This window comes from Delphinapterus leucas, chromosome 10 (assembly GCF_059928025.1).
Source record: "Delphinapterus leucas isolate spDelLeu-1000000601 "Yukka" chromosome 10, BTC_Dleu_Yukka2, whole genome shotgun sequence".
NCBI lineage: Eukaryota > Metazoa > Chordata > Mammalia > Artiodactyla > Monodontidae > Delphinapterus > Delphinapterus leucas.
Genome location: NC_143138.1, coordinates 42,560,336 through 42,704,514, shown reverse-complemented (window position 1 = coordinate 42,704,514; position 144,179 = coordinate 42,560,336). Strand labels below are relative to the sequence as shown.

Below are 144,179 nucleotides of genomic sequence, written 5' to 3'. Positions count from 1 at the left end.
TCCATTTATGTGACATTCTGGGAAGGGGAAAACTATGGTAATAGTAATGGTAACTTGATCAGTGGTTGTCAGAGATTTGGGGAGGATGTAACGTGAGACACATGATGGTGTGTATTTGTCCAAACCAGTGGAAATTTACAGCACAAAGAGTAGACTGTGAAGTATACAAATTAAAATAATAATAGTAACACTGTATCAACACACATTGATTGTAACAAATGTACCATAGCAATACAATATGTTAACAATAGGGGAAACAATGTGTGTGAGGGGGAGGGGTAAATGGGATCTCTTTGTGCTAAATTCCCACTGTAGGAGAGGCAATACCTATGTATTGTAATAGGTAATTTGCAGGTAATAGGTAATTTGTAATAGGTAATTTGTAATACCTATGCTGATTTTCAAGAAACTTGGCATTTACTGCAAGTGATATGGAAGCTATTGGAGGGTTTTGAGTTGAAGTACGGCATAATTAAATAGATATTTTCAAAGAATTACTCTGCCTGCTGTGTTGAGAAAAGACTGTTGGGGTGGGTAGCAATGATGGAAACAATAAGGACAGTTAGGAAGCTATCACAATAATCCCACTGAGAGACAATGATGCCAAGAGAATGCCTGATGGACTAGGTGGGCCATATGAGAGAAAGTGAGCGGTCATGGATGACGCCAAAGTTCTTGGCTTGAGCCAGCTGGAAGGATGGAGTTGCCATCAACCAGCATGGGGAAGCCTAAGGGTGAAGGAGATTTGGGAGAGGATATGAAGACATTAATTACGGCTATTAGACACTGGAGTGTCAAGTAGATAGCTGGATACTGAGTCTAGAGTTTAGGGAAGATATCCAGACTGCAGACGTTAATTTGAGAGTGCTTAACATAAAGTCATGGTGCAAAAAGGTGAGAGGAGACACTGTGTCTACCAATAGACTTTAACTTCTTGAATGCAAAATCTATGTCTCACTTATTTTGTAATTATTGGTCTATATTGTGTATAGAAAATGCACATCAGACTGAATTAATGGTGTGGTTCACAACAATTCCTCAAACAAAGTTGTTTCAATGACAATACTTCTGTTTTGATTTTTATTTTTCCGTCTTAGTCACCAGAGAGTGTTCCTATCTTCAATGTACACTGACCTTTGTACATGTGAATATTTACTAGTTCTGAGTGTGGTATGTACCAGGGAGCTAGAAAGATTTTCTCCAAATTTGTTTAGCTCTGGACCAAGGAAGAAGAAGCTATCACCCGGACTCTAGTTTTATATGCAGGGGACATAAATGACATTGCCATAATTTCTGAGAATTCTGGTTTTATCCTTCAGAGTTTTATCACTGCAGAGGAAAGTTTTTAAAGATATAATGTATTTTATAGAAATAACATCAACACACTTGATTTCTCCCATTATTAAACAAAAGGGCAAACTCCTAACAATTACCCAATGACTTTTTGTAAATGTATACATATATGTGTATATAAAATTTATAGGTGAGCCAAGATTCAATTTATAGTCAAATATTTTATTGTGTATATAGCAAATATTCTTCCTTGCAATTTTGAGATTTAGTTATATGAGATTTAGTCATGATCTGGCTTCAAGAAAAAAGGTGGAGGTTTTAATATAAATGTCATTGAAAAAGGGAGAGTACAAACCACATAAAAAGTGATTTTTAAAAATGTATAGAACAAATGTAAGAAAACTTAACACTTTGGGATTGTTTTTTCAGACAATAAACTGTGTCAACAAATCTGTTGCTGGTTAAAATGCAACACATTTTTCAATGTATTAACATCTGCAATTTTTAGAGTATAAAGGCAGTGGGTGCCCATCTGTCAACACACGATCATCTCACACCCTCAGACAAATATCACCAAGGGGTATTTAATTTGCTGTATAATTGAATGTTACTCTATTTATTTAAATTTAATATAAAATATTTATTTAATTAAATATATTTAAGTCTATTATTTAATCTATTTAAATAAATTAAATATAATAATAGCTATCTATTTAAATAAACACCTTACATTTAATTTATTAGGTATCTATTAAATTAGACATTTGCTAAATATATGTCTATTTAAATAAAGTCCTATTTAATTTACACAAATTAAATGTTTAATTTTAAATATTTAAGTATAAATATTTATTTATTTAAGTAGTGATCCTAATGTTAAGACTGAGGTTTTGATAGATGTTATAGTGAATATTTAGGGGAGCACATCTTGAAAATAAAACAAAAGCCAACTTTTCCTCAGCAGTAACTATCTTTAATACAGCGAGTTCTTTCAATGAGTCTACACACACTCATGCTTTAAACAAAGAACCTCTCAGCTTTAACATGTATAAAGCACTTAAGGCCCTTTTCTCTATGTATTTCAGTACTAACCAAAAAAAGTCTACAAAACACTTTTTTTTTTTTTTTTTTTGCGGTACGCAGGCCCCTCACTGCTGTGGCCTCTCCCATTGCGGATCACAGGCTCCGGACGTACAGGCTCAGCGGCCATGGTTCACGAGCCCAGTCTCTCCGCAGCATGTGGGATCTTCCCGGACTGGAGCACGAACCCGTGTCCCCAGGATCGGCAGGCGGACTCTCAACCACTGCACCACCAGGGCAGGCTGGCCTATACATTTTTAATGTTAAATCCCTACAATCTCTCCTGAACCAATCAATACCAGTAATGCTCCACCTTGACCCATCAGGACCAATATTCTCCACCAGTGGAATAAGTTTTACTGCTGTAAACTTGGCAGGCAGGGTACATTGTTGAGCACTGGAAACTCAAATATGTATCGTTATAGCCAACATCAGTCTCTGTCCTCTTTGTCTAATACTTCATTTTTGAGCTTAAGCATGTAGATTGCCACTGGATTTGCATCCTTGCTGTAAATCTCTGCTCACTAGACTAATTCTGAATGTATTCATAATGAGGAAACTTTGTATTGATGACTTACTGACTTGGACACTTCTTGATGTGTGTGACCCCTGCTACCTTGTTCAACCCACTAAACTGGATTTCCTCAGCATTGTTGCTGACCTGTCTGAAACCTGGAATTAGCCAAGCACTATAGCACCAAGAGGCTGGCTACCAAGCTAAGCCACGTGATTTCATATGATGCATTTGTGCTCTCCTTCCTGCTGGCTACTGCTGCCAAGTTCTCAGCAAGTAGGAGGGTCTAATGCAGCCTCTTAAGCCACTTCTCAAAGAGGTACACAAAACCATTCTGAGTAACAACAGGGTTGAAAAATATACATTAACTCTCAGGATGACTAGTTTCTACAAACCATACTTACTCGAATAAAAATTGTAAAGGCCAAAATAGTACAAAGAACTTTACCTTCATTATCTCTCTTATTCTTCATCAGAACTCTATAAGGGAGCTAGTAAAATTATTACCATTTTATAGATCAGGATTTGGCAAAATATGGCCCATGGGTCTGGCCTGCCATCTGTTTTTGTGTGGCCCATGAACTAAGGATGGCTTTTAAATTTTTAAGTGGTTGAAACATAATAAAATTAATAATAATATTTTGTGACATGTGAAAGTTACATGAAATTCAAATTGCATACCCATAAGTGAAATTTCATTGCAACAGAGCAACATCCATTTGTTTGCATTCTGTCTATGAGTAATTTTGCTCTACAAGGCAAAGTTGAGTAGTTTCAACAGAGACACTATGGCCAGCAAAGCCTGAAATTTACTATCTGACTCCTTATAAAGAAACTTTACTGACCCTATTTACAGGTAATGAAGCTAAAGACCAGAGCATTCAGTAACTTATCCAAGCTTACTCTAAAAGAAAGTAGTAATAAGATAAAATCTGGGTCTGATTGATCTAAGAGATCATATCTTAACAACTCTACAATGTTGTTATAGTTTTCATTGTTATGGAATTTAGTGAATCTCACACACAGAAAGGAAATTACATTTTAATGACTCTATAGTCATAATTTCTATCTTGACCACTGCAGATAGGTTTGGCAGAAGATGACTGCTACCACTTCTGTAAAATGGTATGCTGCCGAATTTATAAGGAGAGCATTTCGCTTTGCTGACATCTGCATGGCACAGTGAAGTTCTGGTCCTATTACAAGTGGAATAATTGCCAATCCCCATATTATAAACACTTCTACTTCTAACCTAACTGAAAAGCACAGCACATATGCTAGGCTTTTGGAATTGGATGAAAGTCATGGGACCATGCCCAAGAAATAATTACAAATGATTATTCAAAATTGTACATTCAGTTAATTGCCAGTAAAGAGAGAATATACTCCCTTCCTGATTTCAGAAGGCAGAAATAGTGGCAGAAGATTCAATCCATTAAATAAATGAAAAAAAATTACATCATCATAATCGTTATCTCAGAGCAACATTTTAATATCCAATATTCATTTTAAGGTCAACTTTGAAATATATTTATAATTTTATTTTATTTGTACCTTGACAACTACTAAATTTTAGATATATAATGCTAATTTTCAAGGCTGCTATTTTGTACATGTTAGAGAGCAAAAGGAAGGGCATCAAGGATTAAGGGATACTGTTTTTAGGTCTTTGCAGAGATGCGTAGACAGCATCTCTCCATATACTGGGGCACAGTGGCACACTGATAATTAGTATTGTGATGATACATTGACTTATGAATTAACACATTCATAATCAGTATTACATGCTATTATCATTGTCAATGGTATTAGGATCTTTGGACTGAAACACTTAATCTGCATTTGTGCCACAGCTGCCTATTCTGGAACACTTCATCTTCCAATTATTATGTTGCATCTTAAGATATCTATTTTTGGGCTTCCCTGGTGGCGCAGTGGTTGAGAGTCTGCCTGCCGATGCAGGGGACACGGGTTCGTGCCCCAGTCCGAGAAGATCCCACATGCCGTGGAGCAGCTGGGCCCGTGAGCCATGGCTGCTGGGCCTGCGCATCCAGAGCCTGTGCTCCGCAACGGGAGAGGCCACAACAGTGAGAGGCCCGCGTACCGCCAAAAAAAAAAAAAAAAAAAGATATCTATTTTTGTCACTTGGCTGTAAAGGTAAATGGCACATCTTGGAAGATCACTGCTTTTAATAGGCTAGTGTCTACCTTAAGTGGGGAAGTAAAAAAGACAAGGCCTCTTTTTTTCTAGGTAAGAAGAAAAGACATATGTATTAGAAAATTATAATGGCTAAAGTAATATTATAAAAATTAAAGCTGTGCATCCTACTTCCAATTTCATTTGCAAGGAGCTTAGAAGTTGCCACTCCACCCTAAAAACAGATAAAAATCTTCATTGATTGATGGGGTGAGATGGGGAGGGATTAAATTAGGAGATTAAGACTGACATATACACACTACTATATATAAAATAGATAGCCAACATGGACCTACTGTATAGCACAGGGAACTCTACTCAATACTCTGTAATGACCTATATGGGAAAAGAATCTAAAACAGAGTGGATATATGTATAACTGATTCACTTTGTTTTATAGCAGAAACTAACACAATATTGTAAATCAACTCTACTCCAATAAAATTTTAAAAAATAAATAACTTTTTTAAAAAGGATAAAGTCACAAACTCTCTTGAACAATAAGGGGAAGATGCTGGAAAAACCACTGCCCATAAGGTTAGAGACACACACAGGTGCACACCATGTGAAGAAGCCATGCCTCAGGGGAGCAGAGATCACCATGGCAACTAGGGCCTGAGTAGGAAAACTTGAACTGGAATCGAAGACTTCCTGAAGCCTCAGTGTGGACACCTGTGAGAGTTAAAAATTCCAGGGGCACCCAGTCACAGGGGAGACCTGACAATATTGGAAGATTTTCCTAGAGGAACTCAGCCAGATTCCCACAGGAAGAGTGGAAAATGAACCATTTAGAAATACTCCAGAGCACTCTGTTCTTAACAAGGTTGCCCTCAGGGCAAATGAGGTCAGAAGCCCAACCTCCTGGGGTATTATCAGAGCCTAAAAAACTTGTGTAAGGGATTTACCCAAATCCAGCCCACTCTAGCCATCCTGCCTCACCTTCGGGGGAGAAAAAAACTGAGAAACACTTATGAAGTTTACAGTCCCGAGGTACAGTTTAACTAACACACTCAGACCTGATCACAGGACTATAGAATATTTCCCTTCCCTACAACTTAACACCATGTTACTAAAGGTCTATTTAGAGCACTTCCTTTTACCCAGTACATTATGTCCCTTATCAAGAAAAAAAAAAATTTGCAAGGCATACAAAGGGCAAAAAACACAGTTTGAAGAAACTGAGCAAGCATCATAACCAGACATGACAGGGATGCTGGAACAATTAGACTGAGCATTTAAAATAACCATGATTAATATGCCCAGGGCTCTAATGGATAAAGTGCACAACATACAAGAACAGATGGGCATTGTAAACAGGGAGATGGAAATCCTAAAAAAGAATCAAAAAGAAATGCTAGAAATAAAAAAAAACACTAACAGAAGAGAAGAATGCCTCTGATGGGCTTATTAGCAGAGAGGACACAGCTGAGGAAGGTATCTCTGAGCTAGAAGATCTATCAATAGAATCCTAGAAAGCTGAAAAGCAAAGAAAATAAAGATTATAAAAAAGAAAGCAAAATATCCAAGGACTGTGGAACAACTACAAAAAGTATAACATATGCATAATGAGATTACCAGAAGGAGAATAATGAGAGGAAGACACAGAAGAAATATTTGAAACAATAATTACTGGGGATTTGCCAAAATTAATGTCAGAAACCCAACCATAGATCCAGGAAGCTCAGAAAAAACACCAAGCAGGAGAAATGCCAATAAAACTACACCTCAGCATATCATTTTCAAACTAGAGAAAATCAAAGTTAAAGAAAAAATTCTGATAAAATGCCAGAAAAAAAAAACACCTTATCTACAGAGGAATAAAGATAAGAATTACATCCAATTTTACCTCAGAAACTATGCAAACAGGAAGAGAGTGGACTGAAATGATTAAAGTGTTGAGAGGAAAAACCTCAGGAGACTAGAATTCTGTTCCCTGTGAAATTATCCTTTAAAAGTGAAGAGAATAAAGATTTCCTCAAACAAACAAACAAAAAAACCTTGAGGGAATCTGTTGCCAGTAGGCCTGCCTTGCCTTGCAAACCTTAAAAGAAATTCTTCAGAGAGAAGAAAAAATAATAAGTCAGAAACTTTGGTCTACATAAAAAGGGAAGAGTATCAAATAAGGAATAAGTAGAAGTACAATAAAAATATTTTTCTTATTCTTAATTGATCTAACAGATAGCAGTTTGTTCAAAATAATAGCAACAATGTATTCAATTACAGATGCACATATATGTCTATATATATGTGAAATGAATGACAGCAATGGTACAAAGGACAAGAGGAAGGAATTAGAATTATTTTGTTATTATAAGGTATTCACACTGCATGTGAAGTGATATAGCATTGTTTGAAAGTGGATTTGAACTAGTTAGTTGTAAAGGCATTTTGTAAACTCTAGGGCAACCACTGGAAAAAAAGGAAGAAAAGAAGTATAATTGATATGCTAAGAAATGAGAGAAAATGCAATAATATAAAATGCTACATTAAAACCACAAAATGGAGGGGAATTCCCTGGAAGTACAGTGGTTAGGACTTGGTGCTTTTACTGCCAGGCCCAGGTTCAATCCCTGGTTGGGGAACTAAGATCCTGCAAGCCATGCAACACAGCCAAAAAAAAAAAGAAAAAAGAGTGAAAGACAAAAATAGGAACAAAGAATAAGGGCAACAAAGAGAAAATAGTGGTAAATATGGTAGATATTAGTCCAACTGTATCAATAACCACTTTGAATATAAATGCTCTAAGTGAATCAATTAAAAGACAGAGATTGTCAGAGCGAATCAAAAAAAAAAATGATCCAACTGTATGTCATCTACTAGAAACTCCCTTTAAATACAAAGAAACATATAGATTAGAAATAAATGCATGGAGAGAAATACACCATGTTAACACTAATCAAAAGAAAGTAGAAGTAGCTATATTAATTTTAGGAGAGAACAGACTTCAAAGTAAGGAACATTATCAGGGATAAAGAAAGGCATTACATGATTTAAAGAAGTCAGTTATCCAAGAAAACAAATTCTTAATGTGTATGCACCTAACAACAGAGAATCAAACTACACCAGGCAATAACTGATAGGGGACTTCCCTGGTGGTCCCGGGGTTGAGAATCCGCCTTCCAATGCAGGAGACATGGGTTTAATCCCTGGTAGGAGAACTAAGATCCCACATGCCGCAGGGCTACTAAGTCCACATGCTGCAACTACTGAGAATGTGGGCCACAACTAGAGAGCCCGCATGCTGCAACTAGAGAGAAGCCTGCACACTTCAGTGGAGAATCCCACATATGGCAACAAAGATCCCAATGAAGATCCCACATGCCAGAGCTGGGACCCTACACAACCAAAAATAAAATAAATAAATAAGTAAATATTTTAAAAAACTGGTAGAATTGCAAAGATAAATAGATGAATCCCCTATCATAACTTGAGACTTCAACACCAATCAGAAACAGGCAGATCCAGCAGGCAGAAAATCAGTAAGGACATAGGTAAACAATGACATCATAGATTAACTGAATATAATTGACATTTATAGATTACTTTATCCAACAACAGCAGAATACACATTTTTATCAAGCTCACATGAAACATTCACCAAGATAGACCACATTCTGGGCTGTAAACCACACCTTAACAAATTTAAAAGAGAAATTGTACAATGTCTGCTCTCAGACCACAATGAACTAAACTAGAAATCAATAACAGAAAGATAATTGGAAAATCCCCAAACATTTCAAGATTAAACAGACCAGTTCTAAATAACACATGCATCAGAGAAGAAATCCTAAGAGAAATTTTAAAATATTTAAACTAGAATAGAATGAAAAACAGAACTTATCAAAATTTGTGGGATACAGCAAAAATAGTGCTTAGAGGGAAATTTATAACATTAAATGCATATATTATTAGAGAAGAAAAAAGATCAAAAATCAATCATCTAGTTTCCATCATTGGAAACTAAAGAAAGAAGAACAAATTAAATGCAAAGTAAGCTGAAGACAAGAAATCATAAGAATGAGAGCAGAAATCAATGAAATTGAAAACAGGAAATCAATAGAGAAAAATCAACAAGACCAAAGCTGGTTCTTTGAAAAGGTCAATAAAACTGATAAGCAAATTAAAACAAACTGCTGTACCACTACGCTCCTATTAGAAAGGGCAAAATCCAGAACACCGGAAAAAACAAATGCTGATGAGTATACAAAATGGTACAGTCACTTTGGAAGACAGTTTGGAATTTTCTTACAAAATTAAACTTACTTTTTCCATATAATCCAGGCTTTGCACCCCTTGGTGTTTACCCAGAGGAGTTGCAAACTTATGTCCGTACAAAAACTTGCACATGAATGTTTATAGAAGCTTTATTCATCGTTGCCGCAACTTGGAGGCTACCAAGATATCCATCAGTTTGTGAATGGTTAAGTTAAATAAACTACAGTACACCCAGGAAATTGAATTTTATTTAGCGCTAAAATGAAATGAACTGTCAAAGCCATGAAACGACACAGAGGAAGCTTAAATGCTTATTATCAAGTGAAAGAAGCCAAGCTGAAGATTCTACATACTGTATAATTCCAACTAAATGGCATTCTGGGAAAGTCAAAACTATGGAGACAGTAAAAAAAGATTAGTGTTTGGAGTGATGGTGGTGAGACAGTAGAGATGAATAGGTAAAGGACAAAGGATATTTAGGACAGCAACATACTCTGATGATATTATAATGTTTGATATATATCATTATTATTTTATCCAATCCCATAGAGTGTGCAACACCAAGAGTGAACCCTAATGGGATGGAATTTTGGTGGATGTCAATGTAGGTTCATCCTTGGTAAAAAAAAAATCTGGTGAGTGATGTTGATAATGGGGGAGGATATGCACGTGTGAGGGCAGGGAGTATGTGAGAAATCTCTGTAACTTTTGCATACACTACTATACTTAAAATAGATAACCAACTAGATATACCCACTGTATAGCGCAGGGACTCTGTTCAATACTCTGTAATAACCTAAATGGGAAAAAAATTTGAAAAAGAATAGAAACATATATATGTATAACTGAATCACTTTGCTGTACACCTGAAATTAACACCACATTGTTAATCAACTATACTGCAATATAAAATAAAAATTAAAAAAGAAATCTCTGTAAGTTTTAATGTTATAAACCTAAAACTACTCTAAAAAACTAAAGTTTTTTTTTTAAATAAGAAAAAATAAAATAAATACATATTCCTAAACTGTGCTTACTTTTAGTATCTTTATCTCATTTTCTGGACAAACCTTGTTTCAATATTAAGCTATCTTTATATAGTAAGTAAAGCATGTGAGTCTTTGCCTCATTATACTTCCCCTCTCTTCTGAGTCTTCTTAATACTTTTCTGCATGCCTCTTTTGTGCTTTTGGGCTTTTATTATCACTCTGTTTACTTGAGTCATTCTGCTGGTTCCATATATTGTAAACTCTTTGAAGTCAGGTAGTGAATCTTAAAAAGGTATTTGCATTTACTGCTATAGGGGATTAATGAAAAATCATTGACTTAAATTGAATAAAATATGTACTTGTGGAAAAGTACATTATGAGGAAAGATGTGTGTTTTTTGTTTGACAGGCACAGAGAGATTTTTATGTGCTACACAGTTTCTTGAGTTAAACTAATGAAAACGGGTCCACTTTTAATGTCTGATTTGCTTTCATCATTTGCAAAGACAAATATTAGATAAATATGAAGTGGAGAGGAGAATTTATTTTTATGAGAGGGTAAATAAGAAGAAGGGTGAACTCCAGAGAGAAGGAAGATTAGACCTGAAAAGGACTTGCAATTCCCATGCAAGGAAGGTACAAGATACCATATTAGGAGCATTGGAGAGAGTGCCCAATCTGAGTAAGGTTTTTAGTATTATCTTTCTTCTAGGTACAATCACAGCATCCAAGCCTGTTCATCTCTTTCTTCTTTGTCTCTAATACTTACTAAACATTTAGTATAGGTAGAGCACTATTCTAGAAACCATAATATTTTGTATTCTAAGTGCCCTGAATTAATTTTGCTGAAGCATGATTCTTTAATCTAATTTATGATACTAAATCTGGCCTGAACAGAATTTGTGGTTCAGACACTAATGAACATGCAATGAGTTTTGAACCATAATCAATTCATCTAGTGACAGATGAGTCAGCTCTAAAACATAGTATTTTTTTCTTTCATAGGCTTTGAAAGCTAATTGTTTCCGTTCAAATTCTGATTCTATCATTTACTAGCTTCTTGTCCTTTGAGATCATTAAGAAAGTCCTGTAAGCTTCAGTTTCCACATTGGGTAAAGAGGGATGACAGTAGAATTTAGCACAAAAATTTCTGTGAGGATCAGTTGAAATAATGCATTTAAAATCCCCACACATTATAAGCACTCAATAAATACTAGCTATTACTACTATTAGAATTAGTGTTGATCTGTTGCGCAGCTGTCCCTATTATGGATCTCTTGACCTCTGGGGCAGACATTTTTGAATGGATAATTACTGTTGTTAAGATTTGAATTAACTGGACTTCAGTAAGCTAGTATTTGTCCATTCAGGATGCGTTAAATAAAGAGAACTCTGCCAAGCTCATGAGTCTCCAGTACTCTCTCTTCATGCTTAACAAAGCACAGAATCGCCAATTTTATGGTTTTTCTACTTTTATTTTAATTTTTTATCTAGCTCTAAATAGCAAGGTGTATTCAAGTGTATTTTATATCAATAATTCATTCCTTATTTAAATTTAACCTGAATAGAATATATAAACCAACGATACATTTTAAAAATCTAGTTCTTATCTAGTGCTAAGTCTTATAATGTCTTATAATGGTGTCAACACACCATTATATATAATATTTATTTATTTATTTATATAGACAACCAGGCTATTTAATGATATCTTTCTTTCTGTAAGGTAGTCAGATCAAAATGATCACAGTTACAGGACTCCAGAGCAATAGCAAATGAGCTCCCTTGCTATTGAATACAGTGAAACAGAAAGTTTCCTTTCTCAAATGGCAAAATAAATTATATTTTGATGATCTATAGATTATATGGATTACGTAATTCCGAATTTTTTATTAAAAATAATATACAAATAACATTTGTCCCAATAAAGCAAGGTAGTGTAGATCCGATTCCTCTCCTCTGCTAATACATACAGATAAAAATATCTCTTAATAGCTGAGCAAGCAAACCTACAAATTTGGCTTAGGTGGATATTAACTAACTTTCAACAGCTTGAAGAAAGAACCATTTTAGTGGAAAACTATTTAAGCTTAAAGATGGAGCAAGCATGATTTATCTCTAACATAATGTCATTCATCAAACATAGGACCTAGGAAGCGTGTGAGCATGTGTGTGCACTGAGGTAAAGGAGTCAAATCAATCCTAAAGAAACAAGTTTTAATATTTTATTTTGGTAGAATACACTATAGTTAAATGTTGTGATTTCAACATTAAATTCTGGCAGTGTAAACGTCCCTGAAATTACTGAGGCTTAAGAATCTTCTTAGAAGCACAGAAATTTAGCTTCAATGGCTCTCATATTTCTATCCCTAGGCTAGCAGCACGAACATCATCTGGGGACTCAGAAAACGTACATTTTAGGCCCCCCTCCAGACCTACTAATGTAGAAACTCTAGGGGTAAAATTCAGACATCTATGTTTTCATGAGCTCTCTAAGAGATTTAGACGCACACGAACACTTGAGCATCTCTTGTCTAAATCAATTCCTCACAAACGGGAGAAATTTGACGTATGTGCCAAGAAGTCTGGAGCAAACAAAAATCATTAGTTTAAGTAGAATGTTTGCCATTGATGCCTTTTCTAGATCCTTTCACGTCCTGTCTAGTTATGTTACTCCTGTGACTCAATTAGAGAACATTTTGTACACCACCATACCTCCTCCCTGTTCTCTCTTTAACAAGCTCAAGCTCAGCTTCATTTTGGTCTTTAAGATGGATCTTGATTCTGGTCAGTGATATTCAGCTAACTCCAGACCCTCCCTTTGAGGGTCAGTGTCATGACGCTCATTGACAATCTGACTCACCCTATTGACTAGTTCTACTTTATCTGGTTATCAAATCATTTCCCTATTTCTGGAAAACAGTTTAACATTTATGCACCTCTTATATTTCCACCTCTTATCCCAGAGGACAGAATGTCCACCCTAGCATGTTCTTCTGACCCCCCTTCTTATTAGCTGCTCTTCAAGGCTGCATTGATTAGTAAGAAGACTAATCAGAGATGAAGCCAATAACAGGCCACTTTTCACCAGCATGCAAAAAACTGTGTGCTTGTATGAGGGTGAAACATAGTGGGGCAGGAAAGGGGGGGAAAGAGAGGCAGGAGGACAGTGGGAAGCAAACAACATCCGCCTGGGTGTAAGCCTTAGCCCTGCTTCTCAGCCAAGCCCTGAGTGTGGTACAGAACCAAGGCCAGCATGTCAGGTACTTCCTTATCAAAGAACCCTAGAAGGTACAAGGAATAAAATACAGAATACGAACACTAAAATTTCACTCCCCTAAATCCTAAATTTCTCAGACCCAGCCAGTGTTTTCCTATTTTGTTCTCTGAATCCAGAGTTTTGCTTGGATACCCACCAAAAATCTCCAGTTTTAGAGGAATTTAGCTGTTTTAATAAGTCCCAAAGTTGCTGGAAATTTCTATGGAGGAGCCCCCTTAGCTAGCCATAACTCTCTATGCCAACTACTCCCAGTTAAATCAGCAGTTTATGTGCTTTATATGGTTCACATACCAACCTTTGGGGGCCTCATCATATTCCTTGTTAGTACCATAAAATATTGAGTTCTGTGTTGGACTATCTGTTGTGGTCCCTTGTTACACCTCCAATATTCTAAGTTCTACCTTCCTCTCCTCTTTCCAGCTGGAGTAGCTACAGTCTCCCCATGCCTCATTGGAAGTGATTCTAGTTTATAGCTCTAGGCAGATCTTTCTTTGACAATTCTGCTATAGTTACGCAGTCCATGTCTGATTATATTTTGAAATATAATAACTTTACTTGGCAAATAATATCAGGACAGAAGAGATCCTTTGTGAAAATGCTTCACCACTGAGTTTGTGTTTCTATCATGAAAAACCATCTGGATAAAGAGAAATTCAAGAGATGACATACTTAGGAAGTCATCAAAGCCTTCCTTTGTTGTTACATTTAGCCTAAGGCAGTTTTCTGGTTGCTACAATCGAGAAATTTTGGTGTGTATTATACACATTTATATCCTCATGATAAATGTGGAGGAAGTATTTAAGATACACAGCCAGCATCTTGGATTTAAATACATGGTTTCCAGGAAAGTGCTCAGGAAAACTCATTGACTATTTAAAACATGCAATAAACAGCAAAATAAACATATTTTCAGCAGGGGAGATTCATTAGTTTTGTGGTCACTGGTGAAAAATAATAAGGCTAAAATCACTGCCATTTGCTCTTCTTTCCTCTCTCTCTTCTCTTGATTTCTTTTCTCTTCTCTTTTCTAGCTGTCCCTGGACAATCTTACTCAGCGTAATTATCCACTTCGATTATCCACTTCAATGCAGATTACTTCCACAACTATCTCACTCTTCTCCCCTGAGCCCCAGATATACACCATTAATGACTGCCTACAACCTAGTGTCTGAAATATAACAATTACAAATGACTCAGCATCCTTCCCTCCACACACCACCACACACCACGCCTGCCCCTTCTTCTATATACCTTACCTCAGGTAAGGAAACTGCAGCCTTCCAAGCTAAAAAACTCATATGATCAAAACTCAACCCTTTCCTTTAAGAAAAATCATATTTTTGTTATCAACTATTCTATTCTAATTCCAAAACCTTTTCAAGTTTGTTCCCTCTTCTTCATCCCCCAAGGCCACTGCATTTGTTCATCACCCATTAAAAATTTCTTAGATTTCCGCAGTAGCTCCCCAGTTGGACTCTGGATCTCCACATTTTCTCCTCATCCATTTTTAGTAGCACTTCCTAAGATTAATTTTTACAAAAAAAATTTTAAAGGTCATTCCAAGCTCAAGAGCCTTCAAAGATTTCTCACTGCTTCCAAGATACAGTCTAGACTTTAGCTTGGCACATAGGATGCCTTATAATTTGGCTCTAAAGCTTCTTTTTTGACATTTACTGTTCCTTCTTTGCACCCCCATAAACGCTAAGATCAAACCACACAAACCTCTCCATTGTTTTAGAAAAACACCACACCTTTTATACATTTCTATCTTTGTATATGCTTTTCCTCTGCCTAGAGTAGATCCTCCACTTTATCTCACTAGCATACAGAGACTCCACTGTGGCTTTTCACATGGGGCATTAATTGTTTATTTGTGACTCGATCACTAAATTATGCTTCTGGAAGGAGGAGATTGTGCGTACACCATAGGTATCCAGCAAATAATAGACATTTAATTTCAGTGAGTGAATACTTAAATAAATCCAAAGCAACATCCATAGTAATTACATCCATAAATAATGATCTTAGTGATGTTAGGATAAGGTCAACAAATCAGTGAGTAGTAAATTGTTCAGGAGATACACATTTCAGGGAGGATGAAAAATCTGGAAAGATACCATTTTCTCTTCTCTTTTTACTTTCAGAATGAAGGAAAATTTGACTCCACATTTAAAAGCAGCCTGGTGAATTCTACTTTACATCCCTATCAAAATCTAACTCAGAAATGATGTCATAAGTTTCCCACACCTAATACTGAGTCAATTCCCCATGTGTAGTGTTAGGGGCATTACTTCTTCTAAGGGAAATGCAGATGGTGATCATGAATGACACAAAGAAACACATTTTGGATCTTTCATGATATTAAGGAATAATTGATAAAGGTATTATAGAAAATATCCTTAAATATTAAGGATATTTAGAAAATATCCTTCACTTTTAGTGATACATAATGAAAACACAGAAGTGACATCTGATATTGATTCAAAATAATATGAAACGGTGAAACAGTTAAGAGTGTGGATGATACATTTACCCATGAGTTAATGGGTGATGGGTATTTATTAAAATATTTGTCCAGGTGTCTATATGTTTGAAATTTTCTCAATAAGTTAAAAAAAATACATTTTCCATTGTGACCAATGCCTCCACAATTGTGAACAATTAAAATGACATCAAATATTTGTTCTTGCTATTTGTGAGGCACTCTGATATTTTCTATTCTAGTCTCTCCCATTCTATTTTTAAAATATAATTATGGACCACTAAATATATTTGTTTTGATAGTGGGTAATGGCAAACACTCTGTTACACAGTGGAATAATTTTTCATATGTTAGTCTCCCCCTGTCCAATTCTCCCTCTAAGTGTTTTCTATATTACACATTAATTAGTAACCACCTCATAAATCTCCCAACCTCTTAAACATCGTATCTTCTTGATGTTGCTCTAATTCTGACAAATGGCTCTTGCCACGAAGTCTGCTGTAGAAAATTTTTCTAGAATTGGACTAAACAGATGAAGATTAAGGCAGGCCATGGATAAAGCTAAGGCAACCTAGGAAAGACAATTCATGACATCATAAAATCATTTTCCTGACTCAGAACAGGCATAACTTTGTGTGTGTGTGTGTGTGTGTGTGATATACGGCCTTTATTATGTTGAGGTAAGTTCCTTCTATGCCTACTTTCTGGCGAGATTTTATCATAAATCGGTGTTGAATTTTGTCAAAAGCTTTTTCTGCATCTACTGAGATGATCATATGACTTTTATTCTTTAATTAGTTAATGTGGTGTATCACATTGATTGATTTGTGTATATTGAAGAATCCTTGCATCCCCGGGATAAATCCCACTTGATCATTGTGTATGATCCTATCAATGTGCTGTTGGACTCTGTTTGCTAGTATTTTGTGGAGGATTTTTGCTTCTATGTTCATCAGTGAAATTGGCCTGTAGTTTTTTTGTTTAAGTTATTTATTTATTTATTTATTTATTTATGACTGTGTTGGGTCTTCGTTTCTGTGCAAGGGCTTTCTCTAGTTGTGTCAAGTGGGGGTCACTCTTCATCCCGGTGTGCGGCCCTCTCACTATCACAGCCTCTCGTTGCGGAGCACAGGCTCCAGATGCGCATGCTCAGTAATTGTGGCTCAGGGGCCCAGCTGCTCCGCGGCACGTGAGATCTTCCCAGACCAGGGCTCAAACTGTGTGCCCTGCATTGGCAGGCAGATTCTCAACCACTGTGCCACCAGGGAAGCCCGGCCTGTAGTTTTCTTTTTCTCTGACATCTTGGTCTGGTTTGGGTATCAGGGTGATCGTGGCCTCAGATAATGAGTTTGGGAGTGTTCCTCCCTCTGCTATATTTTGGAAGAGTTTGAGAAGGATAGGTGTTAGCTCTTCTCTAAACGTTTGATAGAATTCTCCTCTGAAGCCATCTGCTCCTGGGCTTTTGTTTCTTGGAAGATTTTTAATCACAGTTTCAATTTCAGTGCTTGTGATTGTAGACAGGCATAACTCATTTTATTGGACTTTGTCAAATTTGGGGTTCACTGGAGAGAACTACTAAGAAATTAAAAGTTATTACTGACATTATCCAAGTAAAAAGTATTCAAAGCAATGCTAGTGGAATGATAATCGTATTATGCTAATATTTACCTGTGCTCTTCTTTCGAGGGGACCAAATTACAAAGTAGATGTGTTTGATATTTACATACTCTGATGAAGTACAAAATATTACCATTTTCATTTAATATAAAAGAAATCAAGCATAAACAGTGTTTCTTAAAACACTCATGAAAACTGGCTGCACCTCCTGATGATCCAGACATTCTTTCTTCTTACATCAAAAGTCTACTGCAGAGATGGCGGACGAGTAAGATGCGGAGATCACCTTCCTCCCCACAGATACACCAGAAATACATCTACACGTGGAACAACTCCTTCAGATCACCTACTGAATGCTGGCAGAAGACCTCAGACCTCCCAAAAGGCAAGAAACTCCCCACGTACCTGGGTAGGGAAAAAGAAAAAAGAATAAACAGAGACAAAAGAATAGGGATGGGACCTGCACCAGTGGGGGGGAGCTGTGGAGGAAAGGTTTGCACACACTAGGAAGCCCCTTCGGGGCGGAGACTGCGGGTGGCGGAGGTGAGGAGCTTCGGAGTCACGGAGGAGAGCGCAGCCACAGGGGTGCGGAGGGCAAAGCGGAGAGGTTCCCACACAGAGGTTCGGTGCCGCCCAGCACACACCAGCCCGACAGGCTTGTCTGCTCATGCTCCGGGGCGGGCGGGGCTGGGAGCTGAGGCTCCGGCTTCGGTCGGACCGCAGGGAGAGGACTGGGGTTGGCGGCGTGAACACAGCCTGCAGGGGGTTAGTGCACCACGGCTAGCCGGGAGGGAGTCCGGGGGAAAAGTCTGGACCTGCTGAAGAGGCAAGAGACTTTTTCTTCCCTCTTTGTTTCCTGGTGAGCGAGGAGAAGGGATAAAGAGTGCTGCTTAGAGGAGCTCCAGAGACGGGCACGAGCCGCGGCTAACAGCGTGGACCCCAGAGACCGGCATGAGACGCTAAGGATGCTGCTGCTGCCACCAAGAAGCCTGTGTGCGAGCACAGGTCACTATCCACACCTCCCTTCTAGGGAGCCTGTGTAGCCCGCCACAGCCAGGGTCCCGGGATCCAGGGACAACTTACCCGGGAGAATGCACAGCGCGCTTCAGGCTGGTGCAACATCCCGCCGGCCTCTGCCACTGCAGGCTTGCCCCGCATCCGCACCCCTCCCTCCCCCCGGCCTGTGGGAGCCAGAGCCCCCGAGTCAGCTGCTCCTTTAACCCCATCCTGTCTGAGCGAAGAACAGACGCCCTCCGGCGACCTACACGCAGAGGCGGGGCCAAATCCAAAGCTGAGCCACCAGAGCTGTGCAAACAAAGAAGATAAAGGGAAATCTCTCCCAGCCTCAGGGGCAGCGGATTAAATATCCACAATCAACTTGATGTACCCTCCATCTGTGGAATACCGGAATAGACAACGAATCATCCCAAATTCAGGAGGTGGATTTTGATAGCAAGATTTAAGATTTTTTCCACTTTTCCTCTTTTTGAGACTGTGTATGTATATGCTTCTGTGTAAGATTTTGTCTGTATAGCTTTGCTTTCACCATTTGTCCTAGGGTTCTATCCATCTGATTTTTTTTTTTTTTTTACTTTTTATAAATTTTTTTTTAATAATTATTTTTTTTTGTAATAACTTTATTGTATTTTCTTTTATCCTCTTTCTTTCTTTCTTTCTTTCCAATTTTCCTCCATTTTATTCTGAGCCATGTGGATGAAAGGCTCTTGGTGCTGCAGCCAGGAGTCAGTGCTGTGCCTCAGAGCCAACTTCAGCACACTGGTCCACAAGAGGACTCCCAGCTCCACATAATATCAAATGGTGAAAATCTCCCAGAGATCTCCATCTCAACACCAGCACCCAGCTTCACTCAATGACCAGCAAGCTACAGTGCTGGACACCCTATGCCAAAAAACAAGTAAGACAGGAACACAAACCAACCCATTAGCAGAGAGGCTGCCTAAAATCATAAAAAACCCACAGACACCCCAAAACACACCATTAGACTTGGACCTGACAACAAGGACAAGATCCAGCCTCATCCACCAGAACACAGGCACTAGTCCCCTCCACCAGGAAGCCTACACAACCCACTGAACCAAATTTAGCCACTGGAGACAGACACCAAAAACAACGAGAACTACGAACCTGCAGCCTGCAAAATGGAGACCCCAAACACAGTAAGATAAGCAAAATGAGAAGACAGAAAAACACACAGCAGATGAAAGAGCAAGATAAAAACCCACCAGACCAAACAAATGAAGAGGAAATAGGCAGTCTACCTGAAAAAGAATTCAGAATAATGATAGTAAAGATGATCCAAAATCTTGGAAATACAACAGAGAAAATGCAAGAAACATTTAACAAGGACCTAGAAGAACGAAAGATGAAACAAGCAACAATGAACAATACAACAAATGAAATTAAAAATACTTTAGAAGGGATCAATAGCAGAATAACTGAAGCAGAAGAACGGATAAGTGACCTGGAAGATAAAATAATGGAAATAACTACTGCAGAGCAGAATAAAGAAAAAAGAATGAAGAGAACTGAGGTGAGTCTAAGAGACCTCTGGGACAACATTAAACACATCAACATTTGAATTATAGGGGTTCCAGAAGAAGAAGAGAAAACGAAAGGGACAGAGAAAATATTTGAAGAGATTATAGGGGAAAACTTCCCTAATATGGGAAAAGAAATAGTTAATCAAGTCCAGGAAGCACAGAGGGTCCCATACAGGATAAATCCAAGGAGAAACACGCCAAGACACATATTAATCAAACTGTCAAAAATTAAATACAAAGAAAACATATTAAAAGCAGCAAGGGAAAAACAACAAATAACACACACGGGAATCCCCATAAGGTTAAGAGCTGATCTTTCAGCAGAAACTCTGCAACCCAGAAGGGACTGGCAGGACATATTTAAAGCGATGAAGGAGAAAAACCTACAACCAAGTTTACTCTACCCAGCATGGATTGCATTCAGATTTGATAGAGAAATTAAGCCTTTACAGACAAGCAAAAGCTGAGAGAGTTCAGCACCACCAAACAGCTTTACAACAAATGCTAAAGGATCTTCTCCAGGCAAGAAACACAAGAGAAGGAAAAGACCTACAATAACAAACCCAAAACAATTTAGAAAATGGGAATAGGAACATACATATCGAATTACCTTAAATGTAAATGGATTAAATGCTCCCACCAAAAGACACAGACTGGCTGAATGGATACAAAAACAAGAACCATATATATGCTGTCTACAAGAGACCCACTTCAGACCTAGAGACACATACAGACTGAAAGTGAGGGGATGGAAAAAGATATTCCATGCAAATGGAAGCCAAAAGAAAGCTGGAGTAGCAATTCCCATATCAGACAAAATAGACTTTAAAATAAAGACTACTGGAAGACACAAAGAAGGACACTACTAATGATCAAGGTATCGATCCGAGAAGAAGATATAACAATTGTAAATATTTATGCACCGGATGTAGGGGCACCTCAATACATAAGGCAAATACTAACAGCCATAAAAGGGGAAATCGACAGTAACACATTCATAGTAGGGGACTTTAACACCCCACTTTCACCAATGGACAGATCATCCAAAATGAAACTAAATAAGGAAACACAAGCTTTAAATGATACATTAAACAAGATGGACTTAATTGATATTTTTAGGACATTCCATCCAAAAACAACAGAATACGCATTTTTCTCAAGTGCTCATGGAACATTCTCCATGATACATCATATCTTGGGTCACAAATCAAGCCTTGGTAAATTTAAGAAAATTGAAATTGTATCAAGTATCTTTTCCAACCACAACGTTATGAGACTAGATACCAATTACAGGAAAAGATCTGTGAAAAATACAAACATATGGAGGCTAAACAATACACTACTTAATAACGAAGTGATCACTGAAGAAATCAAAGAGGAAATCAAAAAATACCTAGAAACAAATGACAATGGAGACACGATGACCCAAAACCTATGGGATGCAGCAAAAGCAGTTAGTTCTAAGAGGGAAGTTTATAGCAATACAATCCTACCTTAAGAAACAGGACACATCTCGAATAAACAACCTAACCTTGCACCTAAAGCAATTAGAGAAAGAAGAACAAAAAGAACCCAAAGGTAGCAGAAGGAAAGAAATCATAAAAATCAGATCAGAAATAAATGAAAAAGATATGAATGAAACAATAGCAAAGATCAATAAAACTAAAAGCTGATTCTTTGAGAAGATAAGCAAAATTGACGAACCATTAGCCAGATTCATCAAGAAAAAAAGGGAGAAGACTCAGATCAATAGAATTAGAAATGAAGAAGGAGAAGTAACACCTGACACTGCAGAAATACAAAGGATCATGAGAGATTGCTACAAGCACCTCTATGTCAATAAAATGGACAACCTGAAATAAATGGACTAATTCTTTGAAATGCACAACCTGCCAAGACTGAATCAGGAAGAAATAGAAAATATGAACAAAACAATCACAAGCAATGAAATTGTAACTGTGATTAAAAATCTTCCAACAAACAAAAGCTCAGGACCAGATGGCTTCAAAGTGAATTCTATGAAACATTTAGAGAAGAGCTAAAACCTATCCTTCTCAAACTCTTCCAAAATATAGCAGAGGGAGGAACACTCCCAAACTCATTCTACGAGGCCACCATCACCCTGATACAAAACCAGACAAGGATGTCACAAAGAAAGGAAACTACAGGCCAATATCACTGATGAACATAGATGCAAAAATCCTCAACAAAATACTAGCAAACAGAATCCAACAGCACATTAAAAAGATGATCAAGTAGGGTTTATTCCAGGAATGCAAGGATTCTTCCATATAGGGAAATCAATCAACGTTATACACCATATTAACAAATTGAAGGAAAAAAACATATGGTCATCTCAATAGATGCAGAGAAAGCTTTCAACAAAATTCACACCCATTTATGATAAAAACCCTGCAGAAAGTAGGCATAGAGGGAACTTTCCTCAACATAATAAAGGCCATATATGACAAACCAACAGCCAACACCATCCTCAATGATGAAAATCTGAAACCATTTCCACTAAGATCAGGAACAAGACAAGGTTGCCCACTCTCACTACTCTTATTCAATATAGTTTTGGAAGTTATAGCCACAGCAATCAGAGAAGAAAAGGAAATAAAAGGAATCCAAATTGGAAAAGAAGAAGTAAAGCTTTCACTGTTCGCAGATGACATGATACAATACATAGAGAATCCTAAAGATGCTACCAGAAAACTACTAGAGCTAATCAATGAATTTGGTAGAGTAGCAGGATACAAGATTAATGCACAGAAGTCTCTGGCATTCCTATACAGTAATGATGAAAAATCTGAAAGTGAAATCAAGAAAACACTCCCATTTACCATTGCAACAAAAAGAATAAGATATCTAGGAATAAACCTACCTAAGGAGACAAAAGATCTGTATGCAGAAAATTTTAAGACAGAGAAGAAAGAAATTAAAGATGATACAGATGGAGAGATATACCATGTTCTTGGATTGGAAGAATCAACATTGTGAAAATGACTATACTATCCAAAGCAATCCACAGGTTCAATGCAATCCCTATCAAACTACCACTAGCATTTTTCACAGAAATACAACAAAAAATTTCACAATTTGTATCGAAACACAAAAGACCCCAAATAGCCAAAGCAATCTTGAGAACGACAAACGGAGCTGGAGGAATCAGGCTCCCTGGCTTCAGACTATACTACAAAGCTACAGTAATCAAGACAGTATGGTACTGGTACAAGAACAGAAATATAGATCAATGGTACAAGATAGAATGCCCGGAGATAAACCCACACACATATGGGCACCTTATCTTTGATAAAGGAGGCAGGAATATACACTGGAGAAAGGACAGTCTCTTCAATAACTGGTGTTGGGATAATTGGACAGGTACATGTAAAAGTATGAGATTAGAACAGTCCCTAACACCATACAGAAAAATAAGCTCAAAATGAATTAAAGACCTAAATGTAAGGCCAGAAATTATCAAACACTTAGAGGAAAACGTAGGCAGAACACTCTGTGACATAAATCACAGCAAGATCCTTTTTGACCCACCTCCTAGAGAAATGAAATAAAAACAAAAATAAACAAATGGAACCTAATGAAACTTCAAAGCTTTTGCACAGCAAAGGAAACCATAAACAAGACCAAAAGACAACCCTCAGAATGGGAGAAAATATTTGCAAATGAGGCAACTGACAAAGATTAATCTCCAAAATTTACAAGCGCCTCATGCAGCTGAAAAACAAACAACCCAATCCAAAAATGGGCAGAAGACCTAAGTAGACATTTCTCCAAAGAAGATATACAGATTGTCAACAAACACATGAAAGAATGCTCAACATCATTAATCATTAGAGAAATGCAAATCAAAACTACAATGAGATATCATCTGATACCAGTCAGAATGGCCAATATCAAAAAATCTAGAAACAATAAATGCTGGAGAGGGTGTGGAGAAAAGGGAACTCTTGCACTGCTGGTGGGAATGTGAATTGGTACAGCCACTATGGAGAACAGTATGGGGTTTCCTTAAAAAACTACAAATAGAACTACTATATGACCCAGCAATCCCACTACTGAGCATATACCCTGATAAAACCATAATTCAAAAAGAGTCATGTACCAAAATATTCATTGAAGCTCTATTTACAATAGCCCAGAGATGGAAACAACCTAAGTGTCCATCATCGGATGAATGGATAAAGAAGACGTGGCACATATATACAATGGAATATTACTCTGCCATAAAAAGAAACAAAATTGAGCTCTTTGTGATGAGGTGGATAGACCTAGAGTCTGTCATACAGAGTGAAGTAAGTCAGAAAGAGAAAGATAAATACCATATGCTAACACATATATTTGGAATTTAAGGGAAAAAAATGTCATGAAGAACCTAGGGGTAATACAGGAATAAAGGCACAGACCTACATAGAGAATGGACTTGAGGATATGGGGAGGGCGAAGGGTAAGCTCTGACAAAGTGAGAGAGAGGCATGGACATATATACACTACCAAATGTAAGGTAGATAGCTAGTGGGAAGCAGCCACATAGCATAGGGAGATCAGCTCGGTGCTCTGTCACTGCCTAGGGGGGTGGGATAGGGAGGGTGGGAGGGAGGGAGACGCAAGAGATATGGGAACATATGTATATGTATAACTGATTCACTTTGTTATAAAGCAGAAACTAACACACAATTGTAAAGCCATTATAATCCAATAAAGATATAAAAAAAAAAAACTACAAATAGAACTACCATATGACCCAGCAATCCCACTACTGGGCATATACCCTGAGAAAACCAAAATTCAAAAAGAGTCATGTACCAAAATGTTCATTGCAGCTCTATTTACAATAGCCAGGAGATGGAAAAAACCTAAGTGTCCATCATCGGATGAATGGATAAAGAAGATGTAGCACATATATACAATGGAATATTACTCAACCATAAAAAGAAACGAAATTGAGCTATTTGTAGTGAGGTGGATGGACTTAGAGTCTGTCATACAGAGTCAAGTAAGTCAGAAAGAGAAAGACAAATACCGTATGCTAACACATATATATGGAATCTAAGAAAAAAAAAAATGTCATGAAGAACCTAGGGGTAATACAGGAATAAAGACACAGACCTACTAGAGAACGTACTTGAGTATATGCGGAGGGGGAAGGGTAAGCTGTGACAAAGTGAGAGAGTGGCATGGACTTATATACACTACCAAAAAAAAAAAAAAGTCTACTGCGGGGCTTCCCTGGTGGCACAGTGATTGTGAGTACGCCTGTCGATGCAGGGAACGCGGGTTCGTGCCCGGTCCAGGAGGATCCCACATGCCGCGTAGAGGCTGGGCCCGTGAGCCATGGCCGCTGAGCCTGCACGTCCGGAGCCTGTGCTCTGCAACGGGAGAGGCCACAACAGTGAGAGGCCCGCGTACCTCAAAAAAAAAAAAGTCTACTGTAACCTGCACACCTTGAACAAAGTAGGTTCCCAGTATGAGTAGTGAATAAATAAATGAGCTAGATTATTGAAACAGTTATGGGAGAAATGTCCAATCAGACGTGTTATACTTTTCTTTGTTAACCCAAGAGTATTCCTCTGTATATTTCTTTTTTCTGTTTTTAATGCTTTCAGCTCAGGTAATCCTACCTCAGGTAATTCTTTTCCTCAATCAGGATACAAACTTACTTCTTTTAAGGCCGTTCTATTTTTTTCTAGTTCAATTACCTCAGGATGGTCTATGACTCCTTAAGTCAATTGAGCCTATTCATAAGTTTCCTTTAGGATGGCCGCAAAAGTAAAAACTCATCTATGTCCCATACTATCCCATTGAACCAGAATTTTCTTAAACATCGACATTTATGGTGAATGTAAAAAAAAGTCAAAGTTTGTTTTTTCTTAACTATTTAAAATTTTTGGTACCTACTTAAAAATCACATTTGCCTTTAAAAGGCCACTATTTAATTCAATGGCATCTTAATCTGTGATATAAGGGACATTTTTTTCTCCTAAGGAAAATGCATTTTGAGTTATAAGTAACTTATAAGTTACTTATAAGTAACTTATAAGTAACAGATTCCAGGTTGTATAATGAGTACAGATTCCAGGTTGTATAATGAGTTATAAGTTACTTATAAGTAACTTATAAGTACTTTGAGTTATAAGTTACTTATAAGTAGCTTATAAATAACAGATTCCAGGTTGTATAATGTCACTAACTGATGTAATACAAATGCACATTCAGAATATCTTAAACTAAATGCTACAAAATTCTACAAAAATCAGCTATCAATATTTTAACAAAATAGTCTCTATTTTTCAAAGTCACAAGTTATTTAAAATAACTACTGTATTCCAGTAGAAATAGAAAGAGAATGAGTGTATGTGATACTGTTAAGGGAAGAATACTGTCACTGGATATCAAATGTGGATAAATTGTTAAATGAAATGGTTAATCCCCCAAAAAATTAAGCATTAAGAGATTATTTCAAAATTTATGGAGAAATATTTTAAAATGTGAAAAAATCTAAATTCATTATATAATAACTAAGTGAAAAACATCAGTGTCAGTGGCAAAATCCAGGGTATGAAGATAAAAAATAAATAACTTGATGCATAGATTTTGTACAAAATTATTTAATATTCACTTATTAAATCTAATAAAAAAAGTTAATTTGGAAGAATATTTGCTAACATTGCACATGTATAAAAAGTTGACTCTCTGGTTTATAATTTCATCTTTTTCTTTTTAAATATTCTAGAACCAAATGAATCTCATGATAAACTTTTTTTTTAAAAAAAACAGCATCACACATAGGTCACACATTATGTAAAACAATAATTCTAATTTATACTTCTTAGCCATAGGCACATTAAGAATCAACAGATATCCACAAAAGACAAATATCTGTGGGATAGTAGTTGAATAATTGGAAAATCTTGAGTAAAGTTATAGTTGAGCGCAGCCATAGTTCAACCTTATCTGGGTCACACTAGATGCCATCTAGATTAAATAAGATATTTGTTTCCACAAATGTAGATGGCCACCATATACCCAGACCTCAACACATTGCATCAGAATTGTGGCCAATCCCAATCCCTGAAGCAGAGGGATAGCAGTGTGTTCAGGATACAGGCACTTAAAACTATTCTGAAACTGTCAAGAGCTACTTTGAAATCGTACCTAATTTTCTGCGTTTCTGCTTACAAACTAATGTCCTATGTAGACAGTAAAAATTGCCTCACCAAACTTTAATATAAAATTGCATCTAAGTGACATTATCTTTCCACCAAAATTAATATGGGGAGAAAAAGAAAATATATTGCTTGAAATGATTACCTCCATGAAGCTTGGGTGTGTCTGTTGAAAATTCAAAACCCTGAGTAAATTATCTGAAGCATTGTATGCTTGCTCAGTCTTAACCCTGCGGAGTTTCTCAGTCTCAGAAACTTTGGAAAGTTACTGTGTATAGATGCTGACATATAGATATTTCTGGAGGAAAAATATAGAATGAAAATAAGAAAAGAGGCAGAGGGGAATAAATCTGCCATGAAAAAGCCCAAGCTACCCGTCACAGGTGGATGGAATGAAACCCTGGGCTTCCAACCCTACCAGGGAGAGGAGGAACTCAGGAACTACTTAAAAGCTATCTGTGTTTCCAGAAATTATGGCAGCTGCTGTACAAAAAGGCAACAGGCTTTTGCATATAATTAAACTGATTAAAACTCTATAGTCTTTATGTAATTTCAGCTTTGTGCAGTTTCAGTTGCATTGCTGTAAATTTCAGGACTTCCAATTTCAGAGCTGCCTAACAACAGCCCATTAGTCCCTTCACTCTGAAAGATGCCCTATCTCACTATAACAAAGAATGGGTAATATTAAAGTCAATCTGGTTTGGTTAACTCCAGATTCTCCTTTGATAAATCAGTAAATGACTATGGTCCAGAATCATAGAAGTGAATTTTTCTAAGAGCAAAATGAAAAACCTCTCTCACTCATTAAACCTCAATTCTAATGCTTTTTAATAATCTGATACTAATCTGTGAAGATCATACAATTGCCAGATGACTCTAAAATTTAAAACGCTAACAGTTAGAAACACTTTTCTTATTGTGACTGAATTCCTTATTTTATTATAAGGAACTACACATTCCAAAGGCCACTTTCTTAAAAAATACATTTTTCTTTTGTAAATATACTTGGCTACTTTTCCTGTGAAAAATGACTGTTCACTCTTAATGTTTATATTTATGCTGTTAAATTATTAGGAAGTGTGCAAATTTTCCAATCTTTTACACTCAGCTTTCCAAAACAAGCAAATCCCACGTCGTAGTACTTGGAAATTCCCTATGTTATAGCAGGAGTTTTAAAATCTACTTTTATGAATGATGTGACATTGAGTACTATATTCTGGATTTGTGTATATAAAATGCTATTGCTGTATAGTTAGTTGTATATTTCTGCAACTCTTAAAGAGAGCAAAAGAGAAAGACAACGAAACCTTTGCTAGCTGATCGTTGTTGAGTCATGAAATATAAACGTTCTCTCATTTAATTCTCAACAGTTTCGGTGAGGCAGGTGTTGAACACATTGGGGAGGTAATAGGATGTGACAGTGTTATAGACACTTTAGTACCATGACTCACTGGTGATGTGGTTTGGGGCATTACTTCTCTGAGTCTCAGTGTCGCAATTATCACCTGTAAATAATGAGGACAATGGTAGCTGCAAAATAGTGCCGCGGGGACTTTAGATTCTAGCTGAGGACCTGGTCTATGAATGTTAGGTTTTCTTCTGCTGCTGTCGTGTATTTTCCTGACATGTTTCTTATCATGGTTTTAAAATACTGTGGAAAATTTTTTTAATGACATAGATATTTCAATATCGTTATTTTAATTACTTAGTATTGACGTAGATATTAATATTTGACTGAATCTTGAATTTTGAAAACAACATGCTGCCTCATATAGCAACTTAGAAGGTGTTAAACGATATATTTAAAGTGTCATAGGGGATTTCCTTGGTGGTCCAGTGGTTAAGACTCCGCTGCAGGGGGCATGGGTTCAATCCCTGGTCGGGGAACTAAAAAAAAAATGTTTCATAGAAACACTTTCCACTTCTCAAATGATGCATTGTTTCTTGAATTCTGTTCTTTGTGGATGAAGTAAAGCCAAGTTAAAGTCTCTGTAATGGATATGGAGCTTTTATTTCATTACTCTAAAAAAGGCAAAGTGTATCTTATGAACTGCATATCATCATCAAATTAAGATATAGAAAGATTTAAAACTTTCAGTGAGGCCCCAAGATCATGGAAGAAACAAGCCAGATAGCACTTCTCCTCATTTTCATCAGGGTTCTCTCAAGAAAACACTATGCAGTCAGAGTGTATTTGGCACAGTATAGAAAAGAACAAAGACTTTTGCAAGCAAAACACCTAAGCACTGTTGTACTAATCCAAGATAAAAATTTATGTAGAAGTTTACATTTCTAAAATCTTCTTTGTATTAGAAAAAAGAGAGGAATAATTCAGGTTTTCCAAATTCCTGTTGGCTTGCTATAAGTTTGAAGGAAAGAATGACAGTAAAAGTTCAGCAGCTGATGGGTGGAGTGCAGCACAGGCTCCCTTTGTCCAGAGTGGAAATAAGCACATCCTGAAAATAAATTTCTATGGTGTACTTGAACTACCTGAGGCTGATACTTTGCAAACACCTCAGATAAAATTAAAAATGTGCTGTGCTATATGGTTTAAATTGTACTGTTGCTGCCCAACCAGTTCCACAGAAAAATTAATAAAACATTAATAAAATACAAGTTATCTCATAGAATTTAAAGGTAATTAAAAACCACAAAGGCTTTGTCCTATTTTCTCATAATTTGAAGGTATGAAAACCCCACAAAGATGTACTATAAAGGACCGTTGACAGCGTTATGATCCATGATCCGTTTTAATAAGGAAAGCATTTGCAATGAATGGTTAAAATCCATATACCATCTCTCCGCCAAAGTTTCCATTTAAGACTTAAGAAGATCTTCAGTCTGAAGGAAACAATTTCATTACATTTGTCTTACTATTACCATTTAAAAATCATGTATTTATGGACATTCCATCTATAGTGTAATTAAGCACAACTAAATTTATCACACAGAACAATAACTTTACTATACATTAGTAAGTTGGTAAACATATACTTCACACCCAAAATTCCACCCCCATAGAAATCTATTAGGATATTACAAAAAAAAATCTACAATGTTCTTTGGACAAATATTTATAGCCACATTTATTTTGTATTTTAAAGTCTATTTGTAGTTACAGTATTTCATTTATTTTTGTTTATGAAGTTTCCAAACTTCTGTATAAGTCCTCGAAACTTGTTTTCATTTGGCTGATATGAGTGGTAAACACCAGTGTTGTAATTAAGCATTGGGCTGGACCTGCCATAACTATTGCCCATAGTTGAGGATTTCATTTCTGGGTGGTGTGTACTGGTATTTGGCATGTTGCTTGTTGGCTGAATAGAGCTTTCAATACTACAAAATGGCTCAAAACGACTGTAAACACGCCGGTCAATTGAATGAGTTCTTATAAGCTCATCATTGGGCTTCGGTCTTGGAGAAGAAGCTGGTTTTCTTTCAGGAACAACAATTGCTTTAATCTTCTTCGAATCTCGGTACTGGATCTGCTCAGTGTTGAATCTCGGGGCAGAGGCATCTCCTGCTTTTTCCAAGAACTTGCTTTCAACTGGACCTGAAGAAGGTATAGTTTTGTTACTTTCATCAGATGAAGAATGTATCCCCTGAGATGAACGAACTGCTACATCTTCCTTACCCTTGTGGATGCTGCCTGGAGAGCTGGATGAAGAGGAATGTTTTCTTCTAGGAGATGAATCAATTTTGGGTTCTGATTTTTTTTGTTTTTGATTCTCTTCAGCTTCAGAAACTAAAGTGTCAGAACTACTACACATTCTATAAAAGGCAGGTGCTTTATTTTTGGATAGATTTTCTTTCTTTTCTGGGGTAAGGCTAAGTAATGACCTTAACTTCAGAGATCCCTTTTTCAAAAAACTTGGGGAACCCTTCACTTCTTTCTTGGAAGTGAGTTCTTTGTTGGGTTCTTCTTTATTCTCATCAAGCAAAGCAGCAATGGAAATTGACCTGATAGCAGTGCCACTTGGAGGGTCTCTCTTGGTAACCTCTTCCTCATCCTCTTCCATGGCATGGGTCACATTATGAACACTTCTAGAACTTTTTAACAAATCCTCTTTAGTTTTTTCTGGTTGTCTAATTCGATTCCTGGTAAGTGTGCTATACATATAATGCTTACTATTTCCATGATTTAAATTGGCTTTTGAGTGGTCAGTGAATGGGAAACTTCGCCTTTTAAGCAGATTCTCATTTTGTTGATTCTTTAGGTTTTCTGTCTGCTTATTTACAGACAAAGTTGTATATAAATGGTTGTTTGAGTCCGTAGGGCCATTTGTAGTTGGGATTAAAACTGCCAGGTGGCTTTCGGAAACCTGTAGGGTGTGCGTTTTTGGTGCCTCTGACTGCAACGGGAGCTTGGGGGTTGATTCCTGCGAGGATTTGTCTGTCGGATGCTGTGCGCCTGTTGGGGTGTCTGGGATCTTTTTAGGAGTGTGATTTCCCTGGGAACCAATGACTGTTGAACTTGAGGAATCAGTTGTACAACTGTTAACTTCCTGTTGCTCAGGTAAAGTGGGTTTAAACACAAAAGAAGAACGAAGCCGAGAGTGAGTATAAACGGTATTGGCTTTCAAATTCTCAGGACCGTCGTAGCCCTCAAACTGGTCACCTAGAACCGATCCACTGGAATCACGGGAAGCTTCTGAATGATCATTTAAGTAGGATTCAATTCTCCAGTTACGCAAGAATGACTTGGTGGTATGTTCAAGGGTTGGCATGTGTTGTTGCAAAAAGCGAATATGATTATCTGTCCCGTTAAAAGACCTCCACACGTTGGAATTCCTTTCTGGAAGGTTTGTCGTCTTCCTCTGGGCAAGTCGGTCAGCAAAACTCTGGGCAGGTGTGTTCTGGTGGCCTGCATAGCCTCCCTGTGACAAGGATGCCACACTGAGACTATCTGAAGGCCTTTTCCAATTATAGGGAGCATTAACAGTTCGATTCAGAGCCCTGTTAAGCAGCAGGTATGGTGGTGTTTCTGGCTGTTCCCCAGCATAACTATGCCTCTTCCAATTTTCATTTATCTGACTGTGTTGATGCCGATGGATTGGATCATTAAAGTTGGGAACAAAATGAGGTTTGTATGCATGATTTCTTACGTTATATCTGTCACGTTCATTGAGAGTATATATCCCTCTGTTTATGAAGTAGTTAGAATCTAGTTTATGAATTTTGTCTTGTGTACCAAAAAGGTTTCTTTGGCTGGAAATGGAAGCTAAGGAAGACACTGAATGCTGGTAAATGCCATTCTTCCAGAGTGCTTTGCTGTGCTTCACCCTTGCTGACTCTTCCCATGCAAATGAGCTGGGGACACAGGACCTGGCATAGAGAGTCCTAAATTCTTCATCAAAGGATTCAACAAGTTGTCCTGTGATTATCTGAACCATGCTGAGGTGTGCTTTTTCAAATGACCACATGTAGCTGGGAAAAAAAAAATAAAAATAGGCAAATTTTAATTGTGCTGACAATATTTAGCTCTGTTAAGAAAAGTGTCACTTAATGTTGACAAAAGAGTATTTTTGTTTATTTTCCTTAACTACCATAATTTAGAACATCTTCAGTCATTATATGCTTGCAGTACATGTCTCCCCACTCCCATATTCATATGTTAAATAACAAAGAAACACAAGTCCTGGCTTTCAATCCATCCATAATTTCAAGAAGTACAAAGAAAAGCCTGGTGTGCATTTTTCGTCTCTGCCTACTAAGATTTTATGGAGTAAAATATGACATTATATTCCATATACAACATCCTGGCAGGGTGCAGGCAAGCTGGTATTGGAGGAGAAGTTGAGAGACCTAGCCTCTGCCAAGCTGTCTATTCCACATGAACTTGGACCTCAGTTTCCTCCCAGCCAGAATGAGGAAAAGGACAGCATAATTCGCTACAATTCCTTATGGTCCTAGCATGTCACGATGCAAGATCATCTGTGTTAATGCATGTATTTCATCTCTGTGGCTTAAGTGTAAGTGTAATTTAGGTGCCAGGGTTTGGAAACAGACAGATTTGTGGCAGCAGCTTCAGCCACTAAGGGCATCCTTCACTTCACTCAGTATATACAGTAAATTCAGTACTTACAAACCATGCCAATCAGAATGCCAATTAAGACCTTTCCATGTAGAATACAACTGCTAGGGGATTGAAGTTTGTAATTACTTTACAGTACTTTGTGGAACTTCAAATCTCTCTCCTGAAGTTTAGAGGCAACAGTTATCTTGAAGTTTCATATATAATTTTAAATCTTATTTTAGAAAATCTTGATAATGTAACATACAGAGTAACTGAGCTGAAAAGGCCATTGCTAATATGCTATGTCTCAAAAAATGTACATGATATAATGGGGGTTTATATGAAAGAAAAAGGAGACAGAGCCATTCTCCACAATAAAGGAGCTTACTGTTTATACAGGGAAGATAATAACAGAGGGCAGATGGAAATATTAAAAGAATGTGCAGAACAATAATCTAAAATACATAAAATATCATAAACAGTGGTGTATAACTTAAAATTCTTCTTATTGTGATATGCTTAATTTTATCAGTATGCTTACTGAATTCATAGTATGAGAAGAATATTTTTATGTACAGATGTGTGGACCACCAGGATGACTTACAAGAAATAGTAGAAAAGTGAATCATTTGAGGAATTTTCAATGCAACTGAAGGTATGAATATAAAATTTGTTAAAAACAGCAAGTAAAGGAATAAATATTCAGCTATCAAATAAAAGAAAATCCCCAGAGACAGTAAGAGTTTAGCAGTATTTTGACAGAGACTAGAAGCCTAGAAGTTCAAACTTGAAAAGTGTGGGAAAACAATTTGTGTCGAAGAAGAAATGTATGGAAAAAGGAAGGAAGCAATAGTGGCTATGTTTTGGTTGAACACAGAAAACAAATTATATTTAGCTGAAATAAGAAGCTATATAAGAGACTGATGAACTAGTGGGGGGAAATCTTGAAAGCAAAGCAGGGAGATCACAAGATTGAAAAAGAAAGTACAAAATTCTCTCTTAGTCAAATCTGTGGACAATACTAAGTAACTTCCAGGTTTTCCTATGACAATTTCAAATGAGGGTATCCAATTCAAAATCTGATTTACAAACACTGATAAAAAAGTATATGTGTTTTATCTCCTCATTGTTAGTATCAAGATGTAGCAAAACACCTGTTGTGTTTTCCTGATAAAACTGTCCTTGTGACATGTGAGCTGTCACACAGTGTGTGACATGGTGAGTACAGATGCCAGACCTCTCTAGAAATGTTGGGCATTTAGCATTTCAAGAAGTTTTATGGCTAAGAAATTTGAATTAAAGAAGAAGGCATTCTGAATTTGCCTACAAGGAAAACAATGGCAATACTAGAACAGCAGAGATAAAGGCTGCTTTTACCTAAAAGGGAGAGTACATTTTTAACCAGTTTCTACAAAGACTGGTTCATAACAGTTCCACCAGATCCTCTTATATTTGGTAACAATAAGAAAAATCCATAATTATTAGTCAGAAAAAAACAAAAATGACAAGGGCTGAAAACCATCAATTTTTTAAAAAGAAATATATTTAAAATTAACATGAAATAATAAAGAGAGTAGAGTTGTTAGATAATTGTTTTGATGAATTTTAATAATCTGTGGTCCTATGTATTCCATATTCACTTACACAAACAGCAACTTAAATTTTGCCTCTGGCTTATGATATAGATAAGAAGATAAAGAGTTTCTGTTGCTGTTTGTTTTTTCCAACACCAATTTTAAAGTAGCTCAGTTACAGTCATCTCAACAGATATCACCTGTTAATACCTAGTAAGACAAAATTGATGTGAATTTATTGTTGAAGATAATCTTCAAAGTCAAGTTAAATAATAAAAATAGAAAGTACTCATATAATAAACACCATTTTATAAGTCAAGTGAACTCCCATTTAATTAAAATTTCAATTAAAACCCCTCTAAAAACAAGTGGGTCTGACTAAATAGAAACACAAATAATGAGTCTTTAAAAGAATTCATTAATTTCAAGCACTAGTTGTAACTTCTGCTCTTAACACATTTTCTTTTAAAATTCCAAAAAGGATTTTCAATACAGGGTCCCTGAGCTCAAAGAGAAATTTAGCAAATATTAACAGTTAAAACGGGCCTAAAATAGCAGTTGACATTAGGGGCTTTGGATGAATTAACTCATTTAATTATGACACAAAGTAGGTTCTATTATTATCCTCCTTTTAGAGAGGAGGAAACTAAAGGGCAACCAAGTTAAGTAACTTGTCCATGGCCACCCCATTCAATGAGTTGCCTCCTTCTTGTGGACTTTTTAAGTTCTTAAGAGAAGAGGCAAAATTTGCCCTCACATTGTCCTGTTGACATCCACAGCTCTCCTGGCTGCTTCCTGCAGTCTTTAGTATTGAGTGACCTAGGACTTCACGTGTTCTTTTTTTTTTTTTCTGGTCTGTTATCATGATGAATTATATTGATGGATTTTTTTTTTTACATCGTTATTGCAGTATAATTGCTTTACAATGGTTTGTTAGTTTCTGCTTTATAAAAAAGTGAATCAGTTATACATATACATATGTTCCCATATCTCTTCCCTCTTGCTTCTCCCTCCCTACTACCCTCCCTATCCCAACCCTCTAGGTGGTCACAAAGCACCGAGTTGATCTCCCTGTGCTATGCGGCTGCTTCCCACTAGCTATCTATTCTACGTTTGGTTGTGTATATATGTCCATGTCACTCTCTCACTTTGTCACAGCTTACCTTACCCCCTCCCCGCATCCTCAAGGGCATTCTCTAGTAGGTCTGTGCCTTTATTCCCGTCTTACCCATAGGTTCTTCATGACATTTTTTTTTTCTTAGATTCCATATATATGTGTTAGCATACGGTATTTGTCTTTCTCTTTCTGACTTACTTCACTCTGTATGACAGACTCGAGGTCCATCCACCTCACTACAAATAACTCAATTTCGTTTCTTTTTATGGCTGAGTAATATTCCATTGTATATATGTGCCACATCTTCTTTACCCATTCATTTGATGATGGACACTTAGGTTGCTTCCATCTCCTGGCTATTGTAAATAGAGCTGCAATGAACATTTTGGTACATGACTCTTTTTGAATTATGGCTTTCTCAGGGTATATGCCCAGTAGTGGGATTGCTGGGTCATATGGTAGTTCTATTTCTAGTTTTTTAAGGAAGCTCCATACTGTTCTCCATAGTGGCTGTACCAATTCACATTCCCACCAGCAGTGCAAGAGTGTTCCTTTTCTCCACACTGTCTCCAACATTTATTGTTTCTAGATTTTTTGATGATGGCCATTCTGACTGTGTGAGATGATATCTCATTGTAGTTTTGATTTGCATTTCTCTAATGATTAATGATATTGAGCATTCTTTCATGTGTTTGTTGGCAATCTGTATATCTTTGGAGAAATGTCTATTTAGGTCTTCTGCCCATTTTTTGGATTAGGTTATTTGTATTTTTTGTTATTGAGCTGCATGAGCTGCTTGTAAATTTTGGAGATTAATCCTTTGTCAGTTGCCTCATCTGCAAATATTTTCTCCCATTCTGAGGGTTGTCTTTTGGTCTTGTTTATGGTTTCCTTTGCTGTGCAAAAGCTTTGAGGTTTCATTCGGTCCCATTTGTTTATTTTTATTTCCATTTCTCTAGGAAGTGGGTTAAAAAGGATCTTGCTGTGATTTGTGTCATAGAGTGTTTTGCCTATGTTTTCCTCTAAGAGTTTGATAGTTTCTGGCCTTATATTTAAGTCTTTAATCCATTTTGAGCTTATTTTTGGGTATGGTGTTAGGGAGTGTTCTAATCTCATACTTTTACATCTACCTGTCCAGTTTTCCCAGCACCAATTATTGAAGAGGCTGTCCTTTCTCCACTGTACATTCCTGCCTCCTTGATCAAAGATAAGGTGACCATATGTGTGTGGGTTTATCTCTGGGCTTTCTATCCTGTTCCATTGATCTATCTTTCTGTTTTTGTTCCAGTACCATGCTGTCTTGATTACTGTAGCTTTGTAGTATAGTCTGAAGTCCAAGAGCCTGATTCCTCCAGCTCTGTTTTTCGTTCTAAAGATTGCTTTGGCTATTCGGGGTCTTATGTGTTTCGATACAAATTGTGAAATTTTTTGTTGTATTTCTGTGAAAAATGCTAGTGGTAGTTTGATAGGGATTCCATTGAATCTGTGGATTGCTTTGGATAGTATAGTCATTTTCACAATGTTGATTCTTCCAATCCAAGAACATGGTCTTCCTCCCCATCTATTTGTATCATCTTTAATTTCTTTCAGCAGTGTCTTATAATATTCTGCATACAGGTCTTTTGTCTCCTTCAGTAGGTTTATTCCTAAATACTTAATTCTTTTTGTTGCAATGGTAAATGGGAGTGTTTTCTTGATTTCACTTTCAGATTTTTCATCATTACTGTATAGGAATGCAAGAGATTTCTCCGCATTAATTTTGTATCCTGCTACTTTACCAAATTCATTGATTAGCTCTAGTAGTTTTCTGGTAGTATCTTTAGGATTCTCTATGTATAGTATCATGTCATCTGCAAACAGTGACAGCTTTACTTCTTCTTTTCCACTTTGGATTCCTTTTATTTCCTTTTCTTCTCTTATTGCTGTGGCTAAAACTTCCACAACTATGTTAAATAAGAGTGGTGAGCATGGGCAAACTTTTTTTGCTCCTGATCTTAGTGGAAATGCTTTCAGTTTTTTACCACTGAGGACAATGTTGGCTGTGGGTTTGTCATATATGGCCTTTATTATGTTGAGGAAAGTTCCCTCCATGCCTACTCTCTGCAGGGTTTTTATCATAAATGGGTGTTGAATTTTGTCAAAAGCTTTCTCTGCATCTATTGAGATGATCATATGGTTTTTCTCCTTCAATTTGTTAATATGGTGTATCGCTTTGATTGATTTGCGTATATTGAAGAATCCTTGCATTCCTGGAATAAACCCCACTTGATCATGGTGTATGATCCTTTTAATGTGCTGTTGGATTCTGTTTGCTAGTATTTTGTTGAGGATTTTTGCATCTATGTTCATCAGTGATATTGGCCTGCAGTTTTCTTTCTTTGTGACATCCTTGTCTGATTTTGATATCAGGGTTATGGTGGCCTCGTAGAATGAGTTTGGGAGTGTTCCTCCCTCTGCTATATTTTGGAAGAGTTTGGGAAGGATAGGTGTTAGCTCTCCTCTAAATGTTTGATAGAATTTGCCTGTGAAGCCATCTGGTCCTGGGCTTTTGTTTGTTGGAAGATTTTTAATCACAGTTTCAATTTCAGTGCTTGTGCTTGTTCTGTTCATATTTTCTATTTCTTCCTGATTCAGTCTTGGCAGGTTGTGCATTTCTAAGAATGTGTCCATTTCTTCTAGGTTGTCCATTTTATTGGCATAGAGGTGCTTGAAGTAATCTCTCATGATCTTCTGTATTTCTGCAGTGTCAGGTGTTACTTCTCCTTCATTTCTAATACTATTGATTTCAGTCTTCTCCCTTTTTTCCTTGATGAGTCTGGCTAATGGTTTATCAATTTTGTTTATCTTCTCAAAGAATCATCTTTTAGTTTTATTGATCTTTGTTATCGTTTCCTTCCTGTCTTTTTCATTTATTTCTGGTCTGATTTTTATGATTTCTTTCCTTCTGCTACCTTTGGGGTTTTTTTGTTCTTCTTTCTCTAATTGCTTTAGGTGCAAGGTTAGGTTGTTTATTCGAGATGTGTCCTGTTTCCTAAGGTAGGATTGTATTGCTATAAGCTTCCCTCTTAGAACTGCTTTTGCTGCACCCCATAGGTTTTGGGTCGTCGTGTCTCCATTGTCATTTGTTTCTAGGTATTTTTTGATTTCCTCTTTGATTTCTTCAGTGATCACTTCGTTATTAAGTAGTGTATTGTTTAGCCTCCATATGTTTGTACTTTTCACAGATCTTTTCCTGTAATTGGTATCTAGTCTCATAGTGTTGTGGTTGGAAAAGATACTTGATACAATTTCAATTTTCTTAAATTTACCAAGGCTTGATTTGTGACCCAAGATATGATGTATCATGGAGAATGTTCCATGAGCACTTGAGAAAAATGCGTATTCTGTTGTTTTTGGATGGAATGTCCTAAAAATATCAATTAAGTCCATCTTGTTTAATGTATCATTTAAAGCTTGTGTTTCCTTATTTAGTTTCATTTTGGATGATCTGTCCATTGGTGAAAGTGGGGTGTTAAAGTCCCCTACTATGAATGTGTTACTGTCGATTTCCCCTTTTATGGCTGTTAGTATTTGCCTTATGTATTGAGGTGCCCCTACATCCGGTGCATAAATATTTACAATTGTTATATCTTCTTCTCGGATCGATACCTTGATCATTAGTAGTGTCCTTCTTTGTGTCTTCCAGTAGTCTTTATTTTAAAGTCTATTTTGTCTGATATGGGAATTGCTACTCCAGCTTTCTTTTGGCTTCCATTTGCATGGAATATCTTTTTCCATCCCCTCACTTTCAGTCTGTATGTGTCTCTAGGTCTGAAGTGGGTCTCTTGTAGACAGCATATATATGGTTCTTGTTTTTGTATCCATTCAGCCAGTCTGTGTCTTTTGGTGGGAGCATTTAATCCATTTACATTTAAGGTAATTCGATATGTATGTTCCTATTCCCATTTTCTAAATTGTTTTGGGTTTGTTATTGTAGGTCTTTTCCTTCTCTTGTGTTTCTTGCCTGGAGAAGATCCTTTAGCATTTGTTGTAAAGCTGTTTGGTGGTGCTGAACTCTCTCAGCTTTTGCTTGTCTGTAAAGGCTTAATTTCTCTATCAAATCTGAATGCAATCCATGCTGGGTAGAGTAAACTTGGTTGTAGGTTTTTCTCCTTCATCGCTTTAAATATGTCCTGCCAGTCCCTTCTGGGTTGCAGAGTTTCTGCTGAAAGATCAGCTCTTAACCTTATGGGGATTCCCGTGTGTGTTATTTGTTGTTTTTCCCTTGCTGCTTTTAATATGTTTTCTTTGTATTTAATTTTTGACAGTTTGATTAATATGTGTCTTGGCATGTTTCTCCTTGGATTTATCCTGTATGGGACTCTCTGTGTTTCCTGGACTTGATTAACTATTTCCTTTCCCATATTAGGGAAGTTTCCATCTATAATCTCTTCAAATATTTTCTCAGTCCCTTTCTTTTCCTCTTCTTCTTCTGGAACCCCTATAATTCGAATGTTGGTGTGTTTAATTTTGTCCCAGAGGTCTCTTAGACTGTCCTCAGTTCTCTTCATTCTTTTTTCTTTATTCTGTTCTGCAGTAGTCATTTCCACTATTTTATCTTCCAGGTCACTTATACATTCTTCTGCTTCAGTTATTCTGCCATTGATCCCTTCCAGAGTATTTTTAATTTCATTTGTTGTGTTGTTCATCGTTGCTTTTGTTCTAGGTCCTTGTTAAATGTTTCTTGCATTTTCTCTATTGTATTTCCAAGGTTTTGGATCATCTTTAGTATCATTATTCTGAATTCTTTTTCAGGTAGACTGCCTATTTCCTCTTCATTTGTTTGGTCTGGTGGGTTTTTATCTTGCTCCTTCATCTGCTGTGTTTTTCTGTCTTCTCATTTTGCTTATCTTACTGTGTTTGGGGTCTCCTTTTTGCAGGCTGCAGGTTCATAGTTCACGTTGTTTTTGGTGTCTGTCCCCACTGGCTAAAGTTGGGTCAGTGGGTTGTGTAGGTTTCCTGGTGGAGGGGACCAGTGCCTGTGTTCTGGTGTATGAAGCTGGATCTTGTCTTTCTGGTGGGCAGGTCGACGTCTTGTGGTGTGTTTTGGGGTGTCTGTGGGTTTTTTATGATTTTAGGCAGCCTCTCTGCTAATGGGTGGGTTTGTGTTCCTGTCTTGCTAGTTGTTTGGCATAGGGTGTCCAGCACTGTAGCTTGCTGATCATTGAGTGAAGGTGAGTGCTGGTGTTGAGATGGAGATCTCTGGGAGATTTTCGCTGTTTGATATTACGTGGAGCTGGGAGGTGTCTTGTGGACCAGTGTCCTGAAGTTGGCTCTCCCACCTCAGAGGCACAGCACTGACTCCTGGCTGCAGCACCAAGAGCCTTTCATCCACACGGCTCAGAATAAAAGGGAGAAAAAGTAGAAAGAAAGAAAGAAAGAAAGAAGAAAAGAGGATAAAAGAAAATAAAATAAAGTAAGATAAAATAAAGTTATTAAAATAAAAATAATTATTAAGAAAAAAGTTTTTTAAAAATTAAAAAACAAACAAACAAAAAAAAAACGGATGGATAGAACTCTAGGACAAATGGTGAAAGCAAAGCTATACAGACACCATATCACACAGAAGCATATGCATGCACACTCACAGAAAGGGGAAAAGGGGAAAAAATAATAAATCTTGCTCTCAAAGTCCACCTCCTCAATTCAGGATGATTCGTTGTCTATTCATGTATTCCACAGATGCAGGGTTCATCAAGTTGATTGTGGAGTTTTAATCCGGTGCTTCTGAGGCTGCTGGGAGAGATTTCCCTTTCTCTTCTTTGTTTGCACAGCTCCTGGGTTTCAGCTTTGGATTTGGCCCCGCCTCTGCATGTAGGTCGCCGGAGGGCGTCTGTTTTTCGCTCAGACAGGACGGGGTTAAAGAAGCCGTTGATTCGGTGGCTCTGGCTCACTCAGGCCGGGTGGAGGGAGGGCTACGATGCAGGGCGAGCCTGCGGCGGCAGAGGCCAGCACGACGTTGCACCAGCCTGAGGCACGCCGTGCGTTCTCCTGGGTAAGTTGTCCCTGGATCCCGGGACCCTGGCTGTGGCGGGCTGCACAGCCTCCCCGGAAGGGGTGTGTGGATAGTGACCTGTGCTCGCACACAGGTTTCTTGGTGGTGGCAGCAGCCTTAGCGTCTCATGCCCATCTCTGGGGTCCGCGCTGTTAGCCGTCGCTCACACCCGTCTCTGGAGCTCCTTTAAGCATTGTTCTTAATCGCCTCTCCTCGCGCACCAGGAAACAAAGAGGGAAGTAAAAGTCTCTTGCCTCTTCGTCATGCCCAGACATTTTCCCGGACTCCCTCCCGGCTAGCCGTGGTGCACTAACCCCTTCAGGCTGTGTTCATGCCGCCAGTCCTCTCCCTGTGCTCCGAAGGAAGCCCGAGCCTCAGCTCCCAGCCCCGCCTGCCCTGGTGCGTGAGCAGACAAGCGTCTCGGGCTGGTGAGTGCTGGTCGGCACCGATCCTCTGTGCGGGAACCTCTCTGCTTTGCCCTCCGCACCCCTGTTGCTGTGCCCTCCTCCGTGGCTCCGAAGCTTCCCCCCTCCACCACCCGCAGTCTCTGTGAAGGGGCTTCTAGTGTGTGGAAACTTTTCCAGCTTCACAGCTCCCTCCCACTGGTGTAGGTCCTGTCCCTGTTCTTTTGTCTCTGTTTATTCTTTTTTCTTTTGCCCTACCCAGGTACGTGGGGACTTTCTTGCGTTTTGGGAGGTCTGAGGTCTTCTGCCAGTGTTCAGGATGTGTTCTGTAGGAGTTGTTCCACGTGTAGATGTATTTCTGATGTATCTGTGGGGAGGAAGGTGATCTCCGAGTCTTACTCTTCCACCATCTTCCCCCTCTCTAGTTCACTCGTTTTTGGTGTTTTTATCTGCCTACTGATATAGCCTTACTGTGTTATCCTATTCAGGACCAATGCCTGGAATTTATAAGGGAGTTTGAAGGCAGCACTTAAACTCTGGAATCAGCTGGACCTAGACTGGGTTGCCAGACCTGAACTGTCTTTCGGCCCTTAACTGTGATGTTTCGGGCAAGTCACTGAATCTTCTAGAACTTCCATTTCATCATTTATCAAATGTAGATAAAAACAACTGCGTTGCAGAGAAGTTTTAAGGACTGGGAATGAAACATAAGAGCCAAGCTAGAACAGAAGTAGATATATTCCAGCAGTGGTACCCTAGAAAGATGCCAGAGAGTAGATCTGGGGCTGAAAAACCTTGCCTAGTGTCTACCATGGCATTTTAATAGCCAGACTCTTCAATGATTTTTCAGTAGTCCTATGATGACAACATGATAATCATCAGAGTCTCAATAATACTAAAATAAGAGCAATCCATTAGGCAGGTTCTTCAAGGTGATAGCTTCTATTTTTATGAACAATTATTATGATTCATACTGTTTTCATAAGGAACAAAAACACTTTTAGCATTATAGAGCTTTAGGAAACCTGAGATATAAGTCAACGCTCTCATTTTGGGGAGGAAGAACTTGAAGCCCAAGGAAATTATGTGACTTGCACAATGACTTCACAGCCAGAACTGAAATTCAAGTTTCCAAGCTTTTCATGCAAGGGTTCTTCTTTTATTTTTAAGAAACAACTAAACAGATTACATTAAAACTTGAAACTCATAAATTCTATAAATGATGATAATACTGGAGGTAAACACAATGATCTTACCTGTAGGAACCATACATAACTTTCTGGCAGTCAACTAACAAAAATTTCTGTTCCATTTTTCCATGAAATTTTGCTCCTGTTTTGGAAAGATAATCTTGGCCTTTTACTGTCCGCACTCGGATATTCTAGAATTGCATGTAAATATAAAGTAAAAATTATGGCTAGAAAGGGGATATCTTGAAAAGTAAATTATGTCATCGTAAAAACTTAGTAACCAAAAAAGTACACATGAAATAATTTTTTAAAACATATAACAACAACAACAAATATAGTGAAAAGCACAGTTTAAAACACCACCCAAAAAAGAAGTACTCAAGGAACATGGTCACTTAAAATAATGTATTTTAACATAACTTACATCATTTACACAGGATGGTTCTATAAGTCACTTAGGGTCCTACTGCAAGAGCCCCTTTCAGGTTATAGTAGCATGATAACAAAATAACTAAGATTAAAATCCACCTGTCTTTTAATAAGTCAAACATCACTGAAAACACTATGCTAAATGATTGTGACAAGCAATATCCGCTGAATGAAAGATTATCACTCAAGCCAGTCGTTTCAAGGTTGTAAATTAATTATGACTGGCAGCAAAGTTAACTCAGAAGCTTAAGTGCCCCACCATCAAGAAAAGCATCCTATAAAACCATCATGAAGATGGTGAAGTCACAGTCTGAAGAGTACAAGGGACCCCTTCTGTGGTCAGCACCTTAAATATATGGTGTACATTTAGAGTAATATAACTTAACATGCCTTACATTCAATGACTGAGATAAAGATAAAATAATTGAAGAAAACAAAGCAAAGCATGAAATATTTACTCTGAGACGTTGAACTTGACAGCCCTGTTTCTCGGTCATACTTAGGAAATGATTAAAGTTTGACTCATCAAGCAGAATGTACACAGATATCCCTCGAGTTGATGCCTCCACTATTTCTTTGAAAATGTCCACGTCTGTAAATATATCCATCACTAAAGCAATGACCTGTTAAAGATAAGAATATGAAACAATTTAAGATACCCAACAGAGAAAGATCTAGAAATTGCTTGCTTTCAGGAAAAACTGGACAAAATAGAAAATAGTTCAATGCATAATAAATATATATATATATAAATGTATACACAAATATTTTTGCAGTTTTCTAAAATAGAAGATAGAAAAGTATATTGAAAATAAACAAACTATATACATATTTGTAACACTAAGTAATTTCATACTAGCTTTAAGTCAAAGGGAATCTTCATTTCAGTAGAATGTTGAGTGAAGGGCAGATCCAAATCATGGCAATCAAGGTTGCCTGTAGGGTGAATGGAGGGGACAGGTAGATAGAGGGTAGAAATTGGTGCTACAGTTTTCATGGGAAATATTTCAAGGGAAAAGCAAGATTTCTGTAACTAGTTAAGAATAAAAGTATTGGAGAACTAGGACAGAGAAAAAAAAGCTTCTAGAAATAGAAATATAGCTAAGAAAGGACCAAAGATAAGAAAGGGGATAAGAAGACTTGAAGACCAGAAAGTTAAATACATATGCTTAAAATTAGCTTAGCAGACAGAACAAGTAAAAGAAAACAAAATGGGCAAAAAGATATGATTAAAAAGGTAAATGCAGAGAGAAATATCCTAAGGAACAGGCCCCTAAAATGGAGAGAGTCCAAGTTAACTGTTGGAAACAGAACCATATTGCCTTTGAGAAGCAGCAGGAGTGAAATGATGCTGAAAGAAAGGGAAATCATTTGACTGACTATATGCCAGATGAGAAGGACAGAATCCCTGCCCTTTGTGAAGCTTACAAAGTGGGGGAAGAAACCACAAGCAATACAGAGAAGAGGTAAATTATGTGATAAGCTATAAGATGATGTTTATTGGGAAAAAATTAGAGCAGGATAAGGGGAAATCACAGTTCCCTGGAAATTGAGAAGTAGGGGTTTGGGGTTTTCAGGGTAAGCCTCTCTGAGAAAATGTCCTTTGAGGAAGTCCTCAAGATGGATATCCTGAGGAAGCATGTCCCAGGCAGGGGGACCCAGCAATGCAAAGGTCCTATATCAGGTTCAAGAAACTGAAAGGGCAGAAATGAAACAAGAAAGGGAGAAACTAATCACAACGCCTTGAAGGCATTAAAAAGCCTTCAGTGGTTTTTCCTGAATAAGAGTGTAAGCTGTTGAGGGTTATTACTGAAGTAATAATATGGTCTCATTTATGTTAGAAAAGGATTTTTCAGGCTTTTCTTTGTTTAAGAACAGAATTTAAGGCTGGAAGGCAGGGTGGAAACAGGGAGGCCAGTTAGAACTATTGGAGCAATTCCAGTGGGAGGTGATGGTGGCCAGGACCAGACGGTACTGGTACCAGCCACTATCAGTGATGAGGAGAAATCGTCAGCACTGGATATTTTGAGCCAAAAGCACTTCTAGATGGACTGAATATGGGATGTGGGAGAAAGAGGGGGGAAAAAGAGGATGACTCTAAGATTTTTCAGCTCACCAACCTGAAGGACAGAGCTGAGATAGGGGAGGGTACAGCTACACTAAATTTTAGGTAAAAGACTGAAAAGGCAAGTTAAGTTTGAGGGACTTGGATATTCAAGTGGAATACTGAGTAGGGAGGCCTAGGCCAGAGCTGTCAACTGGGTGTTGTAGTGTAGAGATGACAATTAAATCCAAGTCATCCAGGGAGACTGGATGAATAGTTAGGAGATCTAGTACAAGAGGGGCTAGCAAAGGAAGTCTAAAAGAAGGGACATCCTGAGAGGCAAGTTAAGACAGGGTATCAAGAAGAAGGGTGTCCTCAAGAGTGTCATACCCTACTGCAAGGCCAAGTAACATGAGGATTAAGCATTCATCGGATTTAGTAATATACAGGTAATTGATGACTTCACAGTGTAGTTTTAGTGGAGTGGTGAGAGCAAAAGCTTTCTTGGGAGGGGTTTAATAGGGTTTGAGAGGACAAAGTATATTAAAAGAGCCTAGGAGTGCTATATAGAATGCTAACTTTAAACGACAGTTATAAACACACTTATTTACCCTCCTTGCGTAAAGTTTCCCTGCAACCTTTACGTGTATTGTCTTTATCAATCTTTGTGGTTTTCCAAACTGGTGTACAGTCAGTATAATTATTAGAAAGCAGACTTCTTTTTAATTAAACATATTTCATTACAATAATTAGTCTGTGTACTCATTAAGTAGAATTATCTATCATTTTCTTCTAAACACTGGATTTGTTTCACAGCCTCAAACTGTCTCAGGGATCCTCCCACACCAAGTATTTATTAACCTTAGATACTGAAAGTTATCTGCAGGTATAGGTAACTCTTTTTGAGTAATCTGACTACAATGAGAAGCAGAAAAATAGAGCAGTAGCTGTGGGTAAAGCTGGGTCAAGAGAAGTTGTATTTTTTGTTTTGTTTTAAGGTGAGAGAAATAACAGCAGGTCTGTGTGCTAATGAAATGCTCCAGTAAAGAGTAAAAATCAGTGATGCAAGAGATGGTGGGAGGTGGGATGGGGAAACAGGGATTTCTGGAGGAAGGCCTTTGAGCAGGCAATAAAAGACAGGATCTAGTGCAAAAAGTAATTAGAGCACAGGGAATAACGATCTTCAAAATATCATTGTACTGCCAAGCCAGAAGGCTAGGTACAAGGTGCAGGTGCTGGTGGAAGTACAGATGTGGTGGAGGGGCTATGGATGTTCTCCTCTGAATAATGCCACTTTCTCAGTGAAATGGGAGGCAAGGTCTTCAACAGAGAAGACCTTGGATTATGGAAGACACGTTAGCGGTATGAGGAAAGGCAGTTAAGTAGTCAGCTAGGAGGGTAGAAGAGGGAACGGACTACAGAATATAGTGTGACTGCAGAGTGGCATTAAGGACCCACCAAGTCATAAATTTAAAATCAGACCAGTCAATGTGGTTGAGAGCTATTCTCTCTCACCAAGGAACAAAAATTGTCAAGAAATGAGAAGGAAAGAAATGCCCTGGGAATAGACACATGGCAACAACAGCTAGGATAATATACTAGATACATTGCAAGTATGTTAGAACATGAAGAAGGTCATGGATAATATATTATTTAATCCAATAAGATGCTAGAACAAAATACTGGGCCATGTTCAATTTATACAAGATGATGACGTTCTTTAAACTACCAGTGAAATATACTTCAATCAGATTTTCTTTAGGAAGAACAATTTCAATCACTCTAATGGCCTCATGTGATCCTTCCCTTATTTATAAATGGTATGAGGTGGCAGGAGAAGGGAGAAGCTAGTTAGAACAGCCTCACCTGTGTCTTGTGCATATTCTCTATAAAATAGAACATGTGAAAACCTTTCAGTCACATCCACAATTATTAATGAATGCATTTATATACAATAATGAGTGATGTGATAGTGTATGGACATTGAGATAAAGAAATGAAAATGTCCATTTTATAAACTTATTTTACAAAATAACTTTTAAAAACATATGTCTGGAGCAGTCTAGCACTATTTTTTTTTTAACTAGAAAGGAATTTTTTAAAATAAAGAAACATTATTATACTACATGGTATTCTTTATAAAAAATAATCAGTATATCTAAAGAATTTATTTTTAATTTGTCTGATAGTCTCCTGTAACAAATTACTTGAGACTTTGGAAATGAACAAGAACTCATGACCAGATAAATAAAGGGTTTTGTTTCTAAAAAGTAATTGAAGTCACTCAGCCAATGGAAGATTCTAGCACATAAAAGGTAGAACAAATGACAGTCCCTCTTGTATGACAGATAATGCAATGCATCAGGATCTGGGAGACCAGATTACACATCTTTGACAAATTTATGTGATGTCAATGGAGTCAGGTGCCTTATCAGGATTTCTGGTTCCCAGCACCCAGTAGGTATCTTGAAAACTTGTATAAAGTCTACAGAAAATTTCAGCTGTGCCAAGAAAGGCAAAATAAAATGTAGCCTTTTTTTTTTTTTAAATTTAATGGTGGGTTACATTCATGGAAAGGAATGATAATTAGAAATGAGGTATGCCAAACCTGATCTGAAGGTGTTACACTCCCAGCTAGTTAACTAAATCACACTGTGCTGTAGAAATAACCACAATGACTATATATAATGAAATAAAAATGATATACCTGATTAGTACAAGGCTTTTCCAAAGGTATATTAATTGATTTCATAAGTCAATACAGAAACCAGTTACATTAAATGGCATTCATTAAACTACCATGTTATATAATTTTAAACTTCTTCTCTTGCTTCTTCATTAATTACTGTTTTATTCTTGTTTGATAAATTGAAAAAGTAAACAAGCAAATGCATTCATCAGCAACATGAGACTTAGAAAACTTTCAGGAAGATATTCTGAGTGACTTTTAAGATTTGAGTGAAACTTTGCATCTTTTAGTAGTTTCAGAGAAACTGATTCAAGGATATGAGTTTCCACTTATTTTTCTCAGAGTAGTAAATTTTCCTGAAGTGACCTAGACACACTGAATTAAAATAATATTAAAATTAAATATTAAAATAATATAAACAGTGACAATAAATTTATGATAACTTCATATTCATGATACAATTTAAGCTCATTTAGGAAAGTAAATAATGAGTTGTTATGTAATTCAGAGAAAGGGGAGAAAAAGCTCTAAATGTACATGGTTGTTAGGGTGGGTTCCCAGTAGAATGAAATACACTACCAGGGCTTCATGAATAAGCCTTAAATAATGAATAAAGGTTATTTTTAGCCATCCAAGCTGGAAGACTAGCATTACAGAAATAGAGGCAAAAATTAGAATGATGGCAACAGTAATATTTTAATAAATGTTTATTGAATTAACCTAAAGCTAAACACAAAGATTATCACACTTATGAATATGGAACAAATTTACTTAGGATTTATCTGCATAACTGCTATGAAGGATCTTGAAAATCTGACACGTTTAGATTTGATCTTGAGAGCAATATAAATCCTGAAGAGGAAAATATGTACACAAAATAGTATCTTGGGAAAATGTATCTGATAGCAACATTCATATTGAAAGTATCTAAATTCTAATGAATCATATTGACTAACGAGGATCATGAAGCCCTCTTTTTATGGTAATGTTATAAGTGCAGTGAAATATTTTTTAAAATGTGAGGTAGAAACCAATGACAAGAAAAATGAAAAGTATGATAGATTTGATAGAAAATGTTCATCACAATGTTGACACTGAATTACTTGCATTTCCTTAGAAATATGCCTCACCATCTTCAGAATTTTAATTTTGAAACCCATACTGTGTTTTCCACTATAATCCATTAAGATAGAACACTATTAGCAATATGCTTTTATATGACCTAAATACTTAAAGAAATGTAAGTACACCTTGGGCTAATGATCTGTAGTCACAGAACTGTAAGTATTACCCTCAAAATTGAAAAAGTGAATATTATACCTTTTATGCTTCAAAATACTAAGCACCATTTGAAAGGATTCCAACTTCCTTGGTAATTGCCTACATATATACAGGAGGATTTACCTTTTTCCAACAGAAGGAACGCTAATAAGGAGTTCAAATTAAAAAAAAATCAACAAAACTTTTTAATAACTGTATCTATAATAAAATTCAACACAACTAGAAAACCTTAAGAATTGAGTAATAGAAATCTAGGGAAATGCTCACTTAGGAAATATATATCTCTGAGTCTGTAATGCCTGTTAAAAGCAATGTGCTAAATGGATTTCAGAAAAAAGAGAGCCCAATATTAAGAATAAGTGCTTTTGGTCCTTATCCTTCTGCAGCCTAAATAAAAGTATCAATTTTCATATATAATATATTGTATGCACTATAATATTGTTTAGTAAGTTTAAGCTTTACATTATGAATGCCATAACTTCTGTACATATATAAGCATCTATACTAGTAGCTAAATTGATATCAATTGGTTTGGTCTGCCATAAATTGTGTAACTTTTGGAAAGTCAGTGAAATGATTCTGAGTCTCACTGACCTCTATTATATATTAAATAAATCATAGATGATCGTGTGTGTATCAAGTTCTAAAATTCTATGTTTCAGTAACTATTCATTCACTCCCAATTACCCAACAATTGGATTAAAACATGCATTGTACTTAGCTTGTAAAAATCTCACCAACCACTACCTGGTGAAAGTGAAAAACAAACAAGCAAAAATCCTGGGTATTGTACTAAAATTCAACAGAAGATGTAAAGGGGAATGTTTGGGCTGTGTTATGGCTACAACATAAATCTGTAGAAGTAGTACATATGTTTGACAACTCAGAAGTGTTGCATAATTTTGATATTTCCCTCCCTTTCTGCATTGTGCTACATGATTGAAAGTACTTATACACCAGTATTATGGACTGAATGTTTGCATCTTCCAAAAATGCATATTTTGAAATCCTGAGCAGGCTTAAAAAAAACAGCAAGAAGAGCCATAGTCCTTTTACTGATTTCACAGTTCAGCCCTCTTACAAGTTCTCATTTCCCCAGCACTTCCAAAAAGTAACTTCTCCTGAAACTTGACCTGACAAGGGTCCTGAGCATGGGCCCCCAAGCCAAGGTATCAGAATCTAGATCTTGGCAAACTGACCAAAGTAACTTGTTTTCCTGAGACTCTTAGGAGATCTCCTTTAACCTGTAGCATAACTATCCATTAGCTTGGAATAACTATTATCTTATTTAAAATTTTCCAATATGAAGGGATGTCTGTCAGGAAGAAAGGAGTGAAGGGCACTGCAGGTGGAAAGACAAAGAGGGAAGAAAGGAATAAGAATCTATTGCTAGTTGTGTTGGGAAAATTGTAGAGTAGCACTTAAAGGGGAGGAAACGTTTGGGTAACAGGAACTGAAGCATTAGGAATACTCACCAGGAATAGCATTAGAACCCATTTTTCTGGGTCATGGAAATCTACTGAGGAGGAGTTAGCCATAAGGCTAGAAAGATTAGAAAGGTCAATTTGGCCAAGATTGTAGAGGGCAGCCCTTGCATGCTAGGCTAACTACAGATTCCATAAGGCACAATGGGGAAGCATGTAAAGCTTTTCGCCAAAGCGTTATGTGATTGGAAAAATACTTAAGAAGATTAACATGTTAGTATACATGGGATGAGTGAGAAACTGGAACATCTACCAGCAAGTAGAGGAGTTAGGAGGTTTCAATCCTAATGCAGCATAAATGTGTAAGAAAGATCCCAATGTGAATGAAGGCAGCAGGAATAGAAGGAAGGGATGGAGGTAAAGCGGCAAAGGATGACTTGACAAGACTCAGTGGCTGAGTGCTTGAGAAAGACAACAGAGAGAGGCTAGTCAGGGCTCATCAGGTATTAGAGACCTAAATTACATGGAAAATTATTGTACCATTTTAAGAAAATTTAAAATTTGAAAGGAGTATTTGTATATAAGGAAATTCAAAACAACGTGATAAACACCATGCTAAAAAGTTGTACTATTTGTTTTTCCTATCTACCTATTTATCTATTCATCCATCCTTTCATCTATGCTTTTTTTAAATTAGCCATTGAAACTTAAGTGTTTTTAGGCATACAGGAAAAGTTGGGTGGACATCAAAGGAATAAAATAGGAAATAGGTAATACAGTTGATGGCATACAATCTCGGTGGAGTCAGAATGGGATGGCATGAGCAGAGGAGGATTTGCCTTAGAATTAGGTTCTACGGATGTGCTAAGACTACAGGGAAGAAGAGAATGAGTACTAACTGCAAGAAACGTATTGATGGTGTATAGGGTATTGTGAGAGGAGGAAAGGGAAACAGATTAGGTGACTGTCACTGGATGCCCTCAGCATACACTTCATGGTTGGGGGTAAAGCCTACCTCTGGGGCTGTGGTCAGTGAAGGCTCAGACTGTGGGCTTGCATGGGAATGAAGAAGGTCCAGAACAGTTGCTCTGAGGAATACAGTACAGAGTTAACAGGAAATTAAAAGTTATTCAGTATAACAGTGAGAGGCCAGCTGAACTTTTTTTTTTAATGTAAACTTGAAATTGACTTTTTAGCAAGTTTTTGAGAAATTTTCCGTCAACATTCAACAAATGTCAAAAGACATTTAGGTAACAGAGAAATTTCAATACTGACTAGGTATTTAATAGTAATGCTTTTTGATAATTTGATAATTATCATAATTTGATCATAATTTGATAATTTATGCTTTTTAAAAAGACCTTATTTTTTAGAGAATTATATTGAAGCAATTACAGATGAAACGAAATAATCTGTTACATGTGATTTTCTTCAACTTAATTCAGCAGCAGTGGAGGATACGGAGGAAACAAAGTTGAACACAAGTTGATAATTAATGAAACAGGGTGGTGGTACATGAGGAATCATTATCATAGTCTCTCTTCTTTTATATACGTTTGAAAGTTTCCAAAGCAAGATGATAAGTAATCAAGAAACTATCTAAACTTTCACTCTATCCATTGTATTCCTTCTTCTCACTCTTTTCTATTTTTATCTTTTTAGCTCAGATATCGTCCTTGCTAAATTTCCCCTTTAATTTTATACTCCTTCTTCCTAAGTCACTCTTCAGTGTTTACTTCCACAAATATCTGTCCCTACATATCTCTCTGATTCCGTCATTTTTCTAGCGAGGTGAACTAAGAGAAGAACATAACCTTTTTGAGCCTCAAATTTTTCATCTATAAAATCAAGTGAATACCTCCCATTCTGTAGGATTATTGGGAAAATTGAGATGCTGTATATCAAGTCTGTAATAAGTGGCCCATGGTATAAGATGTTACATAGTATAAGCACATGGCAAAGGATCACTGAATAGTTGCTACTATTAATAAAAATGTGGGTGATAACAGAGCTTGAAGAATAGACATTTTGTTATATTTGAGCAAAATTTTATAGTCCCTAGTTTAAAGAGATGAGTAAAGTGTTTCACATGTTTCAAGCCATTATTTTCTTAATTTATAGCATTGGCCTTAACCAAATATTCCCCAATAATTAAAACAACAATTACAACAAAACAGAACAAAACTTTCTATTCATGTTTTAAGAGGCTGCATTCTTTACTTGAGCAATAACTGTGTTACTTTAATGTCAACTATTAATTAACCTGACATAAAAAAATCAAACATACCACATGGCAAAAATACCACAGGTCCCATTTATTCAATAGTAATTTCTATCTGGATAAGAAACTTGAATATCAAGGTATACATCAAAGGAATAAAATAGGAAAGAGGTAATACAGTTGATGGCATACAATCTCGGTGGAGTCAGAATGGGATGGCATGAGCAGAGAAGGAAGAGGTATCAAGGTATCAAGGAGTTACACAAAAGTTATGAAATATTGCAGAAGCATTTTTGCATTTAGTATAAGTCTTTCCTATGTCTTTATAGTCAAGTTACATGCACCTAATCCTCTGTTTTTAACTCTACTACTCTCTTTTCTCTCTTGGATAATTTTTTTCACCGCTAGCCTCTGAGAATTGTGTATTATTTTTCACTTTGATTCCTGAAAGTTGAAAGGCCACATACCTTTGGTGGTAGGGAAGAGTCATTCTAAGAGCTAAGAGACAGGGGAAATAATTTTCAGGGGCTCATCAAGCTAAATTGAAAAATGTTAACCACATTACCTAGAATATTTCCTAAATAATCCCTCTCCCACACACTCCAGGTTTCTTAAGTATTTTGAACACCTAATGATACTCATTCTCTTCAGATAAACAATATACAGACACAAAACAGCAAATGTCTTTCAGTTGGGCTACAGAAACAAGACGCAGATTTCCTATTTTACTAGCAACTATGTTATTTTCAAGTCTTCATTAATATGATTAAAATCTCATTGTGAGAATCATCCCTTTCTCTGCTGAGAAAATTCTAAAGTATAATTTATTTATTTTCCTTATATAGGTTCAGAAGAAGGAACTTGTCAGAATTCTAGGTTGAAAGTCTGTTTCACTTTTTTACATACTTTACATCTGAAATTTGAGGTTTTATCAAAAGGAAATGGTCTTTATCAAAAGCTGAAATAGCCACATTTATTCCAAACATTTTTATTAACTTAAACCAAATTGTTTTATCTGTAAAATTAAGGAAGGTCCATGTCCTTACATATCACCCTTGATTAATATTCTACATAAATATGTTATTGAAAACTAAAATATGTTTCATATAACTATATCCTCAAGCAGCTGGTAAAGTTATAGATTTTGGCAAAATGGAAATTAATGATTAAAGAAGAGGAATAGAATGAGATGAGGACAAAAGAGGAGAAAAACTATACAAAAATTCTCTGGGAGTAATACATTAAATTTGGTTCTTATACCAAATTTGTAAAATGACATTTGAAAAGTCATTTAAACTCTAAGTATTTCCAAAGGCCAAATAATTTCATCTTTTACATATAAGGACACAAATAATATTAAAAAGGTACTTCCATTCTAACAAAATTCAAGTTGGAGTTTCAATCTGGGCCACTGAAATATTTTTGAAACAACTTAAATATGCCTGTAATTTAGGTTTCTTGAGACTTAATTTTTGAAAATAGATCAAATGGCAAAAGAAAAGTACACTGGATAAGCATTAAAACATTCAGATAAAGAAAAAAAATATCCAAATCATTAAAATGTGAAGCAGTTCAGTAAGAAATCTAAACTTAAGCTTTTATTATTTAGCTGATCAAAGGCAACAGAAAGCCTTCCAATTGATAAGGAGACCAAAGGAATCTATCGTCTGAGAGGAGTGAAGAAAAGGGGTATGCAGAACACTCTCGTGAATTTAATGATCTGATAGGAGGGAACATGTCAATGACATATTTAGTTTCAAATTAAATTAAATTAAAGAAATTAAAATTTCATGAGCATCTAGAAAAGATTTCCAACCACACTTTCTCAGATAGGCTAATTATTCGGTTAAAAGATCATCTCACAGTTTTTTTAGACATAATGTTAGATTACTCTTTTTTACTTTGAAGTCAAACTTCCTAAGTAAAATTTAGGAGCATTTCTTTCAATTCTAGTATCTGGATCAGAAAGTAAACAAACAAGTGGTTAGCAACATTCTTATGACATGAAAAAAATGTATAAAATATTTTTCATAATTAGACACGAATTAGAGACATAATTAGAGAGAGATAATTAGAGAGAGAGAGAGAGAGACATAATTAGAGAGAGAGAGAGAGAGAGACATAATTAGAGAGAGATAATTAGAGAGAGAGAGAGAGAGACATAATTAGAGAGAGAGAGAGAGAGAGATTGATTATCTGTCTCGTTCTCTCTACCTTCAGGGGAAAAATTACAAAAAACAGACTAAGAAAGGAAAAATTGCAACAATTTCACAATTATGCCAGGGACAATGGCATTTTCTTTTCTTCTTGGTATATACGTATTTTTACAAAACTGACATTATTTATGTAATGTGTATGCCATATATTTGTCATTCTAGAATATTCTCCTATTAACAAACTGTCATAACATCACATGTTCAGAAAAGACAGTTCTCCAAAGCAGTGTGAAGAATGTAGTCTGAACACAGAAGGACTGACTAGGAATCTGCTGCAAAGGTCCAGAACCTGATCGGCAAAGTAGGCTATATCATCCAGAGGTCTGCCAAGAAAACATGTTTCCCTAAGAGTTTTCGTTGTTGAGAAATTAATGAAAATATTTACAGAAGTGTGGGTACAGTTAACGGAACTGACTATAGAGACAAGCAGGAAGAGAGCAAGAGAAAAACAAACAGAACATAAACTTCTCTCCAGCTGGTGTTCACTCTCCTGCTGGCACCTCCCACTGAGCACCCTTTCCTGATCAGGGAGGAGGTGGCAAGGACACCCAGGTGATGCAGTCTATGGCATCAGCGTTTGAAAAGCAAAGAGGGGCAGAGAAAGGTGGAAAACAGATCTGGGATGGGTGGGGATAGAGGATAATGTGCTCAGGGATGCAGAATGGAGGCTAGGTTTCAGAGATATTTAGGAAGTAGGTGGCAAAAATGCAATGTGACCGGCAGCTGGATGGTGGGGTCATGAGTAGAATATACTTCCGGATAACTTCCAGATTTCTGGATTGAATGACTGACTGGTTGGTGTCGTCAATGACAGACACAGGCAGTTGGGAGGTTGGAAAGGAGGAGGCTGGCCTTGGGTCTATTGAGTGTCAGTCCTCTATGACACATGGAAACCCTTACAGGCTGTGGGTTGTCAGGGTCTGGGATTCAGGAGAAAGCTTCTGGCCTCTAATGTTACAAATTTCCAGCCATGATTTAGACTATTTAAAAATATGTAATTTATAGAATCAAATGTAAATTCTTTACAATGGCATGCAAGGTCTATCCCAATCTGAATGCCTTTTCTTCTTCATTTCATGCTTCAGTGCATCTTCCACGCATCCCACTCTGACGGCCACGTGCTTTCACATCATGCTTGTGCAGTTCCTTTTGTCTAAAATCCCATGTTCTCCTTCTTTATGAAAATCCAATTCATCTCTCAAGGCCTAGCTTACCTGAAGACCTCTTTCACAAAGCCTCTGCTAACTCCCTGAGCCTAAATAAATGGCATCCTAACTTATGCTCCACCTATGGTGTTTAATACATTTAGCATAGCATTTATTTCATCAGCCTTGTGGCTCACTCATTACTTTCAAGGGAGTAATAAACTAGTGGAGGGTGGGGAAAATATACCTCAGTCATTTTGTATCCCCATCAACTTAACAATACAACACAATAAAATTTATTAAATTATTCATGCTTTCTCTAAAGCATCAAAGACAGCTATTTTCAAATAGTAAACAAGCAAATTTTTTAAATGAATATTTACAGTTCTAATTTGAATTCCTAAAGATTCCTATCATTTTCTAAATAAAGCACTGTCTCAGAAATCTCTCATGGTACTTTTCATTTACAATTTACCAAGTCTGGGAAGGAGGTGGGTTGGAACACATGGACTGATGTTATTACTGTGTTTACTGGTCTTCTGTTTCTGGGCAATATTTTATGTATGTACACCTGTATGAAATAGCAAGAAGACTCCTGAAGGTCATCTGCCTGCTATTCAAATGAACTATGTCCTGAAATCTATCCTAAATGGCACAGGTAATAAAGGTAGAAAACGTGGGTCCTAGTAAGTGGGGAATAATAACACTTGCACTGTGGAAGGTGTTAGTAAGAATCATCTTTCTCAAAATGGCTCATTTTAGTTGGGCTGGATAAGTTGTATTTCACACGAGTGACATCAGCAACAAAAAGCTAAAGATCATGGAAATTAAAGTATTTAAGATCACACAGTAAATGATGAAACTATGGCTAGAACTGATTTTCTTCTAGTTCAGTACTCTGCCATCAGGCCATATGCCCCCAGACCCTGCCTGAAGCAGGGGAAAATGTGTATACCTGAGGAGGTTCCAGAACTTGGTTCCAGACCATCTCTTTTGGTAGAATCCAGTTTGGTCACAGAGGTGTGGTTAATGCTTCATCAATAGTGAGAGGCAAAGAATAGTTTGATGCAGAGTTCCATTCTTGAAATACAACTGTACCCCATGTTCTGAATCCTGTCTAAAAGTTCTGACAATCTGCACAATATTACCATTGGGTTAAGCTAGTATTAAATTCTACTTTTTCTCTACAGTCTATCTAGAGCTATATCTGAGCCACTATGGGATAGAATCTTATTTTGAGAGGTTCTATTCCAAATGTATATAAAACCCACCTCACACCTGTCAGAATGGCTATCATCAAAAAAACAAGTTAATAAGTGTTAGTGAAGATGTAGAGAAAAGGGAACCCTCATGCACCATTGGTGGGAATGTAAATTAGTGCAACCACTATGGAAAACAGTATGGAGGCTCCTCAAAAAATTAAAAATAGAACTACCATATGATCTAACAATTCCACGCCTGGTTATTTATCTGAAGAATACAGAAAGAATAACTCAGAAGGATATATGCATCCCTATGTTCCTTGCAGCACTATTTACAATAGCCAAGACATGGAAACAACCTAAATGTCCATCAACAGAAGGTGTGATATACATGTACAATGGAATATTACTCAGCCATAAAAAAGAATTAAATCTTGCCATTTATGATAACATAGATGAACCTAGAGGGTATTAGGCTAAGTGAAATAAGTCAGACAAAGACAAATACCATATGATATCATTTAACATGTGGACTCCAAGAAACAAAATAAATGAACAAACATAACCAAACAGAAAGAGAGTCATAGATACAGAGAACAAACACGTGGTTGCCAGAGAGGAGCGGGTTGAGGGGAGGGACATAGATGAGGGGGGTTAAGAGGTACAAACTTTAAGTTAAAAAATAAATGAGTCACAGATATGAAATGTACAGTGTGGGGAATATAGCCAATAACTATGTAACATCTTTGTATGGTGACAGATGGTAACTAGACTTATCATGGTGATCATTTTGAAATGTATAGACATATCAAATCACTAGGCTGTGTACCAGGAACTAACATAGTAGTGTAGGTCAGTTATACTTCAAAAACAAACTCATAGAAAAAGAGATGAAATTTGTGGTTACCAGAGGCGGGAGATGGGGTGTGAAGAGGGGAGGAGGAATTGGATGAAGGTAGTCAAAAGATACAAACTTCTAGTTGTAAGATAAAAAATATAAGGGATTCAATGTACAACATGATAAATATAATTAAGACTGCTGTACGTTGTATATGAAAGTTGTTGAGAGTAAATCCTCAGAGTTCTCATTACAAGGAAAATCTTTTTTTTCCTATTTAATTTTGTATCTATGTGAGATGATGGGTGTTCACTAAACCTATTGTGGTCATCATTGCATGATGTATGTTAACTCAAATCATTATGCTTACACCTTAAACTTATACAGTGCTGTATATCAACTCTACCTCAGTAAAACTGAAAGGAAAATGTATATAAGCCACTATGGATGATTTCAATACATGCATAAATTATATGAGATATGAAAATTATGCCTAGATTTTTTTTCTTAAAAAGTATAGCCGAAAAGTGGTTATTTGAAAAATCTATCTCATTAATTTAAAAATTAAAAATCAAGTAATCAAAATAAATCATATGTTCATCCATAATAAAATATATAGAATATTTTAAATAAGACAGGTTTCAGAGCGTTTAAAGGAGTTCTTGGTGGCAGAACTGTGCTCTAGGGATATTTCTCAAAATGGAAGAATCTCGCCAGGTAAGGAACCATACTGCAAAAGTAAAAGTAGAATGGCTCATGAAAGAAATTGCTTAGTTTCTACTAAGGAAATGGAAGAAAAAATAAAGTGGGATGAGGGTGTAAGGGGTTTGAAGGTCAATGAAATCACTGACTACAATTCTATTAGTAGACTATCTTTTACCAGAATCTTTGCCAGCATTTGCCAGGCTTTTTTTTTTTTTTTTCTCATGAAATGCCAAGAAGGCAGAGATTTCCATTTGGTCAATAAATGAAGTAGCAACAGCTGCCTCGTATTTCACAAGTGTCAAAGTCCATTAATTTTTTCTTCCTCCAAATTTTGGTAAAGGAGAGCCTTAAATAAGTAATGGTAATTTTTTTTTTTTTATACCTCGAGTGGATTTTCTTTCATGACAGGTTCTATGTCACATCTGTTCAATGCCATTCCTTTGATAAAAATCATATGGTGACTCAAGCTAAATATGTCATCATAACATTTATGTCATTAGGTCTCTTTTCTGAGATTCCTTCAAATCTTAATACATTCTCTGAAGTTTGGTCCTGTGTTTAACCAAAAAAAAAAAAATTCATTTGTTGAGCAAAGGCATGAATTAAATCAACTCTGACCTCTGAAGTGCTTTCAAACTCTGAGATACTATGCTTCTTAAAAAAAAACACAACAAAAAAACTTCATAAAAGATTCCCTATGAAAATATCACTGAGAATTCTCCTCTACTTCTTCTGTCTCAGGCCATCGGCTCCTCATGCTGCAAGCTTATGAGATGTTAGACACAGAAGTTGAAAATCAATATCAAATGGGAGTAAAGAGAATAAGGAACTGAAGAGAACTTCACTGGGCTATGACATCACTCAGAAATGTCAGCCACACTGGCGTCTTCTACTTGTATATTTCAGTAACATTGAACAATGCTTTGGAGTCATTTGGTTGTCTTCCATGGTAATGTTTCCAAATGACTGAGATCAGTAAATAGAATTACACTATCTAAGAAAAATAACACATTCTTAAATAGCATTTGACTGAATAAAACAATGATGGGGATAATCTTCAGTTTAATTAAAAATATAATAAGACTAATCTAGATAATGGCTTTACTACTCAGAAGAAACAACAAAAAAAGGCTGGAATATGTTTCTAACATTTGTGGTTTTTTACCATTAGCCAGCATTCAAGAAAAGGCACTGCCTGAAAAGAGATGCATATTAAAAAGTAAGCTTTCTCCACATAACTGTAATGAGCTTTATATTTGATGCTCCTGTTTACCCTAAACACATTACAATAATAGAATATAATGGAAATGGGCACTTCATAAAACAGGATGAATTTTAATATAACCAGAAAAGAATGTCTAATAAAAGAGGTTCATACATATACATTGAATGAAAGAGATTGCATAATACTTGCCATACCTGTGAATGGATATTACAGTATGTGGTTATTTAGTTATAACATTTTACCAGGTCTTAGAGATAATTCTTAGCAACATTATATCAAATCACCATATACATAAAATCACCTATTAACTGTGGGAATAATCAATAACTTGTTTTGCTTTGATTCTATACTAGATTGAATTCTAAGTCTAGAAAAAAGTTGATTTTTTTCTTAATTTAAATTTAGATGATAAAATCAGATAAAATAGATAAGGAAGTATAAGCAGCTTCTGGCAGGAAAGAGCTCTCTACAGGGGCCCTTACACCAGGCACTCCCATGCTCTACTCATCTCTGGCCCTAGTATACCTTTCAAACCTTAATCACACAATACCTTGCCCAATCTGTTGGTTCTTTCCATAGATCAAAGAAGTAGAAATGAAGAATAAGTAATTAACAGATGACCAGATCTCTTCCCTAACTTCCCCTTTAGTAATCTCGAGAAGGAACAGTGTGAACAAGATAGCATCTAAAGAAAAGTCACAAGAAGGCAATAAGCCTGCATACGTGCCTGTGCACAGTGGGGTATGGTGACCAATCTGACGCCCTATCCCAGTGATTAACTGAGATTACTTCCTGTTTCTCTTTAAAACTTTCAAGGTTGAGCAGAATCTTTGGAGTTGGTTTTTGGGGAACACAAGTCCACCTTCTCCCCAGACTGATGGCATTCTGATTAAAAGAAATTTTCCTTTCTACCAACATTTCTCTGTCTGTCTCTCTCTCCCCCACACCCCCACTGATTTTTGAGCAGTGGGGAGCTGAACCTGATTCGGTAACAAAATCACCAGTTTAATTCAGCCCATGTACGTTACTTATATGGGATCATTGTCACAGGTTCTGGGACTTTTTTCTGCTCTTAATAGAATAAATGACCTAGCTTATTTCTAAATTGAACCAGACATTCTGTACTTTGTGAACTTTTGAAAATTCCATTTAAATGGAATTTCAGTTCTCCATAGAGATAAAACAGGAACGTCAGTTGAAACAAGTCTCAGATTTTCAGTTTAGTCCTTTCAGCACAAAGACACACCCACGGAGAGCTTCATCTTAGAACAAGGGAGGGAAGCTGTTTTCTGAGGCGAGAATCCCAGGCACCTGGTCATCGTGGCACAAGCTGGGAGAGGCACAGCTGGAGCCCACAGTTATTTCAGTCTGCTTCACAGCCTTCCATTTTGTCTGTGGCCAATAACCACACCTTTTCTCCGCCTCTCTCACTTTGGGTGGAAGCACAGAACTTTATTCCGAAGCAGGTGACCTTTGGAGCATGGCTGGCAGCCACTCCCCAGCTCTGCCACTCCTGCTTCCCATGTGGTTGCTGCCTCTGGGGGTCTTTTCCAGGTTTCCCCAGGATGTCCTTCATTCTCCTTACAGGTCACTAATGTCCCCTCCTCCACCCTCCCCTTCCTCTTTTCTTTTCCTCCCTCTCATTTTCTCTTTTTCAATTGAAGTATAGTTGATTTACAGTGTTGTGTTAGTTTCAGGTGTCAGCAAAGTGATTCAGATATATATATATTTTTTTCAGATTCTTTTCCATTTTAGGTTATTATAAGATATTGAATATAGTTCCCTGTGCTATACAGTAGGTTCTTGTTGTTTATCTATTTTATATATAGCAGTGTGCATATGTTTATCCCAAACTCCTAATTTATTACTTCTTCCCTTTCCCTTTTGGTAACCATAAGTTTGTTTTCTATGTCTGTGGGTCTATTTCTGTTTTGTATATAAATTCATTTGTGTCCCGCAATCCCTCTCCTGGGCATGTATCCGGAGAAAACCATAATTCGAAAAGAGACATGCACCCCAATGTTCATTGCAGCACTTTACAAAAGCCAAGCAAACTAAGTGTCCATCAACAGATGAATGGATAAAGAAGATGTGGTACATGTATACAATGGAATATTGCTCAGCCATAAAAAGGAATAAAATAATGCCATTTGCAGCAACATGGATGGACCTAGAGATTACCATACTAGGTGAATAAAGTCAAAAAGAGAAAGACAAATATCATATGACATTGCTTGTATGTGGAACCTCTCATTTTCTCTTGGTCTCTTTTTCCCTCTTTATTTCCCCGGATATACATTTTCTTTGCTTCTTTTTACAGCTTGGCTTCCCCAAAAGTCAGCTTTTGCCTCCCATGGCCACTCTGCCAACGTTGGCTTGCATGAGGCTCCTGGAGCCAGAGCTACACTCTGGTTCTCACTCTTTCCTGGCACCACGGCTCTAGTGCTAAAGGTGTCTACTGACTCCATCTCTGAACCTCAGTCTAATGTCTTAACAGCCAGAATCTCTGGCCCACCCATGGAACAAACACTGAAGTCTGAAATCAGCAGAGGTGGGGGCTCATCCATCTGCTTATTTTTAATTTTAAAAAAGTGCATTGAGCTCTCATTCTTTGCCAGACCCCAAGAGGCATTAAATCCAGGCTGGAGGAAGGGGGCAGAGTCCAGTGGAGAAGTGTTTATCTTATCTTAGAAACGAGTGGGGAGGCAATAATCAAGGTTAGAACAAGATGTAATTTTTGGACAACAGTACTTCTAGGTAGAAATGGTAGTATCTGTGAATTCACTCAACACGGTCCCTTAGGACTTTTGGAAGATAATGCTACTCACTGCTTTGGGACAAGTTTTGTTTGCTCAGCTGGACTTGTTGATAACTGTCTGCGTATCAGCATATGTACTGACCATCACTCCCTAACACCATTAAATATCTGAGAAGACCAGCTAATTATAGACATTTTAGAAGAAGAGAGAACTAGTCTTTTACTTATGATTTTTTAAGAGCACTGACTTATTACTTAACAATTGGACATTGAACAATATGTAAACAAAGACTTTAAACTTTGTGATTAGTCATAGGAGCCTTAAAATAAGAAGCAAATATCTTTGCCAAATGGAGTGAGACAATAACCTTCTAGGGTGCCCAGGACAGTTTCAGCCTAACAAAGAACTCTTCCCCTGTCACACAGGATAAGGGTTGACACTAATTCCTCAGTGAGGAGGAGCTGGGAAGTGACATTAGAACCTACGCTATACATGCATGATCCATAAGCATATAGAGCAACGATTCTAATATTCACCTGGAAAATAAAATGTGAGTACATAGAAAAATTCAAAGAAAAGGGTAATTGAAAGTGTGCTCTTACGCTAGAATAAATAGTATGCTACTGGCATATAAAAACTAGACCAGTAGAAAGAAACGGGGGAAAACTAAAGAAGAATGAGTTAAAAAATATACTGTAATCAAGATTCTGTTAAAGATGATTTTCAAACAGTTAAGAAAGAACAATGTTTTTACATTAATAGGGTTAGAAAATAAGAAAATAAAGACTAATACCCCAATAGAAAAATGACTGAAGCCAAGACACGTGGCCAATAAACGTATGAAATGTAGCACAAAATCTCAGTAACAGACAGTATTACAAATTAAACTGTCATGTTTTACCTATCAGCCTGTCAAAAAAACTGAAGTGATTGACAGCACTCCATTTCAGCAGGTGGTGAGAGAAAATCTCAGCAGTTGTGTAAATTGAGACAATTTTCCTAGGTGACAATCTGGTAACGTTCTTAACAGTGAATAGGTACCAAACCACATCCTTTTTCCCACCAGGGCAATTCCCTGGACTCATCCTAAGAGAGACGGTACTCAGAGGTAGAGATGTACACCTTCATGTTCAACCCTGCACTCACTATGACTACACATATCTGTAAGCAGCCTACATGCCCAATAGATAATATGGCATTATAGTACATCCATATAATGGAAAACAGTGGTGACAATAAGCCAGGTTCAAAGCAGTTTGTAGGATATAAACCCATTGACTGAAATATAGAGGAATATATATGTAGAAAAAAATCTACAATTATAATCACCAAATTTATTTCAGGTTATTTTTATTGTCTTCTATCTTCCTCTTATTCTTGTACTGTATTATTATAAGTGAGACTAGTTCTATTTTTTTGATTATCAAAATGTATTTGTTTTAAATATTTATGAAATCAAACTATATAATTTTCACCTTACGTAGTGAGAGTTCAGTCATTCTGAACAAATCGTCTTGTTTTACCCTAAAGGCTGAAGTTAAAGAGCCCCTCAAGACACTTGTGTACAGAGACAACAAATATAGTAACCAGCACTCCTTGAAAAATTCTGTCCTAATGAGACTTATTTCTGCCTGAGTGCATGAGCTACAGGTTATACATAGATAAGATTTTGGACATCACTAGTAGACAACTAGAGATAAAATGAAAGGACAATTTGACTCTTGTACAAAGTAAAGGAGGTTTGCCCAGAATTCTACAGTTCTTTTATCTTAGAACCCATACAAAAGTTTTGGAAATTGTCAAAAACAAGATAACTGTAATGATTAAGAAGGGCATGTAGCCTCCCCAATAATAATGACAAACTGACAGAATTCTCAGAGAGACTAAGATCATAGCAGAGCTGAAGACTAAATCATGGCAGTCAATTCCTACTAAGGAATCCCCAGGTAAGAAGAAATTCCGTATGATAGATATTGGACTTAGGAAATGTCTACCTCTGGAAGTTGGAAGAGTCAAAACAATGGAAATATGATCCAGGATTCCTAAAAGTGAATTCATGAGTTGTAGATTCAGAGCTCTGAAATAGAAGGTGGGGGGCACTTGGGGACATTGTCTACCATTTTGGGGAACAGGATTATTTTATCTCACATCATGCACTTGGATGTCAATGTCAGGGACAAGACACAGACACAGGACACAATGTTTGACCCAATGTTTGACCCCTTTGCTAAGAGGTGGATGAAAGAAGAAACACAAAATCAAACGTATGGTTACCAAAGGGGAAACGTAGGGAGAGGGATAAATTGGGAAACTGGGATTAACAGATACACACTACTATATATAAAATAGATGATCAACAAGGACCTACTGTAGAGCACAGGGAACTCTATTCAATACTCTGTAATAACCTACATGGGAAAAGAATCTGAAAAAGAAGGGATATAGGTATATGTATAACTGAATCACTTTGCTGTACATCTGAAACTAACACAACCTTGTAAATCAACCATACTCCAATATTAAAAAAAAAGATATAAGAAAAAAATAATGGTAATAAACTATGAAGAGAATTTTTTGCACCAAAAATAAAAAGAAACATTTTACACCAAAAAAAAACAAAACAAAAACAAAAAACAAAAAAAACTGTGCTGAAAGTGATTCAAGCAAATGGTGGCAAATTCACAAATCATGAATGAAAATGAAGTCAGTCTTAACCTCCTTAAATAAGAAAGACCCAGGGCTGGGAAGACAGCTGGCTTCTAAGACTTGAAAAGGAGGCCGAGGAGGGATGACTCCTGGACTGAAATATAGTCTGTCAAATCAGGTGGCTTGCCTCACCAATGACACACCTGTCACTAAACAGCATCAGCCTGTCAGAGCTAAAGTGCTTAATTACCTTAAATAATTTCTTTATAAATCTGGCTAATAAAAATGAGCTGAATGTAAAATGCTGACTTCTCTTCAAAGTCATTCCAAGATAGAACTTAGTGCCTCAACAGCCTAACTTCAGCAGCAACTGTTATTTCTTTCCTTTATGTTCAATATTAAAGGACTGAATAAAGAAAGCAATGCTATTTTTATGAGAACCTACATAAGTCATTTTATTAACTTTCTATATCATGGCAATGCTGTGTCACCACATTTTTAAAAACTTCTTCAGTTGAGTATATGATGTGTTATATATTCTTTCCTATGACAGGAAATTCTTTAACATAACGGTTACAGGGGATAAGATGATTGATAATCTACTTGCTTTATTGTAACAGGCTTTCACCATATTTGTTTCAAGAGGATAACAATACACATTTTTTTATAACGGTGAGCAACCTTGTAAACCTGTTACAGTATTACTGACTGAGATTCTATATTGAGCTACATAGTTACCCAATTCCCCAGTCCCGGTGGTATTTCCAGTCTAGAAAAACGTGGTAAATGTAATAAGAGGAGAGCAACAGAACTCGAGGAGGATAGCCTAAAAAGCAGGATCAATATAAATTGAGTTCTGAGACGTGTCATCTTTAAGCTTCAGGCTTCTTCTTTGTAGACTATTCAAGAATACTGATTTGGTGAGATATATAGGCAGATTCTCAATTCTTTTCACACATGTCAACGATAGCTTTTGTTGCCAGCAACTCAGTAAATCAGTGAAGTTGACAAGTGCCAAAGAAGTGTCATGATCTATTGAAAACTTTAAATTTTGACCTATGATTGCCCTTTAATATCCTAATACACAATTAGAGATGCTTTGAGTGTTGAGTATGCCAGTGCAGTCACACGTGTGGTCTTGCACACACATTTCCCAGCCATTCTTTCAAGGTCAATGGGATGGCCCATCATGCTCACCACTTTTGGCATCTCTCAGTTTCTTGCTTTTTAAAATAACTTATTTGAGGCATGCTGCCATTTAGCTGCAAGCAGAGTCAATTCAGCCTCCACAATCAAGCATTTTATTTGCTATGTATATTTGTTATACACATGTATAAATATACACATATATATATACATATGTTGTCAGTGACATGTGCTTTTTCTCCCCTGAGTCATCAACATTTACTTGATTAACAGCAAAGACAGAATCTGTGGCACCGAAACTATTATTTTTATGAATGCTTCACTTGAGTATGTAAAAATACAAAAACTGTTTTATTTTTGGTGCTTTTGAAGTATGAAACAGAAATCATACCAACTGCTGACTTCGTTCTTCAATAGCACTCTCACTTTTTCTGTCTCAATATTCTTCAAGAATACCACACTCCCAACAAGTGAAAATTTTCTTTACACATGGAGATTCCTCCCTCCCCAGGCTGTGAATGATCACTTTGAAAAGGCCCCCCCAGAGATTCTGCTCTGCTGCCACAGGGGTGGGATGCAGCTGGGGATGCCTCACTCTCTTCCCATCTCTCCATCCACCGAAAGGCAACGATCTAAAGAGAGGTAAGTTCTTTGCTCCTGCTTTCAAGTTGTGCCTTGTATTTACATGAAGATGCTAAAAGCTGTAAGCCCCACCATTAAGGTGAAGTATGTTACAATATTAATTACATGAATAACTTTGTGTACATAATTGCATTGTACACATCAAATGTGCATTTTCACAAAATCTTGGTTGATTTTAAATGTGATACTGCATTTTGTGAACATTTATAAACTATCATGGGATAAACTCTTTTAACCTGTTTTATATATCAGGTTTGATTTTTGTTTGTTTTAACCCAAATCGTTTCATTTCATTATGATTAAAAAGTGTGCTCTTGGTCATTTGGGCCCTGGAGCTCAATTTGTCTTCAGTCACCAAAATCTGAGCATGAACATTTGAACAGCATTCAGGTTGGCAATTTCCCTGAGCTTTTGAACAGAACACTGACAGACCCAAGTAAAGAGGGCACTGGAATTATTGGGTATGACAAAGGATAAAATGTGTATTTTGAATCAGGCTTCCAGTTGCTGCACTTACTACTACATCCTAAAATCTCAGTGCAAGTTATCCTTGCATGCAATTTCTAAAATGCTGAAAAAAGGAAATGTTTGGAAAAACCTTGAACCTATTCTCTCATTCACACAAATGCTGTATGTAATATCTATTTAAAATATAATAATAAGGCTTTCCTAATTTCTACTTTATCAATTTATACCGCTGATTTTGGATTTCATGGCAAATCAGAACTCACTTTTCTATTTCTCATTTGTGTTTAAGAAGTATGCTGCACATGCACTATGTTCTAGGTATTTTAAAGTATACAAGGTAAAGTTCCTTTCTCAAGGACTTTAACGTTTAGTTGGAGAAACAGAGGCATAAACAAAGATTTGAATCACAGCAGGATTAAGGGCTAAAAAGATGTGCATGGGAGCATGGAAAGTAATACTAAGAGAACCTGGGAAGTTCAGGAAATGCTTAGCAAAGATGTGTTAACTAAAACATGAAGGTAAAGAAGAAATCGACAGGAGAGACGACTGTAAAAGAACAGAAGAGAGGTTCCCAAATCAGTCCAGGTAAGAGACCATGCAAACCTGAAGTTGAGCAGATGACACTGGGCACTTGCACATCTTGGTGAAAGAACCAACAGGTCTTGATAAAAATTTGGATGGGGGTAGGGAAAGATACATGAGAGAAGGAGTTAAAATGATTTCAAGGTTACTATTTTGAGTATTTTGGGGTTTTTAAAATTTTTATTTTATATTGGAGTATAGTTGAGTTACTGTTTTGAATGCATGTTAAGATGGTGATACAGTCAGAAAATATAAATGCAACATCTGATTTGATAGTGGGGTAGAGATAGGAGTTCAGCTGAGGAAGTACTAAGTTTGGGGTGCACGGGACACTCAGGTGGCAATGTCTGGAGACGCTGGTGTGAACTGGTGATGGGCAGCATGTCATTCTTTCTGGCCTTTTTCCCAGTTCTCCACAAGTAACAAATGACCTACAAAGACCAGCCATCTCTGTGTCTGAGTCTCTGCCAAGTGTAGAGCATCTCCGAGCCTGCTTCACACCTGAACAGAGCTAGCGATGAGCCTCCCAAGGACTCCTGTTCTTCCTGCACGGCTGTGGGGCTGGCAGAGAATTCTCTGAGCTAGAGACAGCGGGGAGGAAAGAGCACCAGACAGAAGCAATAGGCAGGTTTAATTATGTCAGAAGCTTCTGGTTCATTTCAGGTTTAATTACCAGGGGATATACAGAAAATGTCATATTGGATTCTTGGAAACTCTTTTTAAGACAAAAGCATTTCACTAAATATCCAAAGGGGGAGGAAGAAAATAACATTAGCCTCTCTAAGAAAAGCCACCCTGAGTAGAGGAAGGAAGGATGTTTTCCTTATTCTGGTCTTCTCTCAGGCCCAAATAATTGATTATTTTCCTTGAGTATGCTGTAATTACAACACCAAAATTCCTTAACTTTAAAGGTTGCTAATTAGGAAAATAGTACAGGTACTATTTCTATTTTATGCAGGTCTAATCCCTACCTGCTAGCCAAAATCCTTGCTGGCTGTGAACTGGTAGGCATGTGACCTGCTTAATTCTTCTGGCAGATGCCTTAGTGTTACATGCATGTCTTTTTTTTTTTTTTCCTGTCACATTATCCTACTAGTTCAGACAAAAAGAGAGTGACTAGAAGTTCCAGAATATTCACCAATCGAAAACTTAAACACGTCGACCTGAATTTGACAGCTAACTTAACAGTTAGGTTTTCATGTTCTTTTGTATTTTTCCAGACATCTGCAGAATTTTTTAACATGAAAATTCTTATTAGAATTTCTGTCAAAAGCTGTAAGAAAATTTCTGAGTCTTCTGCCCCTATATTCTATTTGTAGGGAACACAGTAATACATAAGTACATGTCATAAATTTTAATCTCATCTAAGGGCTTTCCTATTTATAACATTTAAGCTACTCAGAACACACAACTATGCAATCAAGGCTTTCATTATCAGCAAGAAGACTACAAATATTATTTCAGATTAATCATGGTACCCAAAGCTGTTTCTCATCTGTGGTTTCCCTACTTTCCAGGTGTTGTTGTTGTTTTCTATTATCAGGTCATGTGGTGGGTTACTCCACACCAGTGCAGCAGCAGTATTGGCTGGTAAAGCTGTCCCAGGTCTGCTGAAGGTACTAAGTAGCCTAAAGGGTCTCAAAGAGAGGACCTGGGAAGGAATGTAGCAGTGGTGACTAGGAAAATAATAACAATAAAAACAAGAACAGCAAAGACTCAAGCGAAGGAAACAGAGAGACAACATCTAACTAAATACTAACAGGATGATGTCAAATGTAATTTTATACTATTTTGCATTTGTACTGTTTCCACACAACCTCTTAGAATCTAGACTTGACTATAATATTAAATTATGTTTAATTCTTAACAAATGCAGTTGATTTTTATTAAAGAAGATCCTTCCAAGGATTTTGGGTAGCATGTATAAATTCAAACCAGGTAAACTTTCCTGATAGTTGTTGAAATGTGACTAAATACCAAAACATTTTGTTGTTTTTATCCTATCAATTTTAAATTGACAGCATTCTTAAATACAGAATAATCTTTCCTGATATACACACTACTATATATAAAATAGATAAACAATAAGGATCTACTGTATAGCACAGAGAACTATATTCAATATCTTATAATAATCTATAATGGAGAAGAATATATATATATAAAATTATATATATATGGAAAGAATTTGAAAAAGAATATATATATATAAAACTGAATCACTTTGCCGTACACCTGAAACTAACACAACATTGTAAATTAACTCTACTTCAATTTTAAAAATGGTTAAAAGAATAAATCCTCCCTGACTTCTCAAGCATAGTATACGGAATATAATTTAAATCCGATATTATTTAAATGTACTCTAAGACAATGACAATTCTAAAGGCTGTTTGCAGAGACACTTGCTACATGCTAAGGCCTTATGAGGCTATGCTTATGGTATTCGTTTGTATGCTTCTCACTGTTCCTCTCTTGCTATCAGGATGTCAAGCTAACACTTTCTTTTCTTGTCAGTGTGGCTCCTTGTATTCTAACTTGATATTTGTAATTTGATCTGGGTTTGGAAAGAAGATCTAAGAGCTAATTTGAATTTTGTATACTATAAGGGACTAGGAGGCCTGTCCAACCAAAAAGCTATCGTTTTTGCCATGTCTATTTTGGCTATTCTAGGGCTGATTTGTTTATTTCTTGGTTCTCTGCATCATTCTAGATGGTGGTATAAACAGGCGGTCACATCTGGAAAGGTAACATGTTGGTGTATACTTTAGGTTTAAGCAATTGATAAAGTATAAAGTATTTTAACCAGTGATTTTTTTTTTTTAGTCTTTGCAACTGGTTATTGGTTTCAGAACCCATTTTTCCCTAATTTTGATGAAGCCTCTCTTGACAGAAACAACCATTATACACTACATTTACAACACACACAAGTAAAAACTATGAACGCGAACTTCAAATGTTTATTTTCAGAATATATGATGCCTTGATATGTGAGTGTGTGTTAAAATTCTCTGATGCAACAATCGTGTTTGAACACAAATTGCCTGAGAAGGTAAAAGCCAGAACCACAAACTGGTACATCTACCTGAGGATAGGAAAAAAACACCCGTGTATTATAAAAAGATATGTACAAATCTCAAGGAAGTACAACAAAGTATAATAGTATTTTACGCAAGGCTAAAATGCTAAAAACTGAAGGAATCTTGATGTGGTATCGCATCTCTCTGCTCCCAGGTCTGTTCCCAAGAAAACACACCTGCCCCAGGCAAACCAAAGCTTGTCCTGTTCAGGCTCCATCATGATCATCTCTTCAATATCCCTTTGTAATGCGCATTCTCACTCACCCACATTTTGGATGTTACTGTTGTTGTTTTCCCACACCCCTTCTGAGTTACAGAGTCCGTGGCAATAAAGTATTTGTAAATGCCCTGGCAATAATTAGGTTCCAGGCTTGGGACTACCATGCTAGCCGTGGTCAAATTACTTCACTTCTTGAAATCTCAGTTTTTTTATCTGAAAAATGTGAAAATAAAGCATACACAACAGTCTTTTCAAGGATGAAAAAAAATAGTCTTTTAGGCATGTAGCATCATACCTAACACATGGGAAAGGCTGCGTGTTCGAGCTGAGGTTCAAAGCCAGGCAGTCGGGATCCAGGGTTCACGTCCATGTTCATCATCCCTGCCCTAAGCTGCCGGATACATTTGCATATTCTGAAGTTTCTTTCTGAAAAGTATCACATCAGATTTGTCCCTGCTTATTTCTAATAGTTTTCCGGCCAAACAAAGCCATTCTTCATGAGCAGCCTAAATTCCAAGGGTCTACTACTATTTCTAATATGTCTACTGAAAACTGAAGAAACAGGTTTTGTATTCTATTCCAGTAAAAAACAAAAAACGTTAATTGAAACACCAGATGGCTGAGGCACACCCCTGTAGAGTTCTGTTTCTTAGCTTCCCTAAGATGACACATATTCTTAATTAAAATCTCTTCAGGTATGTTCTCTCAAATATAAGACATGACACTTGCATAAACTATATTGTATTTGTACCATTTTGGGCATATGTGTGTTTTTTTATTGGCAGACATCACACACATATGTTAAGTTACAGAAAGTACATTATATTTCCCTAATTTACCTATAACTATTATCCTAAACAAAATCAAGAGACTCATCAGTATCCAAATAGACTATATACACCATCTATCAGGGAAAAAAAAGGGCTTCTAGGACCTGGAGTTTGTAAATTCTGGGCAGATCCATTGCTTCCTGAATTTAGATATGGAACACTGGGAGAGCCGTTTAAATCACTGGACACCACAGTCACCGAAGGCCATTGGCTACATATGCCACACCACTTACGGGATTCAAGTGCAAAAGACACGCAGTTAACTATGAGCCTGGAAAGAACTCTTCTCTCTCACCCTTAAATTAACCCCCTAAATTAACAGACAAATATAAACGTCCAAATGGAAAAGAACAGTTTTCTTCATGGAATAATTAAAGACTGCTGTTCTCCGACGACCATAAAACACACTGATTCAGGTTTGAGTAAGGTGACAAGAAACCAATTATCTTTTAGCACTTGACACACTTAAAGTAATTAGAATGTCAAATCACTTCCAGAATGGAGAGGAGTAGAATGGCTACAGGAATAAACATTGAGGCCTCACGTATATGCACATGTGCACAAGAAAGGACTCCTTGGAGGTTCCTTTTATAGTTTTCTTCATATAAATATTATCAAAGGAGAATCTTAGGTGCTAAACTTTTAGAAGGTTTTTATCAAGTCACATTCCATCTACATCACTTTGTTCAGATATTTGACCTTTGATTTAATTTAGAAATTGGTTCTGTATGTAACTTGATTTAGTAGAAGCAGAATATTTTAATTGGTCCATAGATACTGGGCATATATCAAAGCTGGAAATGTGAAACTTGTGATGCTGAGAATGTCTTTTAAGAACCACCAGTTGATGGCAAACACCATCTCTAGAACCAAGATATGACGTGTTAAGTGGCTGAACTGATATCAGAAATTTGGTTCATATAAGTGCTGATGTATTTTACATAGTTTATTAAACAGTTTAGACTTGTAAAAATTTGCCCTAATACACCAACTATAAAATATTATTAACAAATAACCATGATACGAAGAGTGTGTGTCAAGGAACAAGTCAGTGGTATAAATTGAAAGGGTTCTCAGGATTAATCTCATCTTGTTAGTTCAGATCAGGCTTCCTATAATAGTTATCTATCGCTGCTTAGCAAATTATCCCTAAAATGTAGTGGCTTCACACAACAAACGTTTATTATCTCACAGTCTACATGGGTGAAGAATTTGAGAGCAGCTTAGCTGGGTGGTTCTGACTCAGAGCTAAGGTTGTCGTCATCTGAGCCTGGCTGAAAAGGAGTATCTGCTCCCAAGGGGGTTCTTGGTTCCTGACCCCACGGACCTCTGTATAAATTGCTGGGGGACCTCATGACAGAGCTTACCCCAGAGCAAGAAATCAAAAGAGAGTGAGAGGCAAGCAAGATATCTTTTAAAACCTGGTCTTACTTCTGCCATGTTCTATTCATTAGAGGGAGTCACTAAATCTAGTCCACACTCAAGGAGAAGGGAATTCAGCTCCACTTTTGGAGGGAGGACTGTTGAAGAGTTATGGACATATATTAAAATTAGCACACGTAACAGTAAGATATGTTGCCAAAAATGTACACAATATTAGTAGGTAGAGATGGAGAAGAGTATTTCTGGAAGAGGGAAGGACAAAAGCAAACATTTAAAGGCAGAAAATGGCAGATGTCAAATCTAGAAGGCAGATTCTGGATGTGGTCAGTGCTTCTGTGGCACTTGAAGAAAGCAAAGACACAAAGGTTTGTAATCAGAAAAGGATGATATTGATCCTTCTGGCAAGAAACTGTAGGGATACTGGAGAAAGAATTGTTAGGGAGCAAGAGGAGTTAAAGGGACTGTTGCAATTAACCATGAAAAGTTGGGAGCAGAACTTGGGCGGTAGCAATGGAGAGAATTAGGAGGAGGGAGACGTGGCCGAGGTCCAAACCTCAGGGCCCGATGACAAAACTGGAAGCGTAACATGAGAGGGGGATGAATCATATGTGATTCCAAGGTACTGTGGCCTTGGTATCTAAGAAAGTGATGATGCCTTTCACAGAGAGAGAAGACAGGAGAAAACATTTAGGGAGCTTCATAAACTTCTAGCTACTCTTTTGGACATAATTGCATTTGAAAGTCCAGTGAGCCATGTAGGTAAAGATGTCAGACAGTCAGCTAGAATTAAAGGGCACCGTTCAGAAGACAGTTCACACCAGAGTTGTAAAGAGCAGGAGGTGTGGAAGTGGAAAGGGACACCAAGGAATAAAATGCAGAGAACAGACCCAAGGGCTAAAACCTTTAAAACGTTCACTTTCAGGAGATGGAAAGAGAGCTACCAAAGGACATAAAGAAACACTAGAAGTACAGGAAAAGAATGAAGAGAGAGAAATATCATAGAAACCAATGGTAAGAGATGAAAGGTGACGAGTGCCTACAGAGAAGTGGAGGAGGCTGAGGATTGTTAAAAAGTGGCTGGCGTGTCTTGACCATGTGGACAACAGTGGCCTCTGAGGCACTGGGTTAGAGAGGAATGGAAGACAGACCCAGACTGCAGAGATTAGAGGAAAGAGCAATAAAGAAACAGAGACGCTTGATGGAAAATACTCCCTAAGAAAGTATAATGATTAAAAAGTAAGAGAGAGAATGGTAACAGGGTGGAGGCAAGCAACTCACTGAGTATGTTGTACTGGAAAGCAGAGGGAAATAACTATAAACACAAAATAGAGATATAGAAATCAGAGTAATAGAACTGCAGGGGACAGTTAAGATCACAGATTTTTTTTTTTTTTTTTTTTTGTCTGAAGAAAACAGGAGGTTAAGAGAGAGGACGGATGGTACTAAGCTTTTGAGGGGGAAAAGCTGGAGGTTGAAAGGGATTCACTTAGAAAGTCTTCACATCAGGGATTTATCCAGGGAAGCAGCTCTTGGCCTCTGAGTAGTAAAGATGTTCAATACAGTTTTAAATGCTAAGCTCCATAATAAACATGTGTAATTTAAAAAACTCTCTTGTCACTGTTTCTTCTTAATATGAGATTACATGAGTTGAATATACTGTGACGTATGTTACAGCAATCTGAAGCAGTTTCTTCAGCAGTAACCAGGAAACAAAAAAAAAAAAAAAAGAAAGAAAGAAAGAAAAAGAGGAAAGATAAAAAGGACTTTTTCTACTTCCAGGCTGAAGGGCGAATTTCACATGTGTAATCAATGAGTGCACTCTTTGGGTCACATTTCCTGAAGTGGTATTTTTAAATAATTGGGCTCTCAATTTTTTTGATCTTACCCTGAAAAATAAAACTGTGTGGACACACATGTTAAACGTGAAAATAAGCTCTGGGAAATCTGTGACTCTGAGCTCCAGGGATTTTGCTACTGTGAAACTATGCAAATAAATCTTAAAGGCCCTGATGACTGAATCAGAATGGGTCTACTTCTACAAACACATAAAAAGGCAGCTGACATGACAACCTTTTATTTTAGAAGTTAGCTTCATGGTTTTCCAAATTGGATTGTTAATGGAAATAAATTATATGGAATGTAACTTAGAAAGAGAAAAAGACTGGTGTACTTGGCTCAATGAATACATTTATTTTTTCAATGTGGCAGATGTTTTTTGAAAAAAGGTGAAATGAACATACATCTGAAAAAATTAACACTACATTTTCCCAAACCTTATGCTTTCTAAAATATAACTTTGACAAATATAATGCTATAAAATTCTTGTATTTGGTTTCACTCAGGGCCATTCATTTCCCTCTTGATGTTTTGAATCGAATCTGGCATTATATACTTCTGTTTAAAAAATTAGGTTTAGGCAGTTCCCTGGCGGTGGTTAGGACTCGGTGCTTTCACTGCTGTGGCACCAGGTTCAATCCCTGATCTGGGAACTGAGATCCCGCAAGCCACGCGGCACAGCCATCAAAAAGAGGGAAAGAGAGAATATCTCTAAAAAATTAAGTTTAACAGAAATTGTTAAAATATAAAAGTTATATGTATAAAATTTATACGTAAACTTCACTACTTAATATATCTAAATAATATATTGCTATACATGATATTTATAACATTTATAAAGCCATTTTAAAAAGATACACAGTTATTTTTTTAAGGCTTTAAACCTAGGAGCACTTAAACCCTATTAAATTTCCCATGGAGTTAAACATTTATAAGCGTGCTTTAAGAAGTCTCTAAGATTTTAAACATGATGAAAAGCATGTACATATAAAACATATGTAAATATGAACATCTATCCTTACACAGATAGAACATCTATACATAAATGTATTCTCACATGTATACTATTTTTAAGTAGTATTTTAAACACAAGACTATCACTTGCAGCTCAGATAGACAAAACTCCATGAAGATAATGCTTGTAATAATGAGTTTGATGATGTGTACTGCATGGAAAAATGTGGGAAAAGTAAGGCATGAGGAGGAAAAATAAAATATAGGATGGTCTCCATTCATAAACATGTTAGAAATTCTTAAAATAAGAGTAAAATAAAAATAGTCTTTAACTGATTCATTGAATGAGTAATATCTATATTTCAGTACTAGACATAAATTTTAAACAATTTTTCTCAACTTTAAAATAGTGATAGCTTACCCTTTATTTTTATTTTTAATTCCATTAATATATATCTAAGATATGTGTAATTTTTTCTCACATGAAGATTTTGTGATATTTAATCATACTAATTCATTCTAAATTAAATGAAAGGGAGTCCTCTAATACAAGACTATGATAGCTTATATTAGACCAACATTCCTTCTGAAAACAATAAAGGCTAAAAAACAAAAATAAAGGCAGCCAGAATTTGTGGAGCCAAGATCATAGATAAAGGAGAAACAATGAGGAAAGCCAAGTGTTTCCTGCCACTTTTTCACCTAATATTTTTTCACATTTGCCAGTTCGCACAGTAAGGCACTGAGGCCAAAGCAGTAAGCTGTGGTGAAGAGTTTTTAGCAATTTCAGAGGGATGAAGAAAACAGAAACTGGATTCCAGTACCATCAATGCAAAAAGGACTTACAGACACCTGATCACAGAGAAAGGGGAATCATGATAAACTGAACTCAGGATTCCATGCAATTATTGCCCTAAAGACATTTGGCAAATCTTAAATTGCACACTGAGTAAAAGGATGAAAAACAAAAGAGAAGAAAGTTGATAAGAGGGTAAAGAGCTTAAGAAAGCTTTTGAAAATCACATTAGGAAGATAAAAATTGGAGTTGAGATTCTTCCAAGAAAGAGAGGCTCCTCTAAATACCTCCAGTGAAATCCCAGAAGAGTTACCCTAGAAGTAGATGAAAACTGGAGATAGCCCACTATTCTGTAAGACTAAATGTCATCCTTATACCTCAATCCCTGTATGGAATAGGTTGATTTACCCTTACTTTAACTGTCAACTTAAAGAAAACTAAATCCTCTTTAGTGGAGATTACTTCTGCAACTTTTCATACCAAATATTCAGCATTCAATCAAAACTTCCAAGCATGTAAGAGAACAGGGCCAAATGACCAAACACCAAGTGGAAAAACAAAACACAGATAATAGAAATAGATTTATAGGTGATCCAGATACTGGTGCCATCAGAAACAGACTTTAAAATAACTATTATTAAGGCATTCAAGAATTATATGGCTGTTATACCCTGAGAAAACCATAATTCAAAAAGAGTCATGTACCACAATGTTCATTGCAGCTCTGTTTACAGTAGCCAGGACATGGAAGCAACCTAAGTATCCATCAACAGATGAATGGATAAAAAAGATGTGGCACATATATACAATGGAATATTACTCAGCCATTAAAAGAAATGAAATTGAGTTACTTTTACTGAAGTGGATGGACATAGAGACTGTCATACAGAGTGAAGTAAGTCAGAAAGAGAAAAACAAATACCGTATGCTAATACATATATATGGAACCTAAAAAGAAAAAAAATAATAATAGTTCTGAAGAACTTAGGGGCAGGACAGGAATAAAGACGCAGACGTAGAGAATGGAATTGAGGACACGGGGAGGGGGAAGGGTAAGCTGGGACAAAGTGAGAGAATATCATGGACATATATACACTACCAACTATAAAATAGCTAGCTAGTGGAAAGAAGCTTCATAGCACAGGGAGATCAGCTCAGTGCTTTGTGTCCACCTAGAGGGGTGGGATAGGGAGGGTGGGAGGGAGACGCAAGAGGGAAGAGGTATGGGGATATATGTTTATGTATAGCTGATTCATTTTGTTATAAAGCAGAAACTAACACACCATTGTAAAGCAATTATACTCCAATAAAGATGTTTAAATAAATAAATAAATAAAAATCCCAAACCTAAAAATAAATAAATAAATAAATGGCTGAAAAATACCATCAGAATTAAGAATTCAACAGTTGAGTTTAATAATAAATAATACTCAAAGAAAGGATTGGTTAAGACTTAAAGATACCTATGTAGAAAATATCCAGAATGATATATACAGGGAGAAAATTATGGAAGATACAAAAATGAATATGAATTATATGGGATGTGTTTAAGTAAAAATAAACAAAGATGTATACACCAGCAATTAGAATTCTTAGGACAGGAGCAGAAATAGAACAGGAGGATCAACATTTGAAGAGATGCTAGCTGAGATATTTCTAAAGCAACAGAAAGACAAGACAGATTCAAGAAGCTCTACTATGTCAAGGAAAAAAAAATTAAAAAATAAGTCCTCATCCAGTTACATCATATTAAAGCTCCTGAAAATGAGACATGAAAAGGAAGTCTTAAAAGCAGATGTAGAAAAAAGATACATTATCTCTAAATAAGCAACAATAAAAGTCTTTACAACTGCAATGGTAGCTTGTTTAAAAAAAATTCACAGCAAGTACTGTTTGTATTTCATGCTATATTCAACATTGTAATGGAAGACCTAGCAATGTAGTAAGGTAAATCAAAAATATAAAAAGTTACATGGATTGCAAAAGGGAAAATAAAACTAGCATTAGTTACAGATATGATGATATATCTAGAAAATTCCAAATAATCTATACATAAACTATTGGAATTAATAAATGAATTTATCAAGTCATTGAATCCAAGGTCAAAATATGAAAAATATATTGTATTTCTACACACTAGCAAAGAAGAAAAAATTAGAACAAAAATATTCAAATACTATTTCTAATATCAGAAAAAAACAAATAACCATTAATAAATCAAACAAGTGATATGTAAGACCTATATACAGAAAACTACAAAATCTCACTGAAAGAAAGCATTTATAACTATAAATGTAGGAACATATGTCATTCATGGATTGGAAGATTCAATAGTGTAACATTTAATTCTGTTCAAATAGTCTACAGATGCAATATAATACCAATCAAAAGCTCAGATTTTTTTTTTTAATTGACAAGATGATTCTAAAATTCCTACAGAAAAGCCAAGGATTTAAAATAGCCAAGGCAATACTGAAGAAGAGCAAAACTAGAATACTTATGCTACCAAATAGAGAGGCTTACTATAAAGCTATAAAAACTAAAACACTGTGGTCTTGGAACAAGGTTAAGAAATAGATCAAAGGAACAGAATAAAGTGAGAAATATACTAATATCAAAGTGGTCACTTAAGTTATGACAATAGTGTCACTGCAGTACAGCATAGAAGGGATGATCTTTTCAGTAAATGGTGCTAGGTCAACTAGATAGTATCTCTACAAAAATTAAAATGGACCCTGACCTCATATGACACACACAAATCAATAGCAGAAGGATTTGTAAACCTAAATATGAAAGACAAAATAAAACTTCTAAAAGCTAACAAAGGAGAACATCTTCTTGATCGTAGGTAGAAAAATATTTCTTCCATGAAACTCCAAAATAGCTAATCCTAAAATAAAAAATTGAGCTACATTAAAATTAAGAACCTCTGTTTATCAAACAAACATACCATATCAGGGTGAAAAAGTAAGCCACAGAAGAGATTTGCAAGACATGTATCTGACAAATAATTAATATATGGCATAAAAAATTCTTAGAAATCAATCTTAAACAAATAACCTAGTTTAAAAAATAAGAAAAGAATGGGTAGAGAACCCTGAGTCCTATGACAGAATGCAAAACATATCTCATCTAAAACCCAAACGACAAGTATAAAGGTGACAATATCATAAGAGCAACTAATCAACATCTGGCAAGAAAATTGATCAGGGCTCAATGTAGCAAGTAAAATTGAACATGGATTTTAAAAGATGAATGGGAGGCAAAGAATATGGAAAAGGATGTTCAAAGGAGGGGAATAATCATGTAGAAAATTAGGAAGCAATAAGCTGTCATGGAAGGCACACAGAATGGCAGTAAGTAACGCTGCAGGGTCAAGTGACAGGCGGGAGGTGGAAGGAGATAAAGCACAAAGGTGAGGATGCAGCGGGAGCCACCTTTAACAGGAGGAGCCTCATATACGCCATGCTTGTTGACCTGGACTCTGTCTGGTACATCATCAGGACCCGAATGTAATAGGACCTGTACAAAAGGGTCCTGAGAATTCAGTGGTTTGCCTGGTACCAGCATGGAAGGTCTATCAGGTGCTCTGTTTGGACTCAGGTACCAGCATTGCCTACTTCACATCCTAGTATAAATTATTTAACCTCTTTGTTCTTCACCCATGAAAGGAGGCAACAGAGGTACCTACCTGAGAGAGCTGTTGTGAATATAAATATTAATACATATAAAGAGCTTAGCACACAGCCTGGCACATACCAGCCAATAAATGCTAGATAGTATTAATGTCATGAGCAAATTTAGTTCTCCTTCCCAGTAGAGAAGCAATGTGATATGAGTCTGGGAATGGAAGACCCCCGAATATGATCTGTACTGAGAGTTATTAATCAGTTGGGTGACTTTGCACTTTTGGACTTTCTCAATTTCCAACTGCTCTTTAGTAAAAAGACCACATGGTCACTAACCCGAGATTCTTTTCTTTTTTTAAGTAACTGCTCCCAAATTTCAGCAGGCTTGAGTATGACTATGTACTGTGACTCAGATACTGATTTTTTCTCATGATTATGGATTTTCCAGTAGCACATATTGGATTGATATTTAGCCAAATGGCAATGTTTTTGCATTTTCACATTTATTTACTTATTTAAAATATTTGTTTGACTTCTTAGGGGGAAAATTGATAGGTGATGATTAATAAGACATTAATACAGCCCAAAGGAAAGAAAATGTACACTTACTGATTTTTCTGCTTTTAAAGCTTCGAGATTAATTATTGAGTAGCTAATAATTATGCAAAAATAGTTATGAGGCTTTCTTCATTTCTAAATTCTAAAGGCTTTCTAAAGGAATATTACTGGGAGATGCTCATCATATCAGTACTGGGCTGGGAGGAGAGTAGGTACGGGTCTAGGTAGCAGGGATCCGCCCTGCCTGCAGCAGAGGCTGCCCTGGTGAGAAAGAGCACATTATCCCTGATATTATTTACACGGTCTCTGCCAGCACACGGTGTCATAAAAAAAGCACACTGCCTTTTAGTCAGACTTATTGTTGTTTTCAAATTCCCAAGAGACAATGAACTTCCTTATTACCTGCACCCAAGCAGCCTCCACTGTCCCTGTTCTATATGCCTTTGCTTATCAGCACAGGAAATCAAGTATTTTATTATGGGAAAAATCCTAAGTGGAAAAAGCAGGAGGCAAATTGTTATACATAATTTCAAATATGATCTCAACTATATTACATGCGAACATTCTATTTCAGCGATCTAATATTGGGTGTTCAGAGATCACACACACACACACACACACAGTCGTGTGCACATGTACTTCTCTATCCATCTATTTATATCTTAGAGGGAAGAAAATTTCTAAAGTTTATTTTCTTAACCTCTTCCTGTATTTTCCCCCATATTTTCTATAAGGAATAGGTATACTCTAATAATAAGAAAAAATAAACCTTTATTCTATGCAATCATTGAACTAGTAATCTGTCTCTGCCAGCAAATATTTTGAAGGCATTTCAACTACATCAAAACTTTTCTACTTTGAAACTTCAGGAAATGTCTCTATAACACTCTGATACACAGAGTAAAAAGGTGGGGAAAAAATCCAGCCCCTTTGTAATACATAGGTCACTCACATAATGTCCATACAACCTCAACCTCTTATCTATACATCTCCCAGAAATCTTTTAGCACATCCCCCAAATATTAGACTCTAAACCACTTGAAGTGTTTATTTTTCTACTTGTATGACCTAACAGATTGTCTTGAACATAGCAGGGATTCAATAAAGACATATAAACTATATATAGTATAGTATGTAGTTGAAACTTTTTATACAGAAATAAATTTTATTGACTTAAAATATTAAGACATTTTTAAATAGCTTTAAGACCCACCCCCCAAATCACCTTCTTTAGGGCACAGAATTAAGTAGTTATAGTTTTCTATGCCTGCAGGAAATTGAAGGTATATTCTCATTTCAAGAAGACATCGTCAGCTCCAGGCCATTATCAGCCTGCTGGTGAGCATTATCCCAACATATGCTACAAACTGTTTTATATTTCCCTCTACATTTTAACTAACCAGCAAAATGTTAATATATCCAGGATCAGATGTAATGGTATTACTCAGAAACATTTCATGACCTCTCACTGTCCATACCCACAAAGCTGGACTGAAGGACCTTCACAATTTGATCTCAACACCCCCCCGCCACCGCCTTCCTTTTTCCAGCCCCACTCTACTCCCCCCACATTCCCTGTTGTCTAAAATGTCAAGCTCTCCACAGTACATCTCCTACTCCTCAACATGTATGACCCAAGGTGACCTCTGAAGAAAGTGAGGTCCCAAAGGCACCCTCCCAGTTCTTGTTTTTCCCCTCACCTGACCAGCACATGGGGTTGCTTAACACTTGCCTTTGGGAGGCTCTGCTTCTCAGCGGGTTATATAACCTCCTGCCTTATCAGGTCCCGGGTCATCATCCAGCCAGTCTTCTTATCTCACACGTTTTTTTTTACCTACTTCGTTGTATCTGAGTCTTATCCAGGTACTTCCTAGGCCGCCTCTCGCCTATGAGCTCAGGACCAGAGCTATTTCCAAGTCCAGCCACACTGGATGTAGATTCTAATCTGAACCCTAATCTCTATTTAGACACATGTTGCTCTTGGTGGCTGCCGTCACCAGTCAGCCATCTCAGGGCTCTGGTGAAAATGATAACTTAAAAGCCCCTGTGTCTTGGTCTCTGCCTGCTTCCTGATTCCAACTCTCTCATGACTCTGAGGCCAACCTCAAAGGACAATGCCATAATCCTAGTTGCTCAGGCCAAAAATTTTGGGGTCATCTTATATTCTTCAACTTATTTCATACCCCACATTTTACTGCCTTCAAAATATATCCAAAATCTGACCAGCACTGCTACCATCCTGGTGATCTAAGACAATATCATCTCACATTTGAATTATTGTAACAGCCTCTGCTATGCTTATTCTTGAACCCCTATAGTCAATTTTCAATACTGCAGCCAGATGCGTCCTTTTAAAATAAAGCATATTTCAAATTGATCATGTCTCTCTTTTGCCTAAAATTCTGCAGTGGCTCCCCATTTTACATGGAGCATAAGCCAATGTCTTTGTAATGGTCCATGAGGACCTCCATGATACCTCTCTGAACTCACCTAACTCATCTCCCCTTTGCTTTCTTGGGTCCAGGAACTGGCATCCATACTGTTCCTCTAACAAACAAGAAGGCATGTCCCTGCCCTAAAGCTTACCCTATGTCTAGTCTGCTCTGCCCTCAAAGAGATGCAGGGCTCATTCCTTCTTACCTCAAATCTTGACTCCAATGTCACCTCCTTGATGAGGCCTCTTCTGAACACCCAATTTAAAATCGCAAACTAACCCCTGCCACCGCTCTCAATCAGCGCTCCTTACCCAGCCATATTTGTGTTTTGTTTTTCTCCATAGCACTCCTCATTTATTACACTTATTAAAATCTAAATCTCCCTATTTGTCAGTAAGCTCCATTCAAAAATAGGGTTTCTTTGGTACTTTATTCTCTTCCCTATCCTCAGAATTTAGAACTCTACTTGACACACAGCAGACATTAAATAAATATTTGCTGAATGAATGAGTAGCTTGCCATACTTGTCACCTGTTAAGACTGGCCAAAGGCTGGCTGACCCAGTCATAGTTGAACAAAGAAGAGGCCAGAGGACAACCTCATTGACTGCCCTTCTCTTACTTCTTTGAATGTCTCCTTTATTTGAAACTCAGAGAACCTGTTTCTGTTCAGTATATCCTGATTTAGTCTGCATTCTAGGTGCTACATCTCATCTACATATCATAACCTTCTGTCATTTCCAGTAGGTCACTTCTGACTTCTAACAGTAACCCCACAATGGCTTTGTACCTGGCCCATTTAGAAACCAGTGCTTCCACATCCCCACCAACTGGTCTCCATCCCAGACCCTCTCAACCAGGTCTTCTAAAACCTCCATTTGGGAATATGCAGCTATTAATAGTTTCCATTTATGACCCTTTTAGATCATTACCACTGACTTAGTCACACCTATCACAAGAAAGCAGATTATTCATCAGTGAAGTATGGATAATAAAAGTACCTATTTCCCAGGAAGGTATGAAGGTCAGTTTAAAGTACTGCATGGGAAATACTGACCAGTACATGACACATAAGTGCTCAATAAATTACGTGTTCCTGTTACTAGATAACATAAGATAAATCTTTTACTCAAAATCAGATGCTAGTTCCAGTCCTGATAATAAAAGCAACGTTTTTCAAGATAATTTGAAGAGCGACTAGTTAAAAGACATGAATGATTGATATAAAAGTATATGCCACATGATGAATCTGTGGCAGCTACAGGAGAATAGGCAGAATCCTTGGAATACAAACATCCGTCTGGTGTGAGAGCCACCCTCATCTCAAAAGGGTCCCCATAGCAACCCCCCATTACATTTCACATCTCATTAGGAGGACAGATAAGCAAAAGAAAGTTATATCCCTTTATTCTCATGGAAGTTAACATTTGATAAGATGCTTCAACGTGTACCTGAGGTCCTAAGCTTATCATCCCATTCAGCTGCAAACTACATTTTATGTATAACATTTTAAACAAAGATGCCTACAGAGTTCTCTTCATCCATGTTCCTTCGGCTTCCTATTGGAATACTACTTGCCCCGTTCTCCTTTGCAGGGTTATTTTTCTGGCTTGGCTCTAAAGGCATCTGAGTTTGCAAAACTGCTAAATTCTATCCCTATGAACTTTAAGTATTATTTAGACATTAGGAAAACTGAATGTTTTATGATCATAATGTTTTATGATTAGCTTTGCCATTCCAACAAACTACTAAAGGTGTATTATCAGAGAAATATTACACACTTCAATAAATAAATAAGTTTTAAAAAATTTAATCCTATGACAGGAAGGAAAATGAGTAAACAAATTATCATAAAAAATAAACTATTTCAGAGAACCCAGAATACAAAGAACTAAATTTTGTCCCATGGTCAATAACAGGCTCTCTCAAAGTTCAAGAGAAAGATTGTACACACCACATGCAGTCCCTATAGGAATTGCTTCTCACAGCTTATTTTGGAAAAAGAAAAGAAAAAGAATTAAAGAATACCAAAGGGTAAAAACTGAGAACAGAAAATGGTCTTAAAAACATTTCCCTTAATCAGATAAATCATGCTCACTCCGAAATAATCCAAATTCAATAATAATAATTCAAATCGGTTAAAAATGAAAATCATGGGTGATTTAAGACTTTACCTGATAAGACATAGCCTGGCAAAGCATCTGAAACTCATAAATCACACATGACTTTAGTATACAAACCAAGCTGGAGGTCTTATATAACAATTTTTTTTATTTTTTCATACACCAGATCTTTTGCTTCCACAGAGCAGAAAAACAGCCACTCTATCAGGAAAGCAAAGTCTTTTAATCTAAGACTAATTATGGTAGACCTTAAATAATATACCTAATATTACTTTTTGAATTACATCAGAATATTTAGTAAGTAATAATAGTTCATAAACTCAGAGTTACTTAAACCAACTTTTGACCCTAAATGGCAGGTCTATAATAAATATGAACTTTAAAAACTTACAAAAACTTGCTCTTCTTTTTTATAAATATGGAACCCTTGTATAATGTCTTTATTTAAAAATCTAATAAAATTATCACTTTTAAAATTCAAGATGAAAATGGAATGACTACCTTTTTTCCTCTTGGTCTACAGAATGTTCCCCTACCTCCACCTTAGCCTTTCACCAGAACTCTGTATCTTTTCAGATCTTTGGATCTTTATGTAAGAAAGCAGGTTTATAATTTTTTCTTCAACTCTGAATAGCTGTCCATAAAAGGGATGCCTTTTCTGCACATCCAGAGTATAAAATTCATACATCTAAGCTGTCTTCACAGTGGGTCTTATTTTCAAATATACAAACTTATGTTGAATCAAAATTTTCCCATTTTGAACTTTCTAAGCAGTAATACTGGGAAAATGCTATGTAGATCGCTAATGCAGTGTACATAATCACCATGATACTTCAGAAATGGGTTTGAGTCATTTCAACAACAGCTAATAACCCTGGCTGGCATTCCTGGTAAGATGCTGTCTTGTTAGATACTGGACTTGATCATTCGTTGCTCTCACTTTTAAAGAAGAAATGCCAAATCACAGTGATGCAAAAATACAGGCTGATAAAACAAATACCGTATATTAATGCATGTATGTGGAATCTAGAAAAAATGGTATAGATGATCTTATTTGTAAAGCAGAAATAGAGACACATGTAGAGAACAAATGTATGGATACCAAGGGGGAAGGGAGGGTGTGGGAGGAGTTGGGAGATTGGGATTGACACATATATGCTATTGATACTATGTATATAACAGACAACTAATGAGAACATACTACATAGCACAGGGAACTCTACTTAATACACTGTAGTGACCTAAATCAGATGGAAATCCAAAAAAGAGCGGATATATGTATATGTATAGCCGATTCATTTTGCTGTACAGTAGAAACTAACAACACTGTAAAGCAACTACACTCCAATAAAAATTAATTTTAAAAATACAGGCTGATGGATTCTTTGACAAAATAAAGGTCTGGAGTAACGTAGTAAGAGGAAAAGTAGAAGGAGGAGAAGAAGGGGTCACCATCATCTCAACACCACACGCAGGGTATTAAACATGTGGAGGTGTCATGGTAGATATGTCAGCCAATTCATTCCACTCTTGCAAGGATCCTATGGAGTATTAGCATCTCCGTTTTACAGATGAGAAAACTAAAGTTCAGAGAGTTTGTAGTATAATGTCTAGTGCAAACAGCTGTTTGAGTTGGGATTCAACCCAGCCCTAACTGACTCTGAGATTCAGAGCCTTCATGTCATTCCATGAAGTCTCTTTGAAAAAGAGCATTATTTGAAATTGGCAATTAAAAGAGGCTGCAGCTTTCTGCCTGTGAAAGTTATCAAGTCAATCAAGGAAACTCAAAACTCTATTTTGCAATAAGGGTAAAGAGCATCTTATTTACTATTTCCTCTCCCTTAAGTAACTGTGTTAAAATCATCAGGGTTATTGTTAGTAGTGGAGGATAGGAGTAGAGAACCAGGAGTTTGGCATACAGAGAGTATTCCCACGCAGACCCAGTGAGAGTTAACATGGTAAAGTCAGTACAATTTTAAAAAGACTTTTAACAAGATCTCTCGCTCTCTTTCTCTCTCTGTCTCTTTCTCTCTCTCTCACACACACACACACTCACACACACACACGTATATACACACACATATAATGCATTTTATTCAAAGAAAAGCTGTTCAAATTAATGTCATGGGATACTAATGTCATTAAATCTTACTAAGCAAAAGCTATTTTTTGGAAGAAACTAATTTTGACTCAAATTTAAACAAAGAAATATTCTTTGTGTTGGAATAGGGAGGGTGCAGAGAGGAAATTCTTAATAAAAATTGGGACTATCAGGAGAGAGATAACCCTAGTCTCATAAGGGCACTGACAAACACATAAATATCACTTAGCTGGGCAGGATATGGCTGCAAAGTAATAGTGATGAAAGTGACACACTATGAAACAATTATTATTATTCATATAATGAACTAATTCAGTATAACATATTGAAATACCCTTGAGGTGGTAAGCGGTATTAGAGATTTGGATAAGAACATTCGATTTAAAAAACCCTAAAATGCTTTGCTTCATGTCTTTCATTAAACAAGTGAAGATACCTGTGGTGTACAATGACTTGTTCAATCCATAACTAGTTAGCTATCAAGACTCTAGTCCAGTGCTACTTTTATAACACCCATCAAATCCCAGAAGCCCCCATCATTAGTCCACCTTCCCTTTTGTGGCAATGGGCCACCTGGTAGTAAATGTTTCTCTGTATTACTAAGAATTCTGAGGCCGTAACAGACACGCCTAGGAACAGTGACTCAGGAAGCAACCAAGATCTGAACTCAGGAGATGCAGGACAGAGCACCTCAGGAATCACTTCTGCCCTAATTCTCACTAGACTTTTGCTTATGTATCTTCTCGACTCCATATTTCACGAGAGTCAGAGTCACATCTCATGGAAGATGCTAGCCTAGAATTAGGAAACAGAGAGGCCAACAGCATTCTGGTTAAACATTTACATATTCAAGACTACCAGAAATGATTACTTTAGGGATATTTATTACTGAGTGGACAGAAGAAAAATGACTTTAGTGAAAGATGACTTTTTAAAGTAATTAGAGGGGACATTTTCATAACAGGGAGTAGCAGTAATTAGGAATAAATGCATATATCATCTTGGGAACACCTCTTGACAGACAGATAATTACCTGGGAAAAGTCTTGCTAGATGCTATCAGACTTTATAAAGTTGAACCAGATTTAATTATGTCAACCACACAGTGAAAAATAGAAGGAAGTCAGGAAAGAGCCAGTAAATAAAAATAAGACCCTTTTAGGGCACAGGGTATTACCTGTAATTAGATTTTCCCAAAGGAAAATTGTCAAATAGCCAAATAAGCAAATATACAAAAGAAAAAAAAAAAAAAAAGAAATGGAAACAAAAGAAGAAGAAGAAAAAATCTTTCTGAATAGCCTGTGACAACTGACATAAATGAAATGAACAAATACAAACAAATCTATGGATATTTGAAATACTATAAAGATTATATCCTGCTTATAAAAACAGAAAGATTCAGAGATAATAAAACAAATGCATATAAATTAATGAAATTCAAAAACAAAATATTTTCAGTGGTTATGAGCAGACTTCAAATGTTTGGACCTCTAATAAAACTGCTTTTGGCTTCTTTTTATTATTTTAAGATTTTTTTTTCCATTATATGACATTTATTTTCATAAGCACCTTATCTTAATTGCAAACAGAGCAGTGAAAACGAATTTAAATTCTTCTCTGAGATCACTTCCTGGATTCTGCTTTGCTGGTTCTTAGCTCTACTTGTTATGGCCTCATAGCTCCATAGAGTTTCATAATGTTGATTAACAAAATAATTTCACAGAGGCAAAAAACTTTATTCTATTCACTAAAATAAACATTATTCAAGTACTTTATGAAAAAAAAGATCATCCTCTTCATACATTTCATCCTGTCATGACAATTCATTAAGAGTTACCAATAAAGAGAATTTGTCCTCTGAAAATAGTTCAGAAAAAAGAAATTTATCATAATAACTAACAGGCTTGATTCTGAAGGTTTACAAGAGCCTAACTTACCTGCTGAATAAATGATAGTCATGAAAAGCAGACAGAATATTTAAAAGGCAACGTGTTCCAACAAGCTGGTATTTCATAATAATATTTGCTCTTCTTATTTTAACATTTTTCACGGACCTTGTTCAGTTATGGGTTAAATAGTCTAAAATTTTGTAAAAATGTGATCAATAACTTTTTCTTCTCTGGAGTATTGGATCCTTCAAAAATCTTTAAATTAATATAGTGACATATGAAGAAATTTCCAAAATATTCACAAAATATACATCCCATGCATTCATAGCCCATTTAACCTCAATATTTATTGCATCTGGTTAGAAACAAACACATTCTCCGATGCTTTTGGAAAAAAAAAAAGGGAAAGAAAACCACTAAGTCATCTATTATGATTTATATTCAATTTCAGTATACTCAACTTATAAAGTTCAAATAATTCTCTTTCTTTGAATTCAGCTTGGATATGTATATACAAGGTAATATACATACCTTGGGTATGTATAAAGGTAGAATTCTTTCTTATTTTATGCCACTTAGATTTGGTGAAAGAGAAGCAAAGCATTACATTATTGTTTTACAGTTTGGACTTTGAGTTCCTCAGCTTGCTAATTCAAGTAGGAATTCTAAGCAGACGATGACCAGGCAGAGGATATTACTTTTAGAGGCTCACTAAATAAATAGCTGCCACATTAGAAAGAAAACTACATCAGATGGTCATGACTAATGTTCAGTTTCCAGTAAGTGCTAGCCCAAGGACTCATGCTAGCTCCTGAATTTCATTTTGTGCCACAGAAATGCAATGCCCCATAGGAGATTAGCTGTGGTACAGGCTAATGAACTCATAACTACTAAGTTTGCCATAATAACAAATATTAAGCTTCACTGATGTATTTTTCAATTTTCAGTTAACACTGTAGTTCAAAAACATATTGTCTCCCCAAGCAGAAATTCACAAATGTTCGTACTTGATATTTGTTGTTTTACCTTTACAAGGACGCATATATTTTCTTGACTTCTGTTGTTTCACAAAATACAATTGTATACTTTGTTCTCAGAGCACAGGATAGTCCAGTTTTAAAAATCCTCATGGTTCAATTCAGAAAATTGAACTGACAGTTCAATTCATTCAATGAAAGTTTGGACACCTACCGTGTACCTGATTCCATAGCTAATGTTTAACAACTGGAATAGATTAGTGCTCCCTTGATGTAACCCTGCTAAAGGAGTTAATATGGTTACAAGGTCAGGTTATTTGAGTTTAAAAGGTCCAGGGGAAAAAAAAAAATCACCTTACTTTTGCAAAGCCTGAGTTTGACAGTAGCCTTGGAACACTGTGTCTTCCTAATGTGAACGGGAGGCTCTTAGTTGCCTGTCTTCTAAACTACCATGTCCCTGTGGGTTTCAAGGGTCTAATATGTCTGTACTTCATAAAAGCATGCTTTCCCAAGCATCTCTGTGTCTTGTTGACATGAAAGAAAGCAATGCCGTGTATGTGTGCATCCCAAGGCCCCTTTTAGGTCTAAATTTCTATACTGTATAGTATCCATAACTAAGAAATAGACACTTCGTAGTTGACAATCATAACTTTTTGTTCACATATTTTAAAACTCAACAAACAGCCTGGGAAATTTTGTTGTAGTTTCCAAAGCATCCATCATGGTGGTGAGTACATAGAAAACTCCCAAGAAGCTTTATTAGATTGATTAAAAGAACATTTCTACAGTTTTATCTGAGCTCTAAAATAGAATTTCTGAGATTTATAAACCAATATAAATATTTAAGAGAGAGTACAGAGGCCCTAAAATGCTGAGCACCTCAGGACTTTACTTTAGAATTTTACATTATCAAGCCTGATTTTTCACTGTTTTCACACAACTTAGGAAATAAATAAGAAAATCTATGCTTTATTTAATAGGATAAACTATATCCAGAGCAAGAATTAGGGCTCAGTCCTGTTAAGAACAAAGAAAAATTCACCAGATTTGCCAACCACATATTTCCTTTCAGAGATTAAGGAAAATGTAAGTGATTTAGGCTATGAATACATCAAATCATCTCTTTTCCGGTCCATACACCTCAGCCTTCATGGGTGAAGATCTCTCATGTACGTGATGAAGAGAAGGAAATCTCCACCTGTAGCAGGAACCCAACACCACTCTCTCAGATATTTACAAGGTATGGGAAGTTACAACCTTTCTACGTATCCATATACATATTTCCTGAAATAGGCATGGTCTATACATATAGAGACTCTTTTATTAACATATATGTCTGTTATACTACTCTGGTGATTTTCCACATTTCAAATTTTTCATTTATAAATAGAAATATTACCTTTCTTGCTTCTTTTATCATCTTCCGAATGGTTTCCTTAATTGTAAGTAGTTGTGCTCTTGGTGGATGAAAGAGGAGGTCAATTTGGGTAACCCTTAAGAGTCCAGGCATCACATACGGCCAGCCCAAGTCAAGATTTGGAGCTTCCACATCAGACTCAACAGGCCAGTAAGTCCCTGAAGATGAGGTATCATCGCAGGAATTATCAGTACCATATGCTGTGCTTTGTGCCACTTTTTGAACATTTTTCAAAATATAATTAATTTCTTCCTCGGCTAGAAAGTCTGACACTCGTTCCTTGGCAAGAAATTCTTGGTACGCATCTAACCCCTGTTCAATCAGTGTGTCCACAGCTACTCGATACCATTCCTTGTAGTGAGGTTCAATGTAATTGTCTAATTTACATTCGTCATTCAAGGAGGAAAGCATTGATGAGTTCTCCATGCTTGCAAACCTTTGACAATGGCACTTTCAAATGCCCATTCGTGCAGGGATGAGAGGTATCTGGGTATTTAAAAAGAAGGAAATCAAGATCAGTTAGAATTCTGTAATCAAATGTTTCATAATCCATGTCAACTGTTATTTTTACATTTACTCATAAAAATGAGTACCAGTAGCTCAATATGACATACATTTCATATCCAAAGTGGCAATAATAATACCATAATTCACATATCTATCACAAAGAAGCTAAACAGAATCCCATTCACAGACTGCTAGCTGATACTCCTTTTCCAAGTTACCTCTAACCTTAGTTTCTCATCTAAGGAAATACACCTTCCTTTTCTGATATCCAGAAAGTCCATCCTTCTTAACTTTAATCTGGGATTACACATGGTGTGATCAGTTTCTTTTTGGTTTTAAAATATTTTAAAATAGAATTAGAAGAAAACCAATGCCTGGCCAGCCATTTATATAAATCTTACTGATTACTTGTTGTTCATATATCCTGATGGAATATAAAAAGCCCAGAACACTTGTTTTCCAGGGACTTGTTAATTAGATGAAGAGGCAAAATGTACACACAAAACTGTTTGTTACCACTTTGAACAAAGACATATATTGCTAAGGGGCAAAATGAGTACTGTCTGTAGTCAACGCTTTCAGAATAAAAGCAAGTAGCGATCAATATGGAATAAAAGAGTTATGGATAGCCTTGCACAGGAGGTGGGCTTCAGGTGAACCTGAGGCAATGAGTAAGAATATCATCAGGTGGAAAGAAGGAATATTTTCATCCCACATAAAAATGTAAAACATAAGAAAAGCACAGAACAGGTATGTGCTTGGTACATTCAGGAGTTAATTAAAAAACAAAAAAAAAACCTTGGTCTGCTGGAAATTAGGATCCTTGTATTAGGGGTAGGAGATTAAGTTGAATAGACAAAATGGAGCCAGGTGTGGAGGGCCACTGGAGACTTGTGATTCAGCAAAACTTGTGTTTAAAACAATTAGTCTGGCAGCATCAGGGGAGTGGAGGAGAGACAAGTAGCTAGGAGAGTCTTTCAGAGTTCAAACTCTCAGTGAGGACGTGACAAGAATATTCAAGTGATGGTTCAAAGCATGAACTCCTGAAATTTGATGGCTTGACAACATACAGGTGATAAAAAAATTCAGGACATCAAAGACAATTCAGATTTCTCATAGGAATTAAAATCTTTCTATCTGAGCTCATGCCCCATCCCTCATGCCCACAAAATGTTATCTGTTCCATAATTCCCTGCATGAGATACTGGACTGGACCTTATCTCAATCAAATAAGGGACTTTCCAGGCTTTTGAAGTCAGGATCTTCATTGTGCGGATTCAAACAAAGTACAACCCTATGATGTGCTACAAGCACAAAAGGGCTTATTTGACCAAAAACATCTTTGTTAGTGGCCGTGCCCTAGTTTACAATTTTCCACTTCACTCAGACTTTTTGGTCTCAGGTTTACCAAAAATTAAATCTGATTTGGGAGGGTAACCCAGGAAGCCATTACCATTTATTAACTCCTTACCTGAAAATATGTAACAAGAGTCACTACTCATAGACAGGAGTCGTGAAGGAATGGACAATAAATAGGGTCGTAAGTTCTGCTGGGGGAGAAAAGATCAGAAAAAGATCCAGCATATAGGAAGGCAGAGATGAGGGGTGAGGAAGATACAGGGTACCTTATGTTACTATTTTAGCGCAGATAAGCCTATGTCCATCCCTAGGCTCAGAGTTTTTACAGAGAAAATCTAGCAGTAACAAAAGCCTAAAGAGTAAATCTGATACAAAAATAAAAACAGAACATGTCCCTTTCAGTCTCCTGGAGGGTCCTCAGCTTGAGCCATAACTTGATCCAGGCCAAGGAGACTGAACCTGTCCCTGGGTCCCAAGACCATCAAGCTGTGCAATGTGGCATCTGAGTTCTGGGCAATACCGTCTTCCTGCCCCACATGGTATTATGGTGGAGCTTTGGGTAACACACTCTCACTCCTCCATGGGCAGAAGGAGGAACAAATACCAAGCTGTCTACTCATGTGAGAGATACGGTATGAAGAAGTAAAATTTGTTTCTTTTATTGCCTAGTTACATTTAACTTAATCTATTGACATGCACCAGGAAGCCAATGAGGAAACTTTCATAAATGTCTCAATCTTGTATAAGGTGCCATCTTCTTTCGAATGACATTTTATTTGAGTCCAGTGGTTCTCAACCGGGGAGATTTGACCCCACCCCCATCCCAAACAAGAACAATGTCTGGAAATGTTTTTGATTATAAGGATTTGTGGGGAGGGTGCTACTGGCATTCAGTGTGTAGGGGCCAGGGATGCACAGGACAGCCACCCATGGTAAGGAATTCTCTGGTCCAAAATGTCAACAGTGCCAAGGCTGAGAACTCTTCATCAAGTTGCGCACTTCCTATGCATGATATCATACTACTAATTGATGACTTTTTGGTGTTCATTACAGTTCTCTTTGGCACATAACACTCATTTCTAACAAAGAAATAAGGTTTTTATTTTCTTGAGAAGATCAATACATTTGATGAAAGTATAGTTCCCTAAGGTTTAGTGAGGTGTGGTTCTCACTTGATAATTCCAGTCCATGAAGGGACAAATATCCAGTGATGACATGAAAATCACACAGATTATCTGTAATTGTTAAAAACAGTAGGTAACTTCTGATTGTTCATAACAATCCCAAGTTTTTTGAGCACTCATTTTTAAACTTTTAAAACTTAACTTTTGAATTCCTATAACTTATGATGTTAACTGCCTATGACTTATCTGGAAATTAAAATGCATAAAGTGCTTTAAAAAACTATATTCATTTCTTAGCTTTACCTATGCATATATATACTCTGCAACTTTAAAAAATTTATTGTTGAACTATGTGTAAGCTGAGATATCATAAAGATTGGAGGGATTAGGAAAGTAAAATAAAACTAGGAGGATAAAGTGGAAAGTTAATTATGAAGGAAAAAACAATTGAAAATGAGAAAAAAGCAAAACACTACAGGACTAATCAAATAGCAAAGCCAGAAATGATGCAGAAAAACACACCAAAGGAAAAATACAACAGCCATAAGCACTGAAGCTGAGATATGATTTATAGGGGTTAAGAAATAAATACACTTGATTTGTCCTGCTGGAGAGAGGCTATCTTTCAATGTCTAGAGATATCCATTTATTGCAAGAGGCGTTTACAAGGGATACTTATAAAGGAGCCATCTAAAAACAAATTTTAATGGAAGAGAGCAAGGTAATGGCACCTACATAAACAGCTACTGCAATAAAATAGCACCAGTATTTAGTTATAGACTTAATATAATACTTTCAAGAGTTCAATTATTAAATATTGGAAGGGCTATAATTGAGGATAAAATGAATTGGGTGTACCTTTAAACATACAAAAAGCATTATTTAATTCATAACCATTAAAAACTCCTAGAAAGTATATTCTTTCAACATACAGGATAGAGTTAATAAGTAGAGAAAAATAAAATCTTGCCATGATATGAAAGCTGAGCAGAGTGCTAGGCTCGGCTGCTATTTAAGTGACTCAGTCCAGAAAAAGAGCCTTGGAAAATACAGGATTCAACTCCAGGCCCCAAACCACTACACACTGCATTTGATATCAAACCTTTAGTGTGACTTGAGGGAAGTAAAAATTCCAAATGTTAAATCTGTAAACACAAAAGCTATAAACAAGGTATAAAAGAATAGATTTCAGTGCATGCGCCACTCTGAAAAACAGTTTGGCAGGTTCATTTATAAAACTGCATATAAATACACAACTAACACACGAGGCAAAAATTGCACGCCTGGGGTTGATCCCAGAGAAATGAAAACTTATCTTCACACAAAAACTTGTACATGGGGCTTCCCTGGTGGCGCAGTGGTTGAGAGTCCACCTGCCCATGCAGGGGACACGGGTTCGTGCCCCGGTCCGGGAGGGTCCTGCGTGCCGCAGAGCGGCTGGGCCCGTGGGCCATGGCCGCTGGGCCTGCGCGTCCCGAGCTTGTGCTCCGCAATGGGAGAGGCCGCGGCGGTGAGAGGCCCGCGTACCGCAAAAAAACAAACTTGTACATGAATGTTCATAGCAGCTTTATTAATAATAGCTCTAAACTGGAAACAGCTCAAATGTCCTTTGCAGGTGAATATTATACAAACTGTGGTACCCTCAGACCACGGAACATTAGTCAGCTATACAATAAACTAACTTCTGATGCCTGCAGCAACCCGGATGAACCTCACGAGAATTATGCTGGGTGAAAAAAGCCAACTCCCAAAGATTCCACACTGCATGATTTCATTTATAAAACAGTCTTGAAATGACAAAGTTATAAAAATGATCAGATTAGTGAATGCCAGGGGATAAAGAAGGGGTGGATGTGGCTATAAAAGGGCAACAAGGGGCATTTTTGTGGTGATGGAAACTTTCTGGATCTTGACAATATCCACATCAATATACTGGGTGTGATACAGAATGACTGTTTTTGCAAGATGCAACCACTGAGGGAAACTGGGTAAAAGATAACAACGAATTCCTCTGTATTATTATTTCTCTCAACTTCATGTGAATCTACAATTGCCTCAAAACAAATTATACTGATGAGCAATTTCATCTGCCTTGAATAGAAAGCAAAAACAAAAACAACACATAGCTGGGAGGGTGAGAGCTTGTGTGCAGGCTCACACCACCAGGTTCAAAGCCTGCTTCCCAAATTACAGTAAGTCCCCTACATAACGAACCTTCAAGTTGTGTCGAAGATGCAAACGTGGGTTCCGTCAACATCAGGCATGAGTGAAATTGCAGCTTGCCCTCTGATTGTGTTAGCTGGGTACCTAGGCTAACTTTGTTGGACTTAACGAACAAATTGGACTGAGGAATACACTCTCGGAACAGAACTCGTTCATATGTAGAGGACTTACTTATTGCGAAGCTCTTGGACAAGTGACCTATGTCCACAAGCCTCAGTGTGTGTTCGTTACCGAATGCAAGTTCATGTTCCTGACCCCCAGTGAGGCCAATCAAACTGAAACATCAGAGTTTGGAGCAGGGAAAGGCTTATTGCAGGGCCCAGCAAGGAGAACTGGCGGCTTGGGTGGCTCACGCTCAAAAACCCCGAGGTCCCCACAGGGTTCCAGCAAAGCATTTGTAAAGGCCAGGTGAGGGAGGGACATCTCAGGGAATGTGGTCATCTGAGGCACAGTTCTCTGATTGGTTGATGGTGAGGTACTAAGGTGGTGTCACAAGGGTTAACAATATCAATCCTTAGGCTCCAATAGGTCTAGGGACTATGTGGTCATGGTCATCAAGTAGTTAATTTCTTCTATTTGGTCGTGGTTTTTAACATCTGAAAAACTCAGGAAATATGAGATGCTATTTTTGGGGGGTACTTCAGAGAGGAGCTAAAGGAGAAGATAATGGGGTCTGTCCCAGGAAGCCCCCATAGGGTCCTACTCAGGTACATGTTAGTGGCATTAGGTCATTCTAAGGAATAAATGAGGTAATACCCTTAAAATATTTAGCTTTTATCATAATTATTATTAAACTACTATTCGTATTTTACGTTTTAACAATCTGTTAGAGTATAAACACTATAAAGATACAAAAATCGTTTGTTCACAAGAGTCTTTTAGGATTCAAAAAAAGGTAGTGTTTTCTGTCATCCCGTTAATAATGTTATGCACTGTTTTGTCAACTGCAGTATTAAGCAAACAGCCAAACCTAGTCTCCATTTGTTTATGGTTTCTGATCTAAGAAAACTCATTGAAAAGACTTCTGAAATAAGAGGTCAGTGGAAAAATGCTCCAAGGAGAAATTACAAGCTTCTTAAATGACAGATAGTCTGAGGTTATGATTATTTCATGTGCAAGCAGCTGGCCCCAAATCAGGACTTTGACCGAAAAATACCAAACAGATCAGAGTTGCCAGTGTCTTTGAGGTCCTTTTCCCAACTTCCATCTTAGGCCGTTCCTATTCAACTATTGAATGCTGTTATGCATTCAATTGTGTCCTCCAACAAAATATGTTTAAGTCCTAACCCTCAGTACCAGTGAATGTGATCTTATTTGGAAATAGGGTCTTCTTTGTAAGATACAGGACATAGACAAATACACAGGGAGAACTCCAAATGAGGACAGAATAAGAGATTGGAATGCTAAGGATTTCTGGCAACACCAGAGCTAAGAGAAAGCCATGGACAGACTAACCCCTAGAGCCTTCTAAGAAAATGAGGTTCTGAGGAAACCTTGATTTCAGAGTATTAGCCTCTAGAACTGTGAGAGAATAAACTCTATTGTTTCAGGACAAAATTTGTGGTAGTTATAGTAATACAAGGAAGCTAATATAAACACACATAGGATTGTCTTTATTTGTAAACCTTAAAGAATGTAAAATAAAGGAACTTAATAAAAAATTAATTTACCCTCCACAAGTAATTTCAAGTGTTTTTCTAGTTTATGTGGTATTATAAAGCCAGTTCTCTGACATAACTTCAATGTTAGGCAAATTTCACTAAGGGACATTTTATAGTCTTTCAAATATTGAGGAAAAAATGTCTCATATCACTCTTTTTTTGGGGGGTGAGAACTGACTCTATGATGTGTATCAAAATGTCTACTTACAGGGCTTCCCTGGCGGCGCAGTGGTTGAGTGTCCGCCTGCCGATGCAGGGGACACGGGTTCGTGCCCTGGTCCGGGAAAATCCCACATGCCGCAGAGCGGCTGGGCCCGTGAGCCATGGCCGCTGAGCCTGCGCGTCCGGAGCCTGTGCTCCGCAACGGGAGAGGCCACAACAGTGAGAGGCCCGCGTACCGCAAAAAAAAAAAAAAAATATATATATATATATATATGTCTACTTACAGAAGATGAGAACATGTTTTATAAAGGATTGTTTCAGAACATCCCTGTCTTATAAAATCATAATCTATGGTGGACCACTGTTCAAAATCATATATCTCTTCTTCGTTCAAATTTGTACCTGCCAAGATAAGTTTGACTTTGATTATCAGAAATTTAAGATGACAATTAAAACATTAAAGAAGTTACTGTTAAATTAAAAATTCACTATAATACTGAAGCTGCCAAGGACAATCTGATATCTAATTTTGGCATCCAAATGTATTAGGAGATTCTAAGCTGGCTTCATAATGACACTTAAAACAAAATGGTCCAGTATCCAAGAGCACAGGTCACAGGCTTCCACAGAGCAGGCCAAGGAATACATGCCTGCGTGGCACACGCAATCAGAGTGTGGGTGTAGATGTCTCCATACGTGGGTCACCTACAGAATCACCCATCTTATCAGACTCATGAAAAGCTCAAAACTAAGCAGCTCCAACTCATTTTATAAATCCCAAATGAGAATTCCATTTGCTCAATATCTAATCATTTATTAGTTTCCTTAATCTCTTTTAATTGGGGATAGAATGATGATCACTTTCACATCAAAATAATTGCAGGGTTTGTTTATATTGGGTGCTCTTCAATATATTTGCACCCCCAGTCTAAACTATAGTTCAAATGTAAGAAAATAAAGGCCACCAATTTATGTTAATGACATTAAAACATAATCCTTCACTACCATTTGGAAGGATTTATTGAGTAATTCCTGTAAAGAAATTTGTAGGAAAAAGAATAAACACTTTACTGAGAGAACATATACTTAATAGTCAAACTGCAGAGGATTACTCTATGCATGGCTTAAAATGCAAGAGAAATGAGAGTAAAATTACTTTTTGACCAATATCTAACCTGTTCCTGAACTGTGTTTTATTATGATATTAGTACACCAGAAGCTCCAATGGATGAAACAAGGTCATCCTGATGGGTTGTAACTTGTGCCAAAACGATCCATCTCCGCCTGATCCTGATCAATGTGTGTAACAACCATTTGGACCAATAAATAGAAAAACATTGATACAGTTTACGGAATTGAACAGTAGCATATATATTAGATGCCAGAATCAATATTCAAAATGAATTCAAAATGATCTTAAGTAGTGAAATATAAATTAATTTAAATTTAATAAATCAACTGGATAGGATTAAACTCAATAAAATAAATTTTAAAGTTTGAATTTACATTTAAAACTAGCTATACAAGTATAGGATGGAGGAGGGTTTGGGAGCAGATTATGTCATAAAGAATAGTTGAATATTTGGAATGTTTAGTCCAAAGAGAACACAAAGATAGGGCATATTATGGTAGTCTTTAGTTACAAGAAATGGTGAAGCAGAATTATTTTAAAGGCAAATGACAAATCACAAGTTGGCTCAGTGACCCAGAGTGGGAAAGATGGCCCAGGATTTGACTTCTGCTCTGCCACATACTGGTTGTTAAGACCTAGGTCTTCATTATTTCAGGGCTCCAAACCTCGTGTTCCTCACCAGGAAAATGGGTAAAATAACAGTACTGATAGCAAAGGGTTTCTATAAAGACTAAATGAGATTAAAGCTTTACTCTATATCAGCCATAAAAACTGCTAAAAATGGTGAGGTAGTCATATAGGAAGGAGTTTTATTTAGTAATAAGGCTCTATTTTTCTCTTTCTTACTGAGAACCCTCTCTCTGTATGTAATCACACAGAGGACATATTTTTGGATAGAGTCTTATAATGTGTCACAAATAGGCTTCCTGGGGGACCCTTTGCTTTAAAATTTTAAGATGATGTTTATTTGGCCTTCTGAAGAGACCTGGGGTACCCACAAACTCACGAACTTTGTTTGGAAGCAAGGAAGTGGTTAGCAAAGCGTTTCTTAGGTGTAACAAAGACCTGCCTACTATGCCCTGTCCTGGATTCTCCAGAGTCAGCCTTCACAGTTTAGCTTCATTCTTTTGAAGTTAAATAAACAACATTATACACAAATGCAAAACAAATGAACAAAAAACCCAAGAAAGTCAGAAGGTGTCTCTAGTAGTTTTAATAGCAGACAAAAATGCTTCTGTTATGATGCTATATGGACAAGAAGCAGGCTACCAAACTACATAAGAGCAAAATTATAACTAAAGAAAATTCATCCAAAACCAAAAGGAAACACACACATAAAAATGAGAGTGCTTGTCTTAGAGTGGTGGTTCTATGGGTGATGTTTTAAAACTTCTTTACACGTTTCTGTATTTGCCAGATGTGTATCAATGAATATGTATTGTTGGCACTGGGGAAAAAGAAAGTTGATAAAAGAAGTATCCCAACAGTTATTTTTGACTTTAGAATGTCCTCCTCTTTTTTTCAGTCATGTGCTAAGTTGACTCTAAGAGGTAATTTAAAACTCTGCATATAATAATTATTAGACTCTGCAGTCTAATAATTATTACAAAGCAACACATGAAAAAGTACAAAATGTCCAGAAAATAAAGCTATGGTCACAGGGACCACAAAGAAAAAAGTAAAATTAAAATAACTCCATGTGGTTAACGAGGTCTTACTAAGTAGCTCAGAGATGCACAGTGTCATCCCCAACTCTCAGGGGTCAGGGCCAGATCCAGGGCAAGGAGTGCCACAGCACTCGTGGCACCTGTTATCACATCTGATGCATCAATTAAAGGCCTTATTCACTATACCTCCTTCGCTAGACTAGGAGCTCTGGGATAGAGGAGACTCTCTGTTTAGTACACTCATTAATGCTCAGGATGGACATAATTGTTAAATAATAAGCTAATCACATACTGCCTTAATAATTCAAAGTAAGAGAATGAGAGTTGATTAAAGTATGATAGGTCAAAAATTGCCAAAATATAAATTTTTTTATAAAGCAATAATACCCATGCAGAACTTTTAAAGATAGAAGCAACTACTTGTTTATATTAACTAGAGGTTAATTTTTTGACAATACAAAATATTACCCATTTGTAAAGCACTTCTAAGAAAATAATTAGAAACCCAGTGACTGCTGTAAGTCATTAGATAAATCCAGATATCTCTATCAAAAAACACAAACACTTATTTTAAATGAGCACTTTGTCAGGAGAATGGAGATGTTATCAAGTGTCACTTGGGGATTCTAACAAAAATTTGTATTTGGAAATGTTTAATTATGTTGAAGTCATTCTGAAAACGGTTTCTGTTCATTTAACATCTTTACTAGAGTATAATTGCTTTACAATGGTGTGTTAGTTTCTGCTGTATAACAAAGTGAATCATCTATATATATACATATATCCCCATATCCCCTCCCTCTTGTGTCTCATTCCCACCCTCCCTATGCCACCCCTCTAGGTGGTCACAAAGCACCGAGCTGATCTCCCTGTGCTATGCAGCTGCTTCCCACTAGCTATCTATTTTACACTTGGTAGTGTGTATATGTCAATGTGACTCTCTCACTTCGTCCCAGCTTACCCTTTCCCCTCCCCGTGTCCTCAAGTCCATTCTCTACATCTGTGTCTTTATTCCATTCCTGCCCATAGGTTCATCAGAACCATTTCTTTTTTTTTTTTAGATTCTATATATATGTGTTAGCATACAGTATTTGTTTTCCTCTTTCTGACTTACTTCACTCTATATGACAGACTCTAGGCCCATCGACCTCACTACAAATAACTCAGTTTTGTTTCTTTTTATGGCTGAGTAATATTCCATTGTATATATATATGCCACATCTTCTTCATCCATTCACCTATGGATGGACACTTAGATTGCTTCCATGTCCTGGCTATTGTAAATAGTGCTGCAGTGAACATTGTGGTACATGTCTCTTTTTGAACTATGGTTTTCTCAGGGTATATGCCCAGTAGTCGGATTGCTGGGTCATATGGTAGTTCTAGTTTTAGTTTTTTAAGGAACCTCCATACTGTTCTCCATAGTGGCTGTATCAATTTACATTCCCACCAACAGTGCAAGAGGGTTCCCTTTTCTCCACACCTTCTCCAGCATTTATTCTTTGTAGATATTTTTTATACACCTGTTCCATTAGGAAGGAAAAGAACAAATTTTCAAATGCATAAGATGCTAGAAATGTATTGTGCTTTTTTTGTTGTTGTTTTGTTTTGTTTTTTGCAGAACGCGGGCCTCTCACTGTTGTGGCCTTTCCCGTTGCGGAGCACAGGCTCTGGACGTGCAGGCTCAGCGGCCATGGCTCACAGGCCCAGCCGCTCCGCGGCATGTGGGATCTTCCCAGACAAGGGCACGAACCCATGTCCCCTGCATCGGCAGGCAGACTCTCAACCACTGTGCCACCAGGGAAGTCCTCTTTGTAGATTTTTTGATCATGGCCATTCTGACCAGTGTGAGGTGATAGATCATTGTAGTTTTAATTTGCATTTCTCTAATGATTAGTGATGTTGAGCATCCTTTCATGTGTTTATTGGCAATCTGTTATCTTCTTTGGAGAAATGTCTATTTAGGTCTTCTGCCCATTTTTGGATTGGGTTTCTGTTTTCTTGATATTGAGCTTCATGAGCTGCTTGTATATTTTGGAGATTAATCCTTTGTCAGTTGCTTTGTTTGCAAATATTTTCTCCCATTCTGAGGGTTGTCTTTTCGTCTTGTTTACGGTTTCCTTTGCTGTGCAAAAGCTTTGAAGTTTCATTAGGTCCCATTTGTTTATTTTTGTTTTCATTTCCATTTGTCTGGGAGGTGGGTCAAAAAGGATATTGCTGTGATATGTCAAAGAGTGTTCTTCCTATGTTTTCCTCTAAGAGTTTTATAGTGTCTGGCCTTACATTTAGGGCTTTAATCCATTTCGGGTTTATTTTTGTGTATGGTGTTAGGGAGTGCTCTAATTTCATTCTTTTACATGTAGCTGTCCTGATTTCCCAGCACCACTTATTGAAGAGGCTGTCTTTTCTCCATTGCATATTCTTGCCTCCTCTATCAAAGATAAGGTGACCACATGTGTGTGGGATTATCTCTGGGCTTTCTATCCTGTTCCATTGATCTATATTTCTGTTTTTGTGCCAGTACCCTATTGTCTTGACTACTGTAGCTTTGTAGTATGGTCTGAAGTCAGGGAGCCCGATTCCTCCAGCTCCATTTTTCTTTCTCAAGATTGCTTTGGCTATTGAGGATCTTTTGTGTTTCCATACAAATTGTGAAATTTTTTGTTCTAGTTCTGTGAAAAAATGCCATTGGTAGTTTGATAGGGATTGCATTGAATCTGTCGATTGCTTTGTGTAGTGTAGTCATTTTCACAATGTTGATTCTTCCAATCCCAGAACATGGTATATCTCTCCATCTGTTTATATCATCTTTAATTTTAAAGTTTAAAGTCTTGTGTTTTTCAACGGAAATAGTGATACAAATTAGCTGTAAAGCATGACTCATTTCACCTCTGTTATTAATGTCAGTTATATTATTTAATGGATTTATTTCAGCAGGAAGGAATGATTCATTCTCTGTTTAAATGAATTATGATTACAGACGTTTGGTATATCATTAAGGTGAAACTGGCATCGACGATATATTCCAGAGCAGCCTGGAGAAGTTTAAAAGTCCACATTTTTTTTTTAACAGCGTGATAAAACACAGCAATGTGAGGCTTCTGATTGTCCAATAAATTATCCTGTTACAAAGCCAGATTATGGTTTCGAGCAGTATGTAAATCTCTCCATTCTAAAGGTACATAAAACTTGTGCGAGTCACTTGGTGGCCGTCTGGGTTATCAGACCAACTGGGGTGTCACAGGGCTTGTGCTCAAGTGACCCTTATTTTACTTAATAACAACCCCAAAGCAAGAGGAGTGAAGATGGCAATTCGGAAACGCCAGAGAGAGGATGTAAAATGCTTCCTTTGGGTGAAAAGGCAAAAGCTCTGTACTTTTCATCAGGAAAGAAAAAAAGGTGTGTGCTGAGGCTGCTGAGATCCACGGGCTTAGTAGTACAAGATTAGCACTTTCTTCTAGATACCTTGAAATATTTACGAGAATGCGTCCACTTTAGGAAGAAGCTAGAGCCCTGTGGCTGACAGGGTCTTGGTGCTCCAGCTGGGTGTCAGGCCTGAGCCTCTGAGGTGGGAGAGCCGAGTTCAGGACACTGGTCCAGCAGAGACCTCCCGGTCCCACGTAATATCAAACGGCCAAAGCTCTCTCAGAGATCTCTGTCTCAACACTAAGACCCAGCTCCACTCAAAGACCAGCAAGCTACAGTGCTAGACACCCTATGCCAAACAACTAGCAAGACAGGAACACAGCCCCATCCAATAGCAGAGAGGCTGCCTAAAATCATAATAAGCTCACAGACACCCCAAAACACACCACCGGATGTGCTTAGCTAGCTATATCACAGTTGAAATAAAGTGATCTTCTTTTATTTTCTCCCAGAAATTCCCCCTAAAAACATGTGATTGGAAAACTAGCCCATAAGCTTCTTCATTGGCTCCTCTCACTTGTTTATAAAACAATTGCACACGTAGAAATTAGTTAATCAGGTCTAAATAAAGAAACACATTTTTTAAATGTGTAAAATGCTGCTGGATTTGTATAATGGATTCTAGGTCTTGTGGATTTCAGGGAAACAGTAACCTGAGTTCCCTGTGATCTCTCTTCGTAACTGTGCTTTAATCCCTCTGACCGTGGTTCTAACCCGGAAAACTGTAATGACAAGCAATCCCTACAGCAATGTACATTTTCAAGTGGAAAGACCCTGGCACTGCTCTGAAGGTGTGTTATCACTGGTTACATTATCAAAAGCTATCTTCTCTGTGCTTCAGTTGTAACCATCCTCTGTACAAATCAAGAAAGTCATTCACATGTATGTATACATGTGAATACATGTATACAAAATAAACAACTATTGAGGGTCTCCCCCAGATAATGGTATTACTATGCTGTGATATTAAAATCAAAAGTAACAATTTGTTTCTTTAACTCAAATCATTAATGATTTTATCAAGTCACTTACTGTGCACACACCTACTAAGGATGATCTAGGGCTCCTGTCCCAAATTTCTGGGGAATCATATTTGGGATCCAATGGCCTTGAATAGATTTTATGCTCTTTTCCCTTTAGGTTTCTTGTCCTAACTCTTCTACATACAAGATGCAACCTGCTAACTGGGAGTAAGTCTACTCTATAAACAAAACACGGGATTTAATATAGTTTGAAGACACTGTCTTAATAACAGCGCTCTGAATTAAGGCTTTGAGGATGTACCAGATGTGACTGATTTCTCGGGGAATACCTTTAGATGCGAGTGTACTAGAACTGGCCAATTGCACAAACAAATGCTTTTGTAATAAAGCACTTTTCACGTTACTCTCAGTGTTTAGAGGCTGATGTTTTTTGCCTCACATTAACAGACATGGAAATTGTAGACATAGGCTATCATTTCAATTTTCTTTAGTATCATTTTTCTATTGAGATTTTTTTTAAAAGAAAGATTCAATTATATGTTTAAGTGGTCCCTTACTTAGTCCTTTTGACCTGTGACTTTTTCTGCATTAGACACTGACACTCAAAGTAACTCTTCTGTGATAAATCCAGTCTTTAATCCATCAACTAAGAAACGTTTCAATTTACTGCCCAGTAAGGCTGTCAGCATGTCAATATGCAGTTTCAAAACATTGTTACCCTCTTTTTACTGTCTTATTTGCACTCTTATTTGAATATTTTATTCCAACTTGAACTTATACGTTTTTGAAAAATAGATAAATGAAAGTCTCCATGGTAGTGATAAAATGCTTATCTGATAAATGGAATATAATCAAGGCAAAGATGGAAATGATTGGATATGCCAAATGAGGCAAATCTTTAGTTTTAAACAGATGGTCATTATACACCTGTTCCATTAGGAAGGAAAATAAATTTTCAAATGCATAAGATGCTAGAAATGTATTTTTTTGTTGTTGTTGTTTTGTTTTGTTTTTTGCAGTACGCGCGCCTCTCACTGTTGTGGCCTCTCCCGTTGAGGAGCACAGGCTCCGGACGCGCAGGCTCAGCGGCCATAGATCACGGGCCCAGCCGCTCTGCGGCATGTGGGATCTTCCCGGACCGGGGCACGAACCCGTGTCCCCTGCATCGGCAGGCGGACTCCATCGGCAGGCGGACTCCCAACCACTGCGCCACCAGGAAAGCCCTAGAAATGTATTGTTAAATATTGTATTTAACATTAAAGTGTAACTGGCAATTTTATTTATAGTTTGGCTGTCAGAGAATAAAACTTCTCTTGTAATGTGTTTTTTTTTTTAATACAATTTGATTTTACGGATTTTTAGAAACATATAATGTACCAAAGTAGAGACCTGTACTGATGGAGATGACAGATGGAAATGAAGAAAGATAAATAAATAAATAGGGGAACAAATGGAGAAACAGACAAACAGAAGTAGGGAATGGGAGGGCTGGACAGAGAAAAGATGACAGGTGAGGTAGCAAAAGAAGACGAGAGAAAGGATGAGATGGTGGAGCAAAGAAAGAAAGAGACGACTGAGGAAAAGAAAGAAAAGGAAGAGAAGGAACGAGAAGGGACAAAGAGAGACCAAAAAGGTTAAATGGACAGTAAGACTGGAAAGCAAAGGAACGGTTGAGACTGCAAAAAAACCCTGAAATCATTGGCAAACACCGTCAACAGTTCCTTACTCTAAAAACACCTTACCTTTTTTTCACTTTTCTCAAACCAATAATTCAGGAGTTACGTTTATTTGAGAAAAATACATTTTTTAAAAAACATCAGGAAACAGCTATTGAATGAGTCAGATGATACTGAGTATTTGGAGCAACACACTGTTTAGAAGTGAAGCCATCATTGCTTCTGCATGTATATAAAAGACAGCCCAGACAGACATCCCATGGTGAGCGACGCTATTACAGCCATTGAGGTGGAAGATGCCGCTTTTTAGTACTCTGAAAACTGCCTTTTCTTCCCCAAGTGAGTAATGCTTATACAATCTGAGAAGCAACGTGATAATAAACAGAGAACTAAAACCCTTTGAAATGAAAGTCGGACAATAGAAGTGGAAATAATGAGATTCCAGTGATACCTTGGGGAGACCTTAGTTAACACTATTTTATGGTACCGTCAATTAAAAGCAGTCACAGAGAATTTCGGAGCACAATGGGATACACCAGTGATCATGTATCCAAGCCCTTTCACACCAGTGAAAAACTTGAGAGGTTGAGAGAATTTAAATACTCCGTCCAAAATCACCACTAACTCAGGTCTGCTAAGGTTCAATTTCACAAATGATTAATGAACATATACAATAGCTGCTGAGATCTTCACAGTATGAAGGAAATACTGAGTGAAGGGACCTGATCATTAATATCTGTTTGTACTTATCAGGTTCCTAACTGTGAGCTTCCTGAGATCCAAGAACAGGATCTTGTTACCCTTACATTCCTGGAGTAGAGCACATTGCTTGGTGCATAACTGTCAATATATATATGTTGAATGAATAGACAGGGCACAAGAGCACAAAGTTATAACCTTTACACATCATGACTGCACAGCTTTTGTATAAACTCTTTAAAGTAGGCCACTGCCTACTGGCTGTCATTTATATACATGCGCATGGAGGTTACACCAGACCCTATGCCAGTACGCAAGAGGCTGACCACTACCACCACCTTACCTTCCCCAAGGATGAGCAGAGTCTACAAATTATTTGACACACAGCTCAAAGGATAAATGGCACGTGCCTCTAGGGGGCATCTGGGCTCACTCCAAAGGACAGTGTGAAAATAAAACAATATACAAACTGGGTAGTAATTAGATATCCCCCGAGGAAAAGTTCCGCATAGAAGCCATGATCATGTGACTCAAACACTTTGCAATGTAGATGTGTCCAACGAGTGAATATTCCTTATATTGGTATCATCACTCCAACCCAGGCTCATCTTCCTCAGAGCATCACAGCTGCTCAAAACATCTTTTACCTCCCTGATCCCCCACCCCTACCTCCTACGCATGCTAGCATCCTGACTCCTTAAAAACCCTCCTTCCCAAATGGAAGCCAACTTACTCCCATTCAAGTTCACCTCCACACATACCCTTTCTACTGGAGCTCACCATCCCCCCCCACCCCCCCGTCCTGTGTCAGCTGCCCACAGTACTCATCTCCCATGATTGGCAATGCCAACCCCCGTGGGTTCCCGACTCTACCTTGTGGGCTGGGATAGGTACCGCAAACAGTGCCAAAGCCCACTGGCCCACCTCAGGAGGAAGGAAGAGTCATCTGAAGGCTCCAGAAAATTTTCTCAGAGAAATTGGTAGTTGGTGGATTTAATTCTTGATGGAGCTTAGGTGCTATTTGTATAAAATTTAACCCATGGAACCCCTAAAATCCATCATTTAGAATTCTGTTTCCAAGGTTCTGGGGGTTGCGGAGTGTATTCTGATTTTCAAATGATAAACTCACCAACAAAGTTCTAAAATACACTTCACTTCCAGATTAGATATAATTAAGTGATCAAAAGGACATTTTTAACACTGTGTTTAACAGACGCTGTGAAATTGTGAAACATCCCTGGGACACACATACTCGGCAAGTTACAGAGGGAGACACATGAACTTACCTAACTAGCTAAACAAGGGCAACTTGTAAATTTACAAATAATTAGTTAAATTAAGCTAAGAGTGGGGCCTTTTCAAAAGGTCTCCTCCAACCAGATTTACATTACAGAAGAGACCTGATTTACTGGAATCATAATTTCACTGCAAGATTCACAGGGCCCTGTTACATCTTGGAAACTCACAGGTGTATAATGTAATGGAACCGGAAGCAAGGAGGTGAGTTGTTTCTGGTCAGTAAGTCATGGCCAAGAAAAGCTCCACCATAAACTGTAAGGGGTCTGCTAGCAGGAGGGGATGTACTAGAAAGAATAACCATCCCCCAAAAGTTTAGTCAGTTACAGTTAAAGTAACAATCTCCAGAGAGTAACCACAAAAAACATCACTGAGCAAGAGGTGTGGTATGTCTCCATGTACGCAACACCTTTCAGCAGTTGTTCAATGGGTGATGCTTCCCACATTACATTCTGAGCATCTGGGGTCTAAAACGTGCCAGCTTGAAAGGCAGGATCCACCCAGCCCCTCAGGCAGGCTCTGCAGGGTGCCGCCAGCATTCTACACAGGTATGTACACGACGTGTGCCGTAAACTCAAAAGCAAGGGGTGAAATTTGGACTGGATGGAGTGGGGGCCTCTATCATGCTAGGAACTGCAGGAAGACAGGGAGAAATCAAACAAAACCAAGACCCGCTTCACCCCCACCCCATCCGGATCCATGCCACTCTTGTTCTTTTGTTATTTTGCAAAACTGAAAAGACCAGCTTCCTCTTCTGAGTCCCTTTCATCCCTGCTCCCTTTCGTATTTCTTGTCAGGACTGATTCAGCCTCAGTCATGGATTTCCCTGGGGCTTCTGCCTGTGTTTGGGATGAGAAAGGGAAAGAGGGGAGGTGCCTGCTGGTAACCTAGCATTATGTCTATCAAGTGGGAATCTGGAAAGGAGCTGCTGGACATCAGCATCTGGCCTTGACTGCTGGCTACTAGCACCACTCTTTCCTAGTGTCCTGGCCTCCTTAGCTCTTATCTCCACTGCTGGGGCTGAGACGCTATAATTTATAAGCACATTCCTAGGGGCACAGTCTCCATGCGGTCCTGTGTTCCCAAATCTCCAGTCTCTTCCCTATAAATCACCACTGTCTCTTCACACACCCGTGATTCCAACTACTAACGTACATACATTATCTTCCTCTTCACTGCCCGCCCGCCATATAGGTAATAATTCTCCCAACACGACACAAAGAACAGACCTCAAGTCTCCATGTGACTTTCCAGGAGCAATCCCCTCTCCTTTTAAGGCCACCACCACCCTGGAGCAGTGGTTCTCAAAATCTGATAGGAGCCAGAATGACCGGGCGAGCTAATCAAGGTCACAGATCCAGGCTCAGGGGAACTAAAATTTGAAAAGCACAAGTCTGGATTAATGTGAGAGCAGAAGCGGGATCGGACACAAATAGGAGAGTGTGTCAAGGTAAACTTTTATTTTCCCTTTTGAGTTCTGTTCCCCACGCGGGGTCTAAAGGACACCCACGCCCTGTGCAGCCGCGGTCCCCACCTTTTCCCAAGCTCCCCTCCTCCATCCAGCAGCCCTCCTCCCAAGGAGGCCTCCAGGACTCTCCCCACCGCCGACCCCAGAGCCAAGAGGAAAATGATCCAAAGTACACCGCGAACGGGGCCTGTCCCTCGGGCACCCGAACCCAGCTCGCCTGAGACTGAACTTTTCAAACTTTCCAACTCACTCTTACACACACGCTAACGAAAGAAAAGCAGATAAAAGCAAGAGACAACTCTGCCCGCCGGCAACTGTCCGATCCCGCGCGCGCTGCCCGGGGAGGTTCGCGCCCTCCTCCTGGCCGGCCCCGGGGTGGCCGTGGTCCCCGCCCCTGTCGCCCCCCGCCCGCCGGGGAGAGGAGGGAGGGAGGGGAGGGGAGCCGGGACCCCACTTACCGCCGGGAGCGTCCCGAGCCGCGCGCAGCCGCGCCCGCGCCAAGGGTTTGCGTCCCAGGAAGCGGAGGTGAGGAGTCACCTGCGCGTCAGGCGCTGAGGGCAGCTCGGTCCCGCCCGGGCCGCGCCGCCCGGGCCCAGGTGCCGAGCCAGCGAGGGCGGTGTGAGGACGGGCTGCAACAGGTTCCAAGCTGGGTCGTACCGAAGCCCGCGCAGCCAGCCAGCGCCCCGGAACCTGTCTAACTCAGACCTCCAACCCTCGGCCAGCAAAATAGAAAGCCTTTCTTTCCTGTCCGCCCTCAGGGCTACCAGCAACTACAAGTCACGACATCCTGGCCGGGCGAGCAGAGCCCGGAGGGCGGCAGCGCTCACCTGGGCAGGGGCTGGGCTCACGGAGCGGCATTCAGCTCCCATCCCCCGTGCGTCCCGGGCTCAGGAATGCGCGGGGGCGGGGGGCGGCTGGGTGAAAGCCGGGGTGGTACCACCCCCAGGGAGCGGATGGACTCAGCTCCAGGGAGATAATTCCCATCGGCAGCCCGCAATGCAGACCCTACCCCACCGCCCGAGTGTGTCCGGGCTTGGAGGAGAGCAGGAAGTGGAAAGGTGGAAGACAAACTGCGTGTGAATTTATCTTTTTGTAAGAAAGAGTTTTACGTATCATCAAAGATGTGGGACTGACTTTGCTTTGCCTTGATTACTGATTTGGATGAAAGGAATACCTGCGCGAAAAGCAGGTCCCTAGGTGGGGTGCTATGGAGCAATGTTATGGACAAAGAGACACTATCATTTGGTTTTAATATAAAATAATTGCAGCAATTAATGAAATTAATTTTATATTTTTTCTTCTACATCTCAGTAAATCTGTTTCGAGTGTTTTTAATAATTGTATAATCACGTCGTCTTCAAGATCTAGCCATTTGCAGCAAATGTTAAAAATGCAGCCTAGAAGGGAAAGAATGAAACTTAGGAAAAATAGGCATATTTTAAACTTCTGACATGATATGTCAATTATCATAAGCTGGAATTGACTTTTTAAATGACTTTTATGGCTATTTTGCCCTGAATAAAACACTTGAGGAAAATGCTAAACTGTTGAGATTTGAATTAAGTCCTGACTGGTGAGTAGACACAGGAGAATGAAATGTACATATTCTAGATGTTGAAACAGGGCAAAGGACAAAGGTGGAGAGTAAAGGTAAGTTCCAGCACATCACAAAGATAAATTTCCAGATTGTGGTATCTGCGATCTGTAGTTTCTTCAACGGCATGTGCAGAATATTCTTGTTTTACTCAGTTAACTTCTTTCTTCTGTTTCTGCTAATTTCCATGTCTCACCTTTTAATATTTTTGCAATTCTGGTCTTCATTTTTGGCATGAAATCTTCTGACTCACTCAGTCCATGTTCTCTGTGTGGATCTTCATTTGCTGGTTTTCAAAAATAATGCTGCATTAAGAGAACAATATTTATGAGCATTTTGAAACTATGTTCATAAATATATGCTTACCCTATTTAAAAAAACAGCAAGAACATTTAGACTAAAATTAAAAGGGACCCGTGGGAAGTTGAATTTTATTAACATATGCATTCGTACATAAATCAAGTGAAATCTATATCTACTAAAATGTTAATTATTCAAAGCAAAAGAGAGGAAAGTATCAGTAGAGACGAAGAATCCATTAAGGGCACTATGCTAAGGGCTTTCCATCCTTAGTGGGATGAGAGAATGTATAAAATTGACCTGACACCTTAAGTATCCTGCAAGCTAGGTGAGAGAGGACGCATGTACAGGAAAGGGAGCTACTAGACAAGGCAGTAGAACTTTAAGTGGAAAGGCTCTGTGTGCTTTACAGGTAAGAGGAAGAAATGATTAGCTGCTTAGATTACTGGGGAATGCTGACAGAATAGAACTGTTAGAGTTTGAATTGGGTCCTGACTGATGAGCAGACTTGGCAGAAGATGGAAGTTGACGTATAACTAGATGTTGAAATCGCAGACGAAAGGTTAGAGGTGAGAAAGTAAAAGTGAGTTCTGGGACCCTACACAGCAATAGCCACATGTGGCCATGGGTATGGCAGGGCTGCACTGGAAGGTAAGTTTCCGAGAAGAGTTTAGAGATATTTCCTCAGCCGCAGAATTATGTCAGTGTTATTTACTGCCGAGGATTGGTGTGAGAATTATGAATTAGAAATAGTACGTGTAAAACCCTTACCATAGCACTGATATGTGATACTAAGTGGCCACTATTATTATACTTGGGCTCAGGTTGTGAAGAGCCCTGATTGCAAAGCTGCAAAACACAGACTTGGTATTGACTGATGGTGAAATAATGACTAATCTAACAGTTGATGCCCTTTAGGATAAATTCTAGGGTGTGAGGAAGAGCAGTTAGGCCAGCTGTAGTGTAAAAAGGGTGACAAGGGTAGCAGCAGTGACAACAGAGAGACCAATTAGACAGCCAATGAGACTGAAAATCAATATCATTGGGGGTCAGAGTGGATGTGGAAGTTCAAGGTTTGAAATAAGAAATAACTGGAGCTGCTAAAAGTTATCAGTGGAGGGAAGGAAAGAAATAAACTAGCCATGTATGTGAAAAGTAGGAAGAGGCAGGAACAGGGTCACGTGGAATTTATTTCTGAGATGTTGGGGACCTCTCTTAAGTCTATAGGCACTCAGGGAAAGATTGTGGAAAGGAAATAGCAAAGGATAGAAAGAATAGTGGTAAGGAAAAAGAGCCAGATAGTGTGGGAAAGCACACATAACCCTCAGTCTTTCCATAGGAAAACTGTGCCTAATACATTCTCACCTCTATGATTTTTTTAAACAGGTTAGATTGAAAACAGGAACTAAAATTTTACAAATAATACTTTAAAAGTAACTAAAAAGATGAGTGAGAAGATGGCATGCTTGACTAAGAGGCTCCCAAGACAATATTTATTGATCAGACATCAAGTCCATCTTCATTGCTTCTTTACCCCATTCGGCAAAATTTAGGCTGAAGTCCAAGAACAAAATAGTGGCAATGTTAAATTACACTCAACAGATCTTGATCTATCTCCCACATTGAGTTCACATGCAAAAGGAGATTCAAAAGCAGTATCAGTTTCTTTTTTTTTTCTGATCCTCAACATATTTATAATTTAATTGAGAAGACAAACTATACATATATGAAATAGAATAACACAGAGTATTATACAGATGCACAAAAACATTCATAAAAATAAAAGATACAGAAATCATAGAAGAGAAAAAGCAAATAAAGTTTATTGGAAAAGAGAATTATATTCTTGGTGACATTTTTTTTTTCTGACTGTTTATTTTGCTTTTAACAAACACGTGTAACTTCAAAACTTCTTAGAAAAATGATAAGAAGCTGTTTCAGTGGGTTACCAGATTTCAGTCATTATTTGTAGACCAAAGGAGCACTAAGCTTCTGGTCCTTTCAAGAGCTTTAAAATAAACATTTTAGTGCACTTCAAGGCAATGGCTTCCAGGCAGATAAAGCCATTGATACAGAAAGAATGTCACATTTAACAATAAAAAAACAAGTTGTACTTATCAATAACATTTTCCCTAAGTACATTAGGGAAAGTTAAGAAGCAAAATTCCGTGTCAGTGTTGACAAAACCTATAGCTGGATGAATCATCACATCAGTTTAACTGTCTTATGACATTTCATGTATGACTACTGTGGAAATCATTGAAATGAACTTCATTTTATTTATGTGCCACATTTAAATTGCTATATAAAGTATTATGTAAGTGTCATTAATTCAACACATTTATCAAGAGTTTTCTGTAGGAAAGGCATCATGTCAGGCACTAATTAGGGCAGAGGGTGGAAAGTTAATAAAGCATAGCAGATACGCCTAGGAATTATCTATGTTTATCTGAATCTTTGACATTTGTGTATATGTTTGTGTGTGCGTGTTCATGTGTGTGTAAAAACTTAAATACAATTTAAAGTCCAAAAAGATGGTATGATTCTTTGTGAAAAGAGGTACGGAAACAAATATAATTAAATATTATTAGGTACATATGTAGATTAATAATAGTTTTTTCTGGGGTTTTTTTCTACTGCTAAATTCTTTCAAAAGGATGGGAAACACATTATTATACTTTGTGCTTCCTCCATTCTTCAAAATTAATGTTTATTACTGTGTAATTTTTTTTTTAATCTAGAAGTATCTATAAAAGGTTAGATAATTTTTTTTTTTTTTTGGCTGCGTTGGGTCTCCATTGCTGCATGCGGGCTTTCTCTAGTTGAGGCGAGCAGGGGCTACTCTTCTTTGTGGTGAGGTGCGCGGGCTTCTCATTTTGGTGGCTTCTCTTGTTGCGGAGCACGGGTTCTAGGCACTCGGGCTTCAGTAGTTGCCGCACACGGGCCCTAGAGCACCAGCTCTGTAGTTGTGGCTCATGGGCTTAGTTGCTCCGCGGCATGTGGAAATCTTCCCGGACCAGGGATCGAACCCATGTCCCCTGCATTGGCAGGCAGATTCTTAACCACTGTACCACCAGGGAAGTCCAAAGTTAGATAATTGTAACAAATTATTTTAGGAAATGAGGTAAAGAGAAATTAAATGGTAATTAAAACACAGAAAACCATCATCTTTTATTTTTAAATCGCTAAACTCATTAGATCCTACTCTCTCATGAATGCATATTCTCTTCCTCTTGGGCAGATCAAATATGGGAAAATATTAGGTTGCTTACGTTTTTCATGACACACACAAATAACTTTAAAAATCTTGCCAGTATTTACTAGTAAAACACACAATCATCAATGAAGTAGAAGAACAGAACATGTAGTGATGCTGATAGAAGATATTTGATATAATCTACTGATTATTAGAGTTACTAATTTTTAATAAATTTCCATTAGTGTTTTGTTACCTGTGTTTGCTAAGGTATATGAAAGTTGTCCAGTTTAAATATCTTTTCAAAGGCTTCACCTAACTTCTGAAACGTCATTAGCTATTTATCATTGTTATGGATGAATATGAATAGCTGTCTTCAAAGGCACTTTAGAGTGGCAGTATGCAACAGCCATGATCACCAAGGTTATTAACATAATCACGGACATCCATCGTTATCCTACATTGTATGAATTATTTAGAGATACTGCAGTAGCGGTCATTTTAGTTGTCCTCAGGGTCACTCACTACCTGGACTGGATTTCACAGAGGTCAGCTGAGGTCTGGGATATAACTTGTGCTTTTGTGATTAAAACAATGAGAGGAGAGAGACAGAGACAGAGAGAGAGCAGAGAGGAGCAGTAGCTAATTGCCAACTCCAACTGCCTTTTCTGGAAGATCTAATTTGGGGATGCCTGCAATCCCATATCACTGTCTCCCAGATCATGTTTATTTGCACTTCATGCCTTTGCCCACGTCCCACAGTGGATCCCCAGCCTGTGATGCCCTCCTGTTCCTTTCTGCCTCTCTGTAGGATAACCATTGCTCAAGACCCATCTCTATTCCTACTTTGTCTAATTCTAGCTCTGACTAGTGTAGGCTCTTTAAAATGCAAAAGACTTAATCCCTTTACTACTTCTCTGCCAAAAATATGTGACCTTATAACATACCTATCATTGTTTTCCAGGGCTGTTACTGAAGTCTTCTGGTATAATTTAACCTTCCCAGCATCCTGTCTTCCAATCAGATCAGTGGTTCTCAGCAGAAGGAATACCAATCCAAAGAGGACGTTTGGAAATGTTACAATGATTGAGGGCTCTCCTGGCATTTGGTGGGCAAGAACCTGGAAAGGAATATGTCCTGCAATGGGTCCAGCACAATGGAAAATTCCCCCCTGTATTGTGCAAGTAACTGCAGTCCTGCCACATAATGAGGGTGAAAAATCCATTAATTATTACCTAAGACTAGAATTTCTTCCCTTTACATATAAGAATTGTTTGCAACTAAGTTAATTTTTGCAAGTAAGTAATTCTTTTTTACTTGTAATCTTTTACAAGTAAAAACAGTTGTAACATACATTGAATTCCAGGAATCTAGTTACAATGTATTTTGCTTAATTTAGAAATGTGCTAAGAATTATTCTTTATTCTGTAAATCACAACACTAGCAGAACTGCATCAGTTACCAGTAAAACATATCTGTCTTCCTAGGCAACTGTAGGTCAAGCATCTGATGGCCTCTTCGTGTTTTCTGGTAGAATTCTGTGTGAATATTTATATATTAAAAAAACAGTATTGTTTTACAAATTGCTTGTATTTATATTACAAATGAGGGCATGACATTCCTTTTTAAAAATATGTGTGTAGGTTGTTATTTTATCAATAGTTTTCAGTTTGTTTCTGTATAATGAGGGGACATTAACCTTATTTGTTCAGAAGCATAGAGGGACATTGAGTCTGAGAGTTGAGACCTACAGAACCAAATTATACTATTTTGTGGGAAAAGCAGGATCGAAAGGAGGAGTAAGTAAAGTAGAAAACTAGGATTTACTGAGTAATTCCTTTGTATCGGGCACAGTGTCTTAGATTCTAATATACACACAACACTGCAGGACCAACCCAGTGATGGCTGCAACCACTAAGTGATGAAAGAGCAAATAGTTCAAAGGCATAAAACATATACTGAATGATAACAACAAAGTCCTTACCATGGCCTGTTGCATGCACTGGCCTGCCTATTTTGCTACTTACCTGGCATGTCCACCTCCCTTCACGCTGTACCCCCTGCTCTCACCTTCTGAGTTCCAGCCCCATCAGCTTCCTCCCAGTTCATCTGTTTTCCTGGACGTTCTTCCTCAAGGCATTTGCAAATGCTGTTCCTTCTGCCTGGAAAGCTCACTGTCTTCCCCAGGCTTTCCCTCTTTTTCCCTTGAGGAAACCACTCTCTAGAATTATTCCCATGATTTTTTAACGCATGTTTGTTAGTTTGTTTTTCTGGCTCAATATTACTTCATGGAAATCTTTCTGTGTCAAAAGGCAAAGCTCTAATTGATTCTTTTAACTGGGACATGCTACCTTTTGAAAGGATGTTTTATATTATATATGTGGCATTTCTCTATTGATTACAACTTTATATCCGGATTACTATATTTTTCTACTATTCACAGCGTTTCAATAAACATCCTGGTGCATTTAAGAAAAGAGTCTAATATGAACTCCTCCTTCAGAGTTAAACGTTACCCTTTCTTCCACTGGAAAGCCTTCCTGGCTTCTCAGACGGGGTCATTTCCAGGTTTGTACATTTTCATGTGGTTTTTCTTCCTTAAAACTATAGTAATTTTAAGTTTATGCAAATGCTCAACTCCTCTAGTTCACAGGGAACAAACATCCATTTCTGTCCACCTCTGAACCCCTAGTGCATAGCAGGGGCTCAAAAATATATGGAGAATGAATGAGGGAATGAATGAAGTATTATACCCAAGAGCACCTTCCCTTTAACTCTTCCAAGTGGTGCCTGCATACTCACGTTTTTGCCTCTTAGCAACTTCTGTAGCCGACATTTCCTCTTCTTCTGAAAATTGAGTTGATATGGTGTTGAAAAGAACAAATGTAAGGGATTGTGAGCTTCAAAGACCTGACTTCTATATTGCTCAATATCAGACTTCAAATATCAAAATGTATCTCTTAATTTCTACTCTAATTATGAGACTGAAATTATTCATATTTAAACACAGACACACTTTTGAACAGTGCCATGTTCTGCCTTCACCACCAACAGTATTCCAACCAAAAGTATATTATTTCCCCAGTGGGGATTATTTTAAATACACTAGACTTCATTTAAGCAGATGTTCCCTAAGGTTCCAATTCTGCTTACAAACATAAGCAAAATAAACTCCACCATCATTATGATTATTAGTTGGACAAAAGGAGTTAACAGAGAATGTTTAACAAAGAAAATAATTTATAAAAACCTATAGGATACTACTGCTGTAGAGTGTCAGATTACATTGCTATTTGTTATTATATAAAGAACATAGCTTTTGGTTTTAATTTTAAAAATCTATTATGAAATTCAGTTGGGACATTAGGGCATCTGGAATGAGAAATGGTGAGAAGAAAATAGAAATCTGGATGGAACAGAAATTGAAATCCAATAACATTACCACAGTTTATAAGGCCAAGTTGTAGAACCAGTTGATTTTCATTCAAATCCTGGATTTGTCATGACCCTTAGCATGGCATCTTAAATGCCTGTGTCTCCAAATCCATACCCCTAAATCTGGTATAATTATAATAATACTGACCAACCTCAAAGAGATGTTAGGTAGCTTAGAAAACCTACAGTTACCATACAAAAGTCCAATATGACTATGGCTATCATTACTGCAGACATTCCACACCTATTTCAAACACCAAAGCCGAGACAAGCTCTAAGATGAATTAGGACAGAAACAGAGCCTCATTCTCTGCATGGCAAAATTCCATTCTGATGGTTCACCTTGTATAATCATGTTCTAAAAAGACAAACTGATATTTCAAAATAACCACCCCCGTCATTCGGTTTTCAGCTAGCACAACCTACAGACTAGGGGAAGACAATCAGAGTTTCTCTTGGAATTTAGAGACAACTTCAGCATCTGTCTGGAGCTATAAAATCAGTCCGAGAGTAGCCATATTTAGTCATGGAGACAGAAAACAAAGAGAACTGGTCTGCAAAGAGAATGAGGACACAAAAGCCCACGGCAGAGTAGAGAGGAAAGATGAAACTGAGTCTTAATTGCTTTCCACTTTCTAGGCTCAGATTCTGTTGTGGGCTTGAGTGCAATCCTGTCCTTGGGCTTGGGAGAGATGCATTCATCCTCTTAATGTATCTTTCACTACTACATTTGTAAATACAAGCTGGTTTCTGTTACTCACAGTCTAAAGAATTCTAACTAATCACCTATTTTAGTATCAGGTGGAGGGCTGAGAATAACAGACCCTCAGAGAACGTGGAACTGGCTTTCAGGAGAGGGTCAGGTTGATTTCTCAACCCAGAGAGAGAAACTGATAATCTGTATCATGCAGCAGTGAAGTATTTGATTAAGTAATATGCGTTGGCTCTTGAGATTTAGGCTGAGTGCTTACCAGAAATGAAACATTAGTGGAAATAGTGGCAAATAATGATATATGTGAAAGTGTGCTGTTTGCACTCTGAGATGTTTAGTTTTAGCCCAGGATATGCTTCAGTCCTGCATTCGTCTGCAAGCAGATAAAGAAAATCTGGGTCGGTGATTAAAAATATTTGAGATCTAGGCAAAACAATTTACCATAAATCACATGAACTGCAGTTGGTGCATACACCAGGTACTATGGATAAGATTGAAGCAATGGTTTCAAAGTACAGAATCGAAATTTGAGGGATATGTATGTTAAACCTGACCACCTGCCTCCCTTTCCATGTCTTTCAAGCAGTCTTCTAACATTTGTTCCCAGAAGTAATAATCTTTTCATTTCATTGTAAGCCTCATTTCATCACTACATTGTCAGGAGGAAGGTACAGGACCCGGTCACGGTTAAGAAAGGCTCCTTCCTCATTCTACTGTTACCCATCCATGGTTTGTGGCCGAGGTCAATCAGCAGGGGATGGTGAGAACTGGTCACAACTCATAATCACAGGAAGGGAACTTTCATGGTAAAATAGGGTTTGGAGAGTGTCCTTATAGGCAGTGTCTTGTGGAAATGTTTTTCAGCAATTTCAGTTCCCCCAAATAAAGTCAAAAGACAGCCCAAGAAGTTTCAGGGCAGAGGCAGTATAAAACTCTGAGGAACAGTTATCCATGATAACAAATAGTGCAGGAAGTATTATCCCCTTGGGTCACCCTCAGATCCAAGATCAAACAGCACTAGGAAGTAAGGGGTGCCCAAGTACCTATGTGTATGTGCCTACCCACACCCACAAAGAGGAGCCTTCCTCCTGCTCCTCCCAGGGGAGGCCTTGAAGAGCACTGCACAAGGAAAAGCTCAAGATTGATTTCATCAAAGATTCATTCCGTTTTTTCCCCCACCATTTTTTAAAAAAAAATTTTATTGGAGTAGAGTTGATTTACAATGTTGTGTTAGTTTCAGGTGTACAGCAAAGTGAATCAGTTATACGTATACATATACCCATTCTTTTTCAGACTCTTCTCCCATATAGGTTATTATAGAATATTGAGTAGAGTTCCGTGTGCTACACAGCAGGTCCTTTTTAGTTATCTGTTTTAAGTGTGTTGGCCACAATTAAGATTATAATTTCAGGTAGCAGTATATAAGAACAAACTGAAAATGAACTCGAGAAAGAACGAGTTTCACTTAGAGAAAACTAACCCATTAAAATGCCCCTCAGATGTTTTTGTCCAGCAACATCCGCCTTTTGGGAAAACCATATTTTCCCTGTTCCTTTTGGATCTAATGGGTCTGAGAACCTCAGTACCTCTTCACTCTCCCCACAGCCACAGTGGTAAGCAAATGGCCTAGCCTTCCATGTTTACTATTAAAGCAAAAAAGAGAGAGAGAGAGAGCCAGGCTGCTCAAATCATCTACATAGGGCCAACCAGAGGTTGTCTCTAGAATCAAAATCCCAACATTTAAATTTTTTTAATCATAAAATATCTTGGCCGTACTAAAATGTATAAGGAATAATAGAACAATGATCCATGTAACCAATACAGCCCCTACATACCCCACCACAGGCCATTCTGTGATCTTGGAAAGTTAATCATTCTCCCCAGTTTTCATTCCCATGTCTGTCCTGATACTTGATTCTTTACTTATGTACATACCCCTAAATGATATATAGGATTATGTTGTAAAGTTTAAAATGATATCCATATATCATAATGCAATTAGAGAAGTTAGAAGCTGTCTTTCTGCTGAGATTGTTAAGCTGAGGTGGGGAAGGATGGCCTCTTCCTTTCCTAACTGTATGGATGAATGTGAAGAAAAAGGAAATTAAGCCAGCTTATGAAGGACAAAAACTTTAAACAGTTGGGAAGTGGAGGGAGAGGACATTTTAGTAAGATGATAGAGTCCTGGATATAGCTAACTACAAAACCATCAATCCAGCTCCTGTTTTAAATAGAATTTGAGTTGGATTTTGTCCCTTGCAACCCAAGGAGTCTTCATATATAAATTGGTATCTTAAAAAGGAATACTTCAGGTAACAAAATGTATGATGCAAGTAGATTGAACTGCATTTTTCTTTAATAGACCAATTGGCCATGGGTGGGCCCATGACCAAAACAATATCAATCGTGAGTCTTCCACTGGATTATATATTTGGATACTGGAGAAAAAAACTGGGATAGCACACCGTGAATCTAATAGTGACCCATCTTCCCTAGACACATGGAGAAAATCCCTCGGTAGTTGAGAACGTTAAGTTTACATACAGAGGGAAGCAGTGGAGGTAGAGGTACACATATTGGAAAATATTTTGAACTCTGAAATCTAGTTGAATCTAATCTAGAGTCAACAATTTCCAAATTAATGATCTAATAACTTTCCCTTTTAGTTTCAAGTTAGTTTGAGTTGCTCCTGTCTTAAAAGTCCTGATCTATTCCCTATGGTATAGCTCTGTGTAAAGTAAAGACTATTACTTCAGGATTACTCTAATTATGGAGTAGTTAAGTGTTTGTTGTTAGGCACTGGTTGGTTGAATCGTGGATAGGATATCTTTGGATATATGGAAAGAAGGACATAGATGAGCTGAGAAGTCAAGAGTAGGACATGACGTGTCTTTTTTGCAGTGCAGACAATTGCACTGCTGACAATAATCGTCCTTCCTCTGGGAACTTCCCAAGCATCAGGAGGGTGAGAGGGCAGCCATCTTTAAATTGCATCAACTCCTGGATCCTAACAAGATCAGGAAGAGCTTACTGAAAAAACCTGGACAGATGACACTTTCTCTCTGTTTAGAAATGATCTTGAGAATGAGCTAGTTACTCGTGGCATGTGACTGGAACCACAACATGTAAACTCGGTGGCCGTGGCAATGCCATTTCGTCTTAAAGATGAGAAGCAGAGAAAGCCATTATGCAGAAATGGAAAAACCGATGCAGATGTGCAGAGATAAACAAGAGAAATGGAAGGAGACTTTTCATGGCTCTCCTGGGCCTAATCCCATTGTCTTCTGAGGCTCAACGCCATTCCAGCCCCCTTATGTCGCTTCTCCACCTCTGCAAATTCAATTAACCTTCATTATGTGCTTGCCCAACCATTAGCTGGGTTCTGTTCATTTGCAACTGTATGTTTCAAAACAAAACAGCTGTGCCATTATAACAATAACTTTGATGGCTATGGTAATAGTAATGTTAACTAAAATTAATCAAGCATTTTTCATAACTTTATATGACATATTATTTAATCTTCCCTATAACCTTATAAGATAGATGTTATTATTTTCCCCGATTTAAATGTGATAAAATGAATGTTAGCATATATTATTTCATCTTTAATTGAAAAATATTCAGGCAAGTTATTAGGATAAAGAATTAATAAATATTGGGTTCCTTTAAATAAACTGTGATATTATATTATACCTCCAACAGAAAAGGTGAGAAATTATCCCAGGAGTTCTCTTTTTCTTTCAGTTGTTTTTTTGATAGTGGTTATTCACTAGCATGGTATGATAGTTATTAAGAAGTAAATACTGACCATCAGGTGGCATTATGAGTCATTTTGACAGATACTATAATTTAATCCCAAAGTCCCCCAAAACAAACAAACAAAAATGATACCCCACTGATACTGACCCTATTTAAAGTTCTCATAGAAAACCTTGTGATTATGTTCAGAGAGATAACACATAGTGCATTGTGGCTTCAGGATCTGGCTTTGTTTTCCCCTGATATTTTTCTTAGTTGAAGCTCTGGTTTTAAATTTTAAACAAATGCTTACATGACTCAGACAATTTGATGTAACATGAAAGAGCAACTTTGACCCTACCTAAACAGAACCTCCGTGGCTGCCTAAATAAAATGTCTGAAAAAAAATTAACCATGGGAAATCTTGCCTATGGCATGACTTATCATAACATAATTTAATATAAAGACAGAGTTTCAATCTAATATAACATCGTATCTTCTACCATACTGCGTACACTCTTATGTAGCACTCACTACATATTTTTGAGAAAATCAATGTGAGGTGGATCCAATTTTGAACTGTATCCAGGGATGACTTGTATATGACCCAGAATGATTTCATTTCAAAAACCTGCCACTGTCATAATTTCCTGTTGTTAATATTCCACAGATTACTGGAATGCATTTTCACTGCATTAACATTTGTTTTCATGCCTGCCTCCCCTATTAGATGGATTTTCTTAATATCAGAGACTGTGCCGTCCTTATTCACCTTCTTTCTTCAGTGCCTAGTACATTGTGAGCACTCAGTAAAAATGGGTGAAATATATCCAACATATGATTATCCCAATGTTCCAGGGCACTCAACAGAAGGAGTACACAAGTAGTCTGGCCATCTGGTATGTCTCCTTATTGGTGTCATCTACAGACTTCTTAGACACCCAAGATTCCTTGAAGACTCTAACATCTGGTTAGCTCTCTGATTCCTGGTAAGTGCAGAATACACATAGGTCATCTTTCCAACACACCCTGGTTACTAGATTTTTGTTGATCCTGTTGTTAATCTCTCCTCCAATAATCTTAGCCTGCAACCCATCTCAGGAGCCATGCCCACGGTCATACCCTGGACTTGGCCATTACCAATAATGACACCCTCTCTGTGATGTTCATTTCAAATATCCCTCTCTGACCACCACCTTCATTCTTCTCATTGTTCCCACTAGACCTCTAATATCTAAAACCTTAACTCCATGGGCCTTCAATTCCTCAACTCTGACATCTTTTTACTCCTCTTTGCCTCCCTCATTCCTCATTCCTCTTCTACCTTACTTAGATTCAATGTTCATCACTAGGATCATTCCCTTACCTATACCCTCGATTCCCATAATGCTCTTTCCCTCCATTGTATTCTCCTAGCCAGGTTCCCAGTTCTGGGTGAATATAACTATCTCCTCTGCACATACACCCAAGGAGAGACTAGAGCTGGAGGAAAACCCACCACCATGCTGCCTGGTCCCAATTCACATCTATGATCACTAACTTCCAGCAGCCCACTCCACGGCACCTCCCTTGTTCATTTCATTCTCCCACTGTTCCTCATGACTATTTCCCAGCTTCTCCTCTGTCCCCAAACCTCTAATGTCTCCTTCACCCTCCCACTCACAGCTGATGATTTTGTCCCTTATTTTACTGAGAAAACTGAAGAAATCAGAAAAAAATGTCCTGACATTCCAGCCACCAAATATAAAACCTAAAAATGAAATTTTGCTTTCACCTTTGGGTGAACTATCCTAACTCCTGGGAAAGGCCAATCCCCTCCACACGTGCACTAGATTCTGTTCCCTGTCACCCACTGGAAGACAGGATGTGGCTTCCTCTCTCCTGCTTCATACACTAATTGTCTCTATTGAATCTTTTCCATGAACATACGAACATGTTATAGTACTTCTCATCTAAAAGAAAATGAAAAAATTATAAAATCTAGTTCCTCAATTCTCTGCTCCTCTTTATGACAAAGTTTCTAAAAAAGTTTCAGGAATCTCTAATATTTGTGGTCTCATTCTTCTTTGAGTTCATTCCCATGAGGTCTTCCCACCCCCTCCCCACCCAAGTGATATGAACAGCTCTTTTCAAAAATATGTGTTTCATTCATATCGCCAAATCCAATGGTCAGTTCTTGATTTGAACTTAACAGGATCTATCGGCAGCGTATGTCACAGTTGATCACTCTGGCCTTCTTGAAACAGAACTCCCGACTCCATGCTCTTTGGCCCCCAAGACACCTCACTGACTGCTCCTTCTGAGTTTTCTTTGCTTATTCACCGTCATCTCTTGGATTATAAACACTGGTGTCCCTTAGCTTGTCCTTTGACCTCTTCTTTATCCATATGTATTTCTTAGGTGATCCCTGATGAGCCTCCAACCCAGTCCTCTCTCTTGATCTGCAGAATCATTCATCAGATGCTCCCACTATATTTTAACTTGGAAGTATAATAACATCTAAAACTGACATATCCAAAGTTAAGTTTTGGTTAGGCTTGCCCTTCAAAAATGAAACAAAACAAAACAATTCGCCCCACCTGCAATCTTCCCCAAATCAGTAAATAGTAATTCCATTCCTTTTTATTTCAGCAAAAAATATGGGTGCATGCTTGATTTTTCTTTTTATAATGTAATCTGCATTCAACCTACTAACAAATTCTATTAGATTGTCCTTCAAAATACATTCCAAATCTCACCATTTACTATTATTCCACCCCTGCTTAATCCTGGTCATTTTTTTCCTTGGACTATTGCAGAAACCTCCAAACTTGTTAACCTGCTTTCACCTTTGCTCCCACATTTGCTAAGCTTACATTCTGCTTTATTTAATAGGAGTACACAAGCAGTAGCATGAACAAGATAGAAATTTCCAGGAGGTTCCACTGTCATCAGGCACCTGGCATCCTTCTATCTAACTGTTCCACTGCACTAATCTAAGAGGTCTGCTCCAGCTCGGGCATCTGTCTGCATTCTGAGAAGCGAGGGGAGAGAAAAACACAAGGAAGAGATCACTTTCATCCTTTAAGGAGTCTCAGTGGGAGTCTTCACATAAAATTTCTGCTTATTATTAGCCAGAGCTTTGTCACTTGGCCATGCCTAACCACGAGAAGTGGGGAAGTATGGAGATGTTCTCATCAATGTGTTGAGTTAATCATCAGTGTTCTGTTACCAGAGAATAAGAAGAAAGTAAATACTGGGAAGGATCCAGCAGTTTCTGCCACACTTTCCCATTGTGTATCCTTCAGCACCTGCAGTTATTTTCAACAAGAAGAACCATCCAGGCACCTAGTTGCTGTGTGACTAGAAAGAGACTCTTACCTTAGTTCTTGGAAGAGCATCTTAGCTGCTCTCTTTACCTTTGCCCCATAATGTCTATTCTTACAGAGCAGCCAGAGTGAAATTTTAAAAATATGTTTAACATTATCATTCTTCATTATAAAACTGTCCAGTGGCATATCATCCCACTCATCCAACATCCTTACAATAGCCTGCAAAGGCCTGCACAAATTTTCCTCTGGCTACATCTCTGACTTCATTGACTTTGAATTGCCCTCATGCTCACTGTTCTGCACACGTGGTCCTTGCTGCTGTTACTTACATATTTCACACATAGTCCTGCTGCAGGGTCTTTTCACTCACTGTTCCTTCTGGCTCCAGGATATCCTTTCCTCAGCTTTCTTATGGTTTATCAGACATGACCTTCCCCAACTGCTCTACACAAGAGAAACTCCCCCAGTCATTGTCTAGCCCTTTTCACCCTTTTAATTTTTATTCATCTACTGAAACCACCTGCCTTGGCCAGGCACGATGCTAACCACTTGCATGAGTTGTCTCACAACAGGAGGTCCTGATAAGGAACATGGTGCTGGCATGGAAAACTCACCAGGAGAATTCAGGAGGGGCTGAAAGGAGGGAGGAGATGCCAGCCCATAATATGTCCTACCAGCCTCCCAGAATCCTTTTGCTAGAATCCATCTTGGCTGAGAGAAGCACGCACCACCAGGAAGGACCCTGCTTCAGACCAAATCTGAGCCAAGCAAGATGATTGGCCAGAGATAACCCAGAAACTACCTCCATTATCATAAAACTTGAGACTGTGAGCCACGTGGCAGAGCAGTTCTCCTGGTCTCCCTTACCTTGCCTTTCTCCACCTGGGTGCCCCTTCTGAATAAAGTCTTTTGCTTTGTCAGCAGGTGTGACTTCTCAGACAACTCATTTCCAAGTTTTAGACAAGAGCCCAGTCTTGGACCTTGGAAGGGGTCTCCCTTCCTGCAACACTTACTCTATACATTTTTGTTTGTTTTTATGATTTTTGTGGTCTCTTCTTATCACCATGTAGTCTTTTCAAGGGTGAGGATTTCATCATATTTGTTCACAACTCTATGTAAAAGCATCAAGAATAGCATTTGACACACAGAAGGCATACAATATATAATAAGGAGTAAATTATATTTATTAATGCGAGTTGGGAAAAAGTTAATATCTAGAGTAGAAAATAACTTTTTGAGTTCATTAACTTTAGCTTTCTGTATCCCTTTATATGAATATTCATTTAATAATGGTTTTATAAGGGAGCAATTTGTCACACCAAAATATGTCTCTTTGGCATGAGAATTAATTTAGGCTGTTTTTAAAAACAAGACTCAGGAAATTCTTCTCATTACCCCACCCTTAACTGCCTAAAAGGATTTAGACAAAGGGCCCGTTCCTAGAATAGAGCTATTACCAGAGATATCTGGAAAGAATATGGGCTGGGTGTGTGTGGGGAACTTGGCAAAGCCTAGAAATCAGAGTTCACTTTGCACCCTGTGAGCCCTGCCTAGCCCAGCAAACGTTTGTCTTTCCATCTCCATGTGAATATGCTTCCTCCCATTTGAAATCCCAACAATTTGCCACAACATCCTGGTTTGTCTTCAGATGAAGGTGGTATTTTAAGGTAAAGGTTTTAGTTCATTTTGGAGAGTAACTCAGCTTTCCTGAGTCTCTCCTATATATATATATATATATATATATATATATATATATATATATGTTATTAAACTTTTATTTGATTTTCTGTAGCTAATCTGTCTCATGTCAATTTAATTCTTAGACCAGCCAGGAGAACTTAGAAGGGGAGAGGAAAATGTCTTTCTCCCTGACGGCTTCATAGGGAACATTAGAAGTGCTGCTACATAAATGCTCTTGATCATTCTGATCCCCTGGTGTGAAACATGACAATTAAATACATACGTCCCATATAAAATGTTCATGAAATTTAAATAGATTTTCCTTACCAAGGAGTTTTGCTCAAGGAAGAATCAAAGTTAATGAAGCATCTTAGAATTACACTTAAATAGTTACAAGACTCACTGAAGCCAAAGTTTTCACAGTGAGTGAAGAGTTCTAGAGATTTTCATGTGTATGAATAAAGTGATTAGCTACTTCAACCTCTGATGATGAGGGTGTTGAAAGAGATCCTCTGATAATTTTCTATTGCTAGTATCCAAAATGTTCCAAGGTTTCTCCTTAGAAATAGATGTTTGGTTAAAAATGTTCCCTATATTTTTTCGAGTATCCATTCTGTAAGTTACTACTGTACTGAACTAACCTGACCATCTAATTCAATAACTTGGTTTATACTTTAATGCCTTAGCCTGATTGGTCTTAAAGAAATTAGTTTTTTTAAGCTGAATTCAAATTTAAGAACAATTTTTCCTTTTGTCTTAGCTGTATGTGGATTGTGTTGCTTTACTTCCTAGAGATTTTGGATAGTTAATGAAAATATGTAAAATTTATTCATCGAGGACTTACTATTGAATCTTTATACCAGCTTAATGAAGTAGACATCATTAGCCTATTTTGAAGATGGATAACCTAAGATTCATACTATCTTTTCATATGCTTAAGATCTATTTGCATTTTCTTTCTTTCTTTTTTTTTTTTTTTGCGGTACGCAGGCCTCTCACTGTTGTGGCCTCTGTGCTCCGGACGCGCAAGGCTCAGCGGCCATGGCTCACGGGCCCAGCCGCTCCGTGGCATGTGGGATCTTCCCGGACCGGGGCACGAACCCGTGGTCCCTGCATCGGCAGGCGGACTCTCAACCATTGCGCCACCAGGGAAGCCCTATTTGCATTTTCTTATTCTGATAATTTTTAATCATACATTTTGTCCACTTTTCATTGGTTGATGATTATTTTCTTAACTATTTGAAGGAGCTTTTTTCTAAGCTAGGGAAATTAAATCTTTGTCTGAAAGTTACAATTATGTTCTAGTTTGTCTTTATACTGATTTTTCTTAAGGGGATTTCAGCCATGCAGAAACTTTAAAAATTTTCACTTCTGAGTAGTCAAATTTGTCAATATATTATTTCATGGCTTCTCTTTCTGTTTTGTTTTGTTTTTGTATCATATTTGGAAAAAGCCTTCCTCATTCTGAGATTAAAAAAGAATTGTCCCCACATCAACTAAAATGACTATTAAAAAAAAATAACAGAAAATGACAAGTGTTAGGATGTGAAGAAACTGAAACTACAGTGCATATCTGATGAGAATACAAAATGATGCAGCTGCTATAGAAAACAGTATGGCAGTTCCTCAAAAATTAAACAGAGAATTACCATAAGATCCAGCAATCTCATTTCTAGGTGTATACACAAAGGAACTGAAAGCAGGGATTTGAACAAAATTCAAGTAGTATTAGTCACAAGAGTCAAAAAGTGGAGAAAACTCAAATGTCTTTCAACAGATGAATGGGTAAACAAAATGTGGTATATACATACAATGGAATATTATTCAGCATAAAAATTGAGCAAAATTCTGATACATGTTACAACATGGATGAAATTTGAAAACATTGTGCTAAGTTAAATAAGCCAAGCACAAAAGGGCAAATATTATACGATTCTACTTGTTTGTGGTACCTAGATTAGCCAAATTCATAGAGACAGAAAGTAGAATAGTGGTTATTAGGATCTGGGGAAGGGAGGAATAGGAAGTTATTGTTTAGTGGGTACAGATTTTCAGTTTGGGATGATAAAAAAATTTCTGGACATGGATAGTGGCGTTGGCTTCACAATAATGTGAATGCACTTAATTCCACTAAATTGTACACTTAAAAATGGTTAAAATGGTAAAAATTTGTGTTATGTATATTGTACCATAATTTAAAAAACAATTAGCCCATTATGTCATTTAATACTTTTGTAGTTTCACTTTGTGTTGGACCCTGGTTGCAAGAACCAGGTCAATTTTAAATAAGAAAAGTTTATAGGAAGCCATTTATTTATCCAATTTTATGCTAGTTTGTTTATTATTAAAATGGAATTTATTTTTTAAATACTCATAAAAACCACATTATGGAGACTTTCCTGAAATGTATACTTAAGTAGAAGATAAAGTAAAACCTGCTTTTATTTGTTGTACTTCAAGAAGGGAAAAGGAGGAGATACTTTGCAGGCTCATTTTTTTGCTAGGTATTATCAAAAATTAAAATTGGATAATCATACTAAAAGATAAGTCAGGGTCAGATTTTTATCTTCATAAGTTCTCCCCCTTTAGAAAATGTCAATTTAGTAACATCTCTGGTGTTATGGTTTTCTTAACGGTACATTAACATCTAGTTAAAATGAATTTTTTCAAAACTCATATGAGAATTTAAGGGTGACGTTTAATGCTTATTTTTTTCAAATAAATAAACTGTATTTCTCCAAAGACTACAACTTCCACTATAATGATGATTGTTTTCCCCCAGGAATTTCAACCAATATTTTTATATAAAATCCAAGGGTTCCATCTTATTTTAACTTAACACTCAGGGAGTGATACTAAAATTTTAGAAATTACTCTAAATACACACCTACTAACAGTAGTATGTGCCATGTGGCTGTTGCAAAGTTATCATGTGTGAGAGTGGAAAGTGATAAATTCAGAGAGATTTCTGGGGCCAGGTTATGTAAGGCCCTGCACATTCTGGTGAAGCCTGTGGATTTTTATCCAGTGTGATACAGGGAGGCACTAGAGGGATTTTAGCAGAGGAGTAATTTATATGAAAGTGAAGGTTGGACTGCAGTGTTTGGAAGATTCTGTAGAAAGGTAAGGGCGGAAGCAGCTGGATCAGTTAGGTAGCTATGTCAATAGTCCAAACGAGGCATGAGGGTTATGTGGTCTAGGGTGGTGGCCCGAAAATTGTTGAGAAATGGTTGGATTTGAGGTATGTTTTGAAGTTGGAGTCAGGGGGATTTGTTCACAGATTGGCTATAACTTGTTAGAGAAAGAGAGGACTCAAGGATGAGTCTGAGATTTTGGAATTAGGAAATCTATATTGGGAAGAAGTAGAAAATTAGATAGACACAATGAAGCAGAATAAAAGAGCATTTCAGTGCCAGATGGAGTCGTCTGGGCTTGCTCCTGTAAGCATTACAAAGTTGCTTTAAGATCTTGGGAAGGAGAGCAGCATGATGTAAGAGGTGCTGTTGGAGCACCAGCTGCTTTGTCTAGCTAGGCTGAGAGAAGGCTGACGAAGGCAGGACTAAGGAAACAGGACTGTGCTAGTTTCTGTCTGAGGCTGGTAAGACTGGTTCCTTCTCTTCCCCCTTGGGGAATGGAGGCCCTCACGCCCAGTGGTTCCTTGTCTATCTGTCTATCAAATATGCCCTCCAGTTCCCAGTGGAATCTGTCAGAGTGAGAACATGTTAGAATTAGTATGGTGGGTCACACAGCCCCCAGTCACAAAGGGAGTTCACATGCCTCCCATAAAACGTTCCTGGCAGTGCACTGAGCAAGTTTGTGGAAACTCAGCTCAGACTATCTGATTTTGCATTCTGGTTTTACTGCTTCCATTTACCCAACTTTGGGCAAATTATTTAACTTCCCCACATCTCAGTTTTCTCACTTGGGAAATAAGGTTAAAATAGTACTCAACTCATAGGGTCAAGGTGGGAACCAAATGAGCCTTACGTTTTAAAGCATATGGACAGTAAATGTGAGCTGATTTTTTCTTTACCTTTCAAAAAAATCAATGTGGACTAATCCTTAGGATATGTTCTATAGTAATCTTGGTATGGATTGATTAGGATTTCCAGTAGACGAGAGCGAGAATATTATTTCAAGAGAAGAATAGCAGAATTTGATATCTCGATAAAGGAAATAAAAGTGTAAATGATGACGCTGAGTGACTGGGGAAGAGTGGTGTCCTAAACAAGTAATGAGGAAAGAACCCATATTTCAAAAGGGGAAGTTGGCAAATTCTTTTGGAAATGTATTTATTTAAATCAATATTTTTGGATAACCATATGATGCAAATTATACTTACAACAAAAAATGATTCTCTAATTGCCTGTCACAAAGTTTCTCTCTAGCTGTAATGCAGAGATTTATTGATTAGGGGAGAAAAGAAGAACAAAATTCTCAAGGAGAATAAACTATGTGTGATCACTTCCAAATATAAATTTATGAGAAAGGAACTATTCACCATTATTATAAGGCTGTGTTTCTATTTTAAAATGGTCAAATGCATTTCTCCTGGATTGAGTGTCTATTCTATTACCATGCAGATTTACAAATTTTGTTTATGTTGACTGGGTGATGTTGTTATTGATCATATATGATTACATGATTTAATTTGTTGTGTGTTTTCAAATAACTATCAGCCAGGAATATTTTCATCTTCTTTAATGATAAGAAAAATATGTAAGACACAAAAGCTTTGATTTTCAAAAAAAAGTTGTCTAAGTAATTAATGTGACATTTAGGCATACTGAAAAGAGGTCTGAATTTCTGAGATTAATATGCTTATTTATGAAAACTATTCCTATACCTACTACTCATTTGAGGGCCTTTAATTCTTAGCATATGTGGTAGGAAGGATAATAATGACCTTCCAAAGATGTCCATGTTCTAATCACCCAAACCTGAAAATATGCTACATTATATGACAAAGAAGTATTAAGGTAGCAGATGGGATCGAGATTGATAATCTCCCCTTGAGATGGGGAGATTATCCTAGATTATTGTGTGTGTGGGTGAGGATGTAATCACAAGGGTTACGATAGATGTGAGGCGGAGAGAAAAGAGGGAGAAACAGAGAGATGGCAATGTGGGAAAGACTAGACCGGCCATTGCTGGACTTGAAGATGGGAGTAGACCATGGACCAAGGAAAGTGGGTAGCTTCTAAAAGCTGGAAAAGGCAAGAAAACAGGATTCTCCACCTAGAAACTCCAGGGCGAACACAGGCCTGCTGACACCTTGATTTTAGGCCAAAGAGACACATTTTGGACTCCTGAGCTCCAAAACTTCAAGACAGTAAAGTTGTGTTGTTTTAAACCACTGAGCTTGGGGTAATTTGTTACAATAGCAATAGAAAACTAATGTAATACCTAAAAGAGATATTGCAAAATGTGTACAGAATAAAGTTTGAGAAAAAGTTTTGGACTTTCAGGAAGTTCAGGAGATGAGAATAATGGAGACAAATGTTTCAGTTCAGGATTTATACAACTCCTAATATCTTTCACCAAAGGAAGTGAAGTTATATTTTATACTCAAGTCTCAATTTAGCATCTATAGCATTTTCATTTTAACTTTATTCTCTGATCACTGTCTCATTCTATCTATAGAATTTTCACAGATTTTGGCACACCTATAGCAGTGAACATCAAATACAAAAACTTTAGAATAAAAAATGCTTTATAATACTCTTCTTTAACACATGAGTGGCATTCTTTTTAAAATTTACCAAACCTGTCATTAAATTCTACGTAAAACATATAGTTGGGGAACTTCCCTGATTTGAATTTGATTCTATTCAGATTTATACTAGTTAGTTTTATAATCATTAGTCTATATTTCTAGCACTGTCCCCAATTTACAATATTACTTTCAGCACATCACTTGCCCTCATCATATCTTAGATTCCACATTCACAAAGAAATAATTAGAGACACTTAACCCAAGGAGTGAAGTGATAGCTAATTAAATTGTGTCTGTAAAATATACATCTAATAACACCTTTCATCTGAGGATCCCAAAGCACAGTCTATAGATATAAATGAGTATTATTATCTCAAATTTACAAGGGGAAAAAAGGCAGAAGGGATTAACTAGACTAGAGAAAGCCATAAATTCCCCACTGGTGGGAGACTCTCATGGCTGTACTTGCTGTACTTCTATCTGCTTACCAGCATTTTAACCTCTATTTGATATCAATAGGAAATAGATACATAATCAATAAATTATAATATTATTTATGAATGTAATATATAATATATTACTAATAGAATCAATACTATCCCAAGTCCTAAAACATATAGAAAATGCTCAAGAGAGACTAGCCTGTGTTTAACAGTCTGTGGAAAGGCTACTCATCTGTGTAACATTTCCAGGATTATTGCTGTCAGACCTAAGTGTATCATAAAGAGAAAGGAGATTTTAATATTTGTGTCATCAGTCACATTAGCTTTGCTAAAATTGTGGAGGGCTCTCACAACAGACAATGCATGGATTATATATAACAATTGAAACTCCTTTTAAGTACTGTAATTAATTTAAGAGAATTTTGGCTATTGCATAAACGCTGCTCCTATTATCTTTTGCTTTGTTGTCTACAGTTAATAATACTGCCTTGGACACTTAAAAATTTGAGAAGGTAGATCTCATGTTAAGTGCTTTCATTAATAATAATAATAATAATAATAATAATAATAATAATAATGAAAGTGGTGTTCACAAGTTTTTGGATTACCCAAATCAAGTTTAATACAGCTTCAACTACCTCTATCAACATTTTTCCAGGAGCTCCTTCTCCATCCCTAAGTTTATACAAACACCTATGCAAGCTCATATGCTTATTTTGTTCAGAAAAAAATTCCACAGCTTCCACAGCAACCTCAGTTCCTAATGGAAGTAGAATACCTTGGTGGGCTCTGGTCTGCTGTCTCTGTCTGATGCTGAAGTATCATCTAATGTGGGGTCTTTCCCAGCTTCCTTTCCAAAACAGAGGAACCTGTTCAGCTGGACAGCTCCACTTGTGACTCTTTTCCCTCAGGTCCAAGTTCTATCATGGGGGCCCCTTGCTTGGGCTCTCAGGCTGTGCTGTTTACTTAGTGTCCCCCTCCTCCCCTCTCCACCATATCCTTGGTTCTCACAGCTACCCAGGAAGCTGTGCTTTTTTTTTTTTTTTTTCAGATCTTGATTCTTAAGAAAGAGACTTCAAATAAGATTTCTCAGGTTCCTGTACCTCTCACAAAACTTTCAGTCCTAAAACTCTCCCCTGTCCCTGTGTGGGTATCCCCTCTTCTTACGATCTTTCCCACATACACACCGCATCTCTAAATGCAAAGCTGCCATAACTTTCTCCTTCTGGGATGCCTACCTGCTCCGAAGGTCATAAAGATTTGCCATCAGTGTTTCAATCCCCATTTGCAATTTCGTCACAGTCATGAAACACAAAAGTCTCTTTTTCCCTGACATCTTCATGTGAAGAAGGAGAATCTATACCTTACAAATAAGATCTGTCTTCCCTCTTGAGAAGGTAAAGGAGAATAACTGTTATTCCTTCTTGGAGGGCACATAGCAATGAAAAGTAAAACCAAGCTAATTTTTCAATAGTTCTTTACATGAACTTGCTATGTTAAATCTACAATGAATCACCATGCTCTAATAGTCTTATACAGTGTCTGTGGAGTTCTGGTCTTGCATAGTGGCACACCTGTTTTCAGGTGCCACTTCTGTTACCAAACTTAGGTTCAGAGGCTCATTGCTCAAGAATCCAATGCTGAGATACAAGTGTTGGGTAAAAAGGTTTACTGAGAAAACTAGCAATCCTGGGGTGAAGGTGGACTCAAGTCCCAAAGAACCAACTCCCCATTGCCAATCAAGGGGCAAGAACTTTTAAAGGGGAGTTTCAGGGGTGTATAGGTGGAGGGAGGGGGCTACTTGCAGAAACAGTACAGTCAGTTCTGACAATCATCTTGAAATTAATCATGCAGTGGTCTGACCACTGTCATCTTGATTGTTTTAAGTACAGTTAATCTTCAGTTCCATGGTTGGTTTGTTACAATTTCTTTGAGGCCAGTTCTTGGAATTGTGGCAGCTTACGTCAAGGCTACACTCTGGTCATCATGTAGTTAACTTCCTCCACCTGGCGGGGGCTTCAGTATCTACCAAACAGCCCAAAGGACATGACTCAAAATATTAGCTCTAGCCCTTGAGGAGGAACTAAAGGTCCTTGACATTTCTTAATGACTAAACTATTATTATTTGGTCTTGTTTGACTATTTTCCTCTGTTTCTGCATTTTCTCACTTCTCTGATTAAACTTATTCTTTGGGTAAAGTTTTTCTACATACAAGAGGCAGGTGGAGGACATGGGGCATGGGGGTCTCTCATGGGAAGATTGCTCCATTACACCTCTACCAGGAAGTGAATCACCCAGCCAAAGGGAGATTAGGGTTTCTTTTGTGCTGTATCCTCCTTATCCTACATTGTGGAATACAACTCAAGAACCCTCTTCTCAGAGATACGGAGAGCTGCAGTAACACACAGCATGTGTCAGATTTCGGAGAGGTGGAAAGACTTGTGAAGAAACCTGTTAATGAGCACTAATACTTTGACTAAGTCTATTTTATAATTTAGACATAAAGGGCTGAAAAGAAAGAGGTGACATACCTTGAAAGGCCCAAGTGGCATAAAACAAGAATTACATGAGACATCTGGAAAAGGGAATTGTGTTGGATGTGGCTATTACTTTAGGTGAGACTTTTCTTAAGCTTTACTACAAGGAAGCACTAGAGATTGAAAACATAACCATTCTTTATTCAGTAGAATTTACTATACGTGTATAAGCTTCTCCTTACCAACTAGTGGAAATGAGCAAGGGTCCATTAATACTGCTTTCAAAATAGTGTAGCCTCCAGCTATGTGAGAGCAGGGTCTCAATTCCACCTTTTAAGTCTCTCCAAGTTATTCCTGGGAGTTCCTGGAGTGGTCCCAGAGGGTAGCTCACATTCTTCTCAGTCATTTTCGTTGAATCTTTTTGTGATGTGTGTAAGGTCCTAAGTTAACAAATTGGCTATCTAAAATGGATGTATCCTATCTGTCCACAAGAGTCAAGATGCAGGTCATTAGAGTGTGCAAACCAGTAAACAGCATCTCTCATGGGAGTCTGTCTTAAGGAATATGATTTTTTTGTTTGTTTCATATATTTTGTGTGTGACCTGTTAACATCTGTTTTGTGAATATTTGTAAATATTTTCCTGTAAAAGATGTCCTATATTTTTTATTCAATTGTACTTCACCAACTCATTTGATAACTATTTCTTGAACACCTTCTATGTGCAAAACTTGGGCTAAGTAGATGCATTTATGAACAAGGTATAATCTCTGCTCTGCACTCTAATGGGAAATGAGTACAGACAATGATAATTAAAATAAAAAGATATAGGAGAAAGTCAATATGAGAGATATAAATAAATAATTTGTACTTCAGAGGAGGAAAGTACTAGTGTTTGTTGGTGTCTCCAAGAAGTCTTCAAAGAGAAAGTGACCTTAAGTTGAGGCTTAATACATGAACATCATGTTTTAAGATAAACTTTATGAATTTATTCTATATTAAAACTGTTTATTTCATATAAATTAGAAAAAAAATCAAATCATTTCAAAACTGCCTATAAGCCAGTCAGTCAAAAGTAATTTTGTAATTGTAGAAAATTAAATTATTGGCCACAATTTTTTATCCCCTCCATTTAATACTGTCAATAGTTAATAGTTTCTTTGCTATGCTTTCAGACCATACTGTAAATGCTATTTTGTAATCTGATTTTATCACTCAATATATTGTGATCAACTTTCTATTCTTTTGCATCATTTTAATGTCTGAATAGCTTTTTTAGCCAGTTCCCCAAAGTAAAAATCTGTATTTGTTAGTTTTAGATTTGGCTGCAAATGAGAGAAAACCAAGCCTAAGAGCAGATTAAACATGGCAGAATTTTTTTCTTACATGCATGAAAGAACTTCTGAGCTGGGATGAAGCCACATGATGCAGAATCCCAGACCCTATCTGTTTCTCAAGTTTCAGGAGGATGGAGTAAAGTTAAGCAAAAGGAAGAACTTTCCCATACATTGCACATTACTATTCTTATTTATATCCAAAGCGTAGAACTTTTTTACATGTCCATGTCTACTTACAAGAGAATCTGAGAAAAGTAGCCTTCAACTCAGGCAACTGAGACTCAGCAAAAAACTAAGGGTTCCATTTTCAAGGAAGAAATGGAGAAAAAAATAGCCCACGATAATTGATATTCTCTGTGATTGACACCCATTTTGTTTTCAGTCTTTTAATATCATAAATAACGTTGTGATTAAATTTATAGTTCTTTTGACAGGCAGAAAAGGAGAGGATATTAGATAGAGAATGAAGTGTATTTAGAAAAACTTAGGGACTAGTTTATGAACAAGTAATATAATTTTGTAATAGTGTAAAAGATGAATAGGGGAATAGATGGAAATAAAACTTGTTTTCCAAAGGTATATTTGATCTTGTGTATCTAGAAAGAGAAAAATCCTGAGTTCCAAGATCAATGATATTAGACCCTCATTTTCAGATGGTTATCTAATCAGCATATGAAGCATTTATGTTTAATAAGTGAACTGGTTAAGGCAACCAATGAAGCCATCTTTGAGCATTTAACCCCCTCTAGGCTTTTATCAGAAGGCAAATTTTTTTTCTTTTTCACATTAAAATAGAAAATCTTTCTGGAATAAGTAGTTTAAAATGTGTATGAAAAATATTCTATATTTTTATATATAGTTTACATTACTTGTTATAATAATAGAAATAATAACTTACATTTCTAGAGATCTCTACAGTTGACATAACATTTTTGCATAAATTATTGGCAAAATGAGCAAAAATATATTATTTTTTACACATGAGGGAATAAAATCTCAAGAAATATTAAATACCTTGCCAAGGATCACACAGCTAATTAGAGTAAAGGACTGGAATTTGGGCTAAAATTTAGGACTTCTGATTTACATAACATCATATTATATTGCTCCTCTGGCCAGAAACCATAAATGCTTAATTTGAATGTAACTGGATTTAATATGACTCATTTGATGAGGAATAAATAGCAGATCCTTAGTTAGAAATTAATAATAGTTTAAAATTTTTACACCAAACTGTATTAATATCTTAATAGTATTAATACTACTCAATTTGCCACTACTATTTTTGTGAAATGATCTTAAATTAAAAAGCTAGATAATCAGTATCTCCTGATAAGAAGTATTATCCCTTTATTATTTCCTTAACATATATGGCCAAATCATGTTGTGCCTTGGTTAAAAAACAAACAAAAAAACCCAAAACAACCAAAAAACTCTTAGGTGACCAAACACTTAGTCCAGAAAGCTGTGTTGAACCATTCTTTATTTCAAGATCAAAACCTTTATTGTGATCCATGGAGAGTCCAGGTTAAGTGGGAATCTGGAGGTGATGCTCATTCCACTAACAGCCTTTGTTATGATACTTGGAGTAGTAGTTTGTTTGAATGTCCCTTTTCAGATCTTTTGGGAAGGCTTTTTGTAGTGACACTTCCTCTCCTCCCACATAAATGACCTTGCTGGCCTCCACACACTTGCTGTTCTCTGGGCCTAGTGCAGATCTTTCACTTGGAATGTAAACTATTCAGTTCCTTTAAACTTTACCCCAAGGGGGTGGAAGGGTCTGTGAATATGTCTGATGAATGCCAGATACAAAAGAAAGTAACTTCAGAGTGAAGCTCAATAAAACCAGGCCTTTCATCTCAGTGAGAAGGCAAGCTTCTCACCCAATGATTTTATCTTAAAGTAGTCAGTTTATCGTTCTGGATTTTATTTGAATTATAAAAGTCTGTCAATTACCCTAAATTATGGGTGTGGCCCTTACCCATGTACTTCAAAAAAATAGCCTCAATTAGCTTCTGTGATTCCATCAACAATACTACAGTTTCCTGAAGAAAACCTGAATTTTCTTTGATCTCTCTTTCCTCCTTGCTGCTCAGAGGAACTCAGAGGAACTAACAGAAAATTTTCTAACAGAAAATCTAGAGAGTCAACCATCAGTAAAAACAACTAAAATACAATTTGATAAATACAGCTCTTGGACAATGCTCAGAATGCTACAGAAATATAATAGAGAAAATAATGAATTGGGAGGAAGTCAGGGAAATTTCAGAGGAGGTGATGGTGGAACAAGATCTTGGAGATAATATGATTCCACCCAGCAGAGAAGAGAGGAAAGTGACTCTAGGAGATTGGTCTCAATGACTGAAAATTGTGCAGGTGGGACACTATTTAACATGTTCCTGGAATCTTGAGAGAATGGATTGTAGCCAGAACATAAGTATATATATGTATGTTGGGGGTAGGGGTGGGGGCACAGGAGCAACTGAAGATGAGGCTGGAAAACTCTTTCAAATTTTCATTTATTTATAATATTTATAATAACCTTTATAATATAATATATAATACAATATTATATAATCTTTATAGTATTAAAGGTTAATATTATTGCTAATTCAAAATAACTTTCTTTTATGTTTATAAAAGCATGGCATATTCATTGTAGAAAACTTCATGATCTGGCCGCTGGACCCATAGCAGCCCCTTCCTTATACTGCTGGACCATAAATTGGATCATCCTCAATCCATTCTGCACACTGTCCCCTAACCAGCCACGCTAATGAGAATTCTTCCTGGCACACTCCTAATTAACGTTACAGACAGGGTGGATGCAGTGGGGCCATGTAAACTTAACTTAGCTAATGTAGTGACTCCCAACACTGTGACTTCCTAAAAATATCAGTACCCATGGACTTTACCACTAGTTTCTGGTGAATTGATCTGTGTTGGGGTTCTGTTGTCAGTGGAGCTTTAAACAACTGTCAGGTGATGCTAATGTGAAGACTGAAAGAAAATCTCTGAGTTAATAGCTAGCCTCACAAACGACCGATCATCCATGTTTCACTTGAATATTTCCATCTTCATGAAGCAGGCTAAGCTATTTGCAGCCAACTCTATAAAATATTGCTTAGGTAAAGCTAAAACTGGCTTTTATTTATCTTTAACCCACAGAACTAGTTCTGTGCTGTGACACTACAAAGAATACGTTTATCCTTTTCCACATGACAG

At 37.3% G+C, this 144,179-nt stretch overlaps 1 protein-coding gene across 1 annotated transcript; it reads right to left on the bottom strand.

Annotated features, from left to right (window-relative positions):
- Nucleotides 1-25,055: 25,055 nt before the first annotated feature.
- SACK1B (scaffolding CK1 anchoring protein B) lies at nucleotides 25,056-113,725 on the bottom strand. The gene is made up of 5 exons (XM_022581441.3): nucleotides 113,475-113,725; nucleotides 93,616-94,119; nucleotides 44,633-44,797; nucleotides 43,812-43,936; nucleotides 25,056-32,837 (listed from the first exon to the last, which is right to left on the bottom strand). Exons 2-5 carry the CDS (start codon nucleotides 94,057-94,059, stop codon nucleotides 30,536-30,538), a joined length of 3,036 nt encoding a protein of 1,011 aa, XP_022437149.2. The 5' UTR covers nucleotides 94,060-94,119; nucleotides 113,475-113,725; the 3' UTR covers nucleotides 25,056-30,535.
- Nucleotides 113,726-144,179: the final 30,454 nt, after the last annotated feature.

Coding starts and splice junctions, on each gene's coding strand:
- SACK1B (XM_022581441.3), bottom strand. CDS start 94,059: ATGGAGAACTCATCAATGCTTTCCTCCTTGAATGACGAATGTAAATTA. Junction 44,798..93,615: donor TGATAAAAGAAGCAAGAAAG/GTAATATTTCTA, acceptor TATCTTTAACAG/GTCATTGCTTTAGTGATGGA. Junction 32,838..43,811: donor GTTATGTATGGTTCCTACAG/GTAAGATCATTG, acceptor TTTTTTTCCCAG/CTACATGTGGTCATTTGAAA.